Source organism: Amphiprion ocellaris, chromosome 11, assembly GCF_022539595.1.
Source record: "Amphiprion ocellaris isolate individual 3 ecotype Okinawa chromosome 11, ASM2253959v1, whole genome shotgun sequence".
Lineage (NCBI taxonomy): Eukaryota > Metazoa > Chordata > Actinopteri > Pomacentridae > Amphiprion > Amphiprion ocellaris.
Genome location: NC_072776.1, coordinates 11,132,510 through 11,252,508, shown reverse-complemented (window position 1 = coordinate 11,252,508; position 119,999 = coordinate 11,132,510). Strand labels below are relative to the sequence as shown.

General features: G+C 39.5%; 4 protein-coding genes and 1 long non-coding RNA gene across 14 annotated transcripts; 3 read left to right on the top strand and 2 right to left on the bottom strand.

Moving 5' to 3' along the window:
- Positions 1-6,646: 6,646 nt before the first annotated feature.
- LOC129349962 (uncharacterized) lies at positions 6,647-12,444 on the bottom strand. The gene is made up of 3 exons (XR_008603134.1): positions 12,308-12,444; positions 11,312-11,409; positions 6,647-9,465 (listed from the first exon to the last, which is right to left on the bottom strand). It is a non-coding gene; the product is annotated as an uncharacterized LOC129349962 (long non-coding RNA).
- Positions 12,445-20,677: 8,233 nt separating this feature from the next.
- pttg1ipb (PTTG1 interacting protein b) lies at positions 20,678-25,892 on the top strand. 2 transcript variants are annotated; one of them, XR_002746533.3, is made up of 7 exons: positions 20,678-20,846; positions 21,176-21,231; positions 21,341-21,449; positions 22,362-22,464; positions 24,234-24,314; positions 24,729-24,775; positions 25,248-25,892. XR_002746533.3 is itself a non-coding variant. In XM_023277414.3 (7 exons), exons 1-7 carry the CDS (start codon positions 20,744-20,746, stop codon positions 25,289-25,291), a joined length of 528 nt encoding a protein of 175 aa, XP_023133182.1. In that variant the 5' UTR covers positions 20,681-20,743; the 3' UTR covers positions 25,292-25,892. The 2 variants fall into 2 exon arrangements, 1 of the variants encoding a protein (XP_023133182.1); XM_023277414.3 differs by having other exon boundaries at positions 20,681-20,846; positions 24,234-24,299.
- A 726-nt stretch (positions 25,893-26,618) lies between these two features.
- sumo3b (small ubiquitin like modifier 3b) lies at positions 26,619-31,460 on the top strand. The gene is made up of 4 exons (XM_023277399.3): positions 26,619-26,771; positions 27,987-28,115; positions 28,289-28,360; positions 30,215-31,460. Exons 1-4 carry the CDS (start codon positions 26,751-26,753, stop codon positions 30,278-30,280), a joined length of 288 nt encoding a protein of 95 aa, XP_023133167.1. The 5' UTR covers positions 26,619-26,750; the 3' UTR covers positions 30,281-31,460.
- Positions 31,461-38,507: 7,047 nt separating this feature from the next.
- Positions 38,508-92,748, top strand: fmnl2a (formin-like 2a). Of its 7 annotated transcripts, none has more exons than XM_055015111.1 (28): positions 38,508-39,151; positions 53,944-54,027; positions 57,514-57,594; positions 63,675-63,751; positions 66,028-66,111; positions 68,957-69,112; positions 73,233-73,341; positions 73,578-73,654; positions 74,664-74,757; positions 77,819-77,893; positions 79,123-79,233; positions 79,537-79,686; positions 80,019-80,120; positions 80,450-80,765; positions 80,985-81,176; positions 82,412-82,432; positions 83,708-83,832; positions 83,925-84,127; positions 84,377-84,611; positions 84,705-84,773; positions 84,863-84,943; positions 85,034-85,163; positions 85,317-85,480; positions 85,566-85,667; positions 86,310-86,405; positions 87,347-87,470; positions 90,329-90,375; positions 90,885-92,748. In XM_055015111.1, the coding sequence occupies exons 1-28, from the start codon at positions 39,038-39,040 to the stop codon at positions 90,888-90,890; spliced, it is 3,225 nt and encodes a 1,074-aa protein (XP_054871086.1). In that variant the 5' UTR covers positions 38,508-39,037; the 3' UTR covers positions 90,891-92,748. The 7 variants fall into 7 exon arrangements, with proteins under 7 accessions (XP_054871086.1, XP_054871084.1, XP_054871085.1 ...); XM_055015109.1 differs by having other exon boundaries at positions 90,329-90,428; XM_055015110.1 differs by lacking the exon at positions 90,329-90,375 and adding an exon at positions 88,866-88,985.
- Positions 92,749-93,609: 861 nt separating this feature from the next.
- On the bottom strand, positions 93,610-108,971 carry prpf40a (PRP40 pre-mRNA processing factor 40 homolog A). 3 transcript variants are annotated; one of them, XM_023277405.3, is made up of 27 exons: positions 108,820-108,896; positions 107,310-107,390; positions 107,005-107,148; positions 104,007-104,090; positions 103,337-103,355; positions 103,225-103,244; positions 103,043-103,084; positions 102,793-102,903; positions 102,211-102,331; positions 101,877-101,901; positions 101,515-101,730; positions 100,296-100,401; positions 99,230-99,294; positions 98,975-99,139; positions 97,840-97,948; positions 97,541-97,691; positions 97,311-97,444; positions 97,001-97,115; positions 96,528-96,619; positions 96,255-96,371; positions 95,312-95,449; positions 95,094-95,189; positions 94,920-95,006; positions 94,698-94,788; positions 94,541-94,602; positions 94,277-94,432; positions 93,610-94,016 (listed from the first exon to the last, which is right to left on the bottom strand). In XM_023277405.3, exons 1-27 carry the CDS (start codon positions 108,820-108,822, stop codon positions 93,927-93,929), a joined length of 2,640 nt encoding a protein of 879 aa, XP_023133173.1. In that variant the 5' UTR covers positions 108,823-108,896; the 3' UTR covers positions 93,610-93,926. The 3 variants fall into 3 exon arrangements, with proteins under 3 accessions (XP_023133173.1, XP_054871087.1, XP_054871088.1); XM_055015112.1 differs by having other exon boundaries at positions 102,793-102,900; XM_055015113.1 differs by lacking the exon at positions 107,310-107,390 and having other exon boundaries at positions 108,820-108,971.
- Positions 108,972-119,999: the final 11,028 nt, after the last annotated feature.

Sequence of the window (119,999 nt, the reverse complement as noted above, 5' to 3'; positions counted from 1 at the left end):
CTTTAGTCCACAAAACGTTATGTCTCGGCTGTCTGAAGTAGGTGAGGAGCAACACCAAAACAGTCCAAACGCTGGTTTCCAGAGGGTTAGATGAGTATTTATTTGAAAGAGGAAGTTTACAACAACACAACATGTGAGGGGGTTAAAAGCAAATGGGTGTTAGTAAAATGAAAATAAATAAACAGAACTAAAAGTGAACTTCACGTTGACATTAATGGGCATTCCAACCAGGAACAAAGTAAAAGATAATCAATACGAAAAAAATACCTCTTCCTGTTCACCTCTTAAAACCCAAAGACACACCGCAGTAGTTCCCTAAACTAAAACTTCCAATGGGTTCCCTGTTTTCCTTTCTGACCAATTCAAAGGTCCCTCTCTATCTCCCCACACATCCACCAACCACTGGAACACATCTCCAAAGTTCTGCCGGGCCAGCTCAGCTTCCCCTCAGAAGAAGTGCCACCACCTGACAGATGAAGGAACCATTTGAGAGGTAGCTGGCATCGTGATTGGACTGTACTTTGGTCTGTTCCAATCCAGCTTCAGCTCCAGAGACGGCAGGCGGGACGAGTCAACGGAGGCCGGGTGGACGAAGTCATGCAGCTGAGTACAATCCAGAAAACAACAGAGGAGGAGTGCAGGGCCAGAACAGAGTAGCATGGTATGTCTCTTAGAAAACATCATAGTATAGCCTTTGGTATGAAAAAACACCATCATATACATCGTATATTGTACAAATAACAAGTCAAAGGAAAAGAGACATACATTGTAGAATTGTAGTAATTGTGGGCTGACTGATTTACTGATTATCAGTATTTTATTTTTTACTGATTTACGGTAATAAATACATTTAAAAATGGCACTACTTTGGCTCTGAACCTTTATCTACCTGTGGTCGCTCTGTCTTCTGGAGTGATTTGATTGGTTATACGTCACAAATAAAACTCCTTTAACTTAACATCTGTAAACAAAACAAAAACGTATCAATAAAGTTTTCTGTTAGTTTGTTCTTCTAAGTTTAACTTCAAGATTTTAAATACTTTCATTTACTGCAAATGAATATCTACTCCAAATGTCTCACTAATAATCATTATCAGCCTTAAAAACCCACAAAACACCCCTCTATACTTGACCACACTTAGTACAGTCCGGTTCCCCCTTCTATAAATCTGCTTGGAATCTTCCACTTCCTGTTTGTCAAAGTGGCCTTCTATCTGGGCAGGTTTTGTTGGAGCTCATGCAGCAAACATTTTGGGTAACTGCACTTTAATATGGATGGATGACACTGAATTAGAGTCTGTTTTAATGAGACTGAGTTAAGATATGTAGCTCTGTCATTAAATTGTAAATTATTTCTCAGATTTCACAGAGAAAAGTCTGAAATGTTTGCTAGGTTAGCATCCCACATGTTCTTTGGCTCAGCTAAAGCTAACTCTCTCCAACTTCTGGATCTCTTGAGTTGCTTGTTGTTAAAATATCTTGCTAGAGGTGCTGAAGCTCCAAAAGTCTGAGATGTTTGTTCAAAATAAGCTCATTCTCAAGTCTTATTTGAACTGTCCTCTTTTGTTTGAACTTTCCCTAAACTTAAGTGTTAATGACAGAGCAGCACATCCAGACTCAGTCTCATTTATGTTGAGATTAAACTTCAGTGTCATTCATTGATGTTAAAGTGCAGTTTTTCCAATGTTTGTTGCACATGCTCCCGACCAAACCAGTTCAGGTGGAAGACGATGTGAAGAGAAAGCTCCAGAGGATGAATATCACACATTTACATTGGAAATAAATGTCCTTTAATTAGACATTGTCATGCAAAAGTTGGATTTCCCTTTAATGATTTTCAAATCTTTGTTGAGTGTTTTGTTGATGTTGGTTTCTAAATGTTTTCTAACACTCGGCCCCAAAGATTAAAACCTTTTACGGCTCACAAGCTGCAACAGTTCACACATAATCAACTATCTTTCTGACTAAACTAAGATAAAAAGTGAAAAACTGCCTGATTCCTGCATCATGAATGTAAATCTTTTTTATTTTTATGACAGTAAATTGCATATATTTGGGTTTGACATTTTATTAACTAAAACAAGAAATAGTGGAGAAAACAATCAACAGATTAATGGACAAAGAAAATGTGTTTTCCAACATATATGGCTGAATTACTCCAACATTACAAGATACATACAATTTGAATTCAATTTTATTTATATAACGCCAACTACAGGTCAAATTGTCTCAAGACACTTTATTTTTATATTTTTTTGTCATATTTAAAATATGACAAAGTAAGAAATTTAAACCTCTTGACTAATCCAATTTATTATTTGGTTTTTAAGAGACTATTCGACAATTAAAATAACTTTCTCCACTAAAACTAATAAACATGAGGTCAAATAGAAGGAAGAGTTTTAAATACTGCAGTCCCACGACGACAAGAATAAAGTTTGTCAACAAAAACTAAATCTGCTGGTGGATTCCATTAAAGTCCTAATGAATGATAATAAAGTGTGATACTAAAGGTTTGTGGTGCTAAAAATCTCAAAGTGAAGATATGAAGTTGAACATCTGGATGGAGGTTGATAAAAGTTTCTCTCCCTTCATTTCTCTGGTGCGACTCCATGGATTTTATGGATGGTGGTTAAAGACCTGCTCTTCTAGTCGTCTTCCTTCTAGTCGCTGTAAAAAGTCAGTCCATCCTGGCCGACTTCAACACCTCTTCATGACAACTTGTTCTGCCTCCGACCTGGTGGAAACTCCAGAAACTCGGGAAAAACCCGTGGAGACTCGAAGAACTCGTCGGGCGGGGGAAGGTGTGGTGGGTGGTAAGGGGAGGTGGGGGAGTAGAGGGGGGAGGCCGCCACCCACCTCCCCGCCTACTCTCCGCCCTGACTCCACCCAGACTCCGCCTTGGCTCCACCCATGTGGTCACTTGAAGAACTACGATGCCAAAGGGACGACGAAATTATTTCTTTTTATCTGATCTGTAGCTCAGTGAGTTAAGGATTTGCCTATGGAGCTGCAGGTCGCTGGTTCAAGACCAGACCCTTCTTAAATATTATCAAAATTCTGACAAAGACAAAGAAAGAAAAGTGCCAGTGGCGGGTCTTGAACCTGTGACCTTCCAGTTGGTAGTCTATCCTCTTATCCTCCTGAGCTACTCGCTCAGATACTAATTCTTCTTTTTTTTGCGCATTTATCATCTATTTTTTGTCGTTTTCGAGTTTTTTTTTCACTCGAGTCGCGACTCGACCGTTTTTCTCAGGAGGTTGGACTTCAGCCTTTGTGCTGGAGGGTTGAACCCTCAGTTCCAAGACTTTCCAAGCCTCCACACCTCCCGAGTCCTCAGGACCTGAGCTTTCAGACAGTGTGAGGGCTGAAATTTTCTAAGTCCCACAGTAGTTCTCTGTTAGATTTAACTTTCAGACAGTCCAAGGACTGATATCCTCTAAGTTCCTGAGTAGTTCTCTGTTAGTTTGAACCTTCAGACAGTCTGAGGACTGAAATCTTCTAAGTTCCTGAGTACTTCTCTGTTTGTTTGAACCTTTCGACAGTCTGAGGACTGAAAACCTATAAATTCTTGAGTACTTCTCTGTTAGTTTGAACCTTTAGACAGTCTGAGGACTGAAGTTTTAAAAGTTTCTCAGTACTTCTCTGTTAGTTTGAACTTTCTGGTTAACAGAAGCCATAAAACTTGTGACCATGAGTCTTGATTTCACATTTTGACCATCCATCTGAGTTCTTCTCAGACCTTCACCTGTGGGTTTTTTAGAAATCCTCAACAAACTTTGATTCTCTTCACTGAACAGTAAAGTTTGTGGAGATCAGAAGGTAACATTAGTTTGATAAATGCCTTCAACTACTAGTAGACTTTATCTGGAAAGCAGTTTTCTGAAATGAGTTCTTAGTAAATCTGTTCACAATCAAACCAAGAACATAGAAAGAGGAAATGTTTGAAGAAACAACTTGATGTTTTCATTTCAGACTAGAAAACGCTTTAAGACGTTTATGTTTTTGCTCTTTTTCATCGTTTTATTGTCTCTTCTGTTTAATTTGATCTTCTAAAGTTTAACTGGTGTCTTTTCAAATGTTTTGTCTTTAGTTTGATTCTTCTTAAATGTTTAGTTTTACTCTTTTCTCACCTTTTATTCTTTTCTAATGTCTCATTTTGAAATGTTTTGTCTTTTTAATGTTTAATTGTTGTTTTTTCAAATGTTTTATTGGCTTGTTTGAAAAATTCCTTTTTCTTTCCCAGTGTTTAATTTTTTGATTAAATCTATAAGGATTTTCTTTTTAAATGTTTTACCACCTTTTAATGTTTCATTTTCTTTTTAAATGCTTCATTGTATTTTCTGTTTAATTCCTATTTAAAGTTTTATTGTCTTTAAGAATTAATTTTCGAATTAAACATTTAATTTTTTAATTAAATGGTTTGTCTTTTTAAAGGTTTAATAATCTAATTAAATGTTTTGTATTTTAAAAAAAATGTTTAATATTCTTCTTGTTTAATTGTATTTTTTAAATGTTTAATGATCTAAAATATTTGATCTTTAATGTTTAATATTTTTGTTTAAAAACATTTGTTTAATTTCATAATTACATGTTTTGTATCTTCCATTTAATTATCTAATATTTTTTCTCTTTAATATAATTTAATTGTATTTAATGTTTAATTTTCTTGTTAAAAGTTTTATTGTATTAAATGTTTTTTCCTTTGATTTAATTGCTTTTTTAAATGCAATTTATTTCTTTAATCTTTTTTTGTCAAGATTTTAACCCCAACCTTAAAAATGAAATAAACCCTTAAATCACAATGAAAATACTTCTGTTGTCACAATCATGAGTTAGTCAATTATTCACTTTATCAATTCAACTTTATTTGTTTAGACCCTGTCACAGATGACAAAACTAAACAAAGACAAAAAACTACACTAAAACTATGATTAAAACTCAAAAACATATTTAAAAAAAAGATTTAACATGGTAATAAAATATGTTGTGTCCAGGGGATGAAGGGAGTTTATTGAAGTCTTCTTGGGCTCACATGGTAAATCATTTAAAATCTAAACTTGATATTCAGTCTAAGGAAACTGGAAACTGCAGAGCGACAGAAGAACCAACAATATCTCCTGTTTTCTCCTTTAATGAGTCGACTCTTCTTGTGCTTTCAGACCGAAGAACTACAGACTCTTCACAACCTGCTCAAACTCTTGGTACAGGACCTCACCACACGGGTCAAGAAGGTTTCTGTCTCATTTCTTCTCTGAAGCTCACCTTCTCCTGCTCAAACTGCTGACAAATGTTTCTGCTGCTCTAAAGTCTGGTCTCCAGAACTTCCTAAAAACTCTCAAAGTCTCTTCTGCTGCAGGTTGCTTTGTAGAACTGTTGCAGAAAACCTCACTAAACCACATGGAGGGGCCTCAAGATAGTCGTCCAAATGAAACCGTACAAAAACCAAACTAGCACAACCCAAACGCTAAAGTCTCCTGCAGCCTACCAGAGAACCTCTGAGAACAGAGAATCAGGACAGGAACTCTTACCTTCTGGACAACCAACGTTGGTTCTCAAACAAGTATACAGAATGTGTCTGACCAAAAACCTCTGAAAACTCACTACAGCCAAGATAAAGACACAACTCAGCTGCACCAAATCCACTAATCAATGCACACATTAGCACCATGTGCTAACTGTGGCTAAAGAACCACATTTACCAAGACAACTATCCAGTACAAAGCCCTAAAACACACCAAGAAACACATTAAAGACGATTTTACTGCTGGAAGCTGCAAGCCAACGCCTAAAGAACAAACTAAAGCAATGGAGCCAAACCCAATTCAGTGGTGGAGAGAAGCAGAGGAAATGTTTGTCTGCAGCTAAATAAAGCAGGAAGACACTGAGCTGCTCAGGTGTTCCTGATAACACCAAGCAGCCACCTGGACAGCCAATAGGAACACAGCTTACTGGAAGTCCAGAGGGCTGGCTTAGTGAAGGAAATTTAGTTTAAAGTTGAAGCAGAAAGTTAATAAAGAAAGTTGAAAACCACCTTCTGATCCCTGAAATCTCTGAGTTTTCACACAAAGAACGCCTGAACATGTCAAACTGGTTCCATCATTGTAAAAACGTCATAGTATGGTGTGTTGCTCAAAAACATTATGACCCGGCTGTCTAGGGTTGCTGAGGAGCAACACAAAAACAGGACAAACGCTGGTTTCCAGGGGGTTAGGAGGATATTTATTTGAAAGAGGAAGTTTACAACACAACATGTGAGCAGAAAAATCACAAAGTCTGTCTTTAGTTCAGCTGAAAATATTAGTTTTTGTCTTTTTTATTGACCAAACTTTTCAGGAAGTTGATGAAGAATAATTAAAGCTCTCATGTAGAAGTCCAACTTATTTTGGATCCTTGTGGACAGTTTAATCTTAGCGTCTGTAAAGCTGTTGAGTTTTTAGAGTCACATGGATTGTTTTGACATTTAATAACCGAGTCCTGAAATAAAATTACAGTTGTGGATTTCTGTCATTTAGTCTGGACAGCATAAATCTCAAACGTCATTGTTATGCACCCGTCTAGGGGGAAGGTGCATAGCATAATGTTTGTTGAAAAAAAAAAAAAAAAGGTGGAATATTTTCCCAGTCCCCAAAAAACAATGAACAGGTTCTTAGAAAAAATACAAAAGATTTATTTACAATATTTTACAAATAAAACAGGCCACCACATGGGTTATTCATTCAAGCAACAAAAGAACTGGATACAAACTAAAGAGGCATTTTAGCACTCAAACGAAAGATCCTATCCAACAAAACCACAACTACTACAAAAAGAAACCTAAGTCTAACAAACAAAAACCACACTATCTTAATCTAAGAAGAAAAACGGGTATCAAGCAAAAGGTTGGAGTCTGGGAAAACAAAGGGTGCTGCTGTCAGTCTCCTCCATCACTGCCAGCCGCCAAGATTAAAAATGGTGAACAGCCAATCAGCGCTGGGTCCACCTTGCCACCATCGCCACCAGTAACAGCTCCTGCACACAAAGATTTACAGACAAACACAGAACACCCACTACAAACCAACAGGACGAAACAGACCACTTACACAGAAAACAAGGACGAGACAAAGATGCACACAAACACAGAGCACCCACTCCCAGACAACAAAACAGTTCAAAACTACAAACACAATATTACATAATACGGCCACAGCCGTAACAGTCATTATGAGGAGTCTGGATTGAGGTTTCTCACTTGATAATGATCAAAACATAAAATTTAGCTTGGTTTAAAGGAATGTTCCACCTTAAATCTTTGAATGGTGACCTAAAAGGTTGGTTTCAGAGAGTATTCCACCTACAAGGTCCTCACACATCCACCTTAAAGGAACATTCCACCAGAAATCCTTGGACATGCACCTAAAATGTTGGTTTAACCCAGTATTCCATCCAAAATCCTCAGAGACCTGAGGGGCTGGTTAAAAGGAATGTTCCACCTAAAACCTCAAATATAGACCTGAAAGGGTTGTTTAGTGGATGTTTGATGGTCTTCCTCTCTAGTGCCAGATGATTCATCCATGAATTCAGCAGCTACAGACTGAAATGAAGCTCATGCTGCCGTTATTGAATTCCTGTTCCAGATCAAATGTTCAGAGCTCACCTTGAATGCAGCCATCTGCTGTCTGATAGTTTTCCTCATTATAGTCTTCAATAAAGTCTTTTTCCTCATGTCAGGATGTGGTGAGACTCTTTCTCAGTCGCTGCAGACGTCCCTCATTGTGCAGCTCCAGAGAAGAAACAGAAAAACTGATCACTGCTTCAGCGTCACAAACGCTCTCCAGCATTGAGAGGGTTTTAGGAATTAATTCATTGTGTTGTGAACTTTGAAGGAGCAGAAACTTTACAGCTGCCAAAGATATGAGCTCCAATTCTGGATGTTTCAGGAAATGAAGTTCATCAAATGAACACTTGATTTTTGCCGATAACTCTCATTAAATTACTGAAGAAATCCAACATAAAAACCTGTAAACTCTCAGGCAGCTTTTGTTAAAGTTTGTCTATAATTCTATCATCATGTTCTGGAACCAGGACTCTGCAGAAGTTCCTTCAATCAGATACTTGTGTGTTTCTATTTAAGGCCTCAGGTTTGAATGTACAGCAGAGGATTAGAAAGGAGTGATTTTAATATTTAAATCAGATCAGTAAATGTTTCGAGTAAAAATGATTAAAATTTTGATTTAGATAGATTTGTCAAATAATATTGTAGAGTCTCACTTAAATATATCCAAATGAGTTCAGTGTATTTACATTTTATAGAATATTTGATTTCTTAATCTCAATACTGTAGGGTCTGACCCTAAATATTATAATAATGATGTCAATTTAAATAATATTTTAGTGCAGAGTCATAAACTTTAATCAGCTAAACTTACATTATAAATATCACTGCACAATCTTAACCTGAACATTCATATTATTGAGGTAAATTTACATAAATCATGATATTCTAGAGTCTTAACTGGAATATTTCTAACATTAATCTTTTTGTATTGTGCTGATAAACAACAATAACCCGACTTTCAGATAATATTTGTTGTCTGTGATTGTGAGACTAAATTCCTCCACATTCTGGAACTGGACTGCATTTCCCAAAATGAAACATGGACAGAATTTAACACTCATGTATCCATGGCAATGCTAACGTTTCTGCTTCTTACCAAAGTTCACAACACAAGTAAAGATTTTAATGTAAAACTTCAGGGATGACTGCTGACCATAAGTATTCTGATCAATACTTCATGATCAATATCAGGACAGATGTTACAACTCCAGCTGTTGCATTAGACTGCAGTTATTCACAGAGAAATTAAAACATCACATTCCTCATAAAAACTCGATGGGACTTTTATTAAATAAAGTGTTGGTGAATAAACAGTGTAAAAAGTGCAAAGCAGCTCCATTAAATCAGGAGATGTGAGACTTCCACAGCATGGATCACCATCTGCTGTGTTGATTCATAGCTGAATGTCAGAATGAACTGAGATAGAAAAGCTGCTTTGAGCTGCAACATTACGGTCTGACAATCCAACACCATCACAGTTTTCATCTGGTTGTTTTGCTCCAACATGCTGTGAAGTTCAGTTTTTACCTGAATCACTACAGAGATTCTATTTCCAACCAAGACTGGAATAAAAATTAGAATGTTATGAGGTTATTAATGCAACTAATTCTTTCAGATGGAAGGATTTACTTCTAAGTTCTAATTCAAGTTTCAGTTGGAGCACATTGCATTCACAAAGAAAAACAGCGAAACCTTCATAGTAACATTTAATAAACCTAAAGCTTCCCTGTTGGCTCATTGGTGGAGTTTGTTACTGAGCATCTGAACCTTAAATCCAGTGAGACGACCATCTTCAGTCGAGGCCAGTCAGAGAACTTCAAGACCTTCCATCAGCTGGACCAGATGTGGCATCATCTCCCTCTGAACATCTGGATGACAGGAGAAAAGACAGAAATCAAACACAGATCGCAGAAATACAATTTATTCACTTTCATCATTTTATAAAAGTAGCATGAACTTTATTAAAACTTGACATCAGTAATGAAAGTAAATGTTTTCATCTTGGGTTGAAGCTAAATTTAAAGTCAATTTTAATGACAGTTTATCCTGAGAGGAGTGAGAATGGAGCTTTTCTTTCCTTTTTAGAATATTCCCTCAAAATATTCTGTTTATTATTGGCTTTAGAAGCATTTTTCTTTACTTATTTATTTTTAGATACCTCAGACTGATGCACTTTGCTGGTTTGCAGATAATTTCATGTACAATGACAATAAAGATCTTCTATTATAACATATTTTGCTAAAACAAGAACTGCAAACCTTCTCAACCATCTCTCAGTCTGCAAAATTCCAACTGCTATAAAGAATTTTCTGATGTAGTTATTATTATAATCTTTACTGAACCAGCCCTGGAATTAATAAAAATCTGTATATGGATATGATTTTCTCTGATGGGACCACTATGGAAGCCGTAGTAACAATTAACTATCCTTTGAAGGGAAAGATTAGGTCTTCTTCAGGTGGATAAAAAAAAATGCTCTCCCTTAAAAAAAAAACTGCATACAATAAAGTAAATCTCTTCTGCACTGCACACATACTACACTTTTGTATAACTCTGGATGTCAGAGTAAAGGCAGACAGATCCACCGATCAGCCACAACATTCTGACCACTGACAGCTGAAGAGAACAACATCCATCATCTTGTTCTAATGCAACGTTCTGCTGGGAAACCTTGACATTCATGTGGATGTTTGACATGTACCACCACCTAAACACTGCAGGACAAACAACCCCCTAGTCTCCATGGCAACAGCAGTCCTTGATGCCAGCTGCCACCCTCAGCAGGACAAATTAAAACTGCTCAGGAGTGGTCCGAGGAACACGACAGAGCTAAGCTGTTCACCTGGGTTCCACACTCCCCACATCCAGATCTGATTGAGCATCTGTGGGATGGTCCAGGATCAGCCTGGTCTAGGTAGGACCCACCCTGCAACCCACAGGATCCACAGAATCCACAGGACATCCCCAGAGGTTCTGATGAACCACTGGGTCAGAGGAGTTTTAGCAGCATAAAGGGACCAACACAGTATTAGTCAGGTGGTCAGAATGTTATACTGTTATATTGTCATGCTGATTATATGATCAGTAAATGTTACCATCAATTATAACGTCCACATTGATCAGGAAAAAAACAACTATCAGTTCATTCAGAAACTGTGGGGTTAAACCTAAAAACACAGACCTCAACAGCAGTTTGTTTCAAAGCAGAACACCAGCAGGTTTTCACTAAAGAAGCTTTCAGAGCCACAATTAAATCACAGTTTTGTTCTCATTAAATTCAGAGTCAGCCAAAATAATTTACACACATCAGGAAAAGAACATTTTTTTTAAATAGATATTTCATTTGTATAAGTACTTCTACACATATAGATACCTCTTTCTAAGTTTGATCAAATCACGATAACTCTGTGTCCTGTTGTACGATGTTTTCCCAACAGATGGCGCTACCCTCATGAATGGAGCATCAACAAGTGACGTCTACAACACAACAGAAATGTCTGGAAGCCAGTGGCCACCACTTTGAGCACCTCTTGTAATTGTAGAGGCCAAAGATAACTTTTATTAATCTCGTGATGTCTGAATAAATTTGGTATTGAAATATTTATGTAAGTTTTTCTTTTCCTGATGTGTGTAAACATTATTTTGGCTGACTCTGTATAATGGGTTTCTGACAGGTCACCAGGCAACACCTTTTTATAATAATGACAAACATACCTGCATTCTACAGGAGTGATTTTCCTCATGTGCAGGTAAAGATGTGTGAGGAGCTTAGAGTGAGGAGCAGGAGTCATCCTCACTAATTCAGCTTCCACCTAGAAACAGAAAGACCACAAACAAACACACTGATATACTCTCAAACGTTCCAACCTCACAGCCTCAAAATATCTGTTTAGGAAGTGTTGTGTTTCTAAATTCTGCTGAAAGCATTGACAGACATTCTCTTACAAGGTTGTGTAAAAAGCAGCCTGTCCTCTGAGCTACTGAGAAATCTTCCTGAACAAAGTTTCTGCATGTAAATCAGCTCAACAAAAACTAAAGCTTCAGTCAGAGATAACAGGTATCGCAAATTATAAACAACTTTCTTTGTTAACTCAGACTTTCTGCTTCAACCTCACATAAAAAGGGGAGTTTAATTCATCAGGTGACTGAAAATGAACGGCTTGTGCAGTTCTAGATCCAAAAGTAGGATGTTTCATCTCATGTTTTACTACAAATACATGCATTAATAAATAAATACAACGGCTGGTTGTTAGTTTATTCACTATTAATGTCATTTTATATACTGGATTGAACTTGAGCAGTGGAAGAGAGAAGGAATTTAATGAAATTATGGAGATTCAGAGAGGTAATGTTGCGCAATGTTTACTTAAGCGTGGTTTAATTCAAACCAGCTGAATGTTAAACTTCAGTGCAGCTCAACGGGTTTCAGTTAACCTTAAAGTAAAATAACTTTTTTAAAAGCTAAGATACACAGCAGAGAAATACAGGTTGGGTCATTCTAATAATGAGGACAGCTGCGACAGCAACTAACACAGGTGTTCAGCAGTAAGTTAGCCACCTGTGTTGATTAGCCCGCTAGCTAACTTAGCCGCTTAGCTAACTAACGCGTCCGGACCAACTGCTCAAACACAACAAAACACAACTCTTTACAAGTCGCTGACTTAACGTACAACAAAACAACGCTACTGGTTGAAGTATTTATCTTCTTACCGTGTTTTACTCCAAAAACAAGGTCAACAGCAGCCAGAGATAGTGATGGTCCTCTGATACCCGAGGCTTCGACACATGCGCTGTAGCTCATGAAGCAAACGTATCGAGCCACTGTGCCGAGGCGTGGTTTGGTCACGTGACTCGTGACGTTTGAATCACTTCAGTGACGTTTGAAGCACTCAACTGCTTCGAATCACCTGATTGGTTCGGTTTGTTATGTGAATCACTCAGCGGGATCGAGTGTTCCGGGACAGGAGATCCCTATTTAGTGTTGTTCATTTGAATTGTTTTTCGCAGAATAGATTGTTTTTTTTGCTGTTGTTTTTGCTTTGAGAGTTAGTAGTATGTCAGATTTCGTATTTCGTAGAGAATAGATAGATAGATAGATAGATTATATATATATATATATATATATATATATATATATATATATATATATATATATATATATTTATTTATTTATATATTCCCAACTCACCACCCCCATGCTACAACACCTGGCACAGAACCTTGTCAGGTGCTTAGCTGACAGACTACAAACCAAAGAAAAAAACAGTTCACTGGCTGTTGCTACACTTGTGGCTCTGCAGTTCAAAACTTTTGGATTCACCAATCAGAGTGGCAGCCAGTGTGAAAGAACATTTAATAACAGAATGCACAACAATTAACATAAAGAATGCCAAGCAGTAGTCTTCTACGTCACAAGCACCACCACAGCCTCGTCCTCCATCACCAGCTGCACCTTCCACAGGTATTTTTTTTTCTCTTCTGAATAGGGAATGACTGACATTTCTGGTGATGATGATGATGATCTTCAATATTTTTTCAGTTCAACTGTGGAGCCTATTAGACGAAGACGCAAGTAGAGCCTGGCAAAGGCAAAGTGCCACAGCGAATGCAATTGTAGAAATAACGGCAGACCCACTGGCTTACTGGGCAACCCACAAAACTGTTTACCCAAACTTGTACAATGGAGCCAAACATTTCCTGTGTACCTCAGCCTCATCTGTGCCGTGTGAACAGGTTTTTTTTCTAAGACTGGGGAGATAGTGAGTAAAAGAAGGAACTGCTTGAGTCCCAAGCAATGTTCCCTGTAATTTTTCCTGAGTCTGAGCAAACACACAAACTCCCTGAGCGTCCCTTGGACCACTGTGAGCAACATCAGACGTGTGCACTGTGGTCACACCAGCATCACATCCATTCAAGTTACATGGTTCATTAAAAGAATCAAATTACAGCATTTACATTTCTGTTAAAACACTTTGTCAACAGGAGCCAGTTGAAGGCTGCAGTGATTTTAGTGACACTACAATGTATAAGAGTGAAGTTATTGAATATTTGTCTCTCTTTACTGTTGTAGCGGTTTTGCAAATTGCAGACGGACCCTGTTCACTCCATAGACACCAATGTTATTCCTGTAACTTGAAAGACAGCTACTTTTGATAAAACTGGGCTTGTAGCACATTGTCTGCCTTGCAACAATGGGAAAGAGGCACCGTTTATGTTTTGACAACCTATATCTAATGAGTTATTGATGCTGGAAGTCTGAATCTGTGAATATCTTTCCAACTTTACTGAACTTGGGGCCACTACCACCTAAGGAGTGATATATTTAATTTTGAAAAAAAGCATTTAGCCATACTTAAAGCTTTAAGTGCTTTATTAACACGGAACTAAAAATTTTGTATTGTTTTATTATCACAGGTTCTGTCTGAAAAGAGGTGGCATCATTTTAAACAGTGAAATCAAACTAATAAAATGTAATGACCAACCAGTGAGCAATACTGGATTCTGCAAAAACATAAACAACTTTTTTAAAAAAATCTAAATCTTATCTTAACACAGTTAATGTATTAACTTATTTTTGTGTGTATACATGTATTTATTGATTTATTTAGTACTGTTAACATATCAGAGTTCTGAGTGAGTTTTTCTTAAGATAGGCAAAGGCCATTTATTGATTACATATAGGCTATCAAATGTTTATTAAAAACTAAAAAGCATTTTTAAAAAAACAACTTAGGCATTTATTGAGTCACTAAAATACTGTAGAGCACAGACCACATCAGCATGATTATAAGCATCCTCTGGTAAATTAACAACCAGATACTGATGTCTCTCACCATATGGACTTCAGGAGATGACTGGGGGATGATAAACTGTGACCTACTGGTTGGGTTCTCTCTGTTCTCATGTTTCTTACATGTTTGTCCCCTGACAGCCAGGTCGTAATGTTTTTTGAGCAACACATCATACTATGACGTTTTTACAATGATGGTTCTACTATGAAGCCAGTTTGACATGTTCAGGTGTTCTTTGTGTGAAAACTCAGAGATTTCAGGTATCAGAAGGTGGTTTTCAACTTTCTTTGTTAACTTTCTGCCTCAACTTTAAACTAAATTTCCTTCACTAACCCCGCCCTCTGGCCTTCCAGGAAGCTGTGTTCCTATTGGCTGTCCAGGTGGCTGCTTGGTGTTATTAGGAACACCTGAGCAGCTCAGTGTCTTCCTGCTTTATTTAGCTGCAGACAAACATTTCCTCTGCTTCTGTTCACCACTGAACCGGGTTTGGCTCCATTGCTTTAGTTTGTGCTTTAGGCGTTGGCTTGCAGCTTCCAGCAGTAAAATCATCTTTAATGTGTTTCTTGGTGTGTTTTAGGGCTTTGTACTGGATAGTTGTCTTGGTAAATGTGGTTCTTTAACCACAGTTAGCACATGGTGCTAATGTGTGCAGTGATTAGTGGATTTGGTACAGTTGAGCTGTGTCTGTATCTTGGCTGTAGTGAGTCTTTAGAGGTTTTTGGTCAGACACATTCTGTGTTCTTGTTTGAGAACCGATGTTGATTGTCCAGAAGGTAAGAGTTCCTGTCCTGATTCTCTGTTCTCAGAGGTTCTCTGGTAGGCTGCAGGAGACTTTAGTGTTTGGGTTGTGCTAGTTTGGTTTTTGTATAGTTTCATTTGGACGACTATCTTGAGGCCCCTCCATGTGGTTTAGTGAGGTTTTCTGGAACAGTTCTACAAAGCAACCTGCAGCAGAAGAGACTTTGAGAGTTTTTAGGAAGTTCTGGAGAGCAGACTTTAGAGCAGCAGAAACATTTGTCAGCAGTTTGAGCAGGAGAAGGTGAGCTTCAGAGTAGAAATGAGAAGGAAACCTTCTTGACCCGTGTGGTGAGGTCCTGTACCAAGAGTTTGAGCAGGTTGTGAAGAGTCTGTAGTTCTTTGGTCTGAAAGCACAAGAAGAGTCGACTCATTAAAGGAGAAAACAAGAGATATTGTTGGTTCTTCTGTCGCTCTGCAGTTTCCTTAGACTGAATATCAAGTTTATATTTTAAATGATTTCCCATGTGAGCCCAAGAAGACTTCAATAAACTCCCTCCATCCCCTGGACACAACATATTTTATTACCATGTTAAATTTTTTTTTTTTAAATGTTTTTGAGTTTTAATCGTAGTTTTTTCTCTTTGCTTGTCTAGTTTTGTCATCTGTGTAAAAGGTGCTAAACAAATAAAGTTGAATTGATAAACTGAATAATTGACTAACTCATGATTGTGACAACAGAAGTATTTTCATTGTGATTTAAGGGTTTATTTCATTTTTAAGGTTGGGGTTAAAATCTTGACAGAAAAAGAAGATTAAAGAAATAAACTACATAACAAAAAGCAATTAAATCAAACAAAAAAAAATAATACAATAAAACTTTTACAAAGTTTTATTATTAAAAAGATTTAAGAAATTTAAGATGTAATTTTCTAATTAAACATTTAATTTTTTTATTAAATGTTTTGTCTTTTTAAAGGTTTAATAATCTAATTAAATGTTTTGCATTTTTTAAAATGTTTAATATTCTTTAATTTTATTTTTTAAATGTTTAATTATGGAAAATATTTTATCTGTAATTTTTAATATTTGTATTTTAAAAATTTTGTTTAATTTCATAATGACATGTATGTTGTTGAATTATCTAATTCAATATTTTGTCTGTTTAATAGAGTTAAACATTAAATACAATTAAATTATATGTACATATACCACCTTTTAATGTTTAGTTTTCTTTTTAAATGCTTCATTGTATTTTCTGTTTAATTCCTATTTGAAGTTTTATTGTCTTTAAGATTTAATTTTCTAACTAAACATTTAATTTTTTAATTAAATGTTTTGTCTTCTTAGAGGTTTAATAATGTAATTAAGAAATTTAAGATGTAATTGTCTAATTAAACATTTAATTTTGTAATTAAATGTTTTGTCTTTCTAAAGGTTTAATGATCTAATGAAGTGTTTTGCTTTTTTTTAAATGTTTAATGGTGTTCTTGTTTAATTGTATTTTTTTTTTAAATGTTTAATGATGGAAAGTATTTCATCTGTAATTTGTAATATTTGTATTTTAAAAATTTTGTATAATTTCATACTGACATGTATTGTATCGTGTCGAATTATCTAATTCGATATTTTGTCTGTTTAATAGCATTTAATTGTATTTAATATTTATCTTTATTAAACAGACAAAATATCGAATTAGATAATTCGACACGATACAATACATGTCAGTATGAAATTATACAAAATTTTTAAAATACAAATATTACAAATTACAGATGAAATACTTTCCATCATTAAACATTTAAAAAAAAAATACAATTAAACAAGAACACCATTAAACATTTAAAAAAAAGCAAAACACTTCATTAGATCATTAAACCTTTAGAAAGACAAAACATGGGTACCCGTATAGCTCAACAGGTTAAGCGGGTGATCCATGTACAGGGGCTGGTCCCGGGTTCGAGTCCCGCTAGTGGGCCTTTGCTGCAAGTCTTCCCCCGACTCTTCTCCCCTTTTTCCTGTCTGTCTCTCACTACACCTATCCAATAAAAAGACAAAACATTTAATTAAAAAATTAAATGTTTAATTAGAAAATTATATCTTAAAGACAATAAAAGTTCAAATAGGAATTACACAGAAAATACAATGAAGGATTTAAAAAGAAAATTAAACATTAAAAGGTGGTAAAACATTTAAAAAGAAAAACCTTAAAGATTTAATCGAAACATTAACAGACTGTCTGAAGGTTCAAACTAACAGAGAACTACTCAAGAACTTTTAAGATTTCAGTCCTCAGACTGTGTGAAGGTTCAAACTAACAGAGAACTACTCAGGAACTTAGAAGATATCAGTCCTTGGACTGTCTGGAAGTTCAATCTAACAGAGAACTACTGTGGGACTTAGAAAATTTCAGCCCTCAGACTGTGTGAAAGCTCAGGTCCTGAGGACTCGGGAGGTCTGGAGGCTTTGAAAGTCTTGGAACTGAGGGTTCAACCCTCCAGCACAAAGGCTAAAGTCCAACCTCCTGAGAAAAACGATCGAGTCGAGAAAAGTTAAAAAAACTCGAAAATGGCAAAAAAATAGATGATAAATGGGCAAAAAAAAAAAAAAAAGTATCTGAGTGAGTAGCTCAGGGGATAAGAAGACAGATTACCAAGTGGAAGGTAGTAGGTTCAAGACCCACCACTGGCATTTTTCTTTGTCTTTGTCAGGATTTTGATAAAATTTAAGAAGGGTCTGGTTTTGAACCAGCGACCTGCAGCTCTACAGATAAACCCTTAACTCACTGAGCTACAGATCAGAGGAAAAGAAGTAATTTCGTCGTCCCTTTGGCATCGTAGTTAATAAAGTGACCACATGGGTGGAGCCAAGGCGGAGTCTGGGTAGAGAGTAGGCGGGGAGGTGGGTGGCGGCCTCCCCCCTCTACAGACCTGACCGTGAACACTGTCGACACCCACCTGAGGGAGATGCTGCCTAAGATCTGAAGGCTGCTTGGTTGTGGTCTTTCTGGCACGTACTCTTCCAAGATGAGCCGGGAAGTTTAACACTGATGGAATGACACCAGGTCTAAGCCGACAAACTTCCAATTCCTCCTCAACCCATAGTCTCTGGGAAACCTACATGGAGTAAGAAAAGTAGACAGAGAAGTAATTAAGTCTGTACACAACATATTAAAAAGAAATCATGCTAATAAATTAAGTACAAATAACCGAATTCGCCAATATACTGGAGACCAGAGCTATTTAATTTGATAAGTATAACCTTGTTTAGTAACATTTCTATTATTTGAGAGCAGTCCTAAAGAACTGCCTGTAATCCCAATCATAAAATGGGTTTGGAGGAAGAACATAGATGGTAATCTGGATATACATGAGTTAGGCTTTATAAGTACTATTGGTTGTATTGGTGGTAGTAATAGCAATGTGACTACTACTAGTAGTAGTGGTAGTACATTAACTGCTGCTGATACTGGCACTGCTACTACAACTTGTAATACTATTACAAATGCTGATACTACTTCTACGACTCTGACAGCTGTTTATACTACTACTGCTGCTTGTACTTTTAGTATTACTACTACTGCTTGTACAACTATACTACAGCTACTATTAATCGTCTGGTATTTGGTTGTCAAGCTGCTAGCTCGCCTTAGCGTTTTGCTAGTGGCTAACTAGTTAGTTCTCATAGACTGGAAGCTCTCAACAAGATTTCATAATGAAAAAAGAGCCAAAAACTATTCTTACCTATGAAAAGTCATTCCAAGTTTCCTTGTCTCAATCGTACGACGTAGTGTGTAACTGTATGCAGCACAGTGAGCCGGCATACTTGTTTCCGTTTTCACGCCGTCTACATCAACGGAATGCACTGAAACTTTGCCTCCACTAGCTTAGCCTCGCTGTAGCACGCAGCTCAAAGGGACGTGTCCTATCTACTCATTCATATCTATGACAACAACAGTGGCTGCACATAAGGACGTCTGACGTTGATTAGCTGCGTAAATACCATTATATACAGTCAATGGTAAATACGTATGTGAATCGCATCATTGGCTGCAGCAGCCAGTCACCGGTAACTCACTGACTCACACTGAAAAATAGCACAGAATGAATTGTTACGTGTTTATTTTATTTACAATTTAGGTTGGATTTTTTTTTGTGCGCAGCGCAGATTTTCTGTGCGCGGAGACCGTGTCAGCAGTGCACACGCGCGCAGCTTAGAGGGAACAGTGGTCCCAAAACTGTTGATAAATTATTTCTCAATAAAAACTCATAACCAGTTACATAAGCACACCCTCTTTACTGACCTCTTTACCAATAAACCCCAAGACATACTTTGCCAAAATCCATAATAATCCATAAAATCTTTATTTGCACCAGCCCCATGTGAAAATGACATCAGTCTGTATTTGTAGAGCATCTCATGAATGTAGCAGCACCGTTTAAATGTTTCATAACACAGAATATAAGCAAAGAGTATATAGGGTTACAGACAAACATGGCAAATAAGAAACGTGCTCTTCAATAGTTATTGTCATTATTATTACTAGTAATATTATTTTTGTGTCCACTACAACCCATACAATCATCTAGTGTAGTCAAACAGGAATGTGTGCATGGCGAATCAAATCCAAAACAATCCATGAACCGACCACGTCTTGATTGCACTTCATATTATTGACCACTAGATGTCCTACTCGAGCACTGTGTGTCATTGAGGCCTCGAGTAATGAATCATGTTTTGAATGAAGTGTCGAAGCTTCAACAAAGCCTCGATCAGCCATCACTAGATATAGACAGACTAGATACGCTAGCGCGCTGTCTTCTATACATGTCTATGGTCTGACCAATCACTGCTCTCTGGCTCTCAGTCAGTCTGACCAATCACTGCTCTCTGGCTCCGCCCTCTGAGAATCTTGTTGTCGTTTGGCTCCACACTTGCTGATGACCACTTCCGCTCACAGAAAATGAAAAAAACTGATATTTTCCATATCAAATTTGATATATTGCCAGAAAAGAAATATCTGTCATGATTATCTCCACTTAATAAAAAGAACACAATCAAAACAATTTTTGAATAAGTTCATTTTATTAATGTTTAGCTAATTAGAAGGTGGTTGTTATTAAATTCGGACATTTTAGTGATATGCATTTTTTTTATTAATAAATGATTGTGTCCACAATAAATAATTATGGAATTTGTAAAGACATGATTATAATGAACATAAAAACACCATTTTAAAAAAAACTTTTAATAAAAATGTATGCAAGATATATCCCATGGATTTCAAAAGTCCCTCAGTTATATATTGACCCATTTATTTGCTGACTATATTTTGAGTTATTAAGATGAATCTGCAAAATAAGAACAAACTAGCGGAGGAAATATGAGCAATATCAAATGTTGTAAAGTGCATTGCGTTGTTTTTATTTACTGTTCGTGCATTTTTGTCAGTAATAAAAGATAATTGTCGGTGAAGATGCTTCACTCTGCAGCTTTTTCATGACACCAGCGTCAGGAGTTCCTGACGTCACCCCTCGTAACCTAAAGGTCCAGCCTTCACTGTGGCTCCACACACTAACTTCTCCTCCACGCAGCCGTGGGGCTTTTCTTTCGTGTCACCATGTCCACAGTTTACGCGGCGTCCGTCTCTGTTTTTGTCCTGATTTTCTGCGTTTTTATTCTCGCTACAGAAGCGCAGTCATCGACTCCTGCTCCAGCTCCGGGTAAGATTTCTGATCTTTTTTTTCTTCTTTGAACTGCTGAGCTTTGTTTAGTTCTGCCACAGTCCGATCAGGAGGCTGTCACATGACATCAGCCAAATGGATTTACAGTAATTATGGAGGCGAACAGAACCATCGTGTCTCTCCTGTTGAGTTTCTAAATACACATTTGTTTTATATCACAGTAAACAAACTTGACACTAGTTTTCTCTTGTGTGTCCTCTGTCACTGTTAACTCTATTGTTACAAGAATCTGTACTGACTGTGGACAAACTTTTGTTGTGATTTCATTTCATTTCTTACAAATACATTCATGCACTTCTCTGTTTCAGTTCCTTGTGCTGACAGATCCAACCGCAGTTGCTCTGAATGCCTGCAGAATGTGACAGTAAGTTCCAGATGAATACAGTTACTGCATCTGTTCCCAGCTGTGTGACTGCTGTGCTGCCATAAACACCAAAGACAAGACACTCAGTTTGTGGCTGTTTTTGTTGCAGTGTTTGTGGTGCACGTCGACCGAGCGATGCGTTGACTACCCAGTGAGGAACATCCTGCCCCCCAACAGTCTTTGTCCCCTGAATGATGCACGATGGGGGGTGTGCTGGGGTAAGACTGGCCAAATATAACCATTAATGTCAAATCATAAAAAACCCAGCAAGTGTTCAGATGTGAGATGTGTGTACATCAGAGTTTCAGGTATAAACATGTGGTAAAACTTAAGCTGCAGCTGGTTTGATGATCAATTAATCCTCGTGTCGTCCTGCGGGTCAAATTGATCTGTTTTAAAGTTTGAAAATGTGGGAAAAAAAATTATTTTCACAGTGAAAACTTCCACATTTTCAACATTTTTGGGAAATGTTTTTGGTGGAAAAAAGAAATGTTAAAAGAAAATGTTTCTTTAAGAACATTCAGAAAAAAAAAAACAAATCCAGCGAATTTTAAGTAAAAACTTTTATTGGAAACTTTTAAAGAATTATTGGAATTTTCTTCCTGAAGGTTTTGAAAATTTTCATAAATTTTGGTAATTTTTTGCTGAATTTTGGGATTTTTTTCCAGACAAGGGAACAATATTTCTTGGTGCCCGTAAATGAGGACAACAGGAGGGTTAATGGTGTAATTGTTATTGTCTAGTTACAGCTTCTTGGTTGTAATGATTTTCTGCTTTTCACATTAGCATTTATCACTATTTTCTAACATTTTAGAGGTCAAACAATCAGAAAATCTATAGAAAAAAATGTGTTAGATTATTTCATAACAAAAATAATTATTGATTACAAGGCACTCCTGCTTAAATACTAGTCCTAAGGCTGAATAATAATTCAGTCGCTAATTTTGGTGCGTATTGTCTGTAGATAAACCATAACCAACCTCTAAATGAGTGACATTTCCCAGTCTACCAGGATCCCAAACACCAAGTAGTTCAGTAGTTCACCTACAATGATACTCATGTAAGCGAATGTCATGATCAGGGTCCTTTTTTTTGAAACATCTCTTTGTGTTTCTGCATTTGATTTGCAGTCAACTTCCAGATATTGATCATCACCATGTCGGTGCTGGCCGGTGTCATCATCATTGCCATTCTGGTTTGCTGCTTCTGCTGCTGCAAGTGTGAACGAATGGGGTGAGCATTAAGTCACACCAAGTGCTGGCTGTGAAATGTGGTTCAACACTGGTGCAGGAGGAGGAGGAGGAGGAGGAGGAGGAGGAGGAGGAGGGGACACAATGGGTTGTTATTCTGTCAAGCCAGGCTGATACCGCTATCTCCAAAAGCCTGCCAGAATTTGTGGCAATATCTTTGCCCTTTTTATTAGGATGTGCTCCATGGCCTTCTAATAATGGTAAATTTAGAAGAGAGGCAACATTCTTCATTTTTAGTTTGTAGAATAGTAAATGTAAACTATTTCCATTTCCATTTCATGCACTGATTATTGATAATCCTACCTTAAGTACGTCTTGTGTGGATGTTGACTGTAAAGTGTAGAGCATATTTGAAATCCGGGTGATAAATTCTTTTTATTAAGGTTGTACTGAACGAAATGAAAATCCTTTAAGCCAGTGTCAGAAAGATGGTCTATCCAGGAGACACTTAAAAAAAAAGTTTTTAACCTCAGTATCTTAATATCTACAAGGTCACAGTATCCTAATCTGAGGCACTTATTCCTCAAATCTGTCTACTGAAGAGAAAAATAATGGCTGCATTTATCATGAACTGTTCTCCTTCAGTAATATCAGCACTATGAGGAGCAGACAATCATGCAAACATGACCTTAAAACCACAATCACTTATCATCATTAGAAAACAATTATATAAACTAGTAAAAGAATATGTAGCAATTACAAATTGCAGGAAATTCAGTTTAAGATTATTCATAAATTACATCAATACCCCATATTGCAAGAGCAAATATGACAGTGGCTGTTGGTATATGTGCAGTTAATGAGGCTGTGTCCAGAAATTCATAAAATTTGGTTTGAAATTGGTCACTAAATGTCATCCGTAGTGTGTTGTCCTGTTGATCTTAATCCTCTATGTTTTATTTTAAGCCTCCACACAGCCTCACCTGAATGAAACAGATATAAAAAAACTCTTCAATGGTCCGGTACACATTAATCAGTCTTGTAATGTTAGGTTTTCCCATTGGAAAAGCACACACATGTTCTCCAAAGAGACATTAATAGGGTTTCTCTCTCTGGAGTCCTGTCATAAATTTTATTGGAGTGGATTATGCTGAAATTATATTAAAAGGTTTTTAAACTTTAAGATCCAAATTGTCGGTGTGGTTTATCCAGTGTCTGGGTTATGTGCCACTAAATGTGTATATAAAGTGAGAAAGAAGGGAATTTAATTTGAGTTTTTATGTGAATAGGAGCCAGATTATTGAACTGCATTCAATTTCAGTGCACTGTATTGTTTAAATGTATTATCAAATCAAATCAAATCAAATCAAACTTTATTTATATAGCACTTTTCATACAGTTAAAAATGCAACGCAAAGTGCTTTACAACATTAAAAACATTAAAAACAAGAAAACCCGTCCCTCCCTCCCTCCCTCCATATATACATATATGCACACAACTGCAGGAGCACGCACACGTACACATGTCCACACACACATACATACACACACACACCCATACATACACAGACACACACATGCCCACAGACACACACTCCCACCACTGACAGTAGGGAGACATGGCATGGCACTGACCATTGTGGAAAACGCCTCCAATTGGGGTCGTCCACACCGGGAGGAGTCGCATGCCATGACCAGGTATTAGGCTAAAATCAGCGCACCTCCCACTTTGTGCCTTGCAATGTAAGAATTTTTGTGCCAAAAACATAGCTGTGATGAATATTGATGTAAATGCAAATCCATCTATTGTAGGAACAGGAAGGAAGATGCAAAAGCGGAGCGACAGACTCGAGCGAGGAAGGCCCGTCAGAAAGCGAGGTGAATGGCTGTTGAGTAGGTGTCTGACAAGAGACAATTAAACCCAGAAAACAAATGTAATTCCTTCATAGTTTGTTGCTGTCATTATAACAATACCCATCATCTAACACAGACGGGCGCTGGGGGACGGTCTCTCCCACCCTGCATGTTTTTGACTGTATTCACTCATTAATTAATTCATCCATTATGCAGATTGTTTGTTAAATGTGCATTATTTTGGCTTAGAATTGTTAAAAATAAATGTAAATATACAAAGCACATGGCTTTTGTTTGACGAAAGTGAAATGGTGGTAGATATTGGTAGATATTTTCACCACATCAAAGCCGTACTTTGTGTTGATCCTGAAGCCATAATTCAAACAGTGTAGGCGTGAGTGCTGCCAGTGTTCTCTGTTGTCTAACAATTTGTCTTTTGTTTGTGCCCCTCAGGAGAACAGAAATGCAGCTGAGGCATGATGAAATCAGACAGAAATATGGTGAGACTCATTTCTTGTTTGTGTAGTTTGAGTGGGTTAATAAATGTGCATTTGTAATATCAAAGAGGCTTGTTTTGACAATGCTCAGTTTACATGCACAGTGGTCAGACAGCTGCAAAATGAATAAGAACTGTGACACAAACCCGGGTTGAGGACAGATAAGATACAAAAAATGAGATCAAAAATAATGAAATGCAAGCAGAAGAGAAAAGGGCACAACAGTAAAAAGTCTAAAGAACTCAAAGGAAATAAGCAAGATGGGACAAAATTATCCAACAGTGACATCTACTGGTTAAAATCTAAATCCAATTGTATTTACCTCTGATTCTTTGTTTACATGGATTTTGGAAATATGTTAGTTGCTTTTAACCAGTGATCTAAAATGTATGCAAACTCACCTGAATAATTTATTTTTCTTAATTCCTCTCAGTTTTATTGATCACAATATTTGTTCTCTTGTTGTTCTTTTCAGGCCTGGCAAAGGATAATCCGTATGCCCGTATGGACGATCATTAGGAAGAACCTCAGCAACGGTTCCTTCAAGTGATCTTATTGATGCCAGTAACAGTGAGACGCAGCGTACCAGTAGCTTATGATAAACTGTGATTATCCAGATTGATTTAGATGTGACGGTGTTTGCAAAAAACTATCTTTACCTAATGTCTCTTTTTTATAAATACATACAGCTCTCTTCGGTTTTCAGGATTAATATTTTTCCGGCCTTGACTGGATTTATAACCCAATATTGTTTTCTGTCCATACACAAAACTGCATCAGGATGAAGACATCATTCACCACTATCCCAACATCTTGTATTAGTTTGAACAAACTGATCAAGGCTTTGATGCTTCTTTCATAACTTAGCACATTCACTTTTATATTACATTTGCAATGCACACTCTTTTACTGTCATTGATGTCTAAAGATCAATGTGTATTTTTTTTTCTATAAGATGTTAATGTAACAGATTTTTACTTGTTTCCAGTTTTAGCTTTTGATAAATATAAGATTTAGTTTCATAACTGTATTGGATTAAAAAAAATGTGTGCACTGAAACTGCATGTGGATCGACTGAATTTTGTGCAGCAATTAAAAACAAATTAATTTCAAAATTTAATGAATGATAAATTATTATAACTGTGTTTCTGCATCCCTGGTATTGTGGAAGCACTTTTCTAGCTGTTTCACACATGGCATATGAAGCAATCTTTCCTGAATCTCAATCTCGTGCCTGTTTCAGTTCCTCATGTTATTTAGTCATCATGACCTTCTGGCTCAGACCTTTAATGATGGAGGAAAAACTGCTGATATGCTACAGTCTTCTAAAGACATCCACGGCATAACTCTGACTCTTTCGTTAAGAATATTTGGATTTCAGGGCACTTCCACATGGAGGAAATCATCTTGTAAACACTCAGGTCACATCTAATACATGAAATGGTATATTTTTCATTAGTTGCAGATGCTCTATGCTGCACACATGAATGCAAACATATTTCATAAAGTCTCTATTTTCAATAAAATATAGCTGCAAAGGTCTGGATGTTGCAACATAAAGCATTTATATTATTTGATGTGGCTTATCCCAAAATCATTTCAATTTGTGATAGGTGCATGTGAGAATGGACCATATAACAGTTTTTATTATGGTAAGATAAAAGCAAGCAATGAATTAATTAACCACCTATCTGCTTCATCAGTTTGATTGAAAGCCTCTGAGGCCTGAACTAATGGGTTGCTCAGCAGAAGGGCCCTTTTGTTTGACCTATATCACGGGAGCGCGCAAACGATCTTACACGCTCACGTATCCGCGGCCCCGATGAAAAGTGGAACACGTGACCGTTTTGGTCGAATTACATTTTAAATTTCAGTGCGCGCTCCTCTACCAAACCAGAGAGCCGGAGGAGCTGGTAACCCGCTTCACCATCCACAGCCTGCCTCCACGCTACTAACAAACACCTGAGAACACCGCAGAATGTCTGAAGAAAAGCCAAAGGTCAGTACCGTGTTTGGACCGAGATACACCTCGTTATGGTCGCCTTTAGGCGCTAATGATGTCAGTTGCAGGTTAACGTTAGCCTGGTGTGCTAAGCTAGCCCTGCTCCCAGGCTACAGTCTCCCCATTTGAGCGGGTAGACGGAAACAAAGGTGGAACGATTTGCGGATATTTTGGCTTTAGGCGCACACTTGTATGTCTGTATTGGTTATACATAGCCAACATTTGCTGTCGCAACTCATTGGTTTAACCTTCAGTTAAACTATGTTTGCTAATGTCGGCATCAGAGATTACCTGTGAAATGAATGATTTGTGTTTTTCCTATCATTTGCGCCATTGTGGCTTTCTGCGCCAGTTTAACACTGGACTAGCTTGCGAAGCTAACCACCGGGAGAACCTAAAGGAGTATGTATGTTTGTAGAATTTTGGATGGATAAACCCGCCTCCACAGGACGCTAATTTCTCCACTTAGTAGCTAGCTTCAGTTAGCTGCTGTTGTATTTTACTAATTGATGTTATACTACCGGTTACCGGTGTTCTGCTAAAAAGTGATCGTCTGCGAAAAACTGACTGCAGTCCGTGAGGCTAATTATCCTCGTGGTTCTGCGTTATTTTACCTGCTCTGTGCACTGGATTATAACCAATCCAGTCGTTTTAACCGGGTGAATTAGCTTTAAAGGGCCAGTTCACCTCATAATGCAGGTGTCCACTTGCTAAAAAGTGACTGTAGCCCCAGAAATATTAGCTTAATCAAAATGGCTTAATATTATTCATGAGGGCTATATTTTAAAGCTTGTAGTCCATATGGTGACTGAAAAAGAGATAACTTCTATGTTTATTTAAATAATTTAGTTGTAATCTAAACAAGGGTATTGGATATACCAAGCAAATTCAGCCTGAACATCAGAAACAATACTCTAATAATGCCTATAACCATTCTAAATGTAATGTCAGATTAAACTTTAGCCACAAACCGTTGTTTGCTCATGAATAATTGGTTAAAAAAATGCTGAAGTTTGATTAAAACACGCTTTTGTGATTACCACAGACATAAGTTCTGTGCGTTTCCAGGCTATGTCTGATCCAGATCAAGGTAGCTGTAGACTAGTAAAGACTGGGCTATGCAGCTTTTATATAAAACTCCCAACAGGCTTTGGCAGACGGTCATTTTTGACACATGTATGTTGCCTCTGCTGATGATGCTTTTTGTTGCAGGAGGGAGTGAAGACGGAGAACGACCACATTAACCTCAAGGTAGCTGGTCAGGATGGGTCAGTCGTACAGTTCAAAATCAAAAGGCACACTCCACTCAGCAAACTAATGAAGGCGTACTGCGAAAGACAGGTAAGTTCATGCTGGAATATAAACTACACATTCACTGTGGTGATGGTGGACTTCTGAGCTCATTACTTCCATTATGGTGATCATTATATTGTTTTGCCAATGGTTAGGTGGATACAGAATCTCAGTAAAATGCCCTTTCTTTCTGTTTTTTTGTTTTTGTTTTTTTTTTACAGGGTTTGTCAATTCGTCAGATAAGGTTTAGGTTTGATGGACAGCCAATTAATGAAACAGACACACCTGCACAGGTTGGTGACACACAACATATCACGCTGTACTAAAACCTCATTTAGTCTCATCTGTTGCACAGTTATTGTGTAGCGTTCAAGAGACGCACAATAATATTTGCATTTATTTCTTCATTTTGGCATAAAATTCCCAATGAAATTAAGAATGGTCATACAGCTTTAATGCCGCTTTCAATTGTACTTCTGTGAATCTCCATTTTACCAAGTAGTAGATGCTGTGGTGTTGTTCAATACAGCAGCTCCCACACAAGCTGAACATTTCTAGACTACATTAGTAAACATTCTGCTGTATGATTCATGTAAAGTTAATGGTACTTAGTTTACTATTGTTCACAATGTCCAAAAGAAACTGGTTGGCAATAATACGTGACAGCCTCAAATACGCATCTGTTATTTGTCTTCGTTTATTGTGTTGATGTATGCAGTTGAGCTGTCCTGATTTTGTACATATCGACATGCTCCCTGCTGTAAGAAAACAAGTGTCTCGCTGTCAGTCATGATGACTGTTGAGCTGCATCTGGTGTTGTGAGCATTGGAACGCTGTGACATGGACTTTGTTAAAAATAGAAATTTATGACCTCTGACATAACTCGAACCCAGCACGTAGCTGCATCTTAATTACTGTCAACTTGTTTGTTTGCATTCAATGAGGTTGCTAACGCGTGATTTGAGACGTTACTGAATATACAGAGCCAGCTGCTTGCTCCAATCACTGAAAAAAACAATGATATTCAATTAGAAAAATAGTTTAGTATAAATGAGTAATGTTTAAATCTTTTCATTGTTGCTTCATTTGATTTATGATAGTGAAATTGAGGGTTGTTTGGGACTATTTAAACCTCATCTCCATCAGTTTTATTGAAGAAACAATGTCTCTGGCTTTTTTTTTAGCCTGTTCTATAGCACCTGACAGATATTCACAGAAATAGAACTAGTATTCTACACAACCCACTTCTGTAGTTTGTTCTAGCATAGTAACAATTGCAGTGTTCACAATATGTACTGCAGGGCTGTGAGAGATGTCACCTCCCCTTGCACCTTTTTCTTTCTGTGTAGGTAGGTTGATATCAACCTTTTTTCACCTGGACACTGCTGTTTTTATCCCACATTTTGTGCTCCTGGGCTTAGTTGTTGAGATCACTTGTGGGATTTTGTGATGATGCTCGAATAACACCTAGATTCAGTATGATGGCTTTGATCTCACAGGAAATTGGAACTCATCACTTGTTTTTTTGGTTTTTTTTTTTTTTGACTTGTGCTTAAAAGCTATCTCTCACCTCACCTCTAGGGATCTTATTGGCATTCTCATTAGTGCCCCTGACAAACTCAGTCTCAGATTTTTTTCTTTTCATCAACTCATTACACCAGTGATAACTTTGTCCACATCAGTAAAGGAAACAAATGCTTGTGCTGTTATATTAGAAATGGTTTATGAACTTTAGTGTTTCCATTGCCTTTTCAATGTTGATGTATTTAAAAAAAAAAAAACAAGTTAATGGAGTTTAAATAAGTTTTATATTAAGTAAATTCAAGATGGTTTCAATTCTATTAATGGTTATTTTATCGCACAATGTTTCTTTTATTGCCTAGTTTGAGAAATACAAAGATTTATTATCTTTCGGCACTCAAAGCCATTGAGGAAATTTGCCTATATGCAATAGCAACATGAGAATCTACTGAAGAAAGATGAAGAAATAACAAACATACTGAGCCGTTGACAGTTCTTTTTCAATTTCTGTTGCTCCCAAATTATTAGTAGGGTTCAATACAAACTAAGCATTAGAGAAATTTAGTTTTATTTTTTATTTCTGTGTTCTGAAAATGACTAATGTGTGAATTTGTTTGTTGTTACAGCTGGAGATGGAGGATGAGGACACTATTGATGTATTTCAGCAACAGACAGGAGGAGTCCATTCTTAAGTGGGATGTGAAGTCTTGGAAGAACACCAACACCATTTCTTTCTCATGTATTTGTTTTTTTTCTGTTTCTCCTTAACACTTTTTTTTTCTTCCACTGTGCTTGGCTAAATGTCATGATGATTTCCAACAAAAAGGTTTTCATTGGGGGCCAAATCTTCTCTTTGAGATGCAGGGTAACTTTTAAAACACGTTTTATTCACATAAATGGATGATTTCCAATTGTCCAAGGCAGGGAAATGTCTCAAATCGGATATGGCCTGTAATGAAAAAGAACCCACTGTGGTGTTGAGATGACCTCCTGCATGTCTCATAAATCATAAGCTGAAGTACATGACAATTTAATGTTTATTTTCACTTTTTAAGTTTTCCAGATTGTTGTAAGCATCAAAATTCACAATGGGCATAGCTATTTTAAATCATATACTTGGTAGGGTTATGTGAGGAGCAGTGCTGGACTGGAGACAGTAGTAATCTGTCTGTAGATGGGAAAGACATTACAACATATTGTTCATGTAACTGGTAGTTTTTTTTCTGGTTTGTATTGTTTTTTTAGAGGACCATTCAAGAGAATTTGAGGGGTCCATTCCCCATTTACCTTTAACAAGAGACATGTTTGTGCTTGGGAAGATCCATATGAATGATTTACCTCAATACTCTTACCCTCAAAAGCAGATTTAAGTGAATGGTAAATAAAGTATGGGAAGGTTTCTGGACCAAAAATCCTACATGTAAACCGTTCTTTTATAAAAAGGGTTTGGTTAATATAAAAATGTAGATGTAAAGGTGTCTGTAACTCACTGCTTCATATTGTTAAACAGGGGGCAAACATATGTAAATTGACTTCTTTATACCTTTTTAGGACCTTAGAAAAAAACATATAATCTTTACCAGTTCAGAAAGCGTCTCATCTAAAGTGAAATATTTCAGTCTATACATACATGCTGTGTTGCCAATTTGAATAAGTTTGTAAAAAGTCTATCCAAACATTATCAGCTTGTTCTTTGTTTGATGCTTGTGTGTTGGTAGAAATTTTCTTGTATAAGAATGTCCACCTGCATTTTTAAGAATTAACGTTTTAGATTTTGCACGGCGACATTGGCAGATATTCCATTTTTCTATTTTGATTTGTACATTATTTGTTGTCCCTATACTGTATACAATAAATATAGTTTGATACTCAGCCTCTTGAATCACATATTAGCTTCCATTCATGTGAAACTGCTGTAAAATTAATACTTTAACAAAGCGAGGCAGATGTTTTAAAATATTTACATACATCATTAAAAAAGGGAGGACCAGTGACGGGAGTGTCATTGCATATTCTTGGTGGTGGTTTGATCTGTGGTTCTCATGAAACCAGACGTGCAAATAAATATTCTGGCCGCTGATTTTGTGTTATCATGGGAGCTCATGGAAAATCCTCGATTGCAGATGTGAAGTCCTAGAACACAATTATAGCCTCCCTGGAAAAGATTTGAGGAACTTTGTCTTGTGCTTGAAATAGCAGCCTGATCCAGCAGAGGCAATATACTTAGCAGACATTAGAGGGCACCATTATTCTGAAGATGCAGACAGCTCACTCTGCTGCATCTGCATTGCTCCTCGCTTCAATCTCTGAATTCTCCTGTTCTTCAATTAATATACAAAGACATGTTTGTTGCTCATGAGCCTCCTCTTGTTTAGGAGAACTTGGTTTCACAGATGTTACTAAATTGAGTGACCAAGTGAACTCCCTGTGAGGCTTCCCACACAGTGGTCTGATTGTGCTGCCTTTATTTTTGGCAACTCCTTTGCATTTTGTAATTCCTCGTGGAGACATCTGAAGCTGGTCATATTTCCGCAGATCTCTCAGAAATGCAGCTGCAAGGTGCCCCCTCCGCCCATACATTCAGACTCCCGCTGGTGTCTAATGCACAGGCTCTTGGAAGAAAACAGCATGTTGTGTTGCACTCATAAAAGTGATTACAACATACTTTAGGAGAAAGCTTCTTTTAATTATCTTCAGAATACGTCTTGCTCATATCTATAGTACTAAAAAGGGCTCAAACACACTGCTTAATTAATTTTTTTGAGCAAAAAGGACATGTTTCGGCACTACTGTGTCTTCATTTACGGGTACCAAAAAATATTGTTTCCTTGTCTGAAAAAAATCCAAAAATTCTGCAAAAAAAATCCCCAAATTTCTGAAAATTTGCAAAACCTTCATGGAGAAAATTCTAATAATTCATTAAAAGTTTCCCTTAAAAGTTTTATTTTTTTAAAAAAAAAAATCCCCCCCAAATTTGGCAAGAAAATCTTAGTAAACATTTTCAAAAAAATGAGTGAAAATCTTCCAAAAAATCCTAAAAATATCTAAAGTGACTACATATATATCAGTAAAACTTCTAATATTTCCTTTAAGAACATTCACATAAAAATCAACCAAAATCCAGCAAAATTCGCTGGATTTTGGTTGATTTTTTTTTGAATGTTCTTAAGAAACATTTTTAACATTCTTTTTTTCCACCAAAAAATGTTCAAAGATTTTCCAAAAATGTTGAAAATGTGGACATCAGAAGTTTCACCGTGAAAATACATTTTTTCCCACATTTTCAAACTTTAAAATGGGTCAGTTTGACCCGCAGAACAACACGAGGGTTAAAGTGTGAAAAGAGGTGAGGCAAACAGATATATTCAGTGTAAACCGGGTCTACAGTTCTTTTTGAATAATTGGTTAAACTGGGTTTAAAATCTTTTAGATGATAAATCCAAGACGAGTTGCCTGACTCAGTGTCCACATCCCTAAAACCCTGCTGGAAAACGAAGGACATCAATGTGTCTGAAAGTTACAGGGATAAAACTGCAAATAGTATTAAAATAAACATCTATCAAAGGTGACAACCTGGAGGAAACATGACAAACTGAGTAACTCATCCATGTCAGAGGGCAAACATCATGTCAGGAAAGGTACTAAAGGGCAACTATAAATATCTGTTAAGTTTGACAACTTGACGGGAAATGTGACAAATTCAGTTCTTTATATATGTCAAAGGGCCCCACTGTATTTAAAGTGAGGATCCAGTATGTGGAGGGTGTCACCATCTCTACTACCTCATTCCTACTTCTACTTTCCACTCGACATCTTCCTCATACGTTCTGAAAACTGATTGAATCTGAGATTGCAGGAAAGGGCAATGAGTAAAAATGAAACCATGTGGAGACAATTATGCTTTATACCTACTGCAGATCAAAAACTTAAGATGCAGAAAGCACATAAAAACATTTACTGTAACAGGCAAGAATCCCTTATTGGAGCTTATTTGTTGCTGTGTCACCATCAGCCGTGTCAGGAACGCTTGTGATTCAGCACACAACCTCATTTGTTTGACACTGCAGTTAATGGAGACACACTTTGTGTCATCGTCATTGTTTTAGTCATTGTCTTGCTTGTGTCATGTGCTCGCATGTAGAGTAAGGAGTGTTTATTTATTATTCAACAGAATAGGTGGACTACTGAGTCCAGCTACACAGTCACACACTAGAAAAGGGGGGAATTATTTTCATATTACGAAGCAAAAATATACATAACAAATGTTAGTTTATGATGGCAGTAATAAGTAACACAAGATTCTATATATGAATGATATCATTGTATAACAACTTTAAATCTTTTGGTGAATGAAACATTGCCAACTGCGACCTAAATAGTTTTAGTTTCACTTCATGGCAACTGGTTATTGGCAATAACCCACAAGGATATGTAAATTTGTCTATATGTGTATTACTAAAGCATAGTTTATCTTACTTCTGACAGGACAGTGGCCAGCTATAGGTTTTGTTCTACTACCTGATCGTGTCACTGCCTTAAAGATGGTAAAACTCCAGCTTAAGACTGGAATACCAAGCCTAAAATGGTGCTTATTTCTGAATTAGTTTGTGATTACCGCACAGGAAACATGGAGCCATGTAGATTTCCAGTATAGAAATACTGTCCATGTGTGCAGAGTAAATACCCTACAGCCAAGTTTCCCTCCTAGGTTACCCTGGCCATGGTCCGAAATACTACATAAACACCAGAGATTCTTCCTTATTTTCTTATCATTCGCTTATTCACTGTATATTGTATGACATCACATATAGATGATCTGCTAATATGTCAAAAATCCCTTTGACAGTATGGTTTAGTTATAATTAAACATAAAATCAATATAATTGAATGATTGGATCTTTATACAATTTTGTGAGATGCATAACAGTTTAATAACATTTATGTTCCATATCATAGCGAGCATGCTCTCCATCTGTCTTCATTATAGCTCAAATGCTTGATCCAAGTACAAAACTCTCATTGATCTAAAGCTTAATTTGTACTATAAAGAAATCAAACCATCACGGTTCCATATATCTCATATCTCTTAATGGCTGAATTCCAATTTATTAGGTCTTCTATAGTAAGCATCCTTGATATGTTATCGAATTTGAAAGAACGCCAGAATGTGGACCACGGTGTAAGTGAATTAAACCCATTCAATGGATAAACATGTGGTACACAGTACATAACATACACAACATGGGGAAGGGTCCTCAACCAGGGCAACTCAACTTTACTCGGAACACGTAACGATCGTATGAGGTCAGTCAGCTGCATCCTCAATGTGTCCAGCCAGCGAACCTCAGATGTGACACCCTCCCTGATGGAATCAGTCCAGCAGCCTGAATGAAACCACTGTGCATCTGGAGAACCTCTGGACTATCTCCAGAGTGTTGATGTCATCCTCTTGTGCGTAATGTGGTCCCCACCCTGACCAGATCAGATTTCATTGTAACCCATGTTGATGATGTTGAGGGGGGAAAATAAGCAACAACTGTGTTTGGAGTTATACGCTGAATATTGGCAGTTTTCATTAAAAAAATGAAAACAAGTTGAAGCAGTGGTCAATGTGCAGTGATTCTGGATCTTTTTGACTGACTGCTGTCACTCAGGAATTCTCTAAAGATCTTAAAACACAGTGTCTAACATTCAGTTGTATTTTCTGAGTGTTCTAGAGTCATCCATGAAGCCCAATCACACACATTATAGATTATTATAATCGATTGAACTCAAAAATGCTTTTGTTTACATGAAGTCATTTTCTTACTAACACGAATACTTTGCATTGACTTTACATTAAACAAATCTGCTGTCTTAATGTAAAATTATGACAACTTCAGCAACTTAATTTCTAGTACACATAATTTAAAAAAAAACATTGGGGAAAACTGCATGGAATTTTCTGCTCTAAAAACACAATTTCATTGTGTGTTTAAAAAAGTTATGTTGAACTGACAGACATTTCCAGTGAGATGAGGGTCATGGGACACAGTTAATTTGTGTCAGGTGAACTTAAAACTTTCACATTTACTGCACTGAGCTAAACTAAAAGCTTAGAAGCAGTCTCCTGTAAATTGTACAGGATCTGTAAATACAGTGATCCATTGGAATTTACGTTGCATTTTGTCAGTTTCAGGGTCTTCCTATTGTGCAAGCTGGTGGGACACATGAAACAGAACCATAAGTAATTCTAGTTTTCAGGCTGGAGAGTATTGAAATTCATGAAGCAGCAATATGAAAATAGATTAGCAAAAACGGTATAGTAAAACTGTAGTTTACCCTCACCCCAACCTGTCGAGGCAGATGGCTGTCCTCCCTGAGCCTGGTTCTGCCGGAGGTCTATTCTTATTAAAAGGGAGTTCTGCTTCTCTACTGTTGCAGACATGCTTGCTAAAAGGGAATATCTGAATTTCTTGAGTTTTCCGTGTATAATTTTGTAGGACCGCAAAGGTTGCTCAGCTAAATTCCTAACATAAATAACACTGCAGGGTCTTCACCTTAATATTCAAACTTATAGGTAAATTTGCAACACCTATGTTATTTCTCTATTGGAAATCACTTTGGCTCAATGGCTGTTGTTTCAAATGTGTTCTATAAATAATGGTGACTTGACACAAGTAGAATGTCAGCAGACTTGTCAGCTTGCATTGTTTGAGAGTTAAAACTCTGCCAAGACTCTTGCGTTGTTGCTCGAAGAACCCATTCACAATTAAAATGTGCTGTGTGTCAAGACAGCGCAAACCACATTGAAAAATAAAAATTGTTCATATGAATTGCTTTAATGAATAACATGTAACTAAATGAATGTAATCCAGATTACATTAGGAAGTAATCTTAAAGCCAGTGGTTTAAGTTAGATTTACTCTCAAATGAATGTTGCTACAACTTCATTTTAGGGAAAGCCAACTTGTTTGTTTCCAGCTTAATTATTCACTTCACACAAACGTAAAATGTAATCATTAGATTTACCCTTCTTCCCTTCTCTTTACTCTGTAATTCTGCTCAAATACAATGGTAGTTGAGTTGCACTTTTGTGGTTTAAGGGAACAAAGTGTAATTTCAAGTTGATAAAATCCACAAAAGTAAACTGCCATCACCAAAGCAGAAGGATAAGTGGAATTCATTTGAAACAGCACTTTACTTCAATTGCAACTCAAATAAATCTTTCACAGTGCACATTGAATTTAGTCCCTTCCCCTGTAAACTTAATTTCAAACAAAAGTAACTGAAGCAGCCTCAAATGTTGACTCTGTGGGATGATCAAGTGAGTGAGGGCATCCTCTGGGTTATCAAGTGGGTGCCCTCCTTCATCAGTATTTCGCTGATAGGCTCACGACACCTCCAGAGGGTTCAGCAGAGATTCACAGTGTTCCAGGTTCACCCCCTAGATGCCAACTACTCACCTCAAGGCTCAGGTGGAGTCCTTTCTCTTCATCCACAGCCACTGAGAGGTCCTTGATCTCCTGCCGGTACTCCCATCTCCTGGAGAAGCCTGGATGTTGAGGTGGCTACTAATCCTCTGCAGCCTACTTCGACTGGTCAGACCCTCACCTTCCAGCCTCGCTGTTTTGCATCAGCGGCAAGCTCCATATATCTCAGCTTCTTGCGCTCATTGGTTTTCTCTACTGAGCTATCCCAGGGCACTGTGAGTTCGATGTTGTAGACGTGTCTAAGCGAAGCTGACCATAGCACCAGGTCTGGTCACAGGTTGGTGGATGCGATCTCAGGTGGGAAGCAGAGCTTTTGGTCCAGGTCTACCAGCATCCTCCAATCACAAGCCCCTCTTGATTGCCCAGATCCTGGGCCCACCCAAGAGGACCCTCAGCATCCTGGACAAATGCTGTTTCTTGCCATTGGGTCGACGTGAGTGGAAAGGCATTAACACACGCTGCGTTTCCAGCACTAGTGCCAGACACTTTAGCACCTGGTCATCCCTCCAGGTGTAACGGCCTTGAGCGAGGCTGGTCTTGCAGCCCACTAAGATATGTTTGAGTGTAGCTGGAGTCAGGCAGAGTGAGCATGTAGGGTCTTTACCATACCATTGGTTGAGATTCTTGGGTGATGGTCGGATATCATAGGCCGCCTTGATGGTGAAGCTTGCTCGAAACGTCTCCATATCCCACAGCTCTTGCCAAGAGATCTTCCTCTTTTCCACTCCTTCCCAAGTCATCCACATCTTATTGAGCATCTGTGGGATGTGCCAGGATAAGACTGGTCTAGGTAGGTCCCACCCCGCAACCTACAGAACCCACAGAATTCACTTCCACCATACTGGTGCCACAGGACATACCCAGAGGTCCTGTGTCCATGAGCATAAAGGGGACCAACACAATATTAGGTAGGTGGTCATAATATTATGCCTGATCGGTGTATATGTACACACACACACACACACACACACACAGGACTGCAACTTTTACACAATATGCACTGCACTTTAACTTCACAAACTCGACCTTCTCATTATTCATCACTTGTTAAATTTTTATACTTTTAAAGAAACATCTTATTGTTATTGCACATCCTTGTGGAACTTTGCATTTCAAGCATGCGCCACATAAAAACTCATAAACTTTGAGCAACTTGTGCACAAATGCAACAAATCAGCTGCTGGAATCGTGACCAGCACATGTGCTCAAACACATAGAGCAATTAATGTGGAGCTCCCTCTTTGCGCCTCACTTGTATGGGAGAGGGGGGCCCTTGCTTAGGGGCCCACTTTAAGGGGTTGGGGTCGGCATGGATCCAAGTTTGTTGCCTCCTACAATGGACTCAAAATACCACAATGCAACACAGAGAAAATATCATCTCCTTAGCTACGGCTTTGGGAGCTACGCCCCGAGAAGGAGTGGGAGGCTTCCCCCTGAAAGAGCTCATTGTGGGGAGGGATGAGAGTGTGTGCGGACCCCCTCCTCTTCCTCCTCCTCCTCCTCCTCCTCAGCTCAACTCAGCAGTGCGGGGATTAGGAGAAGCAGCTCCGCTCAGTCACCGCCGACAGACGGAGGGATTGCAATAAGCGTGAATCATGCTCGTCGTCATTACTACCGGCTGGGAGTGGAGCCGAAATTGTGCAAGATACGGATAACAGCTTTGGAGAGCTCCGTGCGCGCCGAGTCTCGCTTCCAGGTTTCTCAATATTTGCGCCGTGAAAATGTCTCACCGGGAGACCCGCTGCTGCCGCCGCCGAAGCTGCTGCTCGGACCTTCTTCACCTCACATGTGTTTCATCTTGAAGAAGAAGAAGAAGAAGTGACCTGGACAAACCTGTGAGGAGTCTGCGAGAGGAGACAACCAAATAAAAGAGGATATTTTCTCCTTTTTTTTTCTCGCCGTGCGGAGATTTTTTTTTCCTCAAGTGGACGAAGAAAGGAGTGAGGGGGGAGTAAGGGGAAAAAGTTGAGAGGAAACATGGGGAACGCAGGGAGCATGGACCAGCACACTGATTTCAGGGGACACAACATGCCTCTGAAACTGCCCATGCCGGACCCAGGTGAACTGGAGGAGAGATTTGCAATCGTTCTGGTGAGTAAAAAGTACTTTTGGTGCGTCTTCTCTTTGTTCCCTCCATGCTCCTGCGTCCTGGGACGGGACAGCTGTGTGTAGGTTGGACCTCTGTTTGTCCAGCACGCCCGATCCTTTCTTTGTTGTTAAGGGGAAAAAAAGGGGCATCAAGAACAAAAAAAAAAGTCTCAGCGAGGTACATGAGATCTGCATCTGTTGCTGTGGCATCGTACCAACACTTTAAAGACACGTTCATTTCAGCAAATCTGTTATTTCTTTATGACAACAAGTTTCTCATTGAGAAGTCTGGTTTAAAATGACCTTTCGCCCACAGAATACTGAAATGCATGACATTTTTTGACCCTAAACACAACACCAAGGGACTGATCTTCTCCTTGCTTCTGTAAATTTCCAAACACCTGCAGTCTTAACATGGCAAATTATTGCTTTTATTGCCATCTTTTTCATCCTTAACTTTACAAGTCCAGACACTGGCTCACTACTGAAGTTGCCCAGCATGCCTGCCCTCTTTGAAACATCTGTGACATCATAAAGTGTCAACAGTCTGTCAACAATTATGTTACCTGGGAGTAAATGCTGTCTAAACATTCCTGTTTTGTTTTGTTTTGTTTTTGCTCCTGAAGGCTTTAAAGTGCAGAAACTTTAAAGAGCTGCGGAGGATGATGATAAGACGTTTTGATTGGTCACATGTGTGCACACAAACCTGTTGTTTCCCATCTTTTCGTGTGCTGCAGGATTTTATTATTCAAAACCGCAACTGTGCATAACAAATAACTTGGCGCTTTCCAGTACACCGCTCCCCAGTCGGTGAATAAAGACCTGCACGGCAGAACAGTGAGGTGAAATCTGAGAGCTGGCAGAATGTGGGTCAAACGTGATTGTTGCCTGGCCCAGTGCTCTCGTATACACACTGCTGGCTGCTTCAGAGGAGGATTTTCACTTTTTGAGCAAGTCGGTTCTTACTGCTGCGTGTTTGTAAACTAGTCTTGGAGACGAGAGGGGAAAGGTTTCATTATAAAGCTATATTTTCCTGTGACACTGCAAGATTTTTTCTTTTTTTTTTTTTTTTTAGCCTGTAAGCCCATTATAAAAAGCGGATCAAGTTGAGGTGGAATCATTGTGTGCCACCGTGTCGTGTTGGGGTGTGATTGCTGCTTGTCAGGCACTGATGAATCCCAGCAGACTTCACGGGTAAGAGAGGCTTGACGTCACACCGATCAGGGATTTGGCTCTTCTTCTTAATCACATCTGCTGTTCAGAGTCACCTACTTCCTCTATTTTTTGAGCATCACATCAGAGAGTTCCCCCCCTCGTCAGATGTGCATCCGTAAATGAGAAAACGATCCGTCCAGTTTGGTTTACAATCCTTATTATGCCTCCCAGAAAAGAAACCTACCTGTCCAAATGGAGGATTTCCTGGGCTGGCTGTCAGAAAAGCCGATCCTCGTAGCACGTCAGGAACTCCCCCCCTCTCCCTCCCTTCCTCCTCCCCGCTGCCAGCGTGATGCCTCGGCTCTTGGCGGGATGGAAGCCCTCCAGCATCAGGAGAATTTAGTGCTATAATCACTGCATTTACTGTTATTTACTGCCATTTAAACCGTAATGTGGCTGATGACGGTCGACTCTGATGACCTCACTCGAGTTTGAGATGATTAGGATGATACCTCTCAGTGCTCTTTGCATGCTAACATATCAGAAGTTGGCGATGAATCAATATTAAAGTGTGCTTGGCTGCTGATCAACAGGCTATTTACCTCCTTGTTAATCATTTGCGTGTCCCTAAAACACCCACAATGGTTTATTAATCAGTTTTGCTCCTTTATCAATCACTGTATTTGGGTCTCATACTCCACTCTTTCCTTATCGTATTCTCAGCATATTGGTCAAAGAGCAGCAGGTCTGTTTACCCGCCTCTCTTAATGGGTTTGATCAACAGGCAAGTCCTGGATCACAGTAGGGAACCATTTGGATTAAAGACTTGTGCAACCACATTCAAGCAGTCGCCCAAATTTCTTATCAAGAACATACAGTGTTTGAATTTCCACGCTGTGTGATGTGAAAGGCCTCCTTTCAAACACTGACTCATGACTCCCATCATCTGAGCAGACCACATCTGTGTGTAACCGCACGTATAATATAAAGCTACAGAAAGAATTTATAAAGCTGTACAAGTAATATTGGCCCTGTGATGTACAAAAATAGGCTCCATGGGGTTCTATGAAACTATTCAGTGAGCGTCAGATGTTCCAGGAGCTTGTGGAGTTTTGCAGATGCACTGAATGGAGTTTTTTTTATTAGCAAATTTGCAAATGAAAAAAAGTCAAACTCAATGAAGAATGCAGTTTATTAAAGTAGCATTTTCTTATATACAGAAATGCACATTGTAGTACATGCTGCTTACTATAAGTTACTTACGAACAGTAAGGAAAGGAAATCTCCACTAGTAAATACCATTTCTTGCATACTGGCTTGCCTTTTTCTTGGAATAATCTCATTTCTGCTCATGTTTAGCAGTTTAGTTTGCGAAAATGATATGCATTTCCAATTGATGTCACCTTAACACCTCTGTGAAATTTTAACTGGCTTCAGCTCCTTTCAAGTTAAAGTGAGTTAAATTTTAACCCACCTTTCTTGGATAAGGTTGTGTTTGGTATCACTGTGTGCTGCTGCGGTGCCAGTGGTTTACTGCCAGCTGACTCTGCAGTTTCTACTAAATGAAAAGCTCCCATTGAAGTTTCAGTCTCATGAATCCCCGGAGCCAAGGCCTGATCTTTGAAATGGCTAATAGCAATCGAAGTCCCCTCCCATGATAGAGGTGTCTGATTCACATGTGATTTGAAGGAGGGTAGATTTCTTTTCTTGAAGCAGGAATTAATTCACTTTTTTTGCAGTAAATGATTTACTGCGTGTTTGGGGGCTGCTCTCTGTGTGTCTGTTCTGTGTTTAGTTACTCTTGGAAGCGTTCTTGCTTGCCTGTGCTTCTCTTTTTTTTGCCATAGTTTTGGTGACACGAGTATCCTGCAGATGGGTTGCACATGATCATGAGCTAACCTTACAATGTTTACTCCGTACAACACAGCGCTGCTATCCCAGTAAACTTCTCTCATAGCTGCCCATCTCACCGTCCCAGTAGATCAGCTTTCTCTGCACTTATTGCCTAATCAATCCAGTGTGATTCAGACAACTGTTAGAGGGTGTGAGCAGAGCTTTTAGTCGCTTTTTTGTCTTTCAGTCGATAAGTGCACAGCGGTTGAAAGCGTGTGAAATGACTACAATCCATCTCTGAGTCACATGTACAGTATCTGGGAGCCTATATGCTTCACACTGAACCAAAGGAAAATGACTGTAACAGGAATGCAGCTCGGGCCTCGTGTCTGCTCCTCTGCCTCAGCTAACCGCAGAGCTGATGTCAAATTAAATTGTACCCACATCCAGGATAGCGTCCACTTGAATCTCAGGGCCTTCACTGAGTATCATGACTGCTGTCAAGGAGGCAGAGAAGTTTACAGCCAGTACTTGTTTAAATGCCATATGGGAGACTACAGGCTTAGCTCTTGTTGTTGCTGCTCTTCTCAATAGTCTGCCCAGATTACATCTAAGCTGCTTTGTTTAAATGCTGCCGAAGCGCTGCGAGCTGCTGTTATTTGTGCTGGGAGCTACTGCATCTGAAATCTACTCCCCAGATTAATCACAAGAGTAGCCTTCATGCTTAACTGAAGTCTAATTTGTCACTTTGACAGGTCCACTCCAGAGTGGGTGTGCTTTTTACCCGCACGCTTCTTCGAGCTCCAAATCTTCACATAAATGAATTGTTTTTTAAAATTCAAGCTGAAGGTAAATTTAAAGTTTCATTAATCAATGGTGTGATATGAACAATGGAGTACAAATAAGTACAAAGTGTACAGCATCACTCATGGTGACAGAGAATTATGTCACAGTCCCCTCTAACCTAATGGAACTATTTTTTTTTTTTTTTTTAAACTTTCATGTAATTGTTTTAGTTTTATGGCTCACACACTTCAGTTTAGTCCCAGTGCTTCTACCAACCTCATTTTCAGCCCCAGCAGGCGGCTGTTTTCAGCAAAAATCCACTCTGATAAAACCACCGTGCTCTACCTGCTCAGCACCTTATGCTAGACAGGGTCGGTTAGGGACTATTTGCTGAGCCTAGTGCATAGGAAACAGACTGAATTTGGGATTTGCATGTATCCAAATGAATGCATTGTGTTACTTGATATGGCCATAGTACGACAAAAGTGAATGTAATACTTAGCTTGTGGAGTCTTTTTTTGCGTTAATCTGTTGCATATGTGAAGACTAAAGATATTAAATCAAGTCAGATAGTTGTGACCCGTAAATTATGGCTCTCTGTTAGCATGCCATCCGCCATGTGACAACAGTACCATCTCCTGCACGCCTTCATGGAACCCAGGAAGTGACAAAGCTAACCTTTTAGTTTTTTCCATGTCAACTCTTCTTCATTAAAAAGCAGAACAATGGGTATTGTCTGAGGCGCAGAGGGTGAGCAGTGGCTGAATCCTGTGCATCAGGCCCACGGAACAGAGCCACTCTTTATTCTGTGGGGAGCCCAAGACGGAGCCTGGCACTGGACCCAGACCCGGCAGGCTGCGAGAGGCCACCACACAAACCCACGTACCCACGTTTGTGTGCTTGTGTATGTGCATGTGCGTTTCTGCTGTGTTGGATCCCCAGGATGCTCCCTCACCAATTAGCCGTAACAGAGTTGAGCATGAAATGCTTGGGGAGCAATGAGATCCGGCAGCCAGTGTTCTGGCCTTTGCAGCCTCTCACAGGGGATGTGAGGTGCTGCGGTGTAAAGCGATAATGTGCTGCTCGAAGCCCCGAAGCATAGCCCGGAGGCATCTTGCCTGGCTGGCAGAGGGTCAGCTGATTATGTGGGAACAGGTCTCCTGGCTGTTTGCAGGCACTGCTGAGCTGAAACCACTGAGGCTTCAATCAGTATTGTTGCTCTCAGTTCAATTTTGACTCCTGCACATTTGGGGATTTCACTTCCTGCTGGGCTGTGTGGGTGGCAGATGCTGCAAACATATATTGACTTCAAAATATTCTTAAAACCTTTCAGTGGGCTTTCAGTATGATCCCACCAGGTTACAGCAGTTTTGACCTTTGTTTCAGGTGCTGAATTAACAGAGTGTCTGGTTACAGAATAATAAGGAAACAGATTTTTGTTTGACTGAAATGTTGAATTCCAGCTAGCTACTGTGTTGTAAGAAAGAGACGCATTTCCTGGCAGTTTTAACATTAACCTGGCATAATTATGTTGCTGTAATTAACTCTGCCGTAGTTCTTCCTGCGTACGGAGCAGGTGTACGCCGATGAAGCCTGGAAAAGGCTGGCCCTTTCATTCTTTCATGTGGGTCGCAGTCCATTGCCAGTGTTGTCCAGCAGAACCGGTCTAAGGCTCACACAAAAGAGCGAGAGAGTCACAGCTCTGTGCAGAAGTGCATTATGGTCAGGATCTGTCCGGCCTCCAAAGTGGCAGCTGCGCTATAAAGCGAGACTGCTTGGCCAGACTGCCGCACAAGAGTGGGCGTTTTGTTATGAACTCTTAAGAATTAGTTGATGCTCATGGTGTCGAGTTTTTATCAGTAACAAAGTCCAGCAGAGCCCTGTCGTGTCTGTGTCACTGTGACAAACTAGGTGATGTGTTGTGGCGAGAGGCAAAGCTTTATCCTGTGGCATTGAGATTGTTTTCGGGGCATTTTCTGTGGTTATGGTTTGATGTTAGAGTGAATTGCAGAATCGTCACAGTGATTTCACCTCATTCACCACCATTATGTAGTTGAGTAAAGTGGATCTGAAAGCGGATCTGAGAGGACTTTCATATTTTGTAGTTGCTAAAATCTGTTGTCCTTCTCTGAACTTGTGCAAAATCTGCAGTTCCAAATGTAGGAAATCATAGAGACAGTTTTAACATGCAGTCCAACACCACATCCTCAGCTGTAATTTGCGCTCTAATACTTTGGTTGTTCAAATGACTCAGAGGTTTACTTGAATGTGGTTTCATTCCCATTTTGTAAGCTTTTCCCTCTTGAATGGTTTTTCTTGAGACATATGCTGCGTTTGAAGCTGCCAGAGTCAAAAAGGCAGGTTTTGTCGGGTAACGACATGCCAGAATTAACATCTGCAGTGCAGAATGGGAGGTCCTGTTGCATTTGAATGTACTGAGGTGCTCATTGCCAGGGCTTGATATAGGCCCCATCAGACCTTGAGACAATGCAGCAGTCTGCTGTTTTTAGGCTTTATTGGAGAGAAGATGAGCCTCTTACTGTGGACCCCTCACATAATACCAAAGAAGAATGCCAGCATGTTGTGAGTTAGGGTTTAGATTGCACATGTAAAACTCAAAAGCCAAGACGTGGACTTGACAAAATGCTCTTTAGCTTATTAAGTAGAGTTTTAAAGTGAATTCTTTTTCCAACAGTGGAGCTTCTGTCTATTTTTTGATTATAATTTTTTTAACAATAATTCTAATAATTACAGAAATGTCAGGTTAGCACCCAGTTTTAAATGAAAAGCCTGTCATAACTGGGCAGTGAATCACAGTAGAGAACAGATGAATGGAAGAGTCAACCAGTGAGTGACATTAGTGTTCAGATGCTTTAGCTTTGAGTCATTTGATCCACATTGCTCAGTCTGCAGGCTCTGTGTGTGCTCTACTTGATGGGCTTCCTTTTGTCAGACAAGATTGCTACTTTCCGCTGGTTTCTTTATTTTTTGGTCACATAAAGGTAATGATATAATCAGTGATCATGTGTTTTCAAGCTCCCATTCAGCCTTTCTTCACCGGGCACCTGCTGTTCAGGGTGCATCAATCATCTCATTAGAAGAAGCGACTGAGCAGCTCTTTGTTATCAATTCTTCTGTGTTTGAGCAGCAGCGGTTTCAGAGGGAAATCCCTGTGGGGGGATTGCAGGGAAGAAGTCTACTACTGCGTTTGCGGGTTTTATCAGCAATCATCATTCAGTCAGAGAGGCTAGCAGGGCAGATAAAGCAGAAACCGATCCTGTCTTCCAGCTCTGAGCAGAGTTGGTAAGGTGTTAATGCTGCTAAGTATGAAATGCTAGACTGTAATAATGTGACATCTCCAAACAACAGAAAAGCTTCCTGGTTTTTCACATCAGCAATTATAAACCAAATGCTTTCAGGAAGTGTGCAGATGTTTGTAACTGTTGCAGCATATCTGTTATTAATACTATTGCATGACAGCACACCAGATGTCTTTTTTACTTAGTTGTACTGGATACATTAAATCTGGTTCCTGTTTTGCGGAAAACAGAAATAACTCTATATTCCTGTATGAGTGGGATGACCTAACATTTTGTATTGAGTCTGTTGCAGTTTTCTTTACTCATTGTTTTAGATAAACAACTTTTCAGATGCAGAATCATTGTGTTGTGGGGCTAGAACATGGACTCCACCTCAGCTCAGACACTTTCGCAACCTCACAACATCTGGTCTGGCCAGAGCTCCTCTGTGTTCATGTATCACTTGTTTTATTTGGATAACTTCCTGCTGCTCCAAACCACCTCCAAAATGTTTCCGGAATTTGGATAACATCCAGCACTGAAGCCAAAGTGATTTTACCCACAATGTAAACACCGCACTCCTCTTTTCACAATGTACTGTACATTTGCCTGCAACATATCCAAAGTGCTATGGATGTTTAAATGTCATCCCTGAAGGAATATATATATATAAAAAAAAGTTATCAGACAGACCAGCTTGGCGTCACACTCATATTTTAAGATTGTGCACAGAGGAAGTTAAATCTGAATCCTCCCACTTGCAGCTGCTGCAGTGTGTGTGTATATGGCAGCTGATTTCACCGTGTCATTAATCATATGGGATTGCATGTTAGAAGTGTGGCTTGTTGAAGGGACGTCATATTTTAGAAAATAGTATGGACACTGTGGAAGAAATTCCACCAACTATTGTGAACTCTTTCTGCCAGAATAGCCAGTGTAGACTCTTGTTAGTGAATGTAAGTAACAGAAACTATGATTAGAAGTCATCACACTGAGATAAATGAATGAAATGCCAGTGGAATGTGGAAAAACGAGATGCACAGACATTCACCAGTCGGTCAAGACACATTCCATTGAGCAGCTTCACAAACATGAACGCTACCGTCGGGTCGGGGGTCCTGGGGATTACAAAGCTAATCTGAGGACAGACAGGGGACACCTGTGCCCCCGAAGAACGCCAAGGATTACGGATCCACGCTGCGTTTAATGAGGGGAGGACAGCTCGGTTTGGAGAGCACATGCCTCGGGGCCGGCCAACTCCTTTCTCCCTTAAGTAGACACTTATCCCCGACAGCCTCCACTATGAATATGACAGAATTTGATTCTTGTATGTCTGAGCTGCAGGGCTCCTCCGCCTCCCTGAAGGGTACACAAGAAAAGGAAGAACTGATGTGTAACATTTCTATGCAGTTGTGCAGTCATGTATTAGTACACCTGGGGAGGTGTTTTACATCTCCAGCATGTAATACAGTGCTAACCTCATTCTACCCGTGCCTGAAAAACATGAAACACCCCAGTGGCTGATGAATCAAGCATTAGGATAGAACACGACAGCATCCAGTCATTTTCAGAGTATTGAGCAATTTCTGAATATTTGTTATGACTAGCTGTTAATAACTGATGGAATCAGAGGTTTTCTTGTTGTGGCATGCCGTGCGGTGTCTGTAAGCTCATTTGGAAACACAGCGAGATGTTTTAGAGATCAGAAATTAATTTGAGGTTGGAACATTGCTTTGAATGATGCAAAAGGGTTGATTACAACAGAATGACAGAATGCCGTCCTTTTGAGGTCATTAGCTTGATTTTTGCCTCGGGTCAGCTCACTCACAAGAGCTGAGAAAAACAGTTCTGGTGATTTGGATCGAACAATGCCTCATCCGTTGGCTCGATCGGAATGATTGGAGCTCTTTTTGATTGTGGTGCATTAGCAGGGAAAAAGGTAGAGAGGCGGAAGAAAGAGGAGCGCGAGGGCGTGTCTCAAACTCTCAGTCCCCAAGGACAAATCAATTACTGCTCTCACAGATGTCTGAGAGGATGCTGAGTGCCTGAGAGGTGCAGCGCTGCACACTGTTGTCTGTTTTGTTGTGTACAAGAGAAACATTTTAGGAAGGGAACACAGAGAAGCATTGGCCTGAGGTGGATGTTCTCACAAACAAAGTGAGGTTTTCTACTAAGAAGACTTCTTGGTTGTCTTGATCTCTTTTCTTTGAATTCACTCAAGTGGAAATTGCTCTGTGTGAGATCACAGCAGGCAGAATTCCTCAATAGTCAAGTGATGATCTGATGGCCAAAATGTGGGTTTCAAGTGATGCAGGATTACTGTTGTGTCGAACTTTGCAGGCCATTACAGAAAAGTTCAGTGCTTGTCAGATACTACTTGTTAAACTCCTGTTGTAGCACTTTGCGTCATGAATTAGCAATGATTGTATCGTTTGCAATTACCATCTGAGCGAGCTGACAAACAATTCTTACAATAGGTGCGGGTACATAATTTGCATTTGTATGTTTATGTGGCACCCATATTTCATGAAAAAACTGACTCACTTGATCAGGATTTTAAACTTCTCTGGTCCGTCTGCACACTGAGGCGTGTAAAATATTTCATGTTAGGCTCGTCACCATTTAAATAGTTAGCTTCTCAGTTCTGTCGACATCGTTTCACAGCCTTGCCGGCCATTCATGTGGGCTGTGTGTTTGCTTTTTTGGCCAGCTGTGCTGTGAAGGCTGTGCCTCTGCAGACCTCCTGGAAGGTAGTGGGTGGTTGGTGGGCTTTGAGCCAGCTGTCTATATTTACTCCTTTTATGACTCAAGCTGACTAATGAGAGGATACAGGGATGTTAATAAGTCCTGTCTATTTTTATGGACCTTAAGACCTGATGTGACTGAAGTATTGACCTGAATTGATGTTAGTAACAAGTGTTAAAGTTGAGCTGAGTCATTGTAGTTTCCTCCTTTGACTGATACAGTGTGGCGTTCTTTAAAACCTTTTGTATGATGAGATCTGCCGTCAGTTATCAGTAAAGTACTTTAGGATTTATGTTCCAGTTAAAACTCTCATCTTTAACTTTTTCGTTTGCAAATGTTTCTCAAAGCATTCACTTACAAGCAGTACAGATGTGCGACAGCTGCTTTGGAAATGAAATGTGAGTTTGGCAGCATGCAGTGAAGCTGGAGAGCGTTGAAACCCCACATTTCACAGAGAGGGCTTGGTCATCCAGCACAGAAAATTACACAATTTTCCCCCTTGTCATCTTCATTCTGTTGCTGTCTGGAGATGTTGAGTTTCTCATGCTTTGTCAGTGTCTCTGACAATGTTTGATCCTCACATAATTGTCTTGTTGATGATTATTGCTATTGTATTCCTTTTGATGACACTTGTGCAAGTGTGTTGTCACGTTGCGCTGACTGCTTGTTTAAAAACCTTTTGCTGGTGGGGTATAAAACCTCAATGTAGCTGGCATAATGATGGGTTGCGACTGCTGTAGCTATATGTGATGTGTTGCCTGTCTTGATAGCAGGTTGTACAAACTGCCATTTTTACTGCACATGTTTCACCAGTTTATATGAGATTGCAACTGACTTTTTATCATTCATGTGTCTGATTCATAATCATGCTGTTGTGGATCAGTTACACCATGTGATATTTATGGCACGTGTTGCCTCTGCGTCAAATTGCAGCAATCCTTTAATTACTGTGGGATTTACTAATGAGTCAAATTTAGGCTTGTGTGTGTGTGTGTGTGTTCATCAGGGTGGTCTGCCATCAGGTGTTGGTGAAAATCTGCCCAGCCCTCCTCAACAGCACCCCATTAATAAAACAGATGCACAGATAGTGTGGTTGTAGACATGGGGTAACCTGACCCCAGTGAGCCGAGTGCCTGTCACAGCTCATTAGCATTGGGATGAAATGAAGGCTGGTCGAAGTGGTTCTTTGCTTTAGTTGGAGCCTCACCAAGCAGGAAGCCCACAGTTCAGTGCACCCACAGCGACTCAGCAAACCACCCAACCACCCAGGCCAAAGGCTGTCTTCCATCCAAACACAACAAAGCACCAGCCTAGGACTAACGTAATGGTTTACCCTCCTTTAGTTTGAGGTTGCCACCATCTACGACATGCAGCAGAGCTTCTGTGTGTAATACAGTAAAGCTGCTGGAGGTTTTCTGTCACTTACTGTCACCGTCTACTCTGGTGTCAGATTGTATTTTAATGTGTTTAGGGAAGGAAAGTGGGTACGAAATCTAGTCATCTGGTTAGCAGCCAGATTGAGCCAATAGAGCCCTCCTGACTCCCAATTCCCTGCAGTCAGCACAGCAGCGATCAGTCGGCTCACAGCTCCTCCTGAATACTAATTCAATTTCCTGCTCGCTCTTGTAGAAGAGTCTGTGTGGGCTACAACCTGCAATTCTACCAGATACAACTTCACCATTGTGCTTGAAATTGATTTTTGTGCATCTAGAGACAAGAGAGCTGTGCACTTATATCAGGATTTCAATTCATTTTGCAGGTTTATTGGTGTTGCTGTGAAAGAAATCGGTTCTGTTTAGAAAAGCAAAGAGATGTAGGGACAGAAAATAACATAATGAGCCTAATGGAATAGTCAGTTGGCACAGAAATCTGCAAACTAGTAGTCATTTACACAATTCTGTTATCTTTATTTTACACTGAAAAAAGAGAATTGTTGGACTACCTTAAATGAATTCCCTCAGTTGGTAACGTACGATTGAATTAAGTTTATTCAAATTAGGGTAAAAAGTAATATTAATAGATGAGCATTTCTGCAACTTAATTTTAAGTAACATCAACTTGAAGATCCTAACTTAAGTATTTACTAAAAGGATTTTCTCATTAATCTCACCGGGCTTTCCTTTTCTTTCTTTGTAATTCTATTTGAATAAAATAGCTATTGAGTAGTTGCAGAAATTTTGAATAAACAAGCACTTTATCTGAATTTTGGTGACCTGTTTAAAGGGACAAAATGTAATTTCAAGAAGACAGAATCCTCAAAAGTAAACTGCCTTCACCAAAACAGAAACGGATAAGAAACTGTTCTTTAATTCCACTACAGCTCAAATGCACTTTTTACATTGTAGTCTTCCTGTCTGTAGCTGTTCGTAAAATACAAAGGTCTATATAAGCCCCATGAGAAGCTCTATACACTGATTTTCTCTTATAAATGAACTCTTTCAAAGTTAAAATAATTATATAGGTCTGTACCATTCCCATATTTTAATACACAGCATTTAAAAATAAAACATCACTCACAAGCAACTCCAGCACAACAACACAAGCTCTAAAGCCAGTTTGGGATCAGACTACTCAATCAATTACTTGTTCATGGAAATAGGTCCAATCTCAGGATACACCTCATCCATCTTCCTCTCACCCCCCCTCTGAGCTGGAAAAAATGGAAACTGAGTGCTGAACACACTCTGATAGATGATCTCGACTGAGGACGGAAAAAGAACCCCAAGCTAAGCGCTGCATTCTAGCTGTATTTCCCCCCCCCTTTTTTTTTTTTTTTTTTTTTTACCTTTTTCTCATAGCAGTGGAAAACTTTCTCCCCAAACCATTTTTTACAAGTTTTATGTCTGAAAGCTGCACATGAAACACTTGGCCTTGATTTGACAGCTTTTGTCTGCACACATCTATACCATTTTCATGTTTTTTTTCAGTCTCTACATCTCTTTTGCCTGTGAGAAATAGTTATCTAACCAATCTCCTGCAGGGAGACAGTTTTTTGTTGCTAATCTTCTGTGCTTTCTGTACTGCAGGCAGTACGATTAAGAGCTGGTTAGCTGTTTGGAGCTTTTCTAAATCATACGAGGGCGGGGTGAACCATGCTTGTGTTGGACAGAGCAACATTTTGGACGACTGCAGAGGTGTCAGTACATGAAGCAGATGTTGATAAAGTAAAGCAGGATAAAGGAAGACGGAGTTGTGCAACAGTTTCTGCATGATTGAGGCTTATTTTCAGGCAGGGAGAGTTCACCAACACATGGGTCGCATTAGATTTGTTTGACACACTCCTCTCAGGAAATCACGCACTGAACATCGTCAAAGAGGTATATCTTTTTTTTTTGATTGCACTCAGGTGAATGAGAAAATACTTTCAATATATAATGCTGACAGATCATCCTCTTATAGTGTTTACACTCTTATTCTCTGTCCTGACATAATTGGACGTTTGTTTAGTCTTTATCTTGCCTGCCGTCCTCTCAGATTCAAAGTAGTAACCCGTAGATCCTTTTTTGCATCAGTGTCGCAACCGAACTCTCATTAAGGAGGAACCTCTTTGTCCAAGATGTGATGATATTTTTTGATTTTCCTCTTTAGTGACTTCTCCTCTCTGCCACATTTCTGGTAACTATACAGAAGTCAGAAGTTTTAACAATAAGCCATGTGAAGAGTGGAAAGCCTGACTTTTTAATTCTGGGCTGACGGAGCAAATCTCATCGTGGAATGCAAATTAATATTATTTTGTGTTCTACTGAACAACTGTTTCCACTAAGCAAAGCATTCAAATCTTTCCAGTGTCTGCGGTGGAGCTTTACAAGTGTCTCTCGGTGCTGAAATAGTCGGAAAGCAAATGATTGACAGTCACATTTGCTTTTATTATTTAACAACTTGCTTTTGTGCACTGCATGTCCAGTCCTCTAACAGCCTTAAACAGCTTTGCTCTGAAATGCATCTCTGATTTATTGACCTGGTATTTGCCCTCTGGATCATCTGGCCTGCTGGTTCCTCCCAGGTCACAGTTTCTGTGACAAAGGCTGATCAGGCTTTTGCTATTGGAGCCCCACACCATTAAACCCTCTGCCAACTGACCTCTGAAGCCTCCAGCTTCTTTTAAATATTCCTTAAACTCTACTTTTCATGTAATCTTTTTAAGCTCTTTAATATATATTTTATTTACACATTTTTATTCTTACTTATTCTTCGCTTTTTTATGTATTTGATTCCTTTGTGCTCATGTCCCTTTTCTTTATTCTTATTTTATCTGCCTAGCCTGGTTTAATTTTAAAATTTTGCTTCTGAGTTTGTAACATGGTTCAGAAAAGAATCTGTCTCTTACCTACTTAAATTTTTGGTCTCCCTCTCAGCTCATTTGTAATGTCACGATTAAGAAATGAGTTGCTGGGCCTGTGCTGATTCTCACTGTCTCCACTTGTTCTCTGTTTGTCTTTGTTGTCAATTATTGGAGAAATACCCCAAAAGTCTAAAAAATAGATACAAAGAAACAGACAAAGGGTTAGTCTAGTTTCCTGGTTACCCTGGCCAAGGGTGAATCCAGAGCATATGTGAGCAAACTGCCATTTGTTTATGAATGATCAACATACTGTAATTTGTAGAAAAAAATAGACCTTTTTTGCATAAAATTTACATTCTTTTTGCTGGCCCTTCCATTGCAACATCATGCACACTTTAGCTAATGTGACCCACACAGAGAGAGCAGATCCCACTGAAGGTTCTCCTAATTTTTAGTCTCTAGATACGTCTTTCTGGGTGCTGTAGATACCTCGTTATTGTGAGTGGAACTGATGTGTGTTGCTAGTGGTATAAGGTAATATATCAATTCTATCTCAAAGCGATGGAAAAAGTAACTTCCATCTTACCAATAATGATATATAATTCTCTTAGATAACCTTGCCTGCTGTGTTTGGGCTTTATAATGATATTTCATTATCCACACCTAATTAACTTTGACCTTTTTCTCTCTTTCAGAACTCGATGAATCTTCCTCCAGACAAAGCGCGGCTGTTGCGGCAGTATGACAATGAGAAGAAATGGGAACTAATCTGCGATCAGGTGGGCATCAGTCACCCATCTTTACGATATGATCTGCTGAAGATGCTCTGCAAGTCAGACTGAATTAATTGTTGCTACTTAATTACCAAACAGTGAAAACACAACGATCAATCAACTTTCTTTGCAGTCTAACACAGTAAACAGTGATCTTATATGTGCTGTCTGAACTATCTGCTGAATCCTGGACTGTGTCATGACCACAGCACCTATGCTCCACTGCCCTGCCTTCATCCTGTAAGCCTTTCCCCATCTTTACACATTGCCCTGGCTTCCCTGGTCAAGTGGGTTAAGTGGCACAGCGGGGAGCACACATCAGTAAGCCAGTTAAAAAACTCAGCCTGTGATTGGCGTCAGTGCTGCATGTAGGAAATAGCAGAGGGTGCACGTTGTGCAGCGAGCTGTGGTCTGAACGCTCCACTCAACCCGCATCCTCCGTGCCAAAGAGTTTTTCTGCCTCTTTGAGCAGAGTAGAAAAGCGGAGACTAGATCAAGACCACCACCCTCTCAAACTGTATTGATAGCTACTGACCCTGAAGGGAACTGTGCCAGAGGGAGCCCACCAGGCTGCTGACCAGCAGTCAGAGATCCTCTCGGAGTGCACTCCAGACTGTCAGACTAGCAGTGAAAATAGCTGGTTTCATTGTCAGTGAAGCAGTTTCCAGAAGTGTTGCCCAGTGATTCTGCTGACAAGCTTTTTGGCTTTTTGGCTTTTTGATACTTAAGAAGTCAGCAACCGTCAAGTAAACTCTGTCCATTGTGTTATCCGTGTTCAAAATAACTGTTAAATCCTATACTTCAAGTTTCTCACGTTTAGCGTTGTACTGTAAGTCCTTTCCTTGCCGATGAGTTGATGTTCATGCTGTAGGACGACGGCTTTTCTTTCAAACATCAAAGAACACTGCTAAACTAGTTTCCTGAAGTCTTCATTCCTCTCTTGTTTTCACAACAAGACAGCAGAGGCAGCTCTGGGAATAAAGTATTTTCTGTGTCGTAGCTACAGTGAATCTTTTAATGTAACCATGGCAACAGTGATGGAGGGAGGCAGAGAGGCAGAGACGACAGGTACATCCTCGTTGCAAAAAAAAAGTCCCACCAGCCCCACAAGAGGTTGAAATATTAAACATTTTTCCTGTGATTGTGAGGATTTATGAAATATGAAGGATGCTCTTGATGTGAACACAAGGTCAGAACATCCAGAGTACAAAGAGGAATGATTATGATGAAGGCATCACTGTCACTTTGTTCATTTAGACCATTTATTTTATGTGCTCGAAAGCATCCAAAATATGTCTGTTGACTGCAAACAACTGCTTCCATAGGTTCATTTTATCAGATTCTTACTCTGAAGTCTGCTCAGAATTTAATTTAAACCTTCCTCCCTAGACAAACTGCCACAAAACAGGTTGGAACCCGTTTCTATATGCTCCTAAAAACCAGACATGTGCTCTCTGTAATATAGTCTCTTCATGCATTTACGATGCGTTTCCATTCCTCACATTTCTTTGCATGCAACAGGATATATACGGCACTTGTCAACTCATGTATTATTTTGCGGACTCACAGAAATTTCTCTGGCAATGAAACCCTCACACAGAGTTGAGCTGTTTGACTGCGTGTTGCTGTCAGCTGAGAGCCGGCTCTCTTTCCTGACGCCGCTCTCGTCTTTCCTGTTTTCGTGAGACAGTGATAAATGCGACGCTGCTGATCTGATCTCAGTATCTGTGTGCAGAGGGTGGACACATTTACAGGATGTGATCCACTACAGCAGCATTATAATAAATGCTGCCTTGAAGACACTGATAATTAAATCTAGTTAGCACAAAAGCAGGTATTGTACCTCTTTCTGGAAACCTATGAGTCTAGTCAAGGATGTGTAAATAGGATTGTCCTACACATGTGCATTCTTTTAGATTTCCAGCAAGTTGTCCCCACCTCAGATGAATTCAGCACCTCAGTTGTGGAGCTTGTGGGGTTTTTTGAATACACCTGGCTGGTCATTGGTGGGAAGCAGTTGAGGGATCATGTCCTTTTTACTGCACTCTCAAGTCCTGCTAGATGGTTGGAGCACTTGGAAAGTGTAGGGTTGACATAGAAATTATAGTAAACCTCTTTTTTTTTTTTTTTTTTTGCTGGCAAGTGAACAAAAGATGTTTGCCAAAGGTGTCTGTCTGCATCAAAGACTTTTGGGTAAATAAAACACAGACATTAAACTTTTTTAGCGGTTAGCTGCTAAACAACCACATGTTGTTTATAGTTAATAGATGACAACCAAAGCAACGGCCACGATCATTAAATGCATAGTTTTTGCCATGTGAAAAAGCATCAGTGGAGGTGTTCTTTCTTTCAGGTATAATAAACATATAGAAATATCACTGACATAAAACCATGTAGCTACTTTGTGGTGTGTAAATGCACGGCCATCCCTGAGCTGATTAATACATGTGTGACTTACTAATGTACTTACTGGGTTTAAGAGCACATGCTTTGTATGAGGAACAAATCAAATGACTAACACACAGGGACAGATTATCATAGATGTCCATCTGAGATCCTGGCATACTTTGGTATGCATTGAAAATTAAAGATTTATGGTACACAACAGACAAAGAGACTGAATGTGAACCTTTATATGAAGGCTGGACAATCAGTTGTTCTTGATTGCTGACAAAGTAAAAAATATGTCTTTAATATCTTTATCTATATTGTATGAAGAATAAATTTCCTCACTGATATGCCCTGCGGTCTCACACTCCCTGATGCTGTGTGCTAAATCACTCAACAGAACCATTCTCGTTGCTGTGGTTTGCTGCTCAGCCTGATCCAAATGCTGTTTCCCGCTCAACACACTGATCCAAATCCAGCACTAATCTCTTGTATTTATATTTAGAGCACAATAATGTGGCCTAAAACCTGTTGCTGGTTGAACCTAGGACATGTACATGCACATCCACACAGGTTTGGTGACAATTCCCCAACAGATTATACTTTGTGGCGAATTACACCTAATCAAAGTTGCCAGACCGATCATTTATGACCTCCTGAGATTTGTTCTAAAATGGGTAGTTAAACTCAATTTGCTAACAAACAAACCACGTGACATCTTATCAAGGTTTGTTGTGTCCAGAACATGTTCTGACTGCTTTAAAGTGGAACATAATCTGGGGTTCCCATCCATTGAAGGGTGACTCATGATTCTGTGATTTACTCAAAGACTTTTCTGCTTTAATCTGATAGCTTTAGTGTCAGCAGCACTTTACTGTACACTGGAGGTGTGTTCAGACTTGTGAGGAAGTGAGTTGTTTTTCATTAGGTCATGTGTGGTCATCCGATTCATTTTATTGGAAATGTAACTTCTGTTCTAGTTCCTAGAAAAGTTTACGAATGTTCAACATCTGCTCTGTGCTCTCATCCTCTTCTTTCTCTCGTCTTGTTTCCTTTTCTTCTGCTCATCTCACTGTTTTGTTTCCCGCCTTTTTTTTTTGACAGGAACGATTCCAAGTGAAAAACCCGCCTCACACGTACCTCCAAAAGCTGAGGAGTTATCTAGACCCAGCAGTCACTAGAAAGGTGAGTGCCCTCGCTAACATGCTATCCTGTTCCACTGCTCTGGCTGGTTCCAGTGTTGCAGCTCTTCCTTCCCCTCTGACCCTCTGCCTTTAGTCCAGGATGTCCCTACAGCTGAGGAAAGATTGCACTCGGGGCTTCTGGAGGAGACAGCTTGGGAACTTTAGTTGCAAAACAGTGCGGCTCTGTGAGAAAGGAGACAGTTGTTTATCTGGAACGCCCAGGTTGGAGAAACCTCTGGCCAGTCCCTAAGTAGGGCTGTTCTGTGGTTTGACAGCATGCTCGCAACTCGGAATAGTAGTGCAGACAGACTAATTGCTGCATTGACATTGCATTGCAGCATAGCAGGAGCTGACGCAAGATATCAGAAGTGTCTTAGCTATATGATAAAAAAGCGCCTTATGTCATCCGAGCCGCCAGTTCTGGCTGTTTCCTCGGCTGCTTGGAAAAGGGCGCAGGAGGGAGAAAGAGGAGGGGCTCAGTGAAGACAAGCATCAGCCAGCTATCAGACGTTTGCCAAAATGAAGTCTTTTTGGCCCGTGTGAGAGAGCTTTGGGGGGAATGCTGGGAGACCGGCCTCTGTGATAAACAAATTAACCAACGGACTCTGCCAGAATAACAACAAATCGCTGAATAATTTAATTTGCACTGACTGGAGTTTAAATTTTGAATCACAATGAGTGGGATAGAGCAGCTTGAACAAAGCTGTGGCTACTATGCTTAAAAAGGGGGAAACAGTTTCTTTAGTGCAAAAAAAACAAAACCACGGTATACAGTCCGTGTTGTGTATGATGCAAACAAAACCTGCATTATTGATGTCAGGGAGTAAACCCCAGTGGTGCTTACTTTGCTAGGAATTGCTAGGGAGTATCTTAGCAAATTTGAAATGAAAAAATTCTAAAAAATATACATAAATTAACAGATTAAAGAAGTGTATTCACATGTTGTGTCCGGCAAAACACCTGGACACCATTTATTGTGTTATAACGGTGAGCAGAAAAGTTAAAGCTTTAACCAAAAGTAATGCATTCATGGTTGAAATTTTTTCATTAATGGTACTAAGTATCGGAGTTTAAAACAACCTTAAGCTAACACATTTGGAACATGGCAGATGGTGTTGATAAAGGGCTGTTTGGGTTCATCTGATAGGCCTGTGGGACAATCACCTGTCTGAGGGACTGCTGCACCCCCCATGGTCCTGACGCCTAATGTAATGAGAGATAACACACATTGGAGATCTGATAAAGGCAGGAAGTTAGAGGAGGGTGACGCAGGTTAAAGCAGACGTCTTAGACATAACATTGTAAAGGTTAAAGAGCATCTTGCGTAAGAGTAGCCTCGGCGTTGGAAGATTGTTGACGGCAAGAGTGAATCATCTTTCAGTCGGTATCCGACTCTGACCAAATATGAAACAGATTGTGAAAGTAAAGGGTGTTAAAGGGCTTTTGCGAAACACATTTAGCACAGAGCTGCCTTATGGGAACTAGTCAGTAGCCATCAGGGCATATGTTTGGTTGGGATTGTTGGTAAGCAAACATATTTGTTTTTTTCCTGAGATTTAGATGGGGAGATTAATACCACCCTTATATCAGTCAGTTAAATAAAAGGCTAAAGCCAGCAGCTCCGTAACCATCACCACCCCGGCTCTGTCCGAAGGTATCAAAATCCGCCTAGCAGCACTTGTAAAGCTCACTAATTAACTTGTTATATCCGCACTAATGCTGAAGTGTAAGAAAACGACAAGTTGAATCAGCGTTAGATGTGCTGGTAGGTGGAATGGTAAGCTATGCTAAGCTGTCCACCTCCTGACTGCAGCTTCGTGGTTGGCGTACAGACCTGCTTCTACTGGAGCTCTCTGAAAAAAGTGAGTAAGCATATTTGACAAGACGTAAGAGAGCGACCGTGTTTAAAGTTCCCTGGGTGTAAACATTCAACACAGCCGTGGCTGGCGGATCTCATCCAGATGAGACTAATGTTTGTTTGGCAGATCTGATCTAAGTCACATCCTTCCTTCTTTTTCTTTATTGAACTCATCTGTGGCCACAAGACTAACTGATTGTTTGGTCTATGTTAAACCAACCTCTGAGTGACCTGCCCAAACCTCTCACTTTATTTGTTTAGCACCCGTTTAGCCCTATGAACTGAGTCGACCATGTGGGTTTCTGTAAAATCTGCCTGCCTATTCTTCGCCTTGATCAAAAACGTGGAGCGGACAGGCGCACAAGAATTGAATGAAAATGTGAAGTGAGGAGGGCAGATGGAGAAGGAGGGATGAAGAAATACTGAATAATAAAGAGCGGGGTAGAGGGGGAGAAAGAGATGTACAGAGAACGAGAAAGAGAGACAAAAACGAAGCACAAGGGAGCACGGAGGAAAAGAAAGAGTTATGGGCTTCTTTCTACATTCCTGCTCCATCCCCCTTTTCTTCAAACTCAAACAATTGCCACTTTGTGCCACTGTGAGAGAGCTGGAGGTCATTGCCTCTGCTTTCCATAGGCAGGCTCCGGTGCATTCCTCTGGGCAGCTCCCAGCCAATCGGCAGCCAAGGAGGAAGAGTTCCAGTCCAACTAGTCCCCAAGAATGTATCAGCCATTGATTTGTTTCCAGGATGACCCTCCTGAGCTCACACTTCCAAAAATCTCTCTCTCTTTTCTTTCCTCCCCTCTCCTGCACACTCAGTGCTGTCTCCCTGCTCTTACTTTCCCCTTTCAGCGCTCCCTCCTCGTCTCCTCGTTTTTTCTCCCTCACGCCGTCCTCACCCCCTCTCCCCCGCTGTCGGCTCCTCTCTCTTCCTGCTCGCTCTGCGTTGCAGCTGGTAGCACTTAAAGTGTGGAGTGTGGGGAGTTTTGGTGGGGGCTGTGGGAGCCTGCGCAGTGCCCCGAAATATGCTCCGCTCTCCACACAAGCACACACATGACTCCTCCCTAATAAAAACACTCTGTTTCTCATCTCCTCATGTTCCAAGCACGCCGCCCAAGCCCAAAGACACAGACTGGAGAGACCCTAGCTATGGGAACGGCCCTCTCTTCTCTGTGGATGTTAATAATAGGTTAACACAGGGCTGAGCTCCGTTTCCTCCCTGATACTAACACATCATGGAAAGTGACCAACCCCTCCAACCCTGGGTGGATTCTTCTCTTCTCTCCTCTCCTCTCCTCTCCTCTCCTCTCCTCTCCTCTCCTCTCCTCTCCTCTCCTCTCACAAAATATAGAAAGCTCTTTCATGAAAGTGTATTGTTTTTTTTTTTTAATGCATTTTTATCTTCGGATTAATCTGCCATGAAAAGAATCATTACCTATTCTCTGGCATAAAAGCATAGTTCAGTACAGTATACAGTAAAAATGTCTTCATTTATCCTGTTCTGTTTGAGCAATGGTCTAAAACCCAATTATATTACATTTACAGCAATATAAAACCACAAAAGTCTGTGAGGCTGGAAATAGAAAATTGCTGACGTTTGTGTTTTTTTTTTTTAATTACTCACAGGATTTATTGATTATATAAAGAGCTGCTCATAACTTTTCTGTCAGAAATCAATTAATGACTCATTTTTGTGGCTGTAAATGTGTTAGGTTGGCCTGTAGCTAATTATTTAAATCCAGTGAAAAAGGGATTGTTGAAAGTGTTTAATATTGTCGTTGTTTCCTTGAAGCTTTTTAGAATATTTACTATAATTTAGATTTTTAAGATTTATATAGTAAGCAGCAGTGGTTGACTGTTACGGTTTGTCAGGGCCAATAATGACTTTGATTTTGAGCTGGTAAAATTGCAGTAAAAACTTTAATCCTGGTGTCAACATGTAGAACACCACAAACTCCAACACAAATCTCTCTTGCATGTTTAATCAAAAGTGAACTTTTCGGCATTTATCTGTCAGTGTTGAAAGGCTATTAATTGTACAACAGTGCTTTGGGCGGGGCGGTAGTCCAAACCACAGGCTGGTGACGATAGATGGAGAGAAGCAGCTGCAATAGAGCCAAAGTAGCACATTTTTAGAGGGAGCTGGTGAAAAAAATACTGATAATTGTGAAAGTTCTGAATGTTGAATCCAATAACTTTGCAACAACTAATGAGTACATTCACTAATAAGACAACAACTAGTACTATTCACCTTTGACACACTATAATATTTCACTGCAAAAACTCAAAATCTTACCAAGTCTATTTGTCTTATTTTTAGTCAAAATGTCTCATCCCACTTGATTTAAGATAAATTCACTTCACAAAGGACATTTCAGCAAGATGGAGGGACTTGTTTTAAGACAACGCATCTTAAATATCTTGTTATGTCAATCTTGAAATTATCTTGTTTTGAGTTGAATTTTACAAGAAAACTCAAAATAAGTTTAACCCTCGTGTTGTGCTGCGGGTCAAATTGACTCGTTTTAAAGATTGAAAATGTGAAAAAAAAAAAAAAAATTCACAGAGAAACTTCTGATGTCCACATTTTCAACATTTTTGGGAAATCTTTGAACATTTTTTGGTGGAAAAAAAGAAATGTTAAAAATGTTTCTATAGAACATTCACATAAAAATCAACCAAAATCCAGCGAAATTCGCTGGATTTTGGTTGATTTTTTCTGAATGTTCTTTAGAAAATATTAGAAGTTTTGCTGATATATATTTAATCACTTTAGATATTTTTAGAATTTTTTGGGAAAATTTTTACAAATTTTTAAAAAATATTTACAAGAACTTTTTTTTAAATAAGACTTTTAAGGGAAACTTTTAAGAAATTATTGGAGTTTTCTTCCTGAAGGTTTTTCAGAAATTTGGGGAATTTTTTGCTGATTTTTTGGACTTTTTTCAGACAAGGAAACAATATTTTTTGGTGGCCGTAAATGAAGACAGCAGGAGGGTTAATACATCTCAAATTAGGAGGTTATATGAAAGTGAAAATCTATTTTTGAGTGGAAAAACTGCTTCTTTTTTTTTTAAAAAGAATATCTGGCTTATTTTAAGACACCTAAGCTTGACAATTCTGGTAAAAATAGAGCTTAAAATAAGTTTTCTCAGCTAATTCTAAGATCTCAATATTCTAAATATCATATCTTATTTCAAGAAATCTTACCAAGCCATTTTTCACTTGTTCTATTGGAAGATTTTTTTCCACCTATTTTAAGGTAAAAGTTCCTTGAAATAAGTTTTTTTTCTTGTTTTGAGAGGGGCATTTTTTCCAGTGTTCCAACTGTAGGGATGGTGATGTGTTTTGAGTTTAGTCTCCTCTCCTCTCCTCTCCTCTCCTCTCCTCTCCTCTCCTCTCCTCCCCTCTCCTCCCCTCTCCTCCTCTGATGTAACAGTCTCACTCCCTCTCATCGGGGATTTCATCCTCCTGTCACACTGTGAGGCTGTTTGATCACCACTGGTCATTCACTTTGCTTGTTTTGTTCCTGCGGTTGTATAACAGCCTGACGGGCCTTTTTGTTTTTGGTTCTGCAGATAACCTCCCGTCAGGGGATGAAAGCACAGAGGAACCCGCTTCATGTTCCCTCATCTGCTGCTTTTTGTTTCATTCACCAGTTAGTTCATAACTTCATGTGTGCCGCTCACTCACATCTTTCTTGTAGCTGTAGCCACAGTAACAAGACCAAGAATTTCTCTATGTGTGTGTGTGTGTGTACAGTTGTGTTTATGTAGCTGCTGGATGTCCTGGTTGGGAGTGAGAGGTAACCAATCAGGTGACTTGATTTTATCATGGTGCTTGCAGGAGGGATTACAGCTATTTACAGAACCAACATGAGCAAACAGCAGCAACATGAGCAGATACAAAAACTACTGCTTTTTCACAGTTTCCAGTGAGTCAGCTAGTCCTCTCTTTCAGCCTATTTAATGGTTACTGGAAAATAAAAGAGCCATTTGAAAATCTCATGAACAACTCATTCCCGTCTTTTATTATTTTTATTTTATCAGTGCACAGCCTGACTTTGTCTACATCTAAATGTCACCGCGGCTGCTGCTACGTCTGTTCGCCTGACCTCTCTGTCAGAAAATGTTTTCTCCAGCCAAAACATCTCTGTGCTACCGCATGTTGATTTACAGAGGTATGATGAAATTTAACCTCCCTCCCTTTCTTTCCTTCCTCAGAAATTCAGACGGAGGGTACAGGAGTCCACCCAAGTCCTGAGAGAACTGGAAATTTCGTTACGGACCAATCATATAGGGTGAGTCACTGCGTGAAGGATGTGTAGTGTTGCATGTCCTGGACTTATATTAGATTCAAGGGGGAAAAGTCTGGCATTCCAGACACGCAGACTAACCACCACCATCCCCCAGTCCTATCTACACTCTGACCTAATATTACACCGAAATCCATGTGGCAAGGAAGAAAAGATGAATCGATTGATTGTTCTGGGCAGCTGACACATGAACAGCCTCTGGAAGGAAAACACATTTTTTTCTTGCAGTCGTTCGGCTGCACAGCGTTTCAGTCTGCCATCCTGCAGAGATACTAATACGGATATTACCAAACGGATCAGGATTTCACAACAGTTTGAAACACTGGTGTATTCTTCCATCAGTAATTTCTGGTATTCCAGGATTACGTGCCTCAACCTGCTGCAGCTGATATTGATTCACTGCTGTACAGTGAGCCTCGAGGAAAGATCGATATCTCAGCGAGAGTCACACAAGGTCTCGGTGTTTCGTCTCCCTAACTAGACGCTGACATTTAAGGGTTGATTGTAAATGATGCCCAATGCATTCTGGGATCTGTAGGATTCGGAAGCCTTGTTATCATAGCGACTTCTAAATAAAAACAGCACAGAGGAATGTCGCAGGTGGGTGGTCACAAGAGACACCGAGACCTTGTCAAGGACAGCAAGAAGCAACCATGAGAGCATCTGCTGCTGTTGTAAGGGCAAATAGACTCTAAAATCTAAACTACATCTCCTAATCCCTTTGTTTTTCTCTTTTCCTCCCTCCCACACACATATTACTTTACCTCAATTTGTCTGTATCACCGACTCTGACGCAGATTATCTCATGTGTCTGACAACACCGTCTCTCACACTCCTACACACTGTTTACACACACAGATCAGATTCTGCGCTTTAAACGAAAAATACACTCCAACCATGGCTCGGCGATGCTGCCCGTCTGGCAGAGCAGTTGAAGGATTGTTTATGAGGATTAACTCTTTTTCGAGACCTTATGTGGGTAAACTAGATTACATAAATAATCTAGCTAATCTAGATTAGACAATGAAGCTTTACCATCCAGAGGGTGGGGGCTGCTGATGGCAATGGAGCACAGTGTCATCCACACAGACAGTGAATAATTACTGCCTCGTTTCAGAGGTGAAAAAGAGAAATTTATCAGTCATGTAGGCTGTGAATAATGGGCAGATTGTCCCGGTACAAGCAGTACTGATGCTCCCCGCCTGCCTGCTTCTGACATATTGCACAGTGGTCACCAACATGTGGTGAATGGGAGGATTGTTAGTTAGTGTCCTGTGGTAATGATTACCGCGAGGCCCGATGAAGCCACGCCCCCGAGGCCTTTTAAAAATACAGCTGCCCCCTCCAGGCACCACTTTACAGGACACTCTTGTTAGTCTTATTCAGTCCCACGCCGTTACCTCGCAGGGGAGCTAATAAAGAAGCAGCTAGAGGATTTTTAAAGCAGTTTAGTTTTACATCTTCGTCACTGCAGCACCACTCAACAGCCTGAGTGTGCATCATTATGTTTATGCCCCGCAAATGCCTTTTAATCGCCGAGCAGTCAGGCCTGTCGAAGCAGCTCCAATAAAAAGAAACGGCACCTTCATTGGAGGTGATTAAATAAAGATCATCTGTGATTCTGCTCACAGTGCTTATAAATACTAGGGGAAGAACGGCACGTAACGAAAGAAGCGGGAGGTTTTTCCTGTGCTGTGCAGAATAGAAAATGAAAGCATGTGAAGTGCTGAATGGGTGGCCCACTTCAGTGCCTGTAAGGAAGGTGAGAAAGGGCTTTTGATCATTCTCCTCGAACCGGAGTTAGAAACTATGTGTGCGGTAGAGAAGCGGATAGAGAAGACAAGCAGACTTATAATAATGAGATTCTATTTATGCATGTGCGGATGCCTCTGCGTTTGCAAACACGTGCATGCGTGATGTGTTTGCTGCTCTGAGCCTGGAAGCTTTGAAGTCTGTCAAACGGGTCATTACAATTCTTCCTGGCTAAGGGAGGGAAAAAGGCTGAATAATCTGAAAACATCTGTACACCAGGGTATGGCCAGAGCCCACAAAGAATGATGGAAAAAGGAAATTACATACTCTCTATTACACAAATAAACTGAAATATTGCATATTCTTATATCCTCCGCTGTGATTATCCCAAAGAAGATGAGTTTCAGCTGAGCACTGTGTTACTGCTCATCAAATGTCTGTGCTTAGATCTGTTTCCAGAATGATTTTGCAAGAGTTTGTCTGCTAATAAACTTTTCCTCTCTCTTCAGGTGGGTGAGGGAATTCCTAAATGAAGACAACAAGGGCTTGGACGTGCTGGTGGAGTATCTGTCTTTTGCACAGTATGCCGTCACGTAAGTCCCGACAAGCACTCTGGTCAATACACTGGAAAAAATGCCCCTCTCAAAACAAGAAAAAAAAAACTTATTTCATGGAACTTTTACCTTGAAATAAGTGGAAAAAATCTGCCAATAGAACAAGTGAAAAATGGCTTGGTAAGATTTCTTGAAACAAGATGTGATATTTAGAATACCGAGATCTTAAAATTAGCCGGGAAAACTTATTTTAAGCTCTATTTTACCAGGATTGTCAAGCTTAGGTGTCTTATAATAAGCCAGCATGCTAAAAAGAAGCAGTTTTTCACTCAAAATAGATTTTCACTTTCATGTAACCTCCTAATTTGAGATGTATTAACCCTCCTGTTGTCCTCATTTACGGGCACCAAAAAATCTTGCTTCCTTGTCTGAAAAAAATCTGAAAAATCTGCAAAAAATTTCCCCAAATTTCTGAAAATTTGCAAAACCTTCAGGAAGAAAACTCGAATAATTCCTTAAAAGTTTCCCTTAAAAGTTTTATTTTAAAAAAAATCCCCCAAATTTGGCAAAAAAATTCTTGTAAATATTTTTCAAAAAATGAGTAAAAATTTTCCAAAAAATCCTAAAAATATGTAAAGCAGTTACCTATATATCAGTAAAACTTCTAATGTTTTCTTTAAGAACATTCACAAAAAAAATCAACCAAAATCCAGTGAATTTCGCTGGATTTTGGTTGATTTTTTGTGAATATTCTTAAGAAACATTTTTAACATCTGTTTTTTTCCACCAAAAAATGTTCAAAGATTTCCCAAAAATGTTGAAAATGTGGACATCAGAAGTTTCACTGTGAAAATATTGTTTTCCCCCACATTTTCAAACTTTAAAACGGGTTAATCTGACCCGCAGGACGACACGAGGGTTAAACCTATTTTGAGTTTTCTTGTAAAATACAACTCAAAGCAAGATAATTTCAAGATTGTTTGACTTAACGAGATATTTAAGATGCATTGTCTAAAAACAAGCCCCTCCATCTTGCTGAAATGTCACTTGTTAAGTGAATTTATCTTAAATCAAGTAGGGATGAGACATTTTGACTAAAAATAAGACAAATAGACTTGGTAAGATTTTTGCAGTGTATGCACAACCGATAGCCAACACAACGCTGCTATTCTGCAAAGCCTGTTACATCTCCTCACAGCGCCAGCACCACCGTCGCTGCTGCCCGCCTGTCAGAAACACTGAGTCACTCGGGGGCCCGCTGCTGACACACTGGCACCGTGCATTATACCAACCATATGCTTCTATTCATGGATTGACTGTGTGATTATTAGTCAGTCACAAAGTCCCTGTTCAGGGCCAACGAGCCACACACTTAAATTTTTAATTCACCCTTCCACTTCACCATGTTATTATAGGCTGTCCGCGTTATGGATGGTTAGCTGTAAAATTGTGTTTACGCAGTACCACTGCAGCAGCACGTAAAAGTCATGGAAAGGACTGAAATAGATCAAAACAGGTAGGCTGTAACTAGCAGCTTTCCACACTTTGGGCCAATTACAACAAAACAAGAGCTGTCTTTCGTACATATCAGACCGAAACCAGCGATTGTTTTTCGAATTTTGCTAAATTTTATATTACCTTGTAGCAAGTTGGAGTTGAACACATTCTCACCTCTGAAATTCATTATTATAATGCTAGCGTCTGGCTAATAGAGGAGACACCGACTTAGTTTATAGCATGCTAATATGTTTTTTTTTTAGTCATTTTAGAGACAAAGGTGTATTTTGTGGCTTGCTAGCTGATTCACGGTGTTTGGTTTGTTAATTGGCTACAGGTTACCAGCTGCATAGCTTAGCATGCTAGATAGCTTAGCTAATTTAGCTTAGCTAGGCTGGTTAGGGAGCCGCACTTTAATATCTAGTGTTTTACTGACTGTCAGGAAATGTCTTGCTAGCATAAGTCGCTTTGGAGTAATTTTTTTACTGTTATTGTCACTGTTCAAATAAATTTTTTCAAACCATGTTCTGTAGACCTGTGTTTAGTAAACCCATTTTAGGTATCCTTGGAAAAATGGTTTGCTTGTGCTACATAAAGAATTGATTATCAGATGACTGTAAATAACACAAGCAAAACTAGTGGAAAGTAAAGCATTTTCTCAAGTACTGCACAATTGTAAGATATTTTTACTTTCAGTATTGCCATTTTATGCAGCTTCATAGCCTACTTCCCTTTCACTATATTTCAGGGGTAATTGTGGTAATGCCACTCCACTACATTTATCTTTACTTACTTGTAAGATTAAGATTTTACACAATAGATAATATATACATTTCAGACTTGTCTTTAGTTCTTAACAGCTCCACTAAATACAGGTTTTTCCCTCTAAACTTCACATGATTTCTTTTCAATAAATATCCAAATGATCAAATATCTCGCTAGAAATCAAAGATAAGAGAAGTACAACCACTGAAAACAGATTTTTGTATCAGAATTTCTTTTTTGTCTGACATCTCCTCAGATTTATCTGCTGTTCTGACAGTAGTTCAAACAGGCTTCACCTACATTAGCTTTTACATCAGTATTGAGCATTGTTCAGTAACAGTGTCAAAAATAACATCTCAGAAAAACAAACCAGTAGTTATAATACTTTAACCACATTTTGCTGCTACTACTTATATAAGTTTAGTAAAACAGGATTTTTAATGCAGGAGTATAACTTGTAATAAAGTATTTTTGCATTGCTGTATTGGTACTTCTACTCAGTAAAGAATCTGAATTATTTTTCCACTACGGCTAAAAAACTAACTATAAGAAAAGCTTGATCAGAGTAAATGTCGATGTGCACTGTGTTGGTGAATTATTTCATGTTTCCATGGTGCCACAGTTTTGATGGCGAAAGCGTGGAGAACAACCCAGAGGCTGCGATGGATAAGTCTAAGCCGTGGAGCCGCTCTATAGAAGACCTGCATGGAGGAAGCACCCTGCCGTCTCCCATCACTGGGAACGGTATCACCCGAGTTGGGCGACATTCCACGTTACGGTATGATACACGTGCAGAACTACCACACTCTCTGATTAGTAAAAAGATTTATTTTCAAAAAGGGAGACTTTTTTCCCAGCATCGAGGAGTTTTTGGCTCCGGGCAAAAAGCAATTCAGTTTTTAATCAGTTTTGTTAATTCTGATTATTATTTAATCAAGCGTAATAGATATTTTCCTTCTTTGAAAGTTCAGAAATTAAAAAGAAAATGCATATTATCATGTTTACTGTCATGCATCGTCACCCCACAAAGGCCCATCCTGATCTCGGGAAAACTCTGCATGTGTGTTTGTGTGATTTGCAACTTTGAACTGCTAACTTTCATTGTTATTTCTTTGTCGTGTTTGTGAGCAGTGTCATTTTTTTTAAGGAGTTACACACGCCATAATGGTTCCTCAGTTACCCCATGGTCATGAGATCTGTAAGACTTCAAATGGCTTAAGACATGCTAGAGGAAAGTACCACTGGTCTGGAGTTTTTGGCTGGTCGCTAATGATTATGACACATGACAAAATTTTTTCATGTGACAGATGAAAGATGTTTTTATGGAAAAAAAAGTAGTTTTTTTCCTGTCTTGATTTTTCTGAATACCAAACAGAGCCTTTTTAACTCCAAATCCTGTGTTGCAGAGGATTTCACAGCAGTTTATTCTTAAGCCCATGCTAATATATGCTCTGAAGCACAAATCCCATTCATTGCTGCATTATTTCTCTAATCCGCCCTGTCATTCCATTAAAGTTTTGGTACAGCACTCGCACTGACTTTTGTGACCTCTAATCCTTTAGTTTGAAGAGGTTAACTGGAACACATTGTACACAAAGAGCCCTATTGATTCAATGAAGCACATGGCTTTTTAATATGAGAAGTCAGCCATTTTTAGTCTTTCAGTTCTGTTGTTTTTTACTGTGCCTTGTCTGAAACGTAAGAACATTTTCTTGCTTAAAAAAATGACATTTGCACACTTTTTACCAATAATCTAGATGCTAACCCATGTTTACAGGTGATAGACGGTCATAGATAAGGCTGGGTTTCTTCTATATCAGAAGGTTTCTTCTATATCAAGCTACACATATGAATGGTGGTTTATCGTGAAAATCAGTGCAAAATTGATTTGGAAACTTGCTTTAGGAACACTATGGTTTTACCTACAAAATCTCGATATCCTCAGCCTACTCTAATGTAGCAATCTGGTGCGATTTATTGTTATTTGTACATATTTTGCCTGTGCTTTGTTCCTTAAGAGTTCACTAATATTACTGTAACTATGCCAGTCAAATATGCCTGACTTCTGTGTCACCTCACCTCACCTTCACATCTGCTGCCCCCAGATGTTACTCTTGTGCCATCACTCCTGAACATCTACATTATGTGTAATTGGTCAGAGTGTCCTCACTGAGGTTGACTGTCTCTTTTGTTTTGTCCTTATGTTCCTACGTAGTCCTCTGCTCTTTTGTCTGCCAGTCTTCGACAGCAGGCAGGTTTCAGCTTCGCTCTGCTGGCTCAAAGCGAGCTTTCTGCAGCTTTAACCCTGTATCCCCGTTCCTCCCCAAGATGCAGACAAACACACATAGTGCTATATGGGCACACACAAACACACGCACCCTCGTACACAATCCCCCCCACCCTGCCTCATTGTACTTTATACCTCCCTGCTAGTGCTGCCCAGTTTATTTGTCCCACTGTCTGTGTCGGGGATGTGAATTATTTGTACTGCCAGCCCACCCCCTCCTGCGCTCGAGACTGAATTCTCCTTTCCTTGGAGCAAATGGGTTTCTCTGCACTCATTGTTCCTGCCTCTGTGTCTGTGTGCTGCTTGTGTGGCTCCCTAAATGCCATTCTGTGCAGAAGCTAGCCTAGTTTCTACAACAGCCACATAAAAGCTCGGCACTAGGCTACAACCAGCACAGATAGTATAGGTGGCTTCTAAAAAAATCTTCTGTATTTTGGATATATTATTTGTTTTCCTGGTATATTAGCAGTGTCACATAAGTTGTGACACCTTTTCTCTGGTCTTCAAGTGGTTTTATAATTCCTAATGTCTATTTTGTCCATTATACAGAATCTTTTCCCCCCATGCTGCTTAGATTGGCTTTAAACTAGGATAATGAGAGCTCAATAGCTGCCAATTACTGCTAAATTAAGACTTGTCTATGTGTCTTCTTCAAACTGCACTCTTGAAGGATGCCGAGCACACTGAGCTGTCCAAAGTGCTCGCAAATAAGACGGTATGTCAGAAGAGTTGGGAAAGATAGTAATACTGTATGTAGCTGTGTTAGACCCGTGTTTTATAGCCTGTAATTATAGTTGTAGAGCTTTGTGTTGTTCTGTGGTGTTAAGTGTTTTTTTGTTCATTACTAAAAATGGTGTTGTTTTCCAGCCACAACATGAAATCTTTGATGTCTCTGAACCTTTTCCTGCTTAATGGAGGTGAATTGGATGCTGTTGTACCTCTACCTCTACATCTTTGGCCTCCTTTCTGCACTAAATATTCAATTTGGCATTATTTGACAGTTGTGTGTCTTTGACCTCAAGACATTAGTCCCCACCTTCACAGGTTATTACTTTGCAACTGTGATTATGTAAATCTGGGTTCCAGACTCAGTCCACAGCTTCAGAAATGCGTTAAATTCCTGTTGGTCATCTACAAAACAGTGAATGTTCTTGGTCCTGACTATAATTTCACCCCTGTCCCGATTTAGATTTAGCTTTAGCTTTAGCTTTTGTTACAGTAATTTATCATTAAACATCTAAAAAAAAATACAGAATTTCCCAACTTATATTAATTTTACTCATAATCTTAGGACTTTTTTTTAGGATTCCCAGCTTCACCTTCAAACTAAACTTTTGTGTTTCTTGTTCTGCTCTGAGCTGAAACAATAAATGATGAATTTGTTGTCCTTGAGCACAGTTTTTTGGCTCTCTGTTTAGTTGTTTCCTCCCTCTACCGTAAATCATTTGGATCCATCATGACGTGTTTAATGCGTTGCATAAAGTTTAGTTGAATCACCTGAGACATGTCAAAGCAGGTCGAGGTATTACATTTTGTTGGTGTTACGTAACCACTCATCGTTACTTCGGTTTGAGCTTAAGAAACATTGTTTACTCATTTCCTGCTAATTATGCCACACCTCAGCTTGGATGTTGATTCATCAGGAGAGGAAAACCCCTGGAAAGAGGTCCTTTTAAATTATTTTTGCTGCTGTGTGAAGCGAGCGCTCCAGTTCTGTCAGAAAGAGTCTCATGAATTGAGTGCATTTGTGTCAGGGAACTTGTTTTGCACCCTGCCGGCACTGCATTCTACTTAATGCGACATGTAGAAATACTTGGAATACAAAGAGACACAAACTTGCATAGTAAATGTTAGATGTGCGCTCGTGTGAGTAGAAACACAAAATGTTTGAGACTGAGCTGTTTTTGTAGCTTATTTTTATGTGAACATTTACACAAATCCTGAAGCTGCTATATCTTCCTTGAAAGCGCTTGTCCTTTTCAGACACTCACACACACTTGCACACTGTGTTGTGACTCACAGAGGAGTCATGCCTTCAGGCAGGGGAGCTGACACGAATCGGTATCAGTAGCCTGAAGACACATTTTTCTCCAGAACTCTGCCTGGTAATTGAACATCGTGACCAAAGTCTGAAAATAAACAGTTTTGGTCTGACTGGCTGTGGATATTATTCAGTGATACTGCTGCTCCAGCATTTCTCCTTTATCGTGAGAGCTGCACCAGGAGAAGAGGCCTTGTTTTTGTCCACAATCACTGTGCTGCATGCAAATGACTGCCTGCTATTGTGTTCGCTGTAAGTGATATCTTTGTGAAGGACGTTAAATTAAAACAATTGAAAGAAGGCGTCCTGTGGCCCAGTGCGTGGCTGTAGATTATGTGGCTTTGTGTTGGTTAATGTAAGGTGGCGTGGCAGTTTAATAGCCTCCCCATGTGAAGGAAATGGTGTGTGGCGTGGGCTCGTTTACAAATACCATCTGTTTTCTTGTTGATTCAGCCCTTGTGCACTCTTGTTTGTGATCAGACACTCATAGACTCAACAGTTCATTTAGTAAAACAGCCTTTATCTCATTTACCACTGACTTCTTTTTGTCTATCCACTATTTTTTTTTAGTTGCAACACACTGCCGAGCCGGAGAACGCTTAAAAACTCCAGACTAATCTGCAAGAAAGACGACGTCCACGTCTGCATCATGTGCCTGCGCGCTATCATGAACTACCAGGTCAGCCCTCTGCTCTCCACAGGGAACATCACATCCACACAGAGTGCACGTCCCTCTGGGCGAAAGCACACTTTATCTTACTGAAGCCAAATTCAATTTGCTCCACTGCTAGTTCTCCATGTTTCATTTATTATGTAGAGGAATTCCCTATTCAGCTTATTCAGTGGCTCCTCTTCTCTGTTAATTAGCTTATTTGTCTCTGTCTTTCTCCCTCTCGCTTGTTTTTCATCTTCCAGTATGGCTTCAACATGGTCATGTCACACCCACATGCTGTGAATGAAATTGCACTAAGCCTCAACAATAAGAACCCCAGGTAAGTTCAACACAAAAGTTAAATATTAACTTCCAAATCAAAAGGTCAACGTTTAAAAAGCAAAAAGCGCAAGTTTTCTTTGTGCTGATAAAAAATAAGAGTCGTTAGATAAAAGATAAAGTAAGAGGTTTGTTTGATTTAGAGGTTAACAACATTAGCTTCAGTGCACCTGCACAGTCTGATCCAGAGCGAGTGTCTTTGTTGCTCAGAGGCACATTCATCCAGACAGACGGGTCAGGGCACCGCTGGCACACTCCACTACACTGGCAGCTGCTCACTGAGACAGCTACCAGAAGGACTCTTTTATGTGTGTGTGTGTATGTGTGTGTGTGTGTGTGTGTGTGTGTGTGTGTGTGTGTGTGTGTGTGTGTGTGTGTGTGTGTGTGTGTGTGTGTGTGTGTGTGTGTGTGTGTGTGTGTGTGAGTGTGTGAGAGAGAGAGAGTGGTTGTGTTTTCACTTCATGCCCCCGGGTTTAAGGATTTCCTCAAAAGTGGATGTGGAGCCACTTCGCATCACCTGTCACATTTCGTCTCATCCGGGCAGAGAAATTCTGCATGAATGAACTGGAGACAGGGTGGAAAGGACGTTTCTGTCCTCTGTGCTTTAAAACACAGACACACACACAGACACACACACACTACAATATCTACTTTTGTACATGCCTTCTGATTCAGTGGATGCAATGAAAATTTGGAGCTTTTGCAACATTACAAAACTTCTTCTTAACAAAACAGTTAAACCAGAAGTCATATCCCAGTTGTGTCAGCATAATAAATTTTTTATAAGTTGCTCCCTTTTATAATGATGAATACTTTAATAATAGACATTAATCGTAATAAACGCTGTAATCACCATGTAGATTTATTCCGCACAGACGTTTCAGTGGTGACATGATCTTAAATTACACTGTTTCCACTTTGTTTGCTGTGTGTTAAAGTACAGGTTTGCTGCTGCGCTGGCACTTGTCATTTGCTAACCATTCCTGCTATTATTTTTCCCTGTTTTGCAGAACTAAAGCTCTGGTTTTGGAGCTCCTGGCGGCAGTTTGTCTCGTGAGAGGAGGCCACGAAATCATTCTCTCTGCGTTCGACAACTTTAAGGAGGTACGAGCTACACTGAGCGACAAAGCGGTGTCTTAGGGGACGAGTATGTCATTACATTCTGACCGTGCAATTTCAAATGGTGCCTCAGCCCTGGAGGAATGCACCTCCGGCAGACCTACGCATTCCTCATTCCTTCTAATGCAGGGGTCACCAACCTTTTTGAACCTGAGAGCAACTTCAAGGGTACTGAGTAGTACGAAGGGCAGCTTGTTTGATACAAACTTCCTCAATAGCAAACTTGCGCCATCATCTTTAAACAATAATAATAATGAAAATAATATGCAAAAAGACTGTCTGATCACATTTATGTTAGTTATTCCTTACAATAATTATTAACAACGATTTCCACAACAATGACGGTAGGAAACACACACATATATGGAAATCTGTTCCAATATTTAAAAGTCAGAGGTATCCCATCTCTGAAACTTTGGTAAATATCTTTCTTGGCAGTTTTGTATGAATCAGCATATTTGCAGCATTTTGTTCAAAATCACACCAGTTACATTTCTGTGCAAATTGTCACTTCTAACATTTTTAGGAAATCATTAACTGTCATCAAATCATGCTTCATTTATGCAAACCACTACCTTTGTAATATTTTTCAACAATTCATGAACTCTGTCCTATGTTTGTACAAATTATCAGCTATGTAAGAAAAAAATCAACTCTTTCACATTTTGAAATGGATCCTATCACAGCATTTTTCACCAGCATTGCAACATTTTTAACAGATCATAACAACAAATATTTACATGCTTTCAACAAATTATTTTTCACATTTTTGTGTAATGGCACGGTGTTTTGAATGACAGCATGTTACCTCTTTCTTTGTCTGTAAATGTGTGTTAGTGGGAAGCCTGACATTGCAGAGCTTATCATGTCTTACCTTTACCTTGCAGCTCACAGTTCAGATGGTTCAGTTTCCCAGTGATGTCCGTTAAAAATGCAAGGGCAAGAATCCACTCAGTGTCCTCAAGCAGCAAGGTGTCTTCCCCTTTGGACTGCATGAACTCTTTGATTTTGGCCAACAGTGACAAAAAACGCTGCAAAACTGGTCCCCTGCTGATCCATGGGGTTTCTGTGTGTAGTAACAGATCATCATGTTTAGCTGACAGCTCCTCCAGCAGCACCTTCAATGTCCTGGTTGTTTGGCTTTGGAGCCATTTATGATCTTCACGACACGAGTCATCACATGATCAAATCCGGCAACTTTTGTACATACATATGTCCTGCTGGTGAATGATGCAGTGGTAATGTAGGAATGTTGGGAAGTCTGGATCACCTCTGCATGTACAATGAAGCCTGCATGGCGACCCGTCATGGAGGAGCTAATGGTTCTAATTGTACATTTTTCTCCACGAAGAAACTTTTCGTCGCGTAGTGGATGCCAAAGCCGCCTTTAAGTCCTGGGCTTTTCCTGTTCGTAGTGTGCATACAGTCTATGTGCGCTACCAGGCGGCTAGTTAGCATGGAAGCTATGTAGCGGCTAAAGTAGCGTCTCTCCAAATTGTGCCGCTTTTACGACGCAATAGTCGCCCCGCAAATAGGACACATACATTTACCTTTCACTGTCGTAAAAAAGAACTCTTCCTCCGTCGTCGTCCATCGTGAAAACAGCGTTTTCTCTTTCACTTCGCTGTCATGTTTTGGGGTAAAAACCACATCTAGCTTCCCAAAGTGTCTGCGCCCGGAAGCTTCAGCAGAATGACGTGTGATTTGACATGCGCAGTGAACTCGGACAAGGTCAAAGTTCATTTACGCCGAAGACTTTTTAAAAAAATATATAATAAATATTGTAATTTAAAATCTGCATTAATGTAAGTATTTTTGATTTAATAAAGGACAACAACTATATTTTTTTATAAGGAATTTCATGGTGACTAGTGTTATTTTTAGAACATGTGTCACGGGCAACTCATATGGTCTCTGCGGGCAACCAGGCGCCCGCGGGCACCGTGTTGGCTACCCCTGTTCTAATGGATAGCATCTAGGAATTAGCTCTTTGTCAAAAGATTTCAGACATCGGTTTAACTGCACAACATAGGATGACCCACTTGGCTGTCAGGGAAAAACTGTTATATGCGTGTTAACTGGATTTGGCAGTTGCATCAAAGCTCTGAAAAGAAGGCAGACAGATGTAACAGATAGCCTTGTCTGACCTTTGCCTGTCTGGATGAGGTATTCTGGCTGCTGAAGAAACAAGTAGAAGGTTTATAATGGAGACGGTGGCCCCATTTTGTAGCATACGGCCCACAAACATGGGCCGACCGCAGTTAATGTAATATTTACACCCCTGAATGAAATATTGAGTGTTGCTCTCAGCGGCACTAGCATTAGTGGAAGAATAAGGCACAGGGAGAACATAGCTCGTCTAATGAGATAGAGGCTGAGAAATGGTTATGATAGTGTAAGCTGCTGGGGAGCTTGTGAGGATTGATTTTGGATGTTCTGTTTTTTTTCTTCAGTTGAAAAGTGACACTTTCTTATGCAATCTCATTAGTTTTATTTCGCTGAGTGACTTTGATATGCTGCTGGATGAAGGGGCTCTGGGCCAAGGCTTGAGGCTTCATGCTGAGGTTTTTGGATGCGCTCCCCTCCTCCTCCTCCTTCCTCCTTCTCAATTCTTTATCATGCTCTATCTTCCTAATTGACCTCCAGATGAACCGTCTGAACTCCAGTGCGTCTCTCTCTCTTCCCTCCTTTTTATCCTTCTGTCTCCAAATTCAAGTTCAAAAAGAGAATACTTGCAAAACAACAACTGCAGTGTATGTGGTAAAAGTTGGAGTATACAAGTAGTATTGAAAAATGCCAGCTCTATGCAGAATGAAAGAATGATGCAGCAACATTTCATGAATAATTTATCATAGTTATTACCACTATGAAAACTGCTCTCTTTCTCTGACATCATGATAAGCTGTGGAGTGTCATCAACTTTTTATTATCTTTGGTATATGATTTAATGGTTCATGAGATACCGGTACCTTCCATCACTGCGGGTTCCTCTCTACTTCTTTCCCTTGGATAAATTCAGTAAAGTGATATGCGGTTTGTTTTCCAGGTATGTATGGAGGACCAGCGGTTTGAGAGGCTAATGGAGTATTTCAAGAACGAGGACAACAACATTGACTTCATGGCAAGTTCACACACACACTCCTAATGACTATTGATTGTGCTGCAATCCCTTGAAAACCTGAAGATAGCTTGTGAGGCTTTTCAAGCTGAAGAAATTGAATGTGTTTCCTTTTAATTTTTCACCGTCTCAAGTGAAGTCGGGTCAATTTGTATTGTAGTCTGTGGGTTAGGCAGGTGCATAAAGAGCTGCATAGGTCCTGCTATGATGAAATAAAAACATGAAATGAATGAATTTCCAGCTGGTTAGAAATACAAATATTTTGAATGTTTTTAAAAAGACTGCCTGCATCCTATTATATTTGTCTAAACTCAAAAATACACTCAGTGAATGGACACATCAGTCTTGGTGTAAAATTTCACATCACAGCTCAAACTACTGTTGCAGTGAATTAAACTGAAGTGGCACTAAGCAAAGAACCTTTGCCAAGTCTGTCATTTCCAAGCTAAGAAGTGCATATAAATCTGGCAGAGAAGGCTGAAAACAGTGAAAAAAATGCCAGCTTATGCACGATTTTATTCAATGTATGTACCCATCCTTTCCTTATATATCCAGTCTAACTGATTTGAATAAGAAGAACAGATGCTGTGTTTGAATAGGCCTTCAATAGGACTTTGAATAGGAGCTCTGTCAAGTTTTGCACAGTTTCCCGGTAGGCCATCGTCTGACAGCAACACTAAAGCAAATACACTTTGTCAAAAGCTGCCATGTCACACCCAGACAACTGAGCTCTTTACAGGAAGTTCATTAAGCCATTGCCAGTGTGAGAGGTGTGTGTGTTTGTGTGTGTGTATACATCAGACACTGTGAGAAGATCCCTCTTGATCTGTTTATGCAAGCTCCCATAAGGCAGCCAGTGCCGTTGAACTGGCTGATTTTGTTAATTTGTTTTTTCAGATCCTTTTAATCTGCCAGATAAGCCGCTCTGCCAGCCAAGCGAGCAAAATAATGAGGATTTATTCACACAATTTCAGGCGAAGCGATATTAAAAGGCAACAGATATGATAATGAGCATAAAACCAATTCGTGGAAGTAGCAGGCTGTCACATAAAAACCACAAACCTGTTGTCGATGTGTCCATTAACACATTTTAATTTGCTTTGTTAGCAGCTTGTTTGTATCTCATGATGGGAAAACATTTGTACAGAAAGTGTTTTAAGAACGTGTATAAAGGCTACAGCATATACTCCACGGTCTTCACTAACTGTATTCTACCTGTGTCTGTTCTCCAGGTGGCGTGTATGCAGTTCATCAACATCGTGGTGCATTCAGTGGAGGACATGAACTTCAGAGTTCATCTACAGTACGACTTCACCAAGCTGTGTTTGGACGACTACTTAGATGTGAGTTGAGACATAATTCTGCAGGAAAATGGACAGACATCCTTATGAAAACTTCCACTCTTGAAATTCAACTCAGTCCAGAGCATAAGTTGTCATTACAGCACCCCTGAGACAGCAACCACAGAAAAGCAGTCAATAATGACTTTTCCATTACTTGAGAAAAATCGGTTGGTTTTGTAGATCTTCGTCTCCTCTGTAGCAGCAAAGTCAATGTCGGCCTTTCAGTCTGAGATGTCCACATCATGCAGTAAAGTGATAAAATAAATACTGTTTTTCACTCACTTTTTTGTGCATGTTTTACAGAAACTAAAACACACAGAGAGTGACAAGCTGCAGGTCCAGATCCAGGCTTACCTGGATAACGTGTTTGATGTGGGAGCTTTACTGGAGGACGCCGAGACCAAAAATGCTGCCCTGGAGCGGGTGGAGGAGCTGGAGGAGAACATGTCACATGTAAGAGCCCTTAAGTGCTGATGTATTACCTTTAATAACACTACAGAATAACATCAGGACATTGATGGCACAGCTTGTTGATGAGGGGAACAGCAGTCTGTTTGGGGATTTACTAGGATATTGTGTTTTCACTAAACTGTCAGTGACCCAACAAGACATGCACAAACATCCTTTATGCAACATTAGTAATGGCGAAGTTCTAGCAGGTAGTGTTTTTTCTCGAAACATTAACATGAAATACTTTAAAATATTATCCCACTGGATCTCTTTGTTGGCATACTGATTGTGTTGCTGTCAGTTTGTTGACAGTTTGTTGACTATTGTTTCCATAGATGACAGAAAAGCTGCAGGACATGGAGAATGAGGCCATGTCCAAGATTGTGGAGCTGGAGAAGCAACTGATGCAAAGGAACAAGGACCTGGAGTCCATCAGGGTCAGACTTAATCTCTGTACTTCAACGTTTGTTCCATTTATTGTTGATTATTAAGTTTTCATGTTCATGGGAGAAGTCCATACCTGTGTGCCATCCTTAGATTCGCTGCACATCTATTTTTTTTTTTTTAACAGATTAAACATATACATTTAGACAAGTGGCATCAAGAATTTCAGAAAATTTAAAGCATTTCAGGGAAAACAAGATGTATTTGCAGAATTGCTCCAGATCACTATCATTCTAGGATTTATTTTTCTGTTTCTCCATGTTTTTTGTCATATTTTTTACAACTATCTTTTAATTTTCTGTCTCTTTTTTCCCCCACACAGGAAGTCTACAAAGACACCAGCTCGCAGGTGCTCTCGCTTCGGCAGATGCTGAAGGAGAAGGACGAGGCCATCCAGCGACAGAGCAACCTGGAGAAGAAGATCCACGAGCTGGAGAAGCAGGGGACCATCAAGATCCACAAAAAGGGCGACGGAGACATCTCAATCCTACCGTCTCCGCCCTCTGGGGTGGAGGGTGCACCGGGTGCTTTAACTGGAAACATCACAGTTGTCGGTCCAAACCATGTAGGAGGTGGAGCAGGTACAGCAGCTCCACCTCCACCACCTCCACCTCCTCCGCTGCCAGTGAACGGCACATGTAGGTTTAATATTGTTGAAGCTAATTAACACGGAGCTGAATCACAAAACCTCTATCTGTCCTGTTGTTGGTTTAAATGTAGAAACACGTGGACTTTTTGTGCAGAAATTTTGCATTTACCGGTATTTCATTTTCAGTTCAAAAATGCCTTGTCATTTACTGAAACATGACTTGGGATTTTTTCTTATCCTCTCCTTACTGTTTTGCCTCTTTTCTCAGTGCCAAATGGACCATCATCAGTAATTCCAGCAGCAGCTCCACCACCTCCGCCGCCACCTCCTCCACCTCCCCCTCCACCCCCAGGACTCCCCTCAGAGATATCAGCCCCTCTGCCTCCTCCGCCTCCACCTGTAGCGCCCCCGCTGCCGGGCTGTGGGACGGCCACTGTCATCATGAACTCTGGGTTAGCAGGTAAGGTCGCCAGATGGGAAAGCTTGTGTGTAAAAAATATACTATATGGGGCATTGCAGCTTCTTTCCAAGTATTTTTTTGTCCTAACATAATGCTTGATCTGATGTTTCTATAGCTGTGCGGTAGCTTCCTGCATGTAGGACTCCACTAACTGTATCATTATTGTTATTATTGTTATTATTATGGTACTAGTTTTAAATGGAGAAAGTAGTAAGACTATGAAAAACATCATTAACAATAACCGGAAGGTGGCCAAAAAACTTCTGATGAAGATCCAAGTGAGACTGAAAGGCTGCCAGCTAATTAAAAACAATCTTTGACATTATTGTCCCTTTTTTCTTTAATTCTAAACTAATCTTCTCAGAGAATACACATCACAAAGGGCTGCAATATCAGAACGACAGATAAAAATATAGAAAGTAGCCCCTGCCGTAGCTTTATTTGCTATGCTAGAGGTGTTAGAGGATGCAGCTATATTCCAAATACTTCACTGCAAATTCACTTTAAAGCCATCTTAATATGTGTGGCAGCTTTTTTTCACCGTAAAGGCCTTATAGTTGATGGGAACTGATGAAATCACAGGCCTGAGGCAAGAGGTACTGCTGGAAGTATTTTACTGTAGAGCAGAGCTGGACAGAAACCACTGTTTGGCTTCTTGTTGTTGTTTAGTTAAGTTTTATATGTGCGTATTTGTACCTTTTTGAGCTGCATTTTTGTTGTTGGGCATGAAGAGAATGTCACTAAAGGGTAATGATTTTTTGGTGTTAATATAAATTGGACAAACACAGTCAATTTATACATATTTCAAGACATTTCACACAAAGGTTTTCCACTGATGTTGAGTGGGTGGATTTGCGATAAAAATCCCTTTACTCTTTCAAACTTAGCATTAGGCCTGCTCCTGCTCAGATGGTTAGTATTGATAAGTTGTAATGACTCTCCCATGTGACTGTAACCAGATAAACCTGTGCTGCATGTAGATATGGGTACACATTTCTCACGATATATGCATGTGTAAGCTGTGAAATAACACTCTGAGAAAGTTCTAAGCCTCCGAGACAGAAAACACATCAGTACAAGGCGATTAATGTTGGTTACATCACTCAGTAAACAGAAGAAACCCCATTAAGTTTTATTTTTAGAGCATGGATTCTGTAGCGTGTTTGTGATGTGCACTAACTCTGCCAACTTCTTAATGACTTGTCTTTGAATTGTTTCCTTTTTCTGCCAACCAGAGGGACCCATCAAACTTTTCTGTAGGTTCTTGCCTGTCGTGTTTGGTGTTGTGTTACCCCCCACTGTTTCCCTTCATTTCCCACAAGTTTTGAAAATGGTATTTTCAGAGTCTGAGTTGAAAACACAAGAATGAGTCGTACTTGTTATATTCAAGCCTCTTTCTGACTACTCATAATTCCCACATTTCACACACACATTTTGACTTCTTGTTTCTTTTAGCACTTCTCGGTAACATAAGCTTGCCAACATACTATTTAAAACTCTGATGAAAATCTTGTGACACAATTACTAGATGAAATTTTCAAGAGATGTTTTAGGCATTAGCATTTAGGAGAGTAGAGATGAGTAAAAGAAGTTAACACTGTGTGAAACCGCACAATTTTGACAGTTATCTTCTTTGGATTCATGGCTCATGCAGAAATTACTTCTACACCTCTCCATACATGTTTCAAGATTCTATTGGTACCAAAGTTACCTAAATCACATTGTCCATGCAGTACTCTCTCAAGGCCTTCCTCGACAAAGACATAACACAGAAACACAGAGTCTCCTTGTATCTTTACGTCCTTGGCTGAGGCTGACACTGATTTCTTCCAAACATTCCTTCATTCTCTTTGTAAGATTTGCTGTTAAACCTTTAGATGATTTCAAACAACAAAGAAAATACCACATTTCAAACTTCTGCATGACAGCTTGCTGTAGTATTGTGATTGTGTGTGTTTGTATGAATGAAACATTGCCACATTTTCGAGCGCTGGTTGCATGCTGAGACACAGTGACCTGCCACGGCATGCAGATGATTAAAGTGATATCCAGTGTGCAGAGCTGGAATGCTGTTTACCTTTCCCATGATAGCGTTATCTTGCTGTCCCTGCTGATGTCTCGTTCGAAGCAGGGCGCCACCTCAACATTTAGCTTCAGTGAAGCAGCCCGAGTGGCTACAAATAGCTTTAATCTGTCCAATAAATAGTTTGTCACCAGACCCGGCAGGAAATCCTCACCATATGCACCACCACCAGCGGCTAAGAGGCTTCACTGTTGAAAAAAGTGCCCTTTCTGTTTAGTTTGAAGGATTTATATGGCCACAGGAGGAATTCAGTATTCATTATGAAGTAGGATTGTATGTTTTTAGATAGATGTAGCATCTAGCCACAAAGGAGTCATTTCCATGTGTGTTACCAATCCCAGACACCTGTTTACCCTTTCACCTACACGTGAGAATGTATATTTGTGTATTTGTATGCATTTTGAGAGTAGACAGGGACGCTTTGTTAACTTGTCTGTGCCCTGTTCAGCTGTTAAGATCAAGAAACCCATCAAGACAAAGTTCCGTATGCCCGTCTTCAACTGGGTGGCCCTGAAACCAAACCAGATCAATGGGACTGTCTTCAATGAGATTGATGATGAGCGGATACTCGAGGTGAAACTCTCCTCCCACATAGAAATTACTTAGTCATGTCCATTTCCTGCCTCATTCCCATTATGATAATACGTCAACTGATTGCATTTTAGGACTTGAATGTCGACGAGTTTGAAGAGATGTTTAAGACGAAAGCTCAGGGCCCATCGATCGACTTCACCATGAGCAAGCAGAAGGTCATCCAGAAGATGCCCAACAAGGTGGCGCTGCTGGACTCAAACAGGGCAAAGAACTTGGCCATCACACTGAGGAAAGTGGGGAAGACATCGGAAGAGATCTGCAAGGCCATTCAGCTGTAAGTCCTCAAAATTAAACAAAAGCGAGCGATCCTTCTGGAGTTTTGAAGTCTTTTTTCTGCGTGTGGTCTTTGTTCTTCACCATTCATTACAAAATCATAACAAGAGTATTTTTGCTAAGTGTATATGTTCATATTATCTGTTGTTTCTTTTTCACATCTTCACCAGTGGAAGCCTGTGTTTTTAAATAGTGTTTCCAGTAAGTATTTTAATTTATCTCTACCCTCCTGCGTCTCCTCATCTTCCAGGTTCGACCTACGGACTCTGCCGGTGGACTTTGTGGAGTGTCTAATGCGCTTCCAGCCCACAGACAATGAGATTAAAGTCCTGCGGCAGTTCGAGAAGGAGCGCAAGCCTCTCGAAAGCTTGACGGATGAGGACCGCTTCATGATGCAGTTCAGCAAGATCGAGCGGCTCATGCAGAAGATGACCATCATGGCCTTCATCGGCAACTTCACAGAAAGCGTGCAGATGCTCACGCCGGTATGTTGTCACGCTGATTCTTACTGCTTTTGATGCAGAAAGCAAAAACTGTTGTGCCGAATTTGACATCTCATTCCCTTCGTTCGACCGCAGCAACTACACGCAGTGATTGCAGCATCTGTATCCATCAAGTCATCACAGAAACTGAAGAAGATTCTAGAGGTGACTGAACCCTTTTAGTCTGGACTGAGCATGAGGTTGAAACCATGCGTAGTTTTCTTTTTTCATCCCTTTTTACTCCTGTTCTGCAGATTATCTTAGCACTTGGAAACTACATGAACAGCAGCAAAAGGGGAGCAGTGTACGGATTCAAGCTGCAAAGTTTAGACTTGGTAGGTTGCTTTCTCTTAGCTTGAAAACCTACACATTAAAACTCCTTTTTTATAGATGTTTGAACACATCTGCTTTTGCTTTCCTTACAGCTGCTTGATACCAAGTCGACGGACCGTAAAATAACATTGTTACACTACATAGCCAACGTAGTAAAAGAGAAATACACACAGGTTTCTCTCTTCTACAACGAGCTGCACTATGTGGAGAAAGCTGCAGCAGGTGAGTTGCTGCAAGTTCGCAGAAAAGTGGTCGTACTTGGAAATTCAGTTGATTCTGTTTCCAGAACTTTTTAATATCATTCCACCCGTGTGCCTCACACTCTTGTTTTATTCCAGTCCGGTGAGCGGTTATGTCATGTCTCCATGTTCACAGTGTCGCTGGAGAATGTCCTGCTGGATGTCAAGGAGCTGCAGAGAGGCATGGAGCTGACCAAAAGAGAGTACAGCATGCATGGCCACAACACCATGCTCAAAGACTTCATCACGCACAACGAGAGCAAGCTGAAGAAGCTGCAGGACGATGCCAAGATTGCACAGGTAATACGAGCACAACTTCGCCTTGTTATTGTCAGTCATGTGACCATTTTCTCAGTAAGTCTGCTGGGGTTTTTTTCTATGAAAGGATGCCTTTGACGAGGCAGTGAAGTTCTTCGGGGAGAACTCCAAAACCACACCGCCATCTGTCTTTTTCCCTGTGTTCGTACGATTTGTTAAGGCCTACAGGGTGAGTTGGATAATAGTCACACACACACACAACCAACCGAAAACACACACGTGGCATGCTGGCTGGCTCTAAACTTAATTTATGTGACAACAGTGGCTGGGTAGTGGCGGTATATGCCCTCTGGTGTTCACACCTCAATGTGATGTTTTCTAAGCACTGAAATGAATTTAAAAGTTTGAAATCTACAAATAAATGCTCACATTTTAAAAGTCTTACACTACAACACCAGTGCAAACAAAAAAAAACTCTTACATAATGTGTTATTGGACTTTACAGCATCTTTTTGCACTGGTATGTTGATTCTGGATATCAGACAAATACTCAAATATTTCACTCAAAGCAGCAATTTGATAGGATTGGAAGACTTTACATGAACTGGGATCCAGTCCAAGACTTGTTGGACTGCTTTCAAGTGTTTTCCTCCCACGGCTGCTGTGTGTCAACTCTGTTTAGTGCAGTCTTTTCTGCTGTTAACTACTCCAGACCACATCCGTGTCACTTCATTTACAACAGGTCATGATACTGCGGTAGAATATCATCATGCCAGCACATTAGACTGTTGAATGTTTTCAAACACGAGTTATCATGACAAGAGCAGCTTGTAATTGTGTGAACGGGATTTGAATTTGTGAATCTCCTCAGCAAGCGGAAGACGACAACGAGCAGAGGAAGAGGCAGGAGCAGATATTGATGGAGAAACTCCTAGAGCAAGAGATGATGATGGAGGAGGACCAGAAGGTAAGTCTCCAACTCCCCTCTTTTTCCCGTCTCTATACCCTCCCCTTGCTTTCTAGGGCAGGAGGCTACCAAGGATCACAATGTCCAGAAGGTAAGCCGGCTCCGCTTCCTCCCCTTCCGCTTCATCCTCTCTTCCTCCAGACTCCTGATCACAGGATTAGCCGAGCACCAACTGCCTGCTGGGTGTATCTACTTCTACAGTCTGACGCCCTGCTGAGCCACATCACATCTACTCAGAATCAGCTAATATGCGAGTTAAATGGTTCAATTAATTCACACATGCAAGAATGAAGGGATGTAGGGAACAAAAGTAAATCTGAGCCAAAAGAAACTAAACGTGGGAGAATCCTTTGTTGGTTTATTGTAGTAGTGATTCACTATAATACTTATTGATAGGGATGTCCAATAATATCGGCCCACTGATGTTATCGGCCGGATATTGGCATAAAAATGTTATATTGGTCAATATCGTTATCATTTTTTTGCCTATCATGAAAACTGATAAAATAATGCCTGGATTTTGCCGGCATTTACCGGACTCATAGAGGGAGGGAGAGAGAGTGTGAACTGTTGTTTGGGACAATTAAAAACAAAAAAAGTCATAAATATTGCATTCATTATCTTAAGTTGAAGTAGTTTTCTTCTTTTGCACAGACAGTGTTTGCATTTGGAAAGCCTTGTTGCATTTGAGACTGCATCCAATGGGGTGTCACAGTAAAATAAGGCATGATGTGTTAATTCCATGACATCAGATATGTGATGTTACCTAAAAATAGTTAAATAGCCCACATGTATCGGTGTTGGTTGATATTGGAATTGGAAATTGAGAGTTGGACAATATCGGCATATCGGTTATTTGCAAAAAAGCCAATATTGGACATCCCTGCTTATTGATAGATTTTAAGTGATGTCTTGTGTTTTTGCATCTGCTTCCCCCTCAGTCTCCGTCCCATAAGAACAAGCGGCAGCAGCAAGAGCTGATCCAGGAGCTCAGGAGGAAGCAGGTGAAAGACAGCCGGCATGTCTACGAAGGCAAAGACGGAGCGATCGAGGACATCATCACGGGTAACATCACCCGGACCTGCCACACTCACGTTCACACACACATGCACATATTGCCGCTTTGCATGACGGTCTTCTTCTGCTGGATATTTCAGTCATTAACGAAGGGATTCTAAACCAACTAACACGATGACTTTAGCTCTGTCGAAAAATTCAGCTCTGACAAAGTTATTACCTAACAAGTATGAACATGCACTGACGGCTAATCCAGTGCAATTCAGCTCAAATGTGTCTGATGATCATTGCTTATCTTATCTGCTTTGTCTTTGCTTTGTAACACTGTCTGTACATAGACAGGGCCGGGATATGACTATCTCCTGCAATGTTGAAAGAAAAAGGGAATAAATGCATCTTTTTGTTTACTGAGGGCCAACAGTAGTGTAAAAGAGTACATTTACTGAAATAGTTCAGTAAATCTAAGTATTGGATACTATACTACATATTTTCTTCATTAATCTCACAGCAATATTTGACCCTGTAAAACCCGCTTTTGCAGAAATACATCAGTTTTATTTTTTTAAATATTATTTTCAGTTGTATATATATATTTTTTTGTCCTATGTTTTTTATATATATATATATATATATATATATATATATATATATATATATATATATATATATATATATAGTTTTTTGCTCATTTTCTTCTATATTTGGGTTTATATGTTATCATTGTTATTATTATTTATATTTTGTAGTTTTATTTTTTTGCAATTTTTTCTATATTTGGGTGTATATGTGTATATATGTATGTGTGTGTGTATATATATATATATATATATATATACACATATACACATATATATACACACATATATATATATATATATATATATATATATATATATATATATATATATATATATATATATATATATATATATATATATATATATATATATATATATATATATATATATATATATATATATATATAGCTTTTTTTCTATATTTGGGTCTTACAGGGTTAATAGTGCTTAATGCTTTCTTTTTTGTAAACGTAGACTAACATTTTATTTACAAAACAATGGATTGCAAAAGAAATAACCCAAATTGCTTCACAGTGAACAACTGTCACAGAAAATGTACATATTAACATATCAGTATAATCAGTACTAAATTCATATTGGTCCTCATCTCAGTAACCAGTAGAACTTTGCTGTATTATCATATAAACAAAATCAGAGACTAGGAAGTTTTGGTCAGGCCCTTCAGTAGAGTGTTACTGGCAGAAGTCACTCCATAAGAGACATTTTTCCCTGGTATGGACCCTGATGCTGTTGTTGGGTATTTGCTTAGTGCTAACCAGTGCTAAACCGCTGTAGGAGTCTGCTTTTCTTAAACTGTGTTTGTCTTGTTTTGTCCTGGCTGTTGTCCTTGTCGTTCTCAATGCAGTGCTGAAGACCGTGCCCTTTACCGCCCGCACGGCCAAGCGTGGCTCTCGGTTCTTCTGCGAGCCCGCTCTCAATGAGGAGTACCATTACTAAGCTTATAGAACTCTGTCTCTTCTCAAAGGTTGCTGGAACAAAACGTTCTCTTCTTTATGTCTGTTTTTCCCTCCCCCTCCTCGCATGCCAATTCACACTCCTCCTCTTTTAACCGTCACACTCATTTCTCACTCTTCGGACCTGTGCACGTGCCTGATCTCATGGTTTTCTGGGGACACGCGCACACAGAGTGTTGGTGTGTGTGTGTTTAACGTGTTTTCTCCCTCCCTGAGCATGACAAGGTGTTGGGGTAATGGTTTTTTCTCTGCCAGCGTGCATGGAGTGTGACATCCACATTCATCGTTAGTTCATCAGACATGGCAAACCATAATGTCACAGAGAGAACAGCCTCTTTTAATCTCCTGTCAGTACAGGAGATTAAAAGTGGCGATGAGTGAACTTTCTGATCATCAAGTAACAAAATAGAAAAGTTAAGCTAGGTGCTGCCATCTAGTGGCCCCAGATTGAAAACAAGTGGTGAGCAATGAGTCTAATTTAATGGTCTGATTTGGTGAGCACCTATCCAACATGCTTCAGTCCATCTTGTAATATACACTGAAGTATATACAAGCGGACCTCCGGTATGACTAATGTTATGTGTTGGTGCCTGTGGCATTATAACTTGCTTTTCTGTGTTTTAGTCAGTGTTGTATTCAAAAATGAATGTTTGTGTGTTTATATTCACATATAATTACTGCTGTCCACACAGTGTCTTGCATGCCAATTGCTTCGTCCCTGCTGCTTTCCCACAATGCACCTCTGCTCTCCTAGTTACCCCATATGCTCTACCTGCTCCTACCGCCTGCTGACAGTTCACCTCTCTGTTAAAGGACTTTTTGTGTTCTGCAGGCTCGCTGATATTCTGCATGGCGTGTTTCAGCGATTTGTTTGGGTGTGCTACTAACATGGCCGTTTGACTTGTAACTAATTCACGGCGTTTCCTCTGGATGCTTGCATGTTTTGGTTAGTGTTTTGTGGTGGTGATGCTATTAAATGTAACAATACAGCCGTGCCCTGGAATCAGATTTGTTTATCGCAGCCTACAGTTGCTCTGCAGTGGAAGTTTAATATAGGCTCTTCCTCCTTCCTGCTGGTAGCCACTTTGCAAAGCAGTCTGGGTCTAGTAACAGAAAAAAAAGAGCTTTGATCCTCCATTCCATTCCATTCCTTCTGTCCTCCTCTGCCAGTTGAACCAGTTAACATCCTCTAGCTCTGTCCCCTCCTCTGGCCTTACCACATGCAGCCTACTGCCACTCTGCTTTGCTCTCGCAGCGCTCTCTTGGCAAAGGCATTGTGAACATGTTGGGCTGACATGCTCCGGTCAGCCTCCTCCTCCATTTTTAACCTTCATTTTGTCTTCTCTTCATCTAGCCCTAAAGAAGAATAATATTACTAAATTTCCCAATGTCTACTCGAGGGTAAGGAAGTCCTCCAATAGCACCTCTGTAGTGGTGGATGTGTCCCAAACCTGGCAAGCATCTCTTTATTACCTCCCCCTTCCTCTTTCACTGTCTTTACATTTAGGGTCCACTCATCATACCTGTCCCTGTTTTCTCCTCCTCCTCTTCCATACCAGTAAATATCATTGTCTAATGATAGATTCCTCTTTCCAGTGATTTTCTTCACTCTTTATATGGAGAAGATGCATCTTGGTTTCACAAGATGCATCGAAGTTTTTCTAGATTTCTGGCAGAGGCTTACAAATGAAAATCCTGCGGTCAGTCTCGGTCCTAACACCTAGAGACAGCTGACCTGCAGGGATTTTTATTGTTAAATTTTTTTTCGTGTAGACGTCATGCTGCTTTGAAAGACAGGCTGCCAGCGCTATGAACATGTGGGCTCATCAAAACGCCCTGACAAGATGACTGACAACTCTTTTATTCACCCCCCCATCCCCATCCCCATCTGATCCCTTCTTCCCTCTCAGATTTGAGGAATCAGCCTTACAGGCGGGCGGATGCCGTGCGGAGGAGTGTCAGGAGACGCTTTGATGATCAGAACCTGCGGCCGGTGAACAATGGCGAAGTGGTCATGTGACGAGGGAGAAGTGCATGTGCAAGGGGGGGGGAGGGACGGGGAGAAGGTGGCGAGGATGTCAAGAAAGGGATCGGTAGAAAGTAACACAGAGTGAAGGATGATGAGTATGTATATATCTTACATAAGAATACACGATATTCTATGTCTGTGCTATAGTAGCAGCGTTTCACTATGAAGGACTGGAACATGTATGGACTGAATCTGAAGTGTCTGAAAGGTTGATTGAGAAACCTTAGACAAGCTAAGTGCCTGAAACTTATTCGTGTGGTCTCACGTCACGCCGTCTTCTGTTTGTCTGATGACTTTTTTTTTTTTTTTTTTTAATAATCCCAACTTCAAGCAATACAACTTGACCTGGCTTTAATGTTAAGATGTGTAAAAAAAAAAACTGGACATGCAGTGGCCTTGAGAGCCACGTGAAAAGATGTTACCTTGGAAACATAATGTAGAATGTATGGGACGCATTCCCTTTAGCTGTTACAAATATTCCATCTTGTAGCGATGAGTTTGACACTCTAATATTTCTGTACATTCCGGTGCTCTTGTCCATTCCTCTTAAACACAAACATGCTCAACATGAACATCTCATGAGGCTTCTCAACTAAAAGGGCTGATGTGACATGAAGAAAGTGATGGGATGGTAATGAGAATTCTATTTGTGCTACAGAAAGTATGAGGTATTTAAAGAAGGAATGAAAAAGACATCAGAAACTGCAGACCGGTCTAATGTGAATTTTACATATAGCAGGCATCTCCATGTGTTACTTGACGAAGTCTGCTAACATAAAACTCTACTCTCCATTTGCAACAGTGCATTTTTGTAGCAGCACAGCAATTTCTCTGGTTTTTGGGAACAAAGTTGGCTGAAAAAACAAGCCTGTAAAGCAACATAAATACATTCTCTATCAAATGTAGAAACTGCACGATCTCTAAAAACCCCTACTGGATGATCTCATTGTCAAAACTGGACACAACTTGTATTTCTGTGAACGTTTTACAGGTTAATAATCTTCCAGGCTACTGTGTCTACTCACTTTACTGTAATTTTAATGTATAGTATTTAACCACTGAGAAGATTCATTTAAGCTCATCTAATGTGTCATTAAAAACATGACAAAATAAAAGTAAACAACAAAAAAAGTTTTCCTAAATGTACAGATATTTTGCTACAAACCATGTTTTGTTTTTTACTTAATTCACATTACCAGATGGTTAATATTGTACATATTGTTTAAACAAAAGTTTTCATTGCCTTGTGCTATACAACTTGAATGTTATTTTAACTTATAGTTTTTGTTTCCATTTGTGTATATTTAATTAAGCCAAATGCAGCGAGAAATCCACAGTAGTGCTTAATCATAACGTTCCACCGTCGTGCAGAAAGCAGCGGGTTGCTCAGTTTGCTTTGTGGGAGCGTCACAGGTGCAGCAAAGCCAGGAAAATGGCCACACTAACTGTTAAAACTAGTTTCTATTAGTTGACCTGTAATGACCTGCTTCTGTGGCTTAGTGATCCACCCTCCTGTAAATGTCTCCACTGAAGCCTGTGATGCCATTCAGCTCTATTTTTCTCAACTTCACTGTCTGTAATAGCAGCATTTCTCTAACTGGATAATACTGGCATGTTTTTTTTTTTTTTTTTTAAACTTTCACCAGAAATGTATTTTAGGCAGTTTGTGCTTATTACAAAATAACAAGCTTTTTTAAATTAGGTGATATGAGATTTTCAATGATCAAATAAACTATTTACAATGATTGTTTACCCCGTGTGACGTGTTTGGTCAGATTCTCTGGTTGAAACTGGAGTCAAGTAAACTGGTCAAAGGGTGACTGTGGCTCAGGTGGTACAACAGATTGTCCACTAATTGTGAGGTTGGCAGTTTGAACTCCAGCTCCTCCATGTGCCAAACTAACCCCAAGCTGCTGCCAATGGCAAGCGAGCGCCATTAGTGTGCGAGTATGTGGGAAAGAGAAAGGCACTGTAAAGCGCTTTGTAGAGGCTTATCAAAGAATAGAAACCATAAAATTATCTCCTGGGACTACAAATATTTTTCTGTATTATATGGAATTCAATTCAGGTAATTTAATTCATTGATGAAATGCAAGACTTAGTATTCATAAAGAGCAATACTAACATGCATTAAGCTGCCAGTTTACAAGTTAGTTAACCAAAACTAATGCTAATACACAGTTCATCTAATGTAACAGTGGTGCAATAAATTCCACATTCATGAATGTTAATGTTTAGTTTTTGTTAAAAGTTTGAGAAATCTAAACTTATGGTGATTTTATTTTTGCATATAAAGCAGTTAAGTTGTACTGAGTTATACTCAAATCTTTCTTAACCCTTAGATGGACATGGGTCAAAAGTGACCCATATTCAGTTGAAAATGGGACACATCAAGACAATAACTCCAGCAGACACTGGAGGGTTTTGTAGTTAAGTGAGTAAGACGACTTTTGCCTTTGCCCATCAAACATCATCCACTGAAACAATATTGTATTAAATGTTACTAAAATTTAGCTATTTCCACCAACGCTTCCATTAAAACCTTTTTGAATAACTCTTGATTTCTTGTTTTGTTGCTACTTCTATTAGTAAAAGGCAGCTGGGGAGACATTAGGATATGCTTTTAATTGAATATAAAAATCATTGGCAATGGAAAACATGTACAACTACAGCCAACTAAAGAAAATACTTGAAGCTAACAAAAGACAATTCGACATTAAACAGTTGACCCGCTGATCAATTTCCTGATATCCAATTAGTCACAAAATCAGCTCAGTGTAGCACATTCCCATAAATACCAGTCAGAGTTGTTTTCTCACAGTCCATCGTGGGCAGGCGGTGTGATGAGCGGTCAGACGAGCCTGGAGGGGAATGCATGTTTGTAGAAGTGTACAAATACAAGACAACCGTAGCAGAAGTGTTATCAAGGCGCATCAAGCTGTTCCAGTAAAGTTCTTCTCCTTTTCTCCAGCTCTCCTTCACTCAGCTCACTGCCTGAAGTATCCCAGCCACCCTGATCACAATATGGAAAAACAAAGACTCAGTAATGTAATAAACATTAAAGTTAAAATATAAAATAGTTTTTTGAGAAGTTGACATCTATGTGCTGGTAATCTGCAACAATGTCTGAGAAAATTAGACAAATTTCAGTTTAAAGTTGTAACTTTTACTATTCAAATACACACAAATACTTATAATCTAAAAAAAAAAAAGCCATGAAGACAGTGGTTAGCTGGAATTTCAACAAATAAGTTACTAATGAAGAAAACCAACCTCCTCTTTAGCTGCTTTCCTTTTAGGAGATTTCTGTTTAGAGTCAGAACGAGATTTCCCCCGAGACTTGTCGTTCTCTTTATCCTTCTCTATGTCCTTCTCGCGCTTTCCATCGCGCTCTCTTCCTTTCTTCTCACTGTCAGAATCTGGCGATGCCTGTTTGTCGTAATTCCAATCAGTGCCCGTACCGACATCACAGTAACACTCAAATTACATCCAGCATATTAACACTACACAAACTCGCAGGTCTTCCTTTACACTTACAGACTTGTGGCGTCTCTTCTTGGCCTTCTTCTTGTGCTTCTTGGATTTTTTATAGCTTCTCTCTGGTTTGAGGCAGAAAATGTCAGGAAATGTAAATGCTACTGCACTTCGTGCATACAATAATCAATTGATCCCCTAAGCTGTGAAAAACACTGACCAGATTCTCCACTGGATGAGCGTTCTGAGGGGGATTTGGACTGTGACCTCTTTTTCTTCTTGTGATATTCATCGTCCTCAGACTCTGAGCCCTGTGGAAACATTGAAGTGGAGTCATTTAGATATTGCCGAGGCGTGACATGACAGGAATGTTTTGTAGATTATGGATTGCTAAGCTATTTGACCACAGTTTATTCTTATATAAATGGTGAGTGCTACTAACTGATCGAGAGCGGGATCGTTTCCTGTGGTGCTTCTTGGACTTCTTCGAGTGCTTCTTTGTCTTAGAGTGATGATGTTGACATTCATGCTGTTGTAACAAAAAAGCAGGTTGAACATAACATTCATCATCGACGTTAATGAATTCATGCAATACCCGCTGTAATGACAGACTTACCTCCAAGACATGCATGAAGTCTTTGAATATTCTTTTCCTCTCTGACTCCAGAGTCACGTCTTCAAAGGCAGATTCTTTCAAGAATCTCTCTCTGACCTGAAATGGTGAAAGGCCAGTCACAGTACAATCACAACAGCAGGGAGAGGGATATAAATAGAAAACAGTTGGTGCTGGGAAACCATCTGAATATTTAAATATTATCTGCATAAAGGACATACTCCCTCCCATGTAGCCTCTGGCTCCAGTGGTGGTGTGGCCTGCTTCAGCATGTTCTTAAAGGCCGCTTCTTTTCTCTTCATCTTCCTGGCCTCCTCTTTCTCTCGTTCTCTCTCTCTGGCCTCAGCCTTCTCCAGTAACTAGTCAGACGGAAATTGCAAAATTAGGTAATCTTATGAATACTCGCTATGAAAATGGAAATGTTAACAGGAAAAAAGGCTTTTGTAGTAAATTGAGTCTTAAGGCCTGAAATGCCAAGACACTGTTCCACAATACAACAAATCCTCCTCAAGAGTCAATAGTCTATGTAAAAGTAGAAAGTAAAACTTAAATGTGTAATAATTGATATTAATACCAACTTAAGGGCTGTGGAAACAACCTGTTAACACAGCACTGAAATATAGTCACCCTTGAAGTTGATTGGTAAAGGTAAGTTTGCCGTACAGAGAGTAATTTAAGCTTTTTTACACACTGAATATTTATTTACATATCTATTACTCTCAGGAGCTGTTTGCAACCTCTGCCGGTCTCTTTAAGGAAACACTCGGTTCTATTGTTGCTAAATGCTGCACTCTCTTGACCAGCAAGGCTAACATTAGCTGCATCAGTCTGCAATTTGGTGTCGAGCAGGCACTATACAGTAGGTTTTAGAGCTTTTTATCCTCAAAACAGCTATCTGTTGTGGCAAAAAACGATTTGATGAAACTGAGAGTGAACAAAAACAGTTAAGTGGTGCAGCAGGTAACCAACAAAGGGCTAAAAATCGTTATAAAGCTTGTTAAAGCCAGGGGGAGCTGCAGATTCAGGCAATACATTCATAAAGAGAACCCTTTCACATCGATTGTATTTGCTCTAAGCTCAGGTACTCAACAATGTCTGAATCAATCTGCAGAAACTTTGTTGAAAGTTACACAAATCTGTTGAGTTGAAATGAAGGAATCTTACACTGTTGAAGGCCAGCTTGATGTTTCCTGCATCCAGCGTGGTGGCTCTCTTGTCTGAGCTGATAACTGATCCAAAGTCATCAAAACTGGTGTTGACTTCAACCAGGAATCCTTTGTCCTGGGGAAGGGACATACAAAGAGAGAATATTTGACAGGTTGTATGAAATAGAATGATGAGTAAAAATATGTTTACACAAAACAAACCTCTCAGTGGGCAGTGGTACAGATTATTCCTACAATATGCATAATATAAATGGAATTTCCATAATCTTACCTTAAGAATATCTTTGATTATCCTTTTTTCATCGTGGTAGCGGGCTTTGAGGTCTTCCACATAGAATTTGAACAGGTCCAAAGGAGTAGAACCTGCAGAATAGACATTAACTTTTAAAAAGTGTAAATATTAGTCCATGCACCAAATAAAATATAAATCGCCCAACACACTCAGCCAACCACAATGGATGCAAAACAAAGATGGCAAATAAATAATTGCAGGAGTTTGAGTTGTGGATGATTCCGGGAACCATAATCAAATATTTAACGTCTATCTTATAATCTAAAATAACTTTGGTTAAGAAAAACGAGCAGCTTAATTATGGTTCATAGAGAATTTACATCCTTGGCTGTGTATAATTTATTTCTGCGTTCACGTCGTGTGCTGTTGTCTGCATGTCACATCCACGTGCTTCAGAGTGTTCAGCTCACGCAGACATGTGAAGCCACGTGTGCTGTGGCCTGCTGTCCTACCCGGCTGGCCCAGCATGTTGGCAAAGCGGATGTCTGAGCTCAGGGTCGGGTACATCTCCATCCAGGCAGACATGGAGTGAAGCTGGCCGTGGTCGTGGAGCTCGTCCAGGAATTTCTGAGAAAACAGAAAAATAATGAATTCAGGACAGCAACAGATATCCAGAGTAAATACAAATTAAATGCGGTCTCTTTTTAGTTGAAATAAAATGGAGAAATGAAAGACATTAATCCAGTTTTTGTTTTCCTCATTTACTGATTTGCACTGTGTGCTTTAAGATAGACATGCTTTGTCCCTTCGTTTCTGCCTCACCTGGAAGGCCTCTCTGTTCTTGCGCTGTCGTCGTCTTTCCCTTAGAAGAGTCTTTTGTTTCTCTTCCTCCTCTTCCTTCTCCAGTGCCCGAATGTGCTCCTCAAAACAAATAAGGGCATCTTCTTTATCCATATCTGTAAAGATATAACAACAGTATTAAAAGGGAGAACGAACAATTGACATATTTACCCCAAACAAAGTGAACAACAACATGAATTTCTGTTTCTTACTCTGCAGCTCCTCATCCTCTGCAAAGGTCGGGTTGTCTAGTAGATACTGCTGGGCCTCAGACCAGGTGGTCCGGTATGTGACGTTGGCCATGTTGTCTAGAATGTTCTTCAGAGCTTCCCAGTTCCTCTTTCTAAGCTGCTTGGCTTGCTCCTAGGTAGATGATTAAAAAAAACATGGTTTTAATTGGACCAATATTGAATGGCGGTAACTGAAAGATGAATTATTCTACACCATTATCACAAACATGTTTATAAAAAGTCTAACATTTTGAAAGATGCACCGTGGAACAAAGCCGTACCTTCTCTTTTTTTGCGAGGTAGAACAACACATCTTCATAGATCTCCAACCTGTCTCTCTCAGGAACACAACTCCACACTTCAAGTTCAGCAAACATCTGTTCCGCTTTCCTGAATTTCAAGAACACACACATTTTAAAATACTTTCACTAAGTAACCCACATGAGGGCAGCATTTCATAGGCCAAATTTACCTTTAACACATTGGTTGTTACTGTTTCGTGCAAGGCATCACATGCACAGCTGAGTAGAATTAATACAAAGCTCATGAAATCCCCTCTTTCGTGATGCGTACTGATAACATTCCATTTTCTTGACTGATGTCATAACCTTGATGCTCAAAAGAGCCAAGAGCGGTGATGGACTGCAGTGGAATAAGGTATCAAATGTACGGACACACAACACACACACCCTCAGACAGCCCTGCTATCGCTCTCCAACTGCCTGTTGTGTGTCATCCCAGATTATGAACTCAGTGCCAGCAGAACTTTGAAACTGGCTCGCTGTCAAGGTCACCAGTCGATCGTATGTCCCCTTCGTCCGTCATGATGACTTTCAACCAAATGTCCAACCAAAGACTGCTGGTGAATTAGATGTGACACGCAGCACCAAAAATCTAAATTGCAACATATTAATTGCCATCAGCCTGTTTTAGAATGCAGAACTCTGCACTGTATGTTTATGGGTGAAAAAACTGACCCACTGCACAAAAAATACGTAATTTTGTCTTAGTTTCTACCATCTCTGTCGCATTTATGCAGGTTTGAAACTGAAACGATGCAAAAGAGGATAAAAGAGAAACACCAAGGTTGTCAATAAGCTTTTAACCCCATATGTCGTATGCACCTTAACTCCGCTTTCAAATTAAGTTGTTCAATGTCAATTCACACAAATTTGTGACTTAACAACAGTGTGTTATGATTGAAACAAATTCAGCAACAACTGTGTGACAAGAGTTAACAGGTCAGAGCAGTTAAAGGGGAAGCTATCAGTGCTGTAACTGCATGATGGCACGCAGGAGCCATACATGACCTTTAATTGATCTAATTTGCATAATCATATTGACAGTTCAGAGAACCACAAATCCATACAGGGAAAAACACGTTTATTGGGAGATCACTGTCACTGTCGTACTTACTTGTATCTGGTAGTAGATGTCATCTTGTCATGGTTCTCCAAGAACCTCTGGAAAGTCTCTTTGGACTCCTTGTATTTAATTCTGGCCTCCTCCTTTTCTTCCTTCTCTGTTTGGACTTTGTAGGCATTGAACGCCTGCTTCTTTTCGCTCAGTTTGGGAAGTGCACTAGATCGACATAAAAAAAATAATAAATTTAGGTCAGAGACAGGGATCGCTTTTGCCTGTTATTACACAATAAATAAGAGAATATTGTACCTGTAGCGAGGATCATTGATTATCATTTTCATGGCCTGTTCCCATGAGGAGTTTGAGGACACACCCTAAAATACAGAGAATAACATGTCATGATGGTTTGAACTAAATTCTTAAATGTCTAGATTAAAATAGTCAAAAGAATATTTATTTTCTTTTTGCACCTTGTTAGAAAAAGTACATAAATCAGGAGGAGAAACAATGAGCTGCTTTGGTTTCTTGATGACAACCCTTTTCTTAATTACTAATGGATACTGGTTTAAGAGGTGTGGAGTGGCAATAATTCAAGAAGCGCTACTGAGGACTTATGTAAGTGCCCTTTCTGCCACTTGTCTCTCCCTGGAAGTGACTTCTTCATCCATTATGAACTGATTCCACTGCGTGCGTCTGTCTTGTCAGTTGTCACAGTTATTCTAACTCACTGAGGCATGCCACTTTCTCTCACTGTCTTAATCCCAGCCAGCCTTGTGCCTTTGATCCAATAAAGCTAATCATAAAGACAGAGCCATTAAGATCTTGCATGAAATGGCAAGCAATCTCAGAGGAGAGCTTTGTGCACAAAATTAAAAAGCCCCTAAATATAGCAGCATTCAAGGTGGGTGGTGCTCGGCTGGCTTGCAACTGAACACACAATGCATCCGTCCACAGCAACAGGAGGTGAAGCTGAACAGAACTCCCAGGGGCTCAAGTGAAGGGACAGGGATTAGATCCAGATCATAATGCAAAGGACGCGCTAATAAACACATCAGGCATTAGCAGAGGCTGATGAAGTAAAAGCACCCATACAAACAGATCCTCCAGGTTGTTCCAGGATTTGGATGATAAACAAACAACAAATAAAAAGTCAACCAACGGCTCAGAAAAACCCACGAAACAGACAGTTGTTGGAGTTATATTGGCAGAAATATGATTTTGTGGAGAGTAAAGTTTGTCTACATGTTGTCCACTCTATAATTATTCCAATTTTATACACTTCAGGACTGTCCTATAGGGGCAGTGAAACTTGTCTCCTACAGCATACTGCCTCTTATTCATCTACATGTTGACAATTCCTGACAGGTTAACCCACCTTCTCCTTCAGCAGCTCTTTGAAGGCCTGCTTGGCCTCCTCTTTTGTGTTCCATTTGTAAGTTTTCTTTTGCATTTCTGGCCGTTCTTCCTTGGGGACTTCAATACTGAAAGCAAAGAAATATGTGTCTGTATTAACTTGGTTGTGTCTGAATTAAGCATTTATCACACCCAACGTTCTGTTTTAAAATAAATGGAAGAAACACTAAAATAAACTTAATTGTCAACAATTACAATAATAAAAAGCTTTCCTGTGACCTTAACTATAATGTGACTGTCATACTTTTTTGGATTGATGTATGTAGACAGTGCTTGTCTCTGTATCACACAGCACTGCAACAACCATTGCAAGCTATGCTCCTAAAGCTTGGCAATATCCTCACCTTAAAATTCACTGTACCAATCTGCGTATTATTTTGCAGAGTGCATGTATCATAGGTGAAAGAAGGGGTGTGATCAGGTGGATGGTTCATAAAAGGAGGAACCGCATAGCAAGTTGTTAGTATTTTGATGGCAAATGTGTCCTCAACTTTATGTTGATGATTCACTTCTCAACAGCACATCTGTTTCTAACACCACTTTGGAGATTTTATGAACATGATCTAATAAATATGGAATTATTCTTAAAATATAAATAACCCATTTAAATAATTACTTCCCCAGACAGTACTTGCAATTAAAATCAGCATAAAGAATGAAACTACTATCAGATTGATACTTACAGAATCTTAGCACCACTGGGTCTAAAGGCGACATGACGGTAAAACTGAAATAGCTTAGACTTATGTGGTCATATAAAAGACTTCAACATTTTTATTCTTTATTTCTGCCATCACTGTACAAGTTTAATAAAGCCCCCTTCCCATCATTTGCATCTGCCTGCAGATTTGTGGTGCTATGCGGTCACGCTCCACTGCTTTATATCATTCAGACACAAATATAATTTCCTACAGAAGCCTCTTCAGTTTGTTGAGCTGTTGTCAACATGCATCACTATGACTGGCACAGCTGTTTCAGATCATGACACTAGTGATGTGAATGGCTGAGACTGGATTTATTAATCACAACACCTTCTGATTAATAATCCATTACCTTTAGCCCTTCTGCATTATACTCGGCTGCACTTAAACGAAACACAATAGCAGGTGTGCTTGAAGACGCCCAGTCTGTGTGAAACGTGATTGCTGTTACGCTTGCGCAGCTAAAACATAATTGTTTACCTGGCTGGGGTCTCTGTGGCGGCTGAACTCTCAGAGGAAGCCACAGGTGCTTCAGCGATCTTGGCCTCAGCTGTGAGATGCACGGCCGCCTGGGACAGGTGCTCCTCTGAGGCTGCTGTTGCAGTTTCCACCTCCATTACGGTCGCCATAGTGGCTATATTATCCGCTTGCACTGTAGGAGCTGCTGTGGTTCCAGGGGCTGCTGCCTCTGCCGTTCTGAGATCAGGCCATGACAGAAAAACTCACACCATTTGATCATAAGAATACCAGCAGGAAATCATTTCTAATAGCCGCTGTATTTGCTGTTCATAATACATACTGGAGCCATGAAGAGTAACAGAAGGTAAATAAGAAGCTCTTACCCATTCTCCTCTGCTTTGATCATAGCTGGAATGGACAAAAAGAGATAATTGTTAGGGCTTTTGCTTTCATTTCAAAGCATGCAGCATATAGGAGACTGCCACAAAGGTAAATGTACTTAAGGAGCCACCATGTGTTCCTGTATTTGGACTTCCTGTGTTTGTACATCATCGATGCCCAAAGCTCCAAATGCATGGAGTTATTTGTTGAACAAGCCAGCAGTCTTCCATTTATCATGCTGTTAAAGGTTTATCCATAGAGTGTAAAAGGGCTCAGTATGGAACATCACTACCTTCCTCACAGCTGGCTAGACATCATCAGACAGCAGCTTTTTACCTTCCAGATCCTCCAGCTCTTTGGGTTTGGTCCATCTGGACTCCTTTGTCTGAGAGTTGTAATAATAAGGCTTCCCTGTGTCTGACTTGTACTCCTTCCAAGGGCATTTAGACAGCATTTGCTAAGAGGGGGAAAAAAATGATAGTACAGTTTTTCAGTTGTGATTTACAGTATTGTATACAACTATATGACATATCTAATGTGACATTAGAGTCCATATATTAAATATTTCAACTATGATTATTCTCATTTGTCTCATTGTGTACATGCAACAAAGCTAACTGAATTTAGAACATGAGACTCTTCATAAGGTGCACTTAGTCGATTTTAATATTGTGAAAAAAGGACTGCAAATGGGAAATAATCAACCTGGGCTAAATATGGTACAGCAACAACTGACTTATTTGTAACTCATGGACATTGTCTTTGCTACATGTAAAATACTGCTATAGGTAAAACAGACTTTTAATCAATTGTGCTGAAATTTGTGTAAAACATATGTAAATATGAATAAATAAAGTTATTTCCAGGCACTTTATAAACAGATATTAAGCGTGCTATATAACTATTAAGGGTTTGTACCTCTGCAGGAGATTTGAGCTCATCCGGTTTCTCCCATGTCGACTGCTTTGTCTCTGTATTGTAATAATAGGTCTTCCCATCCAGTGATTTGTGTTCTGTCCACAGGGACTTCTGAGGCAGATAAAAACAACAGATAAATCAGTTGTATCAGTGCGGAACCACTTTAGTACCACTTAAAGCACTTTTACAGCTCTTTGTTAATATTACCAAGTCTTTCACATCAGTCTTTTAATTTTCGATATGCACAAACCTTCTTCGGCTGTTCTTCCTGTGGGGATCCATTAGTGGTACTCTGCAGGGACGAGGGAAGTGAAAAGTTTACCGACTACAGTTACTGAGAAGACAGAAGGCGAAATACTGGAGACAACACAAATTTTTCAAAACTGGTAAACTTGTAATTAATGCTTATGAAGAAAATTTGGTTGAACTCACAGATGTTCCTGGTGCAGCAGCTATGAGGATAAAAAACAAATCAGATCTTAGACTTGTAAAGAACATAAAATATGGGAAAAAAAATTTATAACGTGACAAAACAAGATGTTACCTGTAGAGTCAACGCCAGGCTGTGGAAAAGACAAATTAATTAGTGGCTTATTTTCCCAAAAAACACTCTTAAGTTTGGAAATTTTCTTCAGCACATTTCTATCACAAAATGGTACGACCGGCTCATTCTTCACATCAGACAACAACAACTGACAAAGCCTTCCTAATTAGTACATAAATCCCCACCGACAAGCTGCAGAAAACAGACTAGTACTGACTAATTGTTTCTTATGATTTTGAAACCCATCTGGATGTTGTCAGAATAAATACAGTATAAAATTCTACTCATTTGCATAAATTACTTACTACTCAGTTAAAAAGAAAAAATTGCAGAACTTCAACTGTGAGAGGCTGTTTTTTTCAATTTACAGAAATTCACAGCTGAATCAAAGCAGGACAAAAGAGACAATGAGGGACACATTGCACGTTAATGTTGATTTTAATTTTAATTAGATGCTGCATTTAATTATGTTTTTTCTGTGTGTTTCAATTCAATCTGTGCATGAAAATATACAGAGGATTTATTTTTTTTTAATGGAATGACATCAATTCATGGCCAACCCAGTTATTACTTGGCTGTGAAAGTGCTTCATTAACATTTCGCAGATTGCAATGTATTTTTAAGAAGTGTGAGGCAGAGCACTGATGTAAAAGGTAGTGAGGAGAGTTACCGGTCCTGTTGGCTGTACAGCCGCAGCTGGCATGCGAGGGGGCATCATCATTCCTGGCATCATAGGTGGCATCATGCCTGGCATCTAATAAAAGAAGCATCATGAAATATTCATCTGGCATTTCCATACTAGCTAGTGCAGGCAGAAATATTAAGACACAGTGTGAGACGGGGTGTTGGTGTCTATGTAGAAGGCTGCTTGCAACTGGGGGGAGAAGGTGAGACTGGAGCTGAGTCTGCTGTGCTTATTTTATGGTGTGATGCCACAGCTTGTGATGTGTGTAGCAGCAACACACCAAACTACACCCTTTCGACACTTTCTCAGACTTGTGGCACCGGCACCCTCATCAAACACTCCTCCCAAGATCACACCTATTTATGCATGACAGGATCACATATGCTTGCTAAATGTGACACTTTATTGCTTATTAAAGAAAAAAGATCCAATTAAAAAAGTTTGTGACTAACTCAGAAGGTGTACTAGATTGACTTTTGGAAGTGGTGTAAACAATAAACAAGCAATTTTCTTCAATTAACTAGCATCTTGTTAAAACACTTTGAGTGTTACATGGAACAACATCCAACAGCCATCTTGTCTCAGCAGACAGTTTTTGATGTTAAACACATTAGCTTTTGGAGGGAAGTGCTAAACAAATCAGAGGGGCTTAAATAATATTTTTATTTCCCAATGCAACATCACAAGAAAAAGCTTTTTAAAACTTGGGTTTTAATTTGTGAGATCTGTGAATGGTGAGATCACTGAAAATAAGCCAAAAGGCTGATAAACATCAGTATGACAAACCATCAGTATGTAAGATGATGGCCGATTAGCTTCCACGTTCTTTTGATGTGAGACCAAATGCACCTCTAATGTCACTAATCATTCCACATCACACACGGAAAATATGGACACAGTGCACACATCTGTGGCAACTACAACCAGGAAAAATAGGAGTTAAAGCAGAAAGTCTGAAAATATTCATGGACAGCATTTTTCTTTAGTTATAATTTAAATAAAGCCCTTTTTGAGACATGGGATACAAAACATTGTTTGCTTCATCAATTTTCATCAGATCAGCATTCTTGTCTTTCGGACAAAAGTCACTTTTCTGCTAATGCGCCTCATGGCTTTATTCAGACATACAACAGAGAGCCACAGCATGCATGTATATGTGTCATTCACTGGATAGTACACCAAATGATGTATAATATATATAATGCAGGAATAAATGATAATGATGATGATGATGATGACGACCGCTATGTAACAAATACTTGAACTGCAGTTTCTAAACTGTTTCTCTGTGTGTGACAGCTCACCAGTCGGAAGTGGAGAAAAGTACACGGTGTAACTTGCTGTTAGATTCTGATCAGGGGCCTGTACTACGAATCAAATCAGTCCGGATAAATGGCTTTATGAAGCTAGTTATCAACTCAGCAAGTCAACCCAAGGTTTTCCAACCTGGCTATGGGGTGGTTCACATGAAAGAGGCTGGCAACAGAAGACCAGTCACATCCATGGATGGGTCTACTGGTCTTAGAGTGGCATATTTTACAAAAGAAGGGTAAAGTCTAATATTAGAGAAATACAAAGACTTTAAATGCATAATACAGATTGAAAGCACCACAGCAGCAGCAGCCAAAGCAGGAAGGAAAGCTTAAAGAAAAACTGCAGACTATGTGCAATTTATATACTTTTCAATATCACTTTCCCATTGTGCATAGGTTGTTTAGATGTAGGTCTCTTAGTCAGGATTCAAATTTCTGTCTAATTATCATCATGCATCACAAGATATTTTTCGTATATCAAAATTATGCTGTCCTTCTATGCTACGTGTGAAAAAGATAAATTATGTACCAAATAAATCATCGTTAGAAAAACAAAACAATTTACATGGTGATGTGGAAAATGAATTCAGTAATCCAACATTTATTCTCATTCTTATGATGACAGTTTTAGTCTATTCTTCAGCTTCTTAGTGATTTTGAATGATTTTGGCAGCAAGCAGATAAATACAAAACATCATTCAAATTCATATGTGGCTTTGGTGTTTTAATCAGTCGTTTCAGGATTATATCACTCTACAAAGGCATATAAAACAATGAAATGGCTTTGAAAATGTTTACCATACTGACGTCACTTAGTAAGACCTGAACCATTGCCATAGTAACAAATACCTAGAGCTAAATCCGAAGTTCCCTTGTTAACCTCAAATTCTGCTTCATAGTACAGGCCACAGGGCTGATCCTGTCTCCACGCCAGAGATAATTTATAACTATAAGTAATGAACAAAGTTACTAGCACTGTTGTTTCACATGCTGAAATTCACATAACTCTTTCTCTCTTTGGAAATGCTTTTTTGAAGCCAGGTGCTTTTTGATGCTGCAGGTATTTAATAAATTCAGTGGAAAGACTCCCACAAACAGCTGGAAACAACAAACTGAACTCCTAACAGATAAATAGTAAAATTGCACAGCAAAGTGAATGATATAATGTCTTGCCTTGTGATGTTGTCATGCATCTGTATCTTTTCTGCTGTCTGTGATGTTTATGGACCAACGAATTGTGTAAAAAAAAAAAAAACATGCCTAAATCACTCCACACAACTCAAAGTGCATCACTTGTGTGTAGCTATCCATTTATGTGACATGATGTAGTTCAGACTTGTGTCGTGTTGAAAGTGATATAGAAATATTATAAATAATTATTACTGGTCAAATCTAGTAAGTTTTTTGTTGCAACATTTACAGAAAAGTAACAGGGTATTCATTCAGTCAAGAAGTCGACACATTCGGTGGTCACCATTAGTAGAGTTGTTTGCACAGATAACAACTGTTTTTCTTTCACAGTCAAAACTTTTCTGACACTTCTGACTTTTTAAATGGCTATATATGATCACAGAGAAACACAAGCAGAAACACATACCGCTTAGTTCCCACACCGAACAACCAGAACAAAACAAAACAGAAAATATCTGTGAGCTTCCTACAAGGCTTACCTGTCCCATTGGCGGTGCCCCCATTGGTGGCATTATGCCAGGGGGAATTATGCCAGGGGGCATAGGTGTCATGCTGGGAGGTCGTTGTCCCATAGGAGGCATTCCAATGGGAGGAAAGTGAGGGGGTATTCCTGGTGGTCCCATCTAAAAAGAATTAAATGGAGAGCGAGAGAAAGAAATATTAGATTAAATAAAAACTGTAACAAAGACCTTTCGAATTTATCAGTTTTAGTTCAACCCTGTATGATGACTGAAAGCAAAAAGTGAAAATCTAATTGTTACAAACATCTCTGTCACTGACTTACAAATGGGGGAGGTATCCCTGAGGGCGGTACACCTGGATAAGGTGGCGCTTGGCTCGGGCCATTATTAGCCTCCGATGATGACTGTCATGAATAAGAAACACCACACAGAGTTAGTGAACTCACAACAGTCAGTGGTGTAATAGGGAGTTAGCAGTGTGCTTCATTCCAAATAGCTACCACTGCAGTTTCGTCAAATATGTCCTTAAGTTTTAAAGATGCTGCTAAATTAGGTTTTTTCTCTACAGTAATACAAATAATACTGAACTTGAACTACAAATAGATGCTTTTCACGGCAAGCACAACCGAAATCTCACTACTACAAAGTGTAATAATGAGGACAATAAAGGAAATAGTATATTTCACCTGTACAGGTACATAAAATCACAAAATGTGTAGCCATATAAAGAAAAAGTATGGTGAACGCAAAATTTAAGAAACAGCTCTCAGTACAGCAAGTGAAGTGACACTCAACAAGCGAAGCTGAATCAACATATCTCTGAAACAGTTTCACCACAGTCCCAATGTTCATGAAGACTCATTGCTTGTACGAGCTTTAGTTAGGTGTACCTAAACAGTCAAGTTTTTAAATTAAATGTGCTTTCTGTTTGCATGCATAGCCTTTGGTCTTATGATACATTATAAGGATGAAAATATACTAAATCTAAATCCTAAGCTCCACCTTCCGTTACACACCATGAAGGAGTTCATTCATTGTTCAAAGCTTAAACACCTGTATTATCTTCAGATTATAACACAGGTGTTACGCTAGGTGTATGAGTCTGGCTTTCATCTGTAAAGGAGTCCTATCAAAGTGTGTATTCATTTTGTTTTATATCACTGAAGACTCAATTTAGGTGTGTTTAGTGGCTTTTCGGTGTAGTAAAACGATTCCACTGACGTTACCAGAAAAAACACAAATCTTACTAACAATAATGTTGGCTTTGTCTAAAATACAATTTCTAGAGCTGCATGTTCATTTCCTTTGTCTATTTTACCAAACACACACGTTATTAATTATCCCTCAGCTTTGAATTTGACTAATGCTAACATGCTAGGTAACTACTACTGTTCCTGATGAATGACTACGGGCTATGGCTAAACTCAGGCTGGCTGAATGCTAGCGCCATAGTTTAACTGGCTCACAGTTCAGCTAGCTAAATACACACCTTTACCAACCTGAAGGTATAGTTTATTAAAATTTTGCCATATATGTACTAACTTTACACTTCGCCAAATCAATCTGCCTCTTAAATGTCTATTTAAGTATCACAAGAAGGCGTCAGTTCCAGGACGTAGTCTGGTCCCATACTGACAAGTCTATGCCGCTATGTTAGCCTATTGCTAACACGACATGCTAACCCGCGGTGTTGGATGTGCACATGGTTATTGCACAATGAAGGCAAAGAGACTGCCATGAAACGAACGGAAAATAATCACATATAAACTCTGGACAGTTTTTGGGGTTTCACATTTTGGTGAATAAACTATTCTTTTGAGCGAATGGACTCACCATGTTGACGAGAGGGTCAGAACCTCGGAGAAATTCGAGCACCTCTCAACAACGAGCAAAACGATTGGTTCAGCTCCCGGCGAGGCAGAGAGGTCAAAGGTAATGACTTGGTAGAGTCATTCTGCGTTGGAAATGCGCACAAATGCGCAAAAACACATTAAAAAGGTAATATTGTGAGTCTGTTTGAGTTCCAGTAAAATGTACTCTTCCACGACACGTGCTGTAACTGAACTGAACTGCTTCCAAGAGAAATCAGTACAAACCGGCTTTTTTCACCGGGGAAGACCCTGCCATGCACAGAAAGCCAGTAAGTGAACCTGAAGTTGAAACTAACCTGGTCTAGGGTAGGCTGGCTGTTAGACTAAGTCAGAGTTGTTGTTTAAAGAGAGTTCCTGTTACACTGATCTAACTGGAACGATTTGCTACGGACTTTTTAATGTTACCATATTATGTGACCTCATTAACCAGTATCAGTCAAAACTGAAGTTTACAGGAAATCTATAAATTACACAAATGAAGAGATGTAACCTACATACTTGTTGAAATACATTGTATAGTATGCAATGCAAACATTTAGTGTTATGCTACATAAAGTCAATCTTCAATCTAAATTCATTTTCAGTCTCAATGATGCCAACCAAATGATAATGGCTACATAGAAAGTTACCAGTACAACTGTAAAAAAATAGATTATGGTGCTCATAGATGTAGTATTTACATATATATGCCTCCCTCCTTTATTTTCCCTATATGAAATCATGTTTAAAATTGTGTTGGTTAATGTATTTAAACATGTGTCAAATGATGTATTAGATATTAGAGGGAGCTCACTTTTATTTACTTTTTCATGGTTAGAAACACCAGACACATTAATAATTCACCTAGTTAGACTTTTGCTCTTTATTATTTCTATACATGACAACATGAAGAATAACACAGATGAAAAGTAGCCACTGCTGCATGCTGTGCATCTAGAGAATATCTTGCAAAAAAAATTTACTTTATGATGTTGTGCTGCCATGTGATAAGAACAGCATGCATGCCAGTATATTTATTAAAATAAATCAACCTCATGCATGAATCATGTATCAATTTTAACCTAATTTATCTATAATCTGATGATGATGATGATAAAGAAAAATATAAATGCATGGCAAAAATAGCATACAAATGTTATTTTTTAGGGGGAGCTCATGTCCTCATGTCAGGCTTTGAATTCTTCATAGGTTTTTAATAGTAACTGCTTCTCAGTGGCTGTGAACATTTTCACTCCCTCTGTAATGCTGCTGTTTTTCCATGGTGGATCAATTTGATCCATGCTTGACCTCTCAGGCTGCAAAAGAAAACCGTGCACAAACAATTATTACATCTACTTCAACCTGTATCGAATTAGCCTGATTGCATGAACTTGAACTGAACTTTATGGAACGGATTCAACCCCAACTGATTTGTAAGGTTCATTCAAGTCACTTGTTGAACTTTTCTTAGCACAGTTTATTGAAAAGGCATCTGGTCCAAATAAGAGAACCCTGAAAGCAACATATACAGTGTCTATAGTGTTCACCACCCTTTGACATTTTCCCGTTTATTGCTTTTCAACATTGAATCGTGGTCAATATAATTTGACTTTCCTGACAAGAAGTTACAAAAATAGAGACTTTCATGTCAAAGTAAAACCAGACTGAAGGTGGTATTCACCTGCTTCAAGTTAGTAAATGCAGGTTTGGCTGCAATTACAGCATTAACCCTGTGCGGATAGATCTCAATCAGCCTTGGACATCTGGACAATGGAGTTTTACCCCATTCTTCTTTGCAAAACTTCTCTAGCTCTGTTAGGTTGCACAGGGATTGTGAGTGAACTGCCCTTGTCAAGTTCAGCTGCAAATTCTCAATTGGATTGAGGCCTGGACTCTGACTTTGTCACTCCAGCACAGTTAGCTCGTTGTCTTTGTACCATTTTGGTAGCTTTGGTTGTATGTTTAAGGTCTTTGTGTTGGTGGAATCTTCTCCCAAGTCACAGTTCTCTTGCAGACTGCATCACGTTGTTCTCCAGTATTTCCCTGTACTTTGGTGCATTCATTTTACCCTCTGCCTCGACATAAACCTTACTGGGCCTGCTGCCGAGAAGCAACCCTACATCATGGGGTGCTGCTACCACCATGCCTAATTGTGGGATGGTGTGTTGGTGAAGAAGTGCATTGTTCAGTGTCTGCCAAATATAGTGTCTGTTTGGCCACAAAGATTAGTTTTGGTCTCATCAAACCAAAGAACTTTCATGCATTTGACTTCAGAATCTTCATGCCTTCTGGTGAACTCTCCTCGAGATTTAGTGTGAGCTTTCTTTCTCACAGTTTTTTTTTAATCACTGAAACTGATCTTTTGTTTAAAAGTGTGGACATGATCACATAAATAAATTATGTTAAGAGGTATTTCTTACATGTCACCGTTATGCTGATTACATTCTGTGTTGGATAATCCAGTTGTTTGCAGTCCTCCGGTTGACCATTCATGAGACAGATTACAGAGGAAGTTATTCTTTACACTGTTGCTATGAGTGATTGTCTCCCCTGTTTTTTTTGGATGTTATAACAGGTGCCTGTTTCAGAAGCTGGGGTAGCTGGTGTTCAGACACAGCAAAATTACCTTGGTGTATTGGGGATCATTTGGCGAGCTGGCCCTGATTTTCCAATTATTGGCTTCTGTGACACAGCTCTCTTGGCCGTATGGGGCTGGAATGATTCCCTGCGACAGTGGAAATTATGAAGTGGACAGCCTACACACTTTTACTGTAAGTGTCATTGATATGGTTGTGGTCTTTACTCTTTTCCACTTGCTGCTGTGTTCCAGTCATATATTTTACACACAAAATAAGGTTAAGCAGTAGCTCACCCATTAAGATGGTTATTCAAACAGAAAATTACTTTGATGGCTTAATGAACACATCGATTTCCATTTATTGCTGCTCTCGCTTTGTAGAGATGCCACAGACACTATCTTAAACATTTTTACACAATCAGAGGATGTACTCAAAATCTGTTCAGAGTGAAAAGCAGATATTAGAGATATACACGATGTGCAGCTTATCTATATGCCTCTCAGTACAGTTGTTTACTGGAGTTGTCCCTGGGAGTTAGAGTGCTAGTGAAGTGTGAAGCATGGAGCAAAGATTTGGGAAATAGATGAGCCCTCACTTGAGGCAGACTACGATAAACTCTGATGCATTTCCTGACAAGTGCTGGAGAATTCCCTATCCATTCTCTTAACAAGCGAAAAAAAAAGATGACAGTGAGGGACAGTGATGGATCGAGCTTCAGCCTAATGATGGGAGCCAGTCAACCACAGTGCATCAAACATAAACATAAACCCAGCCATGAGTCAGCACTGGTGCTGAGTGATAGATAGATAGATAGATAGATAGATAGATAGATAGATAGATAGATAGATAGATAGATAGATAGATAGATAGATAGATAGATAGATAGATAGATAGATAGATATGGAGTGAGATTTCAAATTAAGATGATGAATTGTAACCTAATGAAATAAATATGTAAAATAAAAGACAAAAGAATTGAATTGTAGAGGTGCGTCTCTGTGGCTATAGCTATATCTAGACTTCATTGCAGAGTACATGTGAAAAAAAAGATTTTCCTAACAGGAATCAATAAAAGATGTCAAGTCAAATATCACTCTGGCTTAAGTCTTAGGATTTGTGCTCTTATTGATGCCACCATCATATTTTATTCATCGTCAATTTGCTTGAGCAAGATTAATGTTGATCAGATGCTGAAATCCTTTCTCAGCTGATTCACACAGCTCAAATATAATATATACACTCTACGTTTAAATGCTTCAGTGTTCTATTTATACCTCCTAATGCAGTTTGCCATACAGTCTTGTACGTACGTGTGTGTGTGTGTGTGTGTGTGTGTGTGAGAGTGTGTGTGTGTGTGTGCATGCGTGCGTGCGAGATTGATTCACAATATATGAGTTGGTGTTGGTCAATGTGCGCTGTGTGCTTCTGGCCATTTTCGCCGGTGGTGAGTGTTGAGTCCAGCATGCTGCTGACCTGCCTTACAGGCGCTCTTCACTCATCTGACAATTGGCTTCCTGTCAACCACGGTTACATTAACTATCAACAAAACAGTATTACATTTCCAGCATGCCTTTCAGTTTCCCTTCTGAAAATAAAGGAGCCATACCAGCTCTGTTTAGATTTTTATCACAACTAGAGAGGTTTTAGAAAACAAAGACCTTTTTGTTTGGAAAATGAACAGTCATGTTTTCTGCTTTTTAATGATTAATTGAATTTTTTAAAACATAGTAAAGCTCCCCTGCGTTCACATGGTTGCAGTCCAGTGGCACAAAGTAACTAAGTAAATTCACCAAACTGCTGTATTTATGCAAACTTTCAATTTGCTTGTACTTTACTAAAGTATTTTAATTTTATGCTTCTTTATCCTTTGAGTGAAACAGTGCTTTTTCCAGCATTACATTTATGTGACACTGTAGTTACTTTAGGCAAGGCAAGGCAAGTTTATTTGTATAGCACCCTTCATGTCCAAGACAATTCAAAGTGCTTTACATAAAACATTAAGAGCATTACAGTGAGGTGCAGATAAAACATTAAAAAGTACATTAAAAAGTACATAAGACATTTACTGCATATTATGTATTTAAATGCCTATAAATAAATAATCAGTTGTATGAAATTTAATGAAATGTTAAACAGAAATTTTAGCCATCAGTGTGTGTATTTATAGATATATACAGTATATATGTATATTTAAGAATATATAACTATATTGTATATAAGTTATATATGTGTGTGTGTGTGTGTGTGTGTGTGTGTGTGTGTGTGTGTGTGTGTGTGTGTGTGTGTGTGTGTGTGTGTGTGTGTGTGTGTGTGTGTGTCTGTGTATATAAGTTAAATCGGCTCCACCTCAGTCAGCTTCAATATTTAAATGCTCATTAATGCCTTAGTAATAATAATGTCATAGTATAACTGACAAAAATAGAAGCTTTTTGGTGTGTAATTTACACATTTACCCTTCAAGTACCTTTAGCTGACAATACATACTTTTTCTTAAGGTTTAGATTGTAGGACTTCTACTTGCAATCAAATATTTTTTTAAATTTTGGTATTGCAGGTTTAATTTTGATACATTTTACTTAAGCAAAAGTCTTCTGCCACTTGTTACATCCTGTTGAAAAACAAGGGCTTACTGCATGACCAAACCTTTTCTCAGTATCCTGTTGCTTGAGGGAAACATCTTTTGTCTAAAAGCGTTTTTGTCCTGTGGGTGATCATTGACCGCTGGTGCCATATAATCAATAAAAACATGACCTCCAAGTACCCTCAAAAAATCAAACATTATGACATGTACTACATCCTATATGCAGTCTGGTTTACGTGCATCTTTTCATGGCGCTGCTTCTATCCAACCCAAATTTAAAGCTGGATTTGGAAAAACAATTTCTGGTACGATTCCTCGCTGGGTTGCAATTATCATTCACAAACAGACAAAGCTGTTGATTGCTGAGTGCCAGCTATTCATGGTGTCTTCTTCTGAAAGAGCTGCTGATTTCATAGATATCAATCATGCAGGTCAAGCAGTCTACTGTACTTCCTCTTTGCAATGCCCCCACCTGCCCGACCCCCCGCATGCATTTCCTGCTTTCTCAGGAGATGACAGAAAAACCTGTGGGCATGACATCAGCGCAGAGCAGAGAAATGTACAGAAATCTCTGCTGAATGTCATCGTAAATGCCAGACACCATATTATTATGTTATTTGTACGATTTTTACACTTTAAATATAGGATCCCTGAAATGATTTGAGCAGCAGGACAGCAAGATTTCCTGCTACAGATATATGAATATCCAGCGTCTGATAAACTTGACAGTACTCTCTGCACTTGTGAGATTGTGCTGAAGGTTTTCTTCGTACAGGGGCCTGGTAAGTGGATGTGCTGTCATCTGTTAGAAAATGAACTAGGCAGGCTTTTTCTGGCAGGTTGTCACTCAGAAAAGGATCGAGCTTGCATTTGCTTCTATGTAGGTAAGATGGACAGAGAGAAATTGTGTCTCGCTATTATTCTTTATCTGGCTGATTCAGTTTACTTGGCAACATTAATGAATATATTCACATTTCTTAATTTTTAAAAAAAGCTGCATGAATCTCTTCAATCAAATCAACGTGTCCTTTTTGTTCAACATCAAATGTCATAATCAGACAATAATCAGAAATAGAATTGTCTGCCATATTGGAAAATTTGTCCTGTTGCTTGATTTAGATGAGAACATTGTGGTGTTTAAAAAATATGGAAATCTGCTTTTTTTTGCTTCTGACAGGAGTGTTATTACCTTTTGCCACTACTGTTTTATTTCTTTCATGGCTTGGGAAAGACGGGAGATTAAGGATGGGTGATTAATTTCTAACTCAGCAGTGACACATAACTGCTCCCGTTTCAGTGCGTTAGCAAAAGCACAGGTTTGATTTAAACGACTGGCATCAATCATGTTCACAAACTTTGTTGCATGCGTGACATGCATTCGCATCATTGTTTTAAATTTTATTCTAAATAATTCAAATAGCATCTTAAGACACAGAAGATGTCATTCAGTGAGTCTTCAGACATTCAGTATGTGCAGTATTTCTGTCTGGCTCCATTTAGGAATGTAGCAGAGAATATGGTTTCTCATTTGATGCATCTGTGGAAGGAATGAAGGTGGTGAGTTGTTTTCATTTGAGGACTGATGTCCAGCTGTGGGCACTCACTTGCTGCTATGTCTGTGGCCTATAATGAGAGGAAATTGCCGGAGAAAAAGCAGGGCAGCAGTGGGAGCACAAAGAGGATGCCAGGGGATTTATGTGTAATAGCAGTCTTTGAAATGGGCCTTTATGCTCCATGTCCCTCATTTCAAATTTCTTACCGAATATTCTGTCGCTGCAATGTGCTTTTTCATGATTGGGCCGGTGGACGGGGTTATCAAGAACGGATGACGGCCGGAAAATCACTGGGCTTATATGGAACAACCGGTGCTATATCTGAAGGTAATATAGCTGCTAGAGGTGTTTTAGAAAGCTCATGATAATTCGAATCTCTTCAGTTTCAGCTGGTATGTGATGGCTTCTGTAGTGCTGCTCAAACAAAGTTTTTTTGGCTGAATGAATGATTGTGCTAGTGAAGTTAACTGACATGTCTTCTTTCTTGTAAAGTCAACTCAGTTTTGTTCTTGGAGTTTTGCTCATTTTGAAGATAATACAAGAAATTAAATCGCAATGTAGAACATAATCAGAATATTCCCCTTTTTTTGGTTGAAAAATGGAACTAGGAGTGTTTGGCTTCAGAAAACAATGTCAGGGACATGCAAAAAATTGTAGAAATGTGACAGTGTGAGTCCTTGTTTGCCCTACATATAATCTTCTCTGCAGCAATCCTTAATCATTTCAGCTCCTCTATTTTGTATGAGCAGCACTTTCTTTAAATGAATGCATTATGCAGTCACATATCACAGCTTTGTCCTGAACACCACTGGCTTAATTAAAACATGAGCTCACTACCAAGTAAGTGCAGCATCATATGTCCTAATAGTCGTGGGAAGTCATGCTCCAACACAGGATGAATATTTTAGCCACAGGATTTCTTCAGCTTATCATATGAAGTGCGAGTGGGTTATGGCGTAATCTCGGGATCGGATATGGCTTTTAACCACGCTCACCGCCCTGCTCCAGTAAGATTACTTTGAAATACATGCTGCTTTCAAGAGAGCAGAACATTTCAACCCATCTAATATTGGTCCTATCGCCAAGGAACAGCACGGGACACTCTTACCCAAAGGAGGAAAAAAACACACAGAATCGATAAGCACATTGACTTCTACTGCTGAATGTAATTGCTGTTATATAGTCGCTCCTCTCTTCACAGAACATTGTGTTCGGGACATGAATAAGCGGTCAATTAGCTATTACAGTGCTCATTTGTCTGTTATTAATACTCTGGCTGTCAATCAGACAGAGTGACTCCATGGAGATAATGATGCTCACTTAGCTTTTTGAATCTGAATGCGTTTGAGTCGTGCTGTCACAGCCCGAAACAATCAGATGACAAAGATTCACGATCAAAATAATCCATAGGTGTGATGTGACATCTGTTTGCGTAGCTCATTTGAAAGGCTGCCGAGATCAGGTGGGTAACCAACATCAGGTGTGCAATGAGACACGGGTCCCAGAGGGGGCCTTTGTGGGTAGCGGGCTGTAAAATGGGGCAGGTTCACCACACCTTGTTGAATCCCGCAATACTCGACAAACTCGAGACAAACACCCCCCCGAAAACGCTCCATCAGAGGAGCCGTTTGACATCTGTTATGCAAGAGAGAGGACTAATTCCAGAACACACTGGAATGCTGCTAAACATCTGGCAGTAGCAATTAGACATGCAAGACTGACCACTCGGGCCGCAAGAGAACAGTGCAGTTTGTTTAGAAGTTTTGTTGTTAATGAGATTCATTCTTTGGATATGTTTTCTTTATGAAAGTGATATATATATAGAAAACACACCAATGTTGCATACAGATCATTAGGTGCAGCAACAAAGATTTTATGCATTTTTGTAATTTGTCACAGCTGATTGTGTTAGGGGCTGCACAGTGGCTTGGTGGTTTGCAGATAGAAGATCCCCGGTTTGTGTTGTGGCCTTCCCAGGATCTTTCTGCACGGAGTTTGCATGTTCTTCTTGTACATGTGTGGGTTTTCTCCGGTTACTCTGGCTTCCTCCCACAGTCCAAAAACATGCTCAGGTTGATTGGTAACTCTAAATTGTCCGTAGGTATGAGTGCAACTGTGATTGTCTGTACATGTAGCGCTGCGATAGACTGGTGACCTGTCCCCTGCCTTTGCCCTAAGTCAGCTGGGATAGGCTCTAGCCCCCCCTCCCACAACCCTAATGAGGATTAAGTGGTATATAGATGACGGATGGATGGATGATTGTGTTAGCAGATGATGAGACTTCAAAATCTGCTAGGCATATAGGATATAATATTAGGTGAAAAAATGTAATTGTTGTGAGCTGTTAACCATGATCTTGGAAACAGAATGTGTGATAAAATCATGCCACCTCAAAGGTCTACGTGTCTTTTCTGTGGTTATAACCACATTTTGCAATCTATCTAAACGTAGTGTGCTTAGTGGCTATTTAATTTTTGTTAATATTTTTTATTTAACAAATTGTACTATACTTCCATCCAATTTTGGGTCATTTAAACGGACCAAAACTGACACTGATTGACATTCATGACATAAAAGGAACTTTTCTGATCATTTCCGGGTCACAATTAACATGATCGAATTGTAAGAGGAGCAGCAATAAATTACATTTAACACCTATACAAAAAGATAACAAATCTGCCAAAAACTACTAAGATTCAAAATGTCTTTGCATTGAAGGTGTCATTGTGTAAGTGGTCTATCTCACCTCCATCATTATAATAAACAGTCAGCAAAGGTCATTTTAATTGTGCCACTTATATTTAAGTTGATATGTCATTATATGAGGGAAACATTTGCAAATTTACATTTTTTATTCCTTATATAAGATTATCCTTTTTGAATGTATTTATGTGGCTCTCTTTTCTTGGGGTTCTATTTTCTAACTTACAATGAATACTTAATTCAAAAGCCACCTTGGGAACCTCAAAGAGTCCGACAGACCTATTGTCCCCCCAGATGTGGCGACTTGCAGCGATATGAAACTCAGCACCTGCTCCCAATCTGTAATGAGCATGCAGAGTTTGCTGCACCCCAACAAAGTGGCAGAAACCTGGAAACTGTGAGCCCAGGCAGAAAATAATGACCTCATGTCTGAAGCTTGGTGGGTGGCTCCATTTAAAATCCCCCGCCACTTAAACTTGGTTGCATATTTAGTGTTTCATTAAATTTCTGCCTTAAGCTGCTCCTGGAATATGATTAACTGATTTCCTGTTGTTCTCTGTAGCACTCTCTCTGCTGAGGTTTGTTTTCATAATTATTCCAACCTGAAAAGCAATTCTTCACCACATGGTGAGAGGTCGTGATTATTTTGTGATCAAAATTTATCAGTGAATAATGAGAGCAGCCACACATTTTCACATTCTGATCTCAGCTTAGATTAGGATTTATTTAGTTTAACGGGGCACATAATACATAAGTTACACAGAGGTTGTTCATGGCAGCGTATATTTAATGAGAAATTTAATGTGATATGTTTTTTTATTACTTCTTTACGACAAAACATGAGAGGATGCATTAGCTATGTACAGAACCAGAGTTTTGTTTGTACATTGAGAATGACTTGTAGCTATGACTCATATTGCTGTTTGCACACTGAATTGCATTAAAATCTGCATTTGCATACATTACACGCAACCAATTATGATAACTAATATGTCCTCTAAAACTTGTAACTTTTAGGCTTTAGGGAAAACAGTATTTTTTCACTGTGATGATACAAAGGCTGCTAACGATGTGGGGAGTTTTACAATTCCCCAGTGCTACAATACAGCCAAATTGGACACTTCTGAATGTGTCTGCATCTGGCAATCCTTGATCGTAATTAGATATCACGTTAAACTGTCATTCTGTGTTTGCTTGACTTATTTAATTTGCTCCATTCCAAATGCTCTGTTCCCCCTTATCTCCAGGAAACAGTTGGGCTGAAGCCATCTCTCCGCTGTCTCTTGTTTAGTCTGGTGCAATCTTGTTGACTTCACCCATGAAGCAATCCTTTTGTGACGTTCGTTTCTCAGAGGCTCTGATATCGCAGGTCTGTCCTGTCAGACTTGAGTCAGGCATTTAATTAAAAGAGCATAACTGAGCTATTCCTCACTGTCTCGCCTTGAGCCGTAGAGCTCTCACTTCACTGGGTCAAGTGATATTTTAACTTTTTAAATGCGATTGCAGTTTGATGGAAACTGAGGCCACCTTTTTAATGGTCACTGAATCCAATCTGTGATTATTACATTTTGTGCAGAGTAGACTCAAATGGAGAGCTTCAACATAATTAAACTCTACCTTCTGCAGACTGTTACAAAGCTGTGATATTTATCAGCATGAATGTGTTTCATTGTTTGTACAACAGAATGCCTAAATGTCACTCTAATGGTGCTTCTAATCACTGAGGACAGATTAAAGCCCTCGACAT

What these genes read in the sequence shown, in the direction of transcription:
- pttg1ipb (XM_023277414.3), top strand. Translation starts at nt 20,744, where the DNA reads ATGTCCACAGTTTACGCGGCGTCCGTCTCTGTTTTTGTCCTGATTTTC. An exon ending in AATGCCTGCAGAATGTGACA is followed by an intron (nt 21,232 to 21,340) that starts GTAAGTTCCAGA and finishes TTTTTGTTGCAG; the next exon opens with TGTTTGTGGTGCACGTCGAC. An exon ending in TGAAATCAGACAGAAATATG is followed by an intron (nt 24,776 to 25,247) that starts GTGAGACTCATT and finishes TGTTCTTTTCAG; the next exon opens with GCCTGGCAAAGGATAATCCG.
- sumo3b (XM_023277399.3), top strand. Translation starts at nt 26,751, where the DNA reads ATGTCTGAAGAAAAGCCAAAG. An exon ending in AGGCGTACTGCGAAAGACAG is followed by an intron (nt 28,116 to 28,288) that starts GTAAGTTCATGC and finishes TTTTTTTTACAG; the next exon opens with GGTTTGTCAATTCGTCAGAT. An exon ending in AAACAGACACACCTGCACAG is followed by an intron (nt 28,361 to 30,214) that starts GTTGGTGACACA and finishes TTGTTGTTACAG; the next exon opens with CTGGAGATGGAGGATGAGGA.
- fmnl2a (XM_055015108.1), top strand. Translation starts at nt 39,038, where the DNA reads ATGGGGAACGCAGGGAGCATGGACCAGCACACTGATTTCAGGGGACAC. An exon ending in AGGACCTGGAGTCCATCAGG is followed by an intron (nt 80,121 to 80,449) that starts GTCAGACTTAAT and finishes TCCCCCACACAG; the next exon opens with GAAGTCTACAAAGACACCAG. An exon ending in CATGAACTCTGGGTTAGCAG is followed by an intron (nt 81,177 to 82,411) that starts GTAAGGTCGCCA and finishes TCTGCCAACCAG; the next exon opens with AGGGACCCATCAAACTTTTC.
- prpf40a (XM_023277405.3), bottom strand. An exon ending in ACATCTACTACCAGATACAA is followed by an intron (nt 97,949 to 98,974) that starts GTAAGTACGACA and finishes CTTGAAATTCAG; the next exon opens with GAAAGCGGAACAGATGTTTG. An exon ending in AGAAGAGACGCCACAAGTCT is followed by an intron (nt 94,433 to 94,540) that starts GTAAGTGTAAAG and finishes TACGACAAACAG; the next exon opens with GCATCGCCAGATTCTGACAG.